Genomic DNA, 106,709 nt, shown 5'->3' with positions numbered 1-106,709 from the left:
CTAGGGAGGCTAAGCCTCCTATGCCGGCAACTATAAGCCGGCAGGGGAGCGACTACTCACCCTGCAGCCCAGCTGCCGGCATAAAGACTGAATACTCTGAGGTTCTGTTAAAAACCCAAGCCGGGATGCTCGCCGGCAAGGGTGGGAGACAGAAAACACTAGCCTAGTCAAGCCGGAGTGAACTACTCTATGGCGAGACCAAGATAGGGTTGTCACCTATGGCGACACTCAGAGGGAAGGAGGGATTACCCTTAAATCTCCACAGGAGATGAGTATCGAGTTATATAAATAATTCTAGGAGATATACTATCTCCTGTTGAATTTATAAAACGATACACGAGGGTAAACAGGGATAATGTATGAAAGTATACTAAAGCGCCTAGGCTAGGTAGCCTAGCTCGGGGCGAGATCTCGGTTACCTATATCACCGAAACTCTAACGCATACAATCGACATATGAGGAAGAGGAAATTTGTATGCATAATCATATCTTCACTAGTAAAATTGTGCCTAAATAGTTATAAATCATTAATGCTATCAAAGCCGGGAATGTTGTTCTGCTGACTAAATAACGCATGCATGATGAACGACAGCGCCCAACATGGCGCCTCCTGTGACTGGCCAAGCTCCATAAAGCACATTAAATTATACTAATTTCACTGTGAAGCAGGATCTAAAAATTATACATTGTAAAGATTAAATACTCAACTTTCCAGAGGCATTAGATATTGGAGAATGCATAATAAATCCTCTCAAGAACGATCAAGAACGTTAGATAACAGGGAAAATCACCGTGCGAAATCACTACCAAAGAAGGAATGAACGCCATCTTGGAGCCTTGTAATAGTACGGAATGAAGGATAACCTTGATAACGGCTCCCCTTCAGTTTCGCCACTCTTCCCCCTCGAAGCGAAAACGCTATTCAGGGTGAAGATTGTCATGTGTCGTATCAAGATATATGTCCCCTGATATTACAGTGAACCCTCGTTTATCGCGGTAGATAGGTTCCAGACCCGGCCGCGATAGGTGAAAATCCGCGAAGTAGTGACACCATATTTACCTATTTATTTAACATGTATATTCAGACTTTTAAAACCTTCCCTTGTACGTAGTACTGTTAACAAACTACCCTTTAATGTACAGAACACTTAATGCATGTACTACAGTACCCTAAACTAAAACAGGCACAAATATTAAAGGCGATTTTATATCATGCGTTTCCTAAACACCTAAAAAGCACGATAAAAAATGGCAACCAATGTTTTGTTTACGTTTATCTCTGATCATAATGAAGAAACAAACGCATTTACACATCTGTGTATAGGTTAGTTTCTGCATCGATTATACTGATTATTCAGTACAGTATGTTGATTTGGTTATTACTAATGTTTTACTTAATTTTTCTTAGGACTTCCAAATGAAATGTTTTTCTTTATGACGCCGCCTGAAACGACGGCGTCATAAAGTACGCTCAGTAAACAAACTAAGGAATTTAACGCGCATGATGAAAGTGATAAATAATGATATTACAGTAAAAGCTTTAATAAAATATGTTATTACAAATATTATTTACCGTATCTATATAAAATCATACATACGTAGCAAAGCAGGAAAACAATCTACGAGAGAGAGAGAGAGAGAGAGAGAGAGAGAGAGAGAGAGTTGTTTTACATACGTAAATGTAAATTTTAAACAAAAAAAAAATAGCCCCATTTCATATAAAATAGATTACAAATATTTTACTTTATCATATTACAGTAGTCTGTATAATACTGTAAAGTTCAGTACAGTATGTTGTTGTTAAAGTCGTGGCGATGAAATTCTCACGAAACAAAAACACGCCATTTGAGTACAACAGCTGATTCTCTCTCTCTCTCTCTCTTCGTGTTATACAATACTTATATTTAGATGAAGAAACTAAAATTAGTTTTCTTTGTGTCAATTAAATACGAAACGAAATAATTAGGCCGAGTCTACATCCATTTCAATCATAGCTAAAAATACGGCATCCAATTTCATCAGCAAACCACTATTTTTTGGGAAATATCATTTTATTCTAGAAAATTGCCACTCTTTAAATAGTTAATTGCACATTAAGAAAGCGTGTACTTTTGTTTTTAAATTTCGGGTTTATTTTAAAAAATATTTTAATTATAAAATAAATTTTTGAATATACTTACCCGGTGAATATATAATAGCTGCAACTCTGTTGCTCGACAGACACATACATAAAAAACTCGCCAGCGATCGCTATGCAGGTTGCGGGTGTGCCCACCAGCGCCAACTGTCGGCCAGATACCACTCTCGATGTAAACAAAACCTTCAATTTCTTCTCATCCCACTGCGTCTCTATTGGGGAGGAAGGGAGGGTCGTTTAATTTATATATTCACCGGGTAAGTATATTCAAAAATTTATTTTATAATTAAAATATCATTTTTAAATATTTAACTTAGCCGGTGAATATATAATAGCTGATTCACACCCAAGGAGGTGGGTAGAGACCAGAGTTAAATATGTTTACATCGTATAAGCTAAGAGTTTTTTCATTTTGACAGTTATCAATATAACAAAACCAAAATAAATAGGTACCTGGTAAGGAGGTCGACTTAGACGATTACTCTGCCTTGTAAGTACGTCTTCCTTACGGAGCCCCGCGATCCTCTTAGGATGCTGACAGACTCCCAGGAGCTGAAGTATCAAGGGCTGCAACCCATACAACAGGACCTCATCAAACCCCTAATCTGGGCGCTCTCAAGAAATGACTTTGACCACCCGCCAAATCAACCAGGATGCGAAAGGCTTCTTAGCCTTCCGGACAACCCATAAAAACAACATTAAAAAACATTTCAAGAGACAGATTAAAAGGATATGGAATTAGGGAATTGTAGTGGTTGAGCCCTCACCCACTACTGCACTCGCTGCTACGAATGGTCCCAGTGTGTAGCAGTTCTCGTAAAGAGTCTGGACATCTTTCAAGTAAAATGACGCGAACACTGACTTGCTTCTCCAATAGGTTGCGTCCATGATACTTTGCAGAGATCTATTTTCCTTAAAGGCCACGGAAGTTGCTACAGCTCTAACCTCGTGCGTCTTAACCTTAAGCAAAGATCGGTCTTCCTCACTCAAGTGTGAATGAGCTTCTCGTATTAACAATCTGATAAAATATGACAAAGCATTCTTTGACATAGGCAAGGATGGTTTCTTAACCGAACACCATAACGCTTCAGATTGGCGTCGTAAAGGTTTAGTACGAGTTAAGTAGAACTTAAGAGCTCTAACAGGGCATAATACTCTTTCTAGTTCATTGCCTACGATCTCCGATAAGCTAGGAATATCGAAAGATTTAGGCCAAGGACGAGAAGGTAGCTCATTTTTGGCTAGGAAACCAAGCTGCAGAGAACAAGTAGCTTTTTCTGACGAAAACCCGATGTTCTTGCTGAAGGCATGAAGCTCACTGACTCTTTTAGCCGAGGCTAAGCATACCAGGAAAAGAGTCTTAAGAGTGAGATTTTTCAGGGAGGCTGAATGTAAAGGCTCAAACCTGTCTGACATGAGGAATCTTAGGACCACGTCTAAATTCCAACCAGGTGTAGCCAAACGACGTTCCTTAGAGGTCTCAAAAGACTTAAGGAGGTCTTGCAGATCTTTATTGTTGGAAAGATCTAAGCCTCTATGCCGGAAGACCAAGGCCAACATGCTTCTGTAACCCTTGATAGTAGGAGCTGAAAGGGATCGTACTTTTCTCAGGTATAAGAGAAAATCAGCTATTTGGGCTACAAAGGTACTGGACGAGGATACGAAAACTGACTTGCACCAGTCTCGGAAGACTTTTCACTTCGATTGGTAAACTCTAATGGTAGACGCTCTCCTCGCTCTAGCAATCGCACTGGCTGCCTCCTTCGAAAAGCCTCTAGCTCTCGAGAGTCTTTCGATAGTCTGAAGGCAGTCAGACGAAGAGCGTGGAGGCTTTGGTGTACCTTCTTTACGTGTGGCTGATGTAGAAGGTCCACTCTTAGAGGAAGACTTCTGGGAACGTCTACCAGCCATCGAAGTACCTCGGTGAACCATTCTCTCGCGGGCCAGAGGTGAGCAACTAACGTCAACCTTGTCCCTTCGTGAGAGGCGAATTTCTGCAGTACCTTGTTGACAATCTTGAATGGTGGGAATGCGTAAAGATCTAGATGTGACCAATCTAGGAGGAAGGCATCTATATGTATTGCTGCTGGGTCTGGGACTGGAGAGCAATAGATTGGAAGCCTCTTGGTCAGCGAGGTTGCAAAGAGATCTATGGTGGGTTGACCCCAAGTGGCCCAAAGTCTCTTGCATATCATTTTTAAATATTTAACTTAGCCGGTGAATATATAATAGCTGATTCACACCCAAGGAGGTGGGTAGAGACCAGAGTTAAATATGTTTACATCGTATAAGCTAAGAGTTTTATCATTTTGACAGTTATCAATATAACAAAACCAAAATAAATAGGTACCTGGTAAGGAGGTCGACTTAGACGATTACTCTGCCTTGTAAGTACGTCTTCCTTACGGAGCCCCGCGATCCTCTTAGGATGCTGACAGACTCCCAGGAGCTGAAGTATCAAGGGCTGCAACCCATACAACAGGACCTCATCAAACCCCTAATCTGGGCGCTCTCAAGAAATGACTTTGACCACCCGCCAAATCAACCAGGATGCGAAAGGCTTCTTAGCCTTCCGGACAACCCATAAAAACAACATTAAAAAACATTTCAAGAGACAGATTAAAAGGATATGGAATTAGGGAATTGTAGTGGTTGAGCCCTCACCCACTACTGCACTCGCTGCTACGAATGGTCCCAGTGTGTAGCAGTTCTCGTAAAGAGTCTGGACATCTTTCAAGTAAAATGACGCGAACACTGACTTGCTTCTCCAATAGGTTGCGTCCATGATACTTTGCAGAGATCTATTTTCCTTAAAGGCCACGGAAGTTGCTACAGCTCTAACCTCGTGCGTCTTAACCTTAAGCAAAGATCGGTCTTCCTCACTCAAGTGTGAATGAGCTTCTCGTATTAACAATCTGATAAAATATGACAAAGCATTCTTTGACATAGGCAAGGATGGTTTCTTAACCGAACACCATAACGCTTCAGATTGGCCTCGTAAAGGTTTAGTACGAGTTAAGTAGAACTTAAGAGCTCTAACAGGGCATAATACTCTTTCTAGTTCATTGCCTACGATCTCCGATAAGCTAGGAATATCGAAAGATTTAGGCCAAGGACGAGAAGGTAGCTCATTTTTGGCTAGGAAACCAAGCTGCAGAGAACAAGTAGCTTTTTCTGACGAAAACCCGATGTTCTTGCTGAAGGCATGAAGCTCACTGACTCTTTTAGCCGAGGCTAAGCATACCAGGAAAAGAGGCTTAAGAGTGAGATTTTTCAGGGAGGCTGAATGTAAAGGCTCAAACCTGTCTGACATGAGGAATCTTAGGACCACGTCTAAATTCCAACCAGGTGTAGCCAAACGACGTTCCTTAGAGGTCTCAAAAGACTTAAGGAGGTCTTGCAGATCTTTATTGTTGGAAAGATCTAAGCCTCTATGCCGGAAGACCGAGGCCAACATGCTTCTGTAACCCTTGATAGTAGGAGCTGAAAGGGATCGTACTTTTCTCAGGTATAAGAGAAAATCAGCTATTTGGGCTACAAAGGTACTGGACGAGGATACGAAAACTGACTTGCACCAGTCTCGGAAGACTTTTCACTTCGATTGGTAAACTCTAATGGTAGACGCTCTCCTCGCTCTAGCAATCGCACTGGCTGCCTCCTTCGAAAAGCCTCTAGCTCTCGAGAGTCTTTCGATAGTCTGAAGGCAGTCAGACGAAGAGCGTGGAGGCTTTGGTGTACCTTCTTTACGTGTGGCTGATGTAGAAGGTCCACTCTTAGAGGAAGACTTCTGGGAACGTCTACCAGCCATCGAAGTACCTCGGTGAACCATTCTCTCGCGGGCCAGAGGTGAGCAACTAACGTCAACCTTGTCCCTTCGTGAGAGGCGAATTTCTGCAGTACCTTGTTGACAATCTTGAATGGTGGGAATGCGTAAAGATCTAGATGTGACCAATCTAGGAGGAAGGCATCTATATGTATTGCTGCTGGGTCTGGGACTGGAGAGCAATAGATTGGAAGCCTCTTGGTCAGCGAGGTTGCAAAGAGATCTATGGTGGGTTGACCCCAAGTGGCCCAAAGTCTCTTGCACACATCCTTGTGGAGGGTCCATTCGGTTGGAATTACTTGACCTTTCCGACTGAGACAATCCGCTAGGACGTTCAAGTCGCCCTGGATGAACCTCGTTACTAGGGAGATGCCTCGATCTTTTGACCAGATGAGCAGGTCCCTTGCAATCTCGTACAGAGTCAATGAGTGGGTACCTCCCTGTTTGGAAATGTACGCCAAGGCCGTGGTGTTGTCCGAGTTGACCTCCACCACCTTGCCTCGAAGGAGATTCTCGAAGCTTATCAAGGCCAGATGAACCGCCAAAAGCTCCTTGCTGTTGATATGCATGCTCCTCTGACTCGAGTTCCACAGACCTGAGCATTCCCGACCGTCCAGCGTCGCGCCCCAGCCCAAGTCCGATGCGTCCGAGAAGAGAACGTGGTTGGGTTTCTGAACTGCCAGGGGAAGACCCTCTCGTAGGCTGATATTGTCCTTCCACCAAGTCAGACAAGTCTTTATCTTTTCGGAAATCGGGATCGAGACCGCCTCTAGCGTCTTGTCCTTTTTCCAGTGAAAAGCCAGATGGAATTGAAGAGGTCGGAGGTGTAGCCTTCCTAGCGAGACAAATTGCTCCAGGGATGACAGCGTTCCTACCAGACTCATCCAAAGCCTGACTGAGCAGCGTTCTTTCTTCAACATCTTCTGGATGGAGAGCAGGGCTTGATCTATTCTGGGGGCCGACGGAAAAGCCCGAAAAACTTGACTGTGAATCTCCATCCCTAAATACAGAATAGTTTGGGATGAGACCAGCTGTGACTTTTCCAAGTTGACTAGGAGTCCCAATTCCTTGGTCAGATCTAGAGTCCAATTGAGATCCTTCAGACAGCGATGACTGGAAGAGGCTCTGAGAAGCCAGTCGTCCAAATAAAGGGAGGCTCGGATGTCCGATAAATGGAGGAATTTTGCCACATTCCTCATAAGCCTCGTAAACACGAGAGGAGCTGTGCTTAGGCCAAAGCACAGGGCCCGAAACTGGTACACCACATCGTCGAAGACGAATCTCAGAAAAGGTTGGGAGTCTGAGTGAATGGGGATGTGGAAGTAAGCGTCCCTTAGGTCTAGAGAGACCATCCAGTCTCCCTTTCTGACCGCTGCTAGGACTGACTTTGTGGTCTCCATGGTAAACTTCGTCTTTGTGACAAAGACATTCAGAGCACTGACGTCTAGCACCGGTCTCCAACCTCCTGTCTTCTTTGATACTAGGAAGAGACGGTTGTAAAACCCCGGTGATTGAAGGTCCGAGACTTTGACCACCGCTCCCTTCTCTAGCAAAAGAGACACTTCCAGTTTCAGGGCTTGTCTCTTTTCTTCCTCTCGGTACCTGGGAGAGAGATCGATGGGGGACGTCGCTAGAGGAGGTCTGCGTACAAAAGGGATTTTGTACCCCTCTCTGAGCAACCTCACAGATTGTTGATCTGCGCCTCTCTTCTCCCAGGCTTGCCAGAAGTTCTTGAGTCTGGCACCTACTGCTGTCTGAAGTTGCGGGCAGTCAGACTCTGCCCTTAGAGGACTTGGATCCTTTCCTCTTCCCTCTCTTCCCTTCGGCACGAGCACCTCCCCTGCTGGAGGCTCTGCCACGAAAGGGCGGGATAAACCTGGACGCTGGAGTGTCTATCCTAGGTCTAGCAGACAAGGCAGGCAAAGGGGGAGCTTTGCGAGCCGAGGACGCAACTAAATCGTGGGTGTCCTTCTGCACTAAAGACAAGGCAATTTCCTTAACCAAGACTTCAGGAAACAAGCACTTAGACAAGGGCGCAAAGAGTAGCTCAGATCTTTGGCATGGCGTCACTCCTGCTGATAGAAAAGAGCACAGAGACTCTCGTTTCTTAAGGACTCCGGACGTGAATGAAGCGGCAAGCTCGTTGGACCCATCACAGACGGCCTTGTCCATGCACGACATAATGAGTAAGGAAACATCCCTATCGGCAGATGAGATTTTCCTACTCAGGGCTCCCAAACCCCAGTCCAGGAAGTTAAAGACTTCAAACGCCCTAAATATGCCTTTAAGAAGGTGGTCCAGGTCCGAGGGTGACCAACTAATCTTCGAGCGTCTCATAGCAAGGCGGCGGGGAGAGTCTACAAGACTTGAGAAGTCGCCCTGGGCAGAGGCAGGAACTCCCAAGCCGAGAACTTCTCCCGTGGCATACCAGACGCTCGATCTAGACGAGAGTTTAGATGGGGGGAAGGCAAACGCCGTCTTCCCTAAACTCCTCTTGGTCTCTAACCAATCGCCTAACAGCCGTAAAGCTCTCTTGGATGAGCGAGAGAGAACGAGTTTAGTAAAGGCAGGCATGGTAGCAGGAACGCCTAAGACAAACTCGGACGGCGGCGAACGAGGAGCCACAGAAATAAAGTGATCAGGGAACAACTCTTTAAAAACAACCATGACTTTTCTAAAGTCCAAGGATGGTTGAACTGCTTTAGGCTCATCTAATTCTGAAGGCTGATCCTCAGGCTGTGGTTCAGCAACGTCCTCATCTGACAGTTCCTCATCCGATAACTGATGAGAAAACGGCAAAGGTGTAGGCAACGTTTGACTCGCAGAGTCCGGTCGCACTGGTGCATGCGTGACGGAGCCGGACGCAGCGTCCTGGAACTGCTGAACATTCTGGGAACTGTCAACAACAACAGGTGCGCGAGGACGCACAGCGTCCACCCGAGACTGTTTAGACCGTCTGGGTTGTGCAGTCAACACCATACCGGGTTGCGGAGGTTGACGCACCGCGTCAAAACAACTCAACTCTGATGGTTGATGAACGTCCTGAACGTCACCAATCGCATCAGTGCGTTGCCTAACGTCAACGTGCGGCTGGAAATCCACACTGGGTCGCATCGGTGGAGGTACCACCCCAACTGGTTGACGCGAGAAAGCTACATCCACGTCAACAGGACGCACAACAGAACGCTTGGATGGCTGATGGCCAGAAGGTTCAACGGAAACCTTCTCAGCGTTGTAGTCCTCCATCAAGGACGCAAGCTTAGACGGCATGTCTTGCAGTAACACCCATTTAGGGTCTACGGAAGCAGTTGCGGTAACAGACGGGGTTAGCGAATGAGACGGCACCACTTTGCCTCTCTTAGGCGGAGAGCAGTCATCAGATGACGGCAACGGGTCCGAACTGTCCCAGTGGCTACATCCGGGACGTTGGACTTGTCCTGAAGGGACCGACTTACGCTTTAAAGGTCTAGAGACCTTGGTCCAAGGTTTCTTACGTGAAACACCTTCGGACGACGAGGTAAAAATGGGCTCTCTCGTCTTACTTTGGTAGGGGCGATCTTGACGAGATACGCCTGATACCAAAGAGGGAACGTCTGTTCGCTGATCAAGGCCTCTCGAACCCATAAGTCGTACGACATTGCTTCTCCCCTGGGCTTGGGAGCTTGCAAGAGGTCCCGGACTAGGTGGACGACAGGCACGAACAGACGAACCCTCGATCGCAACACTGTTCACAACACTTTGCGTAACACTAGGCACTTTGACACTTTCCGCCGTGGCACTTTGGCACTTGAGTTCCTTTACGTCCGCCATGAGTTGATTTCGGTCACTTGCTAAAGCCTCAACTCTCTCCCCCAAGGCATGAATAGCACGCATCATGTCTTGCATAGACGGTTCCTGAGTGCTAGGAGGGGGGTTAGGAACAACCACTACAGGGGAAGGATTAGGTTCAGGGGCATGTGGAGAGGAAAAATCTACCGACCTAGAAGAACTTCTCCTTACCCTATCTCTCTCTAGTCTGCGTGTATATTTATCAAATTCGATAAAATCGAATTCCGAAAGGCCCACGCATTCCTCACACCGATCTTCCAATTGACAGGTTTTACCCCGACAATTGGAACAAACAGTGTGAGGGTCGAGAGAAGCCTTTGGAAGACGCCTATGACAGTCCCTAGCATTACACTTTCGAAACTTGGGAACTTGAGAAGGGTCAGCCATTTTGAATTAGTCAAGGGAAAATTCCAAAAAACAATCTAAGTCATCAACAATTAATCCGATTCAAAAAAAGAGTTCAAGGATTTATTTGAAGAAAAACACCTGTACTGCGAAAGCTCAAACCAAATTAAAGTACTTCACCAAATATGATGGGAAAAACTCCAGGTTCAACAGCGAGTAAAGTACGTCTTGTCGACACGTCGACAGAGAAGAAATTGAAGGTTTTGTTTACATCGAGAGTGGTACCTGGCCGACAGTTGGCGCTGGTGTGCACACCCGCAACCTGCATAGCGATCGCTGGCGAGTTTTTTATGTATGTGTCTGTCGAGCAACAGAGTTGCAGCTATTATATATTCACCGGCTAAGTTAAATATTTAAAATCGAGTATTGTTGACTTCTTTTTTTTTTACTTTTGGCTGTGATTAGATCAGCTGTCATCTAGCTGCCGCTCTTGAGTGTGTACGAATACACTAACAAAGTATCATTTATACCATTTCTTAACTTATTCAAACCGTCAACAGTATACAGTTGATATTACATAAGCACCAATGTGTTATAACCTATCAAATTTTTTTGTTTAATTTAAACCTTCTCTCTCTCTCTCTCTCTCTCTCTCTCTCTCTCTCTCTCTCTCTCTCTCTCTCTCTCTCTCTGGGCTACTTTTCACTACCTCCCATTCCTTACCTCTCTCTATCTCTCTAACAAATGATATCTTTGTTGCTCCTCAAAGTTTCATTTATATTGAAAATCAATCACGATTCAATTTTCCTTACTTTCTCCAATCTCGCACCATCGGTCACATCGCGGTATTTTCGATATTTCTGGAAAATCCGCGATATATGTATATACATGGGTTATGAAAAAAATCCACGAAGTGGTGAATCCGCGATGGTCAAACCGCGAAGTAGCGAGGGTTCACTGTATGCGATATCCTTAAGAGAAATTTTAGGATATTCGCGCCAGGAGTTAGAATTCTGGAGACCTATGGTCAATTCTCTGGGAATATCACTGTAGCCAAATATCCCTTAGAAAGCTGCCTAAAGGAACCTTCCATCAGGACGACATGGCTTGAGCCCAAAAAGAACATGGATATGGAAGGGAAGTCACCCAACCTTTGGATCAGCTCAAAATTCCTGAAAAAGAACGTAGAACTGAGGGAACCTGTAAATTAGAGGTAAATACATTATGAAATTAAAGCAACAAACTACTATGCCAGTTTTCAATGTTTGCATTACTTTACTTGGTTACATAAAAAAGGATGTTATCAGAAAATAATGAATGCTAAAGGGAAAAAAAAAATAAATTCTTGCATCAAGGCATATTATAAATGAAATCAAATTGTCACAGTCCATACATGGTTTTAGTGCTGGCTTCATAAAAAAGTGCCCAAGAAAAATTGACAAGATGAAATAAAGTTTGTTTTTACTTTGATATATCAATAAAATTCCAATTATTAAGATGGTACTGACTTTTTAATATATACAGTAGTTAATTTGAAATATAGTTATACAAAATTTTATATACACAAGACAAAAAGGTACAGAAAAATTCCCTCAAGGTAGCCTAACACTAATAACATATAAGACATATTTGGAATAATTTGTATTTTTCCAAACTATATAAACTTGAAGCTCTTTACCTACGAGTATTATTTTGGCATTAGGTGTAACTACCCTCTGTTACTTAGTGGGGGTAACCAACCACCCTGCTCACACTAGCACTAGTTAACACCGTCACTTTGCAATAGCGGCAGGACTTCTGGGGGGCGGTGATGATGGGACCAGTATGTATAGAGCTTCAGGTTTGTATAGTTAAGAAAAATACAAATTATTACAAATTTGTCATTGTTCCGGCACTAGATACAAACCTTATTCTCTTTACATAGGAGACTTATCTAATGGTGGGTGGAAGTCCCATGTCTCCCTCTGTGCTATGCACAAGCTGTTTACAGGGAACCTTGACACCTCAGGATCCTAAAGGATGCCAACCTGGGCAATAGGTGCAAGTGTAGAGTTCAACAATGTGACTTTACCAGGTAAGCGTGAAGTTGGAGCTAAATCCCTCACTTAACCTAGGCATTGCCAAACTCTACCTCACATGAAGGCAGGGACATAACAAATGTAAAAATATATCAGCTTGCACAAAGGGCATGATACCCGCCTGTAGTCAAAGGAGGTCAGCTTGCAGAGTTCCTTGGATGCCGAGCTCCAATAGGGGGGAGAATGAAATAGGAATTGGCCAGTCACTCACACATTCATTTTAGTCTTACTAGCGGGTAACATCTGCTCTCAACCAACTGCTACTTGTCCTACAAGGGAGCTGAGGTGTTAATCAACCAACATTTTGTGCAGCCACCACAGAGCTCAAGGTGAATGTGTCTAGGTTCCTGTAGGTTATGTCTTGCAATTAGAGGTTGATGAACATAATCTGTTATTTCCAAATGGCCACTTGTAACACCTGTGTCGCAAAGAAATTATTTCTAAATGCCAGGAATCAGTTAGAGAAGGTTTGGACAGTGTCAAGGACAGGTTATCACTAGCCAATCCTAAAAAAGTTATTGACTGCCCAATGACCTTTTAAAGGTTGAGGAGTAACCTTGGAAATCAAGATTCCCGAGGCTACCACCGGAATACTAGGAGAAAGCTTCCTAGCACTCACACCCTCCTTTGGTGTAGCCAATCTTCTACAATGAAGATCAGGTGTTTAACACCCTATGACACTCCTTGGGTTTAAATGATTTCCTGGTCTTTGACTTCTTGCTCTTCTTCTGCTCAACAGTCCAAGAAGAAGCACTGGATTCACTACCAGTTCGGCTCTCCCTGATACTGATCGTACCAGAGTAGGATGACAGGGTTGGAGTAGCATTCACATATACTACCCTCCACCTAGGAGGAGTCTGGATGGAAGTGGTTTCCTTCTAAGGGCTGCAGGCAGTAGCTGACTTCTGGATGGGTGATCTGTTGCCCATACTGCGTGATAATAGCGTCGACAGCACTCATTCACAATGTGCCCTAGTTTCTCGTAACAAGTACAGTACCTCCTCTGGGATTGAGGAGACCTATCTGGGGCGTGCGATGGTGGCAGGCGCACTTCCACAGGTGCAGGCTCTGCGGGCCTGTTCCTTCGCATATTCCCCTCGCGTATGAATTTGATATAGTTGGATGAAGGGTAAGAGGAGGGGGGAGAGTTCCTGAAAGGGACGATGTACCCATCTCTTAACATGGAAACCGACAAAGACTCGGCTTCGTGGAACATCTACCTCTGCTACCTGCAATTCAGGCATCTCCCTATCGGTGGACTGGCCGGGAGGACTGCCCCCCCCCCCTAGCCGGAACGTGCTCGCCTGTTCCTACTACCTCCTTTGCCCCTAGGTTGAAAGGGCTGTTTGGGTGCTTGCTCCTGTGCAGATTGTTTTGCATGGGAGGTCGATTTCTTCGGTCCCTGAGTGTCTGCCGGAGAAGATCTCTGTGGTGGAGGTATCACTGAGTGGGAGTGTGAGGTAATCGCTCTCTAGAGGAGGGAGTCTTGACTTGCCTACTTCCATCAATCAGCTACAGCCTCGATGTCCTCCATGTTGTACACTGAAGGGCCATCTAAGGGGGGGCATTACGAAACCTCATCGCTTCTCTCTTCGGTACTTGCCACTAAAATTTTGAGAACCGCATTGCGGGGTCTCAAAACCAAGTTGACCCACTGGTTAACAACGTTCTCAGTTAAAAAGTCGAGAGTCCTGGCTCCTGAGAGGACGAAGGCTAACAGCGACTAGTTCCTCTGAGGGATGGAGAGATCCTCGTTCTTAAAGAGGTAACCTACTGTCCCTAACCAGAAATCCAACCATGAAACAGATTGCCAAGAACCTTTTGCAACCCTTTACATGTTGGCGGTGTCACTCACAGAGAAGAGTTTTGGGTCAATGCTAAGACTGCCGGGTCTAATAGTAGAGGAGACAAGTCAGTTTCTACCATCTCGTAGTACTTCCTCAGACGGATGTACGGTGGAGGAAGTAATCGAGAAAAATCAACTGAATGAAGAGATTGGGAGGTTCCTGCCACTTGGGTGTAAGCCCTCTTCTTTGCTGCTTTAGAGCCCCTCGACCAAGGTAAGGCTACCTTAGTCTTGGTGGGCCTTGCCATATCACAAAGTGGTCTAAGACCATGTCCTTTCTCTTCACTGGGACCTTATCCAGCTTTCATAGATTATTCACTCTTCTAACTGTTCGCTATTCTAATGCAGTCAAGAACTTGCAAAAAAAGGCGATCTGCATCTTTCTGCTCCAAGGGTGATATCTTGGGGCTGGCGGATAGCAGTAGCACTCGCTCAGAATGTTCAGAACCATCATCAAAAGGTTCTTCTTCCTCTGAGTTAGCACCCATAGCAGCCCGGGGAGGGTCAAGGTCGTCAACAAGTTCCTTTTCTTCGAGGACTGAGCCCTTGGAGGGAGACCACAATGTTCCAGTCTTAAGGAGCAGACATTGAAACTGTGCAACATTCCCTTTGAGATAGATGTTCATCTATAGAATGCCAATCCTTGGGTAACTTTTTCACGTCCTTCCTTTCCCTCAAGCGGATGTTGAAGCTTTCGAGAAGGGAAGACCTTCCTTCTCTGCCTCCTTAGGTCTTGCTCTTTCAGAGGGGGCAGAAGGAGGATCCTCTGTCACCTTGGAAGACTGTTTCTAGCCAGCTCACTTCCATAGGCGAAAGCCTATACAGTAATGTAGTTGTCTGTGTATCTCCCTCGCAGATCTCAAACCCTACTCGTATGAGGATGTACGGTATCCCTCTGGAGGAGGAGTGCTTGCCTTCTCATTCCTTTTCTTCTACAGAAATATCAGGATCAATCCTAGCCTATCCCAGATCAAGTCTATATCAGCTGGAGCATTGGTATTTAAGTAATTACAATACCTGAGGCTTGGGAGGAGGTAGGAGAAAGAGGTTGCCTAGTATCGCTACTGCGTTTACAGTCAGATGGGCCTTCACTTCCTAGCGTGGATTCCAGCGGGATGGTAGGAGTGCCGGGTGAAGGAACATTAGGGGAACTGGTGGTCGAACCTGATATTGCCTGAATCAACACCTTTACAAGGGGAATCCTTTGAAAACATAATAATTTTTGATTGAGCCCCCTTGTGCCTGCTTCCTTGGTCTAGGAGTGCCTTGTAAAGGGAGGCGCGAGAAGATGAAAGCTCGCGCCCTTGTCTTTGCCATCAACATTTCTGCCCGGAAGATCAACCTAAGAGGGAGAACTTGCTCTTTTTTGTGAGGGGACACGCTTTTCATCTCGCAAAATAGACCTACTAAATGGCGAATGTTGGCAAGGCAAGTGCTACAGCGTGCACTATTGTCAGTTCACACAGGTAAGTTGTAATCTACCTGTGCGTATTGGTCTATATGCTCACAGCGTGCGACGAGCTTTGACAAGGTAACACTAGCCTTTACTCTAGCTAGTTTATACCACGCACGTGTCTAGATGAAAAGACTTGTTAGAAGGATCAACGCGAGTAGCACTAGAGCACGTGTTATTCCGGCAGAAAATCTTGCTCTCCCATTTGCTAGATGGTAGAGTACGAGTACAAAACACTCATCCAATGAAAGTAGGTCAGCGCGCATCAACAAGAGAACCTCCCTTACTCGCCTTCTCCATGGAAGGAGAAAGGTCCGATGTTTTCCTTTCCCCTAAGGGCGAGGAAGGGCAGGCAGTTGCTGCACGCTTTCACGCTAGCAGTAAATTGGATCGTTTCTTACAAGAAGGAAACCTAAAGGGGCAAGCTCATGAGAGCTTGTCCTCGTGTAGCGCTATGAAGGACATGATGACGAGTGAGAGGGGCCGCAGGCAATCGTCTCCCGCCATAATTGTCTAGCTCAGAAAAGCTGTGCTCTGATGGGCTAGAGCAGGACATGGAAGAATCCATTACCCTTCGGTGGGATACAAGAGAGGGAAGACCACTAAGAAGGCTGTTTGTCCCCGCAGGCGGGAGGGAGTATCAACCCCTTTTGACCCTGACAGCAAATCTCCTCGCAGGCGAGAGCTTGCTGAACAGAAGCACTCCGAGGAGTACTTGTCAGCAACTGCTCATGCCCACTTGCCGAAGCTAAGCAAACGTTGGGGCGAGCAGGAGCTGAAGACCTTCAGACCCTGGAGGAGGAGGAAGAGGAGGAGATCGGAATCAATCCCTGGGTGGGATTCCTGCTCCCATCGAATGCCCAACCACAACCCTCCTCTTGCAGCCTTTCCTTGCAAGAAGAACCCATTAGCCCAAAGGAAGGCCACAGATGACGAACTGCTTTGTCAGGAAGACGACCCTACAGCAGCGGCCGGCGCGGTTTCTCTAGAAGAAACAGCAGAGGTCCCTGACACGCAAGGTCATCCCGGAGACGCATGGACACCACTCATACTCGTTTTACTCCCAGGAGAAGTAGAACGAGGAGAGATCGAGTTGACGGAGAATGATGGGGAGGTTTCTTCCTTTTCGAGGCTGACCTCAAAGGGGAAGGATCCCTCTTCATCTTCTACTTGTCACCTACTAAATCTCGTCCACTGAGAAGGTGACCACTCCCTACACACAGAACAAGGAGACTCATTTGTGCATGTGTGACCTCTACACGCAGGGCAGAGACTGTGAGGATCCTTCTCCTCAGCGGACATTAAGGTACTGTACTGCAATGGTGCCCTAGAGTACCAGGACAAACTTGCATTTTGGATCTCACTTGCAGTCAAACCTGAAAAGAAAAAATGAAGGAAAATTTTTTCTTTCAGGGCCAGTTGTTGAATAAAAGTAATCTTTTATTTAGGGTTTACCAATGGAGTCAGACACATCTGCACTACAAGTCGAAATAAAAAGTGATGGTGTTTACTGGTGCTGGTGTGAGCAGGTGGTGAGTTACCACCACTATCCCACTCCCGTTAACTAGCTGAGGGTAGTCAAACCTTGCAAAACCTCAAAAGCTGGTTTTCAGCTAGTGCCGAAACAATACTCCTAAGTAAAGGGCATAAGGTTTATATCTAGTGCCAGAACATCTTACAATTTTACTAGAGAGGTCATGTGGTTGCTTGTGATAGTGCTAGTGGAAATATTAACATCAATATGATAAATTCGTAGGTAATTTGTATTTTTCCTAACGACACTAACCTTTAGGTATTTATTAGGGGTATTATTTTTGGCGAACCTGAAAGGATGAGCCATTAAAATTTTAGCGAGGGTTAACTACCCATTCCACTAGTAAGCAGGGGTAGCTTACTACCACTCCCGCTCACATACCTATGATTTAGCTCACTTTGCTTGAAGGTAAAACTTCAAAGGGGATAGGGCTGGCAGGTAAGTTTGTATAAATAGCTAAAGGTTTGTATCGTTAGGAAAAATGCATGTTATCTACGAATTTGTCATTTGTTCCGTAACTGGAATACAAACCTACGCTATTTATTAGGGGTGACTCACCCATTAGGAGGGTGGACGTCCCTGCCAAGGGGGCTTTTTGGCTTTACCCGGGGGCTCCTTATTTTGAATAGGTTTGTACCAAAAATAAGGAGTCCCCTGGATCTTGCTAAACCTTGCTACGCAAGGTTCGCAGCCTACACAAGCTGTGTTGAGATATTTAGAAGAGTGACTGTCCCGGTAAAAGTTATTCCGAGCCTTTGTAGGGAAACTGTTGTAACCAAGACTTTCCCAATACCACCTCGCCAGGGTATGGGGACGCAACAGTATTAGCTAAATACTGGGAACACAAGGAAGCATGGTTTACCTGCAGTGGTTTGAGGTAAGCTTGTGCAGAGAACCCAGGATGCTGCTTTCCCATATAGAGGGGAGGATGAAGAAAAGAATAAGAGCCAGTTAAACCTTTTCATTCATGCAGACGAAAACCGGGTAACAGTGCCCTCAACCTTCTGCTACTTGTCCAATGAGAAGCTTCAGGTATTATACCAGCTGTTGTGCAGCCACCACAAGGCTGATAGAGAACGTATCAGCCTCCTGTGGGTCACGTCTTGCAGGTAGTGGGGTGTGAACGTATTCTGACGTTTCCACACACCGGCCTGAAGAACCTGCATCACTAAGAAGTTTTCCTTGAATGTTGGGTACGTAGCTACGCCCGACATCATGTGCTCTGGGGCGGCGGGAAGTAGGAGGGTCTGGATTAAGGGCATGGTTTATGACCTTGCGAATCCAAGCAAAGATGGTGTTTTTTAGTGACTCTCCTCTAGTTTCTCTCTGTGTTGACGAAAATTGCAGCCACACGGGGACGGGCTGTGGCCGTTCTCTTGAGGTATAGCCTCAAACTCCTCACTAGGCAGAGTAAGATATTTTTAGGGTCATCAGTTACAGAGCGGAGACTCGAAATCCGGAAGGAGTCGAATTGGGGATACGCCACTCCAGGAATCTGCGTCTTGGCTACAAACTCAAGGAAGAAGCTGAACGTTACCTTTCCCCATCCTCATTAATGGGCGATGTCGTATGAGAGACCATGAAGTTCACCGACCACAGAAGACTTTCCCCTTTGCCTGGTAGACTGCTGCTGATGATTTCCGCAGGTATCCAGACATCCTGCTCACAACTTGTTGCAAAAACCCTCTCTAAGTGAGGAGATGCTGGATAGTCTACAGGCGTGAAGTTGTGGAAAATGTTAATGTTGGCATGTGGTTGTTTGAGTAGATTGTGTGGTGGAGGGAGTTCTCTTGGAGACTCCGTCAGGAGTTGCAGAAGGTTCGCAAACTATTCTGCGTGATGCCATAGCGGAGCTATGACAGTCATTGAGAGGTTGACCGATGTTCTGGTCTTGTTGAGTACCCTCCTCATCAGACAGAATGGGGGAAAGGTGTAAACGTCATGTTGTCCCACCGTTGTTGGAATGCATCTTACCAGAGAGCCTTGGGGTCTGGGACTGTGCAGCAGTACAGCGGGAGCCTGAAGTTCAGGGCCGTTGCAAAGAGATCCATAGTCAGAGAACCCCATAAAGTCAGGAATTTGTTGGCTACTAGATGATCCAAAGACCACTCGGTACTCACTATCTGAAATGCTCTGCTCAGATTGTCGGCGAGCACATTCCTTTTGCCTGGAATGAAGTGTGCTGATAGTGGTATCGAGTGAATCTCGGTCCATCTCAGTATCTCTACTGCTTAATGGGATAGGGGCTACAAAAAGGTATCTCCTTGTTTGTTGATGTAAACCACTACTGTGGTGTTGTTGCTCATCACCACTAATGAGTGGCCCGCCAGGAACTGGTGGAACTATTGAAGGGCCAGAAAGATGGCCTTCTTCTATAAGAGATAAATGTGGAGGTACTCTTCTGACTCAGACCAGAGGTCTGAGATCGTGTAGTGCCACACGAGGGCCCCCACCCTTTTTTTTGGAAGCATCTAAGAACAGCATCAAATCTGGGGGGAGGACGAGATGATCCACTCCCTTTCATAGATTCTCGTCTGATACCCACCTTTTGAGGTCCGTCTGTTCCGCTGATCCCATGAGGATCAGGATGTCCGGGGAGTCGAAAGCCTGATTCCATCGGAGTCCTGAGGCGACTGTTGGGAACCAGACGGGCCAGAGATGAAAGGTTCCCGAGAAGACGTAGCCACGTCTGGGCTGAAAGTTCTTCTTGTCTGAGAAAGGGTCTTGCGACCTTTCTCAGCCCTATTATCCTGTCATCTACTAGGAAGACTTTGTGGAAATTAGTGTTTATTATCATGCCTAGGTATACCAGTCTCTGCATAGGAAGCAGGGAGGACTTCTCGATGTTTACCATGATACCCAGATCTTGGCAAAACCTCAGAAGTTTGTCTCGGTGTTAAAGAAGGGTTGACACCGAGTCTGCTAGGATTAGCCAGTCATCTAGATAACGAAGAAGATGGATGTCGATCCTGTGTGCCCAAGATGACACTAGGGCGAACACTCTGGTGAAGACTTAAGGTGCTGTGGAAAGACCGAAGCACAACACCTTGAACTGGTATTTTCTGTTGTCTAGGCTGAATCTTAAGTACTTCCTTGAAGACAAATGGATTGAGATCTGGAAGTACGTGTCTTTTAGGTTCAGTGTGCACATGTAGTCCCTTGGTCTTACTGTTTGTCTGACTGTGCCTGCCGTCTCCATGCTGAAGGGAGTTTGCTTGACAAACTTGTTCAGAGCTTAGAGGCCGATGACTGGTCTCCAGTCTCTAAATGCCTTTTTCACAAGAAAAAGTTAACTGGAGAAGCCTGGGGACTCGTCGAGGACCTCCTGGAGGGCGCCCTTCTTTAACAGGGTCTGGACTTCTGGCCAGAGTGCTAGCCCTGTAGCCCCTTTGCTGATCCCATCGCAAAGGAGTCTATTGACACTGGATTCCTGATCAGGGGAGGGAGAGATGTGAACGGGACACGATACCCTGAACAAATCAAGGAGACTGTCCAGGGTTCAGCCCCAAGTTGCTTCCACCTGTCCCAGTAACTTTGTAGGCATCCCCCACTGGCGGACAAGCAAGGGGAATGCCTATTGTAATGTTTGCGGGCTCAGCCGCTCCCTCTAGGAAATTTTCCTCCCCTGGAAGATTTAGTGCCTTCCCTGTCCTTGGTCGGAAAGGGTCTCTTAGACACCACTGTCTTCGCTGCTGTCTTGTTCGTTGAGGTCTTAGCTGGACGGGACTGCTGAGGAGCTGTTGGTTTATAGGGCTTGGATGTCAAAGCCCAAAGGAGGAGGGAGTCCTGGTGAGACTTCCTCCATCACTTGTGCGCAGGAGAGCTGTGGCGCGCAGGAAAATGCTGCACAGGAGAGTGCTGGCGAACCGGAGAGCGCTGGTGACCAGGCGAATGCTGGTGCGCAGGTGTGCGTGGGAGCGCAGGCGAGTGCTGGCAAGACAGAGAACGCTGGTGCGCAGGCGAGTGCTGGCAAAACGGAGAACGCTGGTGCGCAGGCGAGTGCGGGTTCCCAAGCGAGCGCCAACAAGCTGGAAAGTGCTGGCGCAAAGGGGGGCGCTAGTGCGCAATAGAGCGCTTGCGAGCTGGAGAGCGGTGATGCGCAGGAGAGCGTTTTGGAGCTGGAGAGCGCTGATACGCAGGAGAGCGTTTTGGAGCTGGAGAGCGCTGACGAGTAGGAGAGTGCAGAAGCGCTGGTGAGCGCAAGTGCGATGGTGAGCATACGTGCATTGGCGATCGTAGATAAGCTGGCGAGCGTTGGCGAGCTGGCAATTGCAGGTGTTATGGCAACAACGTGCTGGAGAGCGCTGATGCGTTGGAAAGCGTTGGTGTGCTAGAGAGCGCTAACGAGATGTTGGAGAGCGCTGGCGCCCAGCCGATGGTCTTGGACGCTGTGAAGGAAGGCGCATTCTCGAGGGAGAGTGATGTTTTGAAACATCACGAGACAGGAACAGTGAAGGCAGGTCAGCAACAGGGATGTGCTCTTTGGAAGGGTGAACATCCACCGTGGGGGATCACGAGCGATCCACTGAAGAGTCCAAGTCCAAAGTCCGAGGACTAGCGGCAGAGTCGTCAGAAGAAGGTCTAGGAACTGGCGAAGGTTGAGAGCCCGAAGACGACGGAAGAGGAGGCTCCTCAGCAGGGAAAGGCTGCAAAGACGAGGGTGAAGAGCCGTAGAGGCGCCTTTTCACCGATCGCGAAGGGCAATCTCTAAGGCGAAGCAGAGGGCGAGCTCTGCGAGATCAGTGACGCCCTCTGGGGGCCAGTGAATCAGCAAGCTGACCTTTAGAAGCAGCAGTCCTCTGCAGAGAAGTCTCTATGAGTGAACTCCACCTCCGAGGAGAAACACTCGCAGGAGAGACAGACGAATGCATTTGCTTCCCCCTTGAAGGATGATCAGGAATGGGGGAAGCCCAGTCACCAGCAACAACATAATATTCTGAAGAGGCAGGGGCATTGGCAGCAGCTGCAGAAGACGCCTCATATACCATTACGTCGACGTATGACAATGGATCCACCTTCGAAGCTGACGAAGGCTGCACATTAGCACCACAGATGATGAGTTGCAGCAAGGAGTCCTTGGAGGGTGGACCTGGAAGCCCCAATGATGACCACACCTGTACAAAAAGAGAGAGACACAAGGCCTCGTCCGGGGGGAGAGGTGGGGCTGCTTTGCTAGGGGAAGCAACACCATCTCTCAAAGGACCATCTCTACGCTACTACTCGACGGTCTCTCACATGAACTTTTGAAGCAGGTTAGGAAGCGGAAGAAGCCTTGGGTATTTTCCCTTTCGAAAAAATCTTCGAAGGAGAAATATCCCGGTTTGACTTCTTCTTCCACCAGCGCCCAAACCTTTCCCCAATGGGAGGCAGACCACTCCTGACACTCACTACACTTGTTTTCCCTATCACACCATTGACCTCTGTAGGCGGGACAAAGGGTGCGACGATCGGTGTCCACAGCCGACATGAAGGTACCGCAGGGCCGACCTTCATGTCCAGGGCAGGTACGTATGGTTGGCAGAAGTCAACACACACACGCACTAATAAAGAGAAAGCACAAACAAAAAACAATTAATGGCAACGACCGTTCACCAAGTGAGCCAAAAGCAAAGTGCGCTAAATCAGAGGTATGTGAGCGGGAGCAGTAGCAAGCTACTCCCCCTTCCCCACTAACTAGCTGAATGGGTATTTAACCCTTGTTAAAATTTTAATGGCTCGTCCTTTCAGCTTCGCCGAAAGTAATACCCATAATAAATAGCGTAGGTTTGTATTCCAGTTAGGGAACAAACCAATATTGAGAGGTAAAATACCAAATAATTTCATCATAATAACATAATAATCTAGTGTAACTTCACTTAGACTACCTAGTATGGATATTTAATCACTTTAAAAATTTCTCTTTTTAAAATAATTTAACAAATTTTCTCCTGCACAAATCTTCATATGTTCTAAAAGACTAAATTTTAAAGTTTGACATACTATGCCACAGTGATTGCACTTGAATGGCTACTCCCCGTTGTGAATTCTATAATGTCTTGTGAGAGTACTTCTCTGAGAAAATGCTTTTTCACAAACACTACACTTGAAGGGCTTTTCCTCAGTGTGAATTCTATAATGTTCTTTGAGATAAGTGTTCTGGGAAAAGGCTTTGCCGCAGACATTGCACTCGAATGGCTTCTCCCCCGTGTGAATTCTATAATGTTTCGTGAGATGACTTTTCAGAGAAAATGCTTTGTCACAGACATTGCACTTCAATGGCTTCTCCCCCGTGTGAACTCTATAATGTTTTGTGATATTACTTCTATGAGAAAATGCTTTGTCGCAGATGTTGCACTTGAATGGCTTCTCTCCAGTGTGAATTCTATGATGATTAGTTAGATCACTTTTCAGAGAAAACGCTTTATCACATACGTTGCACTTGAATGGTTTCTCCCCCGTGTGAATTCTATAATGTTTTGTGAGATAATTTTTCACAGAAAATGCTACGTCACAAACATCGCACTTGAAGGGCTTCTCCCCAGTGTGATTTCTATAGTGTTTTGTGAGATCACTTCTCTGAGAAAATGCTTTGTCACAGACATTACAGTTGAATGGCTTCTCCCCAGTGTGAACTCTATGATGTTTTGTTAGATCACTTTTCAGAGAAAATGGTTTGTCACAGACATTGCAGTTGAAGGGCTTCTCACCAGTGTGAATTCTATGATGATTTGTGACATGACTTTTCAGTGAAAACGCTTTGTCACAGATACTGCATTTGAATGGTTTCTCCCCCGTATGAGTTCTATAATGTTTTGTGAGATGAATTTTCTGTGAAAATGCTTTGTCGCAGGTACTACATTTAAATGGCTTCTCCCCAGTGTGAGTTCTATAATGCTTTACTAGACGACTTTTCTTAGGAAACACTTTGTTACAATCATTGCACTTGAATGACCTCCTACTGGTATGAGTTTCAAAATGGCTTTCAAAATCAACTTCATTGACTTCCCCTTTGTCACATTTCTCTTTCACACTTGTCCTTAAATACGTGTTTACACTCTCATCCTCTTTGTCGACTTCCTTTTTGCAACTTTGTAAATCCTCCTCACTCACTGATGCATCATAATCGTAAGAATATTTTGTGTCACTTTCGCTTGACTCTAATATTTCTGGCTCTACTTTTACTGTGTCTGGATCTATGAAAAGAGAGCCATCAACATAGAGCAAATCATTGTCTTCCACATCATTATTTTCCAGCTTGACTGGTGGAGGAAAATCTTCAATTTCGATTTTTATTGGAAATTCTATGGATTCAGAATTACTGATCCCTTCCTTGTCACAAGAAGACATTCTCGTCAATATTATTTTCAAAAGCCGATAAAGATAATGTTAAACTAACTATTCTGAGACACCATATTTCACATCAGTCTTTTAACATGAACCAACATGGACCATTTTTCCCGGTCCTGTATCTCTTGCAGATATCTTTAGTAGTTTACACAATCTTGCCACAAGAGTTGGGGGACTATTTTCTTTGGGATGAAAAGTCTGAAATAAAAAAGAACAACTATCATTGGAAAAGGGAAAGATGAATATGTTGGAGTTTTCTTAAATAAAAGGATAACTTTCTAAAGTAAACTGTAATTTTCCTAAATATGCAAATGAGGCTTTTTATTCTTCTCTTGTCTTCTCCATTTGTTCTTAATTATAACCTTTTGGATCTGAAAATCCCTTCTCTCACCTTTTATATATTTTGGTGTCGAGCACCACCTAATACAAACAGATGATATATTTTAGAATTGATATTAATTTTTTCTAGCAGTACAAACCCAAGTCCTTTTAAATAAGAATACCGGTATGTCTTCAGCAGAGCTGGAATGGCTGTTGATTCATTACCAAGGTACTGTATTTGACAGATTATAAGACACCCTCATTTCAACAGGTCAGATTCAGGAAAAAAAGTTAGTGTATTTACACAAGACAGCTCAATAGCATGGAATAATAATAATAAAATTATTAGTTATGATGATGATGATGATGATGATGATGATAATAATCGTAGTAGTATTAGAAATTATAATAATAACAATAATAAAAGCAATCTGTTAGTACAGACAAGCAATAAGCATACACAAGACATCTCAATAGCAGGAAATACGATAGCTGTTGGCATAGGCAAGCAATCACAATGATAACAATACATTGGGCATAAAAATAAAGCCAGAAGTGCACAAAGCAAGAAATAAGGTAAAGTAGAATCCTTTTTATAAAAGCATTCTGCCACTATACATAAGGAACTGACAACGATCAGAGTTGCCAGAAACCGTACTTTGTAATCAACTGCTGTACAAGGCTTTAAAATGTTGTACAACCATTAGAACACACTTCATTGAAAATGTATATATGGAATAAAAAGTCATAAAAATCTGCTAATTAAATCAAAATGTCATACATCCTACAGAACTGGGTCATACATCTCGCAGGCAGTGCTGGCAACTATCATACCGTAGTTTTATTCTTCGCCAACTGATGGCATTACCGATAAGTTAGAACGCCGATCAGCTAGCTAATGTTCATAAACAAACACAAGTCACAGCATTTCAGATTAAATGGCTTTAATTTTTATGAATTAATTTTTAAAGCACCATTAATAATACAATAATACCAGCAATAAAAATAAAATAAGGATGCATGGAGTATAGGGTAGGTAAAAGTACTGAGCGTTAGCTGAGTTGGTTAGCGCCAGACAGAAGATTACCCTATGCTTACGGGAGGTCTCAAGCTTCACATATGACATAAAATGCAGGGGGATTTTTAGCCAAAATTTTGGGAAAAAAAGTGCATCCTATAAGCTACCAAATACAGTAGTTGTCGACAAATACTGCATGCAGATGAGTAGCCCCAGCCATTTTCCAGTCAAAGACTCTTCACTTTTGACATTTGGCTGAGAGGGATAGTTGAGGTGGGAAGTTTAATTTAAAGACTAGGGTTTTCAAAGCAGGGAAAAATTATAAATATGACAAATTTGTAAGTAACCTGGATCTATCTATTAGGGTTATTACTTTTGGCAAAGTTGAAAGACAAGCCATGTTAATTCTAGCAAGGGATAACCACCCCATCTGCTAATTAGCAGGGGGGAGGAGTAGTCTGGTTACCCACTCACTCCCACACCTGGGCTGAGCAACCACTTTGCTTTCTGTTTTCTTTCTGGCAGGACTTCTTGGGGACAGGGCTGGGGGGCCAATTTGTATAAATAGCTCCAGGTTTGTATGTTAGGAAAAATGATATTTTGATTATAAAATAAATTTTTGAATATACTTACCCGGTGAATATATAGCTGCAACTCTGTTGCTCGACAGACAACTCTACGGAAAAACTCGCCAGCGATCGCTACACAGGTTGCGGGTGTGCCCAACAGCGCCATCTGTCGACCAGATACCCAGCTCTCATGTAAACAAAGACTCAATTTTCTCCTCGTCCCACTGCGTCTCTATTGGGGAGGAAGGGAGGGTCATTTAATTTATATTCACCGGGTAAGTATATTCAAAAATTTATTTTATAATCAAAATATCATTTTTAAATATTTAACTTAGCCGGTGAATATATAGCTGATTCACACCCAGGATGGTGGGTAGAGACCAGTAATATATGTTTACATTTTATGAGCTAAGAGTTTTTTATTTCATTTTAGAAGTTATCAAAATAACAAAAACAAAATAAATAGGTACCTGGTAAGGAAGTCGACTTGAACAATTACTCTGCCTTTTAAGTACGTCTTCCTTACGGAGCCTCGCGATCCTCTTAGGATGCTGATCGACCCCTAGGAGCTGAAGTATCAAGGGTTGCAACCCATACAACAGGACCTCATCAAACCCCTAATCTAGGCGCTCTCAAGAAATGACTTTGACCACCCGCCAAATCAACCAGGATGCGAAAGGCTTCTTAGCCTTCCGGACAACCCAAAAAACAACATTAAAAACATTTCAAGAGAAAGATTAAAAGGGTATGGAATTAGGGAATTGTAGTGGTTGAGCCCTCACCCACTACTGCACTCGCTGCTACGAATGGTCCCAGTGTGTAGCAGTCCTCGTAAAGAGACTGGACATCCTTTAGATAAAAAGACACGAACACTGACTTGCTTCTCCAATAGGTTGCGTCCATTATACTTCGCAGAGATCTATTTTGCTTAAAGGCCACGGAAGTTGCAACAGCTCTAACTTCGTGTGTCCTTACCTTAAGCAAAGCTTGGTCTTCCTCACTCAGATGTGAATGAGCTTCTCGTATTAACAGTCTGATAAAGTAGGATAAAGCATTCTTTGACATAGGCAAAGATGGTTTCTTAACTGAACACCATAAAGCTTCAGATTGGCCTCGTAAAGGTTTAGTGTGCTTTAAATAGAACTTAAGAGCTCTCACAGGGCACAAGACTCTTTCTAGTTCATTGCCTACAATCTCCGATAAGCTGGGAATATCGAACGATTTAGGCCAAGGTCGAGAAGGCAGCTCATTTTTGGCTAGAAAACCAAGTTGTAGCGAACATGTGGCTTTTTCTGACGAAAATCCGATGTTCTTGCTGAAGGCATGAATCTCACTGACTCTTTTAGCTGAGGCTAAGCATACCAGGAAAAGAGTCTTTAAAGTGAGATCTTTCAGGGAGGCTGATTGTAGCGGCTCAAACCTGTCTGACATGAGGAATCTTAGTACCACGTCTAAATTCCAACCAGGTGTAACCAAACGACGCTCCTTAGTGGTCTCAAAAGACTTAAGGAGGTCCTGAAGATCTTTATTGTTGGAAAGATCTAAGCCTCTATGCCGGAAGACCGTTGCCAACATGCTTCTGTAGCCCTTGATAGTGGGAGCTGAAAGGGATCTTCCTTTTCTCAGGTATAAGAGAAAGTCAGCTATTTGAGCTACAGAGGTACTGGTCGAGGATACAGAGACTGACTTGCACCAGTCTCGGAAGACTTCCCACTTCGATTGGTAGACTCTAAGTGTGGATGCTCTCCTTGCTCTAGCAATCACACTGGCTGCCTCCTTCGAAAAGCCTCTAGCTCTCGAGAGTCTTTCGATAGTCTGAAGGCAGTCAGACGAAGAGCGAGGAGGCTTTGGTGTACCTTCTTTACGTGTGGCTGACGTAGAAGGTCCACCCTTAGAGGAAGACTTCTGGGAACGTCTACTAGCCATCGAAGTACCTCGGTGAACCATTCTCTCGCGGGCCAGAGGGGAGCAACTAGCGTCAACCTTGTCCCTTCGTGAGAGGCGAACTTCTGCAGTACCTTGTTGACAATCTTGAACGGTGGGAATGCGTAGAGATCTAGATGTGACCAATCTAGGAGAAAGGCATCTATATGTATTGCTGCTGGGTCCGGGACTGGTGAGCAATAAATTGGGAGCCTCTTGGTCAGCGAGGTTGCAAAGAGATCTATGGTTGGTTGGCCCCAAGTGGCCCAAAGTCTCTTGCATACATCCTTGTGGAGGGTCCATTCTGTTGGAATTACTTGCCCTTTCCGACTGAGACAATCTGCCATGACATTCAAGTTGCCTTGGATGAACCTCGTTACTAGTGAGATGTCTAGACCTTTTGACCAGATGAGCAGGTCCCTTGCGATCTCGTACAACGTCAGTGAGTGGGTCCTTCCTTGCTTGGAGATGTACGCCAAGGCAGTGGTGTTGTCTGAGTTCACTTCCACCACTTTGCCTCGAAGGAGAGACCCGAAGCTTTTCAAGGCCAGATGTACTGCCAACAGCTCCTTGCAGTTGATATGCATGATCCTCTGACTCGAGTTCCACAGTCCTGAACATTCCCGACCGTCTAATGTCGCGCCCCAGCCCACGTCCGATGAGTCCGAGAAGAGAACGTGGTTGGGAGTCTGAACAGCCAGGGGAAGACCCTCTCTTAAGTTGATACTGTCCTTCCACCAAGTCAGACAAGACTTCATCTTTTCGGAAATGGGGATCGAGACCGCTTCTAGCGTCTTGTCCTTTTTCCAGTGAAAAGCTAGATGGTATTGAAGCGGACGGAGGTGTAGTCTTCCTAATGACACAAATTGTTCCAGGGATGATAGCGTCCCTACCAGACTCATCCACAGCCTGACTGAGCAGCGTTCCTTCTTCAGCATGTTCTGGATGCATAACAGGGCTTGACTTATTCTGGGGGCCGACGGAAAAGCCCGAAAAGCTAGACTGTGAATCTCCATCCCTAAATACACAATAGTTTGGGATGGGACCAGTTGCGACTTTTCCAAATTGACAAGGAGACCCAATTCCTTGGTCAGATCTAGAGTCCACTTTAGATCCTTCAGACAGCGACGACTGGAAGAGGCTCTGAGAAGCCAGTCGTCCAAATAAAGGGAGGCTCGGATGTCCGATAAATGGAGGAATTTGGCTACATTCCTCATCAGCCTCGTAAACACGAGAGGAGCTGTGCTTAGGCCAAAGCACAGGGCCCGAAACTGGTAGACCACCTTTTCGAAAACGAATCTCAGAAAAGGTTGGGAGTCTGGGTGGATGGGGACGTGGAAGTAGGCGTCCCTTAGGTCTAAAGAGACCATCCAGTCTTCCCTTCTGACCGCTGCTAAGACTGACTTTGTGGTCTCCATGGAGAACGTCGTCTTTGTGACAAAGACATTCAGCGCACTGACGTCTAGCACCGGCCTCCACCCTCCTGTCTTCTTTGAAACCAAGAAGAGGCGGTTGTAGAATCCCGGAGATTGAAGGTCCGAGACTTTGACCACCGCTCCCTTCTCTAGCAAAAGAGACACTTCCCGTTTCAAGGCTCGTCTCTTTTCTTCCTCTCTGTACCTGGGAGAGAGATCGATGGGAGACGTTGCTAGAGTGGGTTTTCGTACAAAAGGGATCTTGTACCCCTCTCTGAGCAACTTCACAGATTGTGCATCTGCGCCTCTCTTCTCCCAGGCCTGCCAGAAGTTCTTGAGTCTGGCTCCCACTGCTGTCTGAAGTTGCGGGCAGTCAGACTCTGCCCTTAAAGGACTTGGATCCTTTCTTCTTCCCTCGCTTCCCTTCGGCACGAGCACCTCCTCTGCTGGAGGCTCTGCCACGAAAGGGCGGAATAAAGCGAGACGCTGGAGTGTCCATCCTTGGTCTAGCTGACAAGGTAGGCAAAGGGGGAGCTTTGCGAGCTGAGGACGCAACAAGATCGTGAGTGTCCTTCTGCACTAACGAAGCGGCTATTTCCTTTATCAGGACTTCTGGAAATAGGCACTTGGAAAGAGGAGCAAAGAGAAGCTCAGATCTCTGGCACGGTGTAACTCCAGCAGAAAGGAATGAGCAGAGAGATTCTCGCTTTTTTAGGACTCCGGACACAAATGATGCAGCAAGCTCATTAGACCCATCACGGACGGCCTTGTCCATGCAGGACATAATGAGCAAAGAAGTCTCTTTGTCTGTCGAAGAGATCTTCCTGCTTAGGGCTCCTAGGCACCAGTCTAAGAAGTTAAAAACTTCAAAGGCCCTAAAGATTCCTTTCAAAAGGTGGTCCAGGTCCGATGATGACCAAAAAATCTTTGAGCGTCTCATGGCAAGGCGGCGGGGAGAGTCTACAAGACTTGAGAAGTTGCTCTGGGCAGAGGCAGGAACTCCCAAGCCGAGAACTTCTCCCGTGGCATACCAGACGCTCGATCTAGAAGAGAGTCTAGCAGGGGGAAAAGCAAATGCTGTCTTCCCTAAACTCTTCTTGGACTCTAACCAGTCTCCTATCACCCGCAAAGCTCTCTTGGACGAGCGTGCGAGGACGAGTCTAGTAAAGGCAGGAGTGGTAGAAGGCATGCCTAAAACAAACTCTGAAGGCGGAGAACGAGGAGCCACAGAAACAAACTGGTCAGGAAACAGCTCTTTGAAAATGGCCAAAACTTTTCTAAAGTCCAAAGAGGGTTGAGTAGACTTAGGCTCGTCCAATTCTGATTGTGGTTCATCTATATGTGCAGCAACATCATCATCAGAAAGTTCCTCATCCGACAACTGATGAGGAAACGGCAACGGAGTGGGTAACGGCTGGTTCGCTGAGTCCGGTCGCACTGGTGCATGCGTGACTGAGCCGGACGCAACGTCATGGACCTGCTGCCCAGTCTGTGAGCTGGCAACAACCATGGTAGCGCGGGGACGCACAGCGTCTACCCCAGACTGTCTAGACTGATTGGGTTGCGCAGTGGAAACCACACTGGGTTGCGGAGGTTGACGCACCGCGTCAAAACAAGGCAACTCTGACGGTTGTTGAACATCCAGAACGTCAAAGGCAACCTCCGTGCGTCGCTTAACGTCAACATGCGGCTGGCAGACCACACTGGAACGCATGGGTGGAGGAACTCTCTCAACTGGTGTGCGTGAGAAGGTTACCTCAGCGTCCACAGGACGCACAACTGATCGCTTGGAGGGTTGTAGGCTAGGTACTGCACTAGCTGGTACGGCAGCAACCTTCTCCGCATGAAAGTCCTGCATCAGAGACGTAAGCTTAGACTGCATGTCTTGCAGTAGAGACCACTTAGGGTCTACGGGAGCAGGTGCGGCGACAGACGGTGTTAGTGTCTGAAGCGGTACCGCTTTGCCTCTCTTAGGCGGTGAGCAGTCATCGGATGACGGCAACGAGTCCGAACTGACCCAGTGGCTACAACCGGGCCGTTGGACTTGTGCTGAAGAGACCGATTTACGTTTTAACGGTCGCGAGACCTTGGTCCAAAGTTTCTTGCGAGAAACACCTTCAGACGACGAGGTATAAATGGGCTCTCTCGTCTTAGGTAGGTAGGAGCGATCTTGGGGAGATACGCCCGATACCACGGAGGGAACGTCTGTTCGCTGATTAAATCCTCTCGAACCCATGAGTCGTACGACATTGCTTCTCCCCTGGACTTGGGAGCTTGCAAGAGGTCCCGGACTAGGAGGACGACAGGCACGAACAGACGAACCCTCAAGCGCAACACTGTCCACAACACTATCACTTGGCACTTTGGCACTTAAGCTCCTTAACATCCGCCATGAGCTGATTACGGTCACTAGCAAGGGACTCAACTCTCTCACCCAGAGCCTGGATGGCACGCATCATGTCAGCCATCGATGGTTCCTGAGTGCCAGGAGGGGGGTTAGGAGCAACCACTACAGGGGAAGGAATAGGTTGTGGGGCATGAGGAGAGGATACATCAATAGAACGAGAAGAACTTCTCCTAACTCTATCTCTCTCTAGCCTACGTGTGTACTTTTGAAATTCGATAAAATCGAATTCCGAAAGGCCAACGCACTCCTCACACCGATCTTCCAATTGACAGGTTTTATCCCGACAATTGGAACAAACAGTGTGAGGGTCGATAGAAGCCTTCGGAAGACGCCTAGAACAGTCCCTAGCATTGCATTTCCTAAATTTGGGAACTTGTGAAGGGTCAGCCATTTTGAATTGGTCAAGGGAAATTCCAAAAAACGATCAATAAGTCATCAACAAAGAATCCGATATAAAAAAGAGTTCAAGGATTTGTGTGAAGAAAAACCCTGCACAGCGAAAGCTCAAAACTAGAATATAGTACTTCACCAATTAGATGTGAAAAACTCCAGTTTAGCAACAGCTAGTAAAGTACGTCTTGTCGACACGTCGACAGAGAGAAAATTGAGTCTTTGTTTACATGAGAGCTGGGTATCTGGTCGACAGATGGCGCTGTTGGGCACACCCGCAACCTGTGTAGCGATCGCTGGCGAGTTTTTCCGTAGAGTTGTCTGTCGAGCAACAGAGTTGCAGCTATATATTCACTGGCTAAGTTAAATATTTAAAAACACAAATTACTTACAAATTTCTTATTTGTTCCAATACAAATACAAACCTTTCCCTATTTATTAGGGGTGACTCACTCTCAAGTGGGAGGCAGTTCTCACCAACTGGCTTTGGCCTGGGGTTCTCTCCTTCGATATGAGACCGAAGGTAATAGGAACCCTGCCCTCACTAAAATCCTGTGGCGATATGAGGTAATGCACTGATAGCGACCTGCAGAAGCTTGAGTCATAGGACTATGAGAGTCCTGAGACTTTACCCAATAGCCTCCCTCTCTTGGGTATTGAGGAATGTAACAAGTATTATTTCTATACTTAGGATACACAAGTGAAGTGAATCTTACATGCAAAGGTGAGGTCAGCTGTGCTGGGTACCATAGAGCCGAGTTCCCAAGAGGGGAGAAGGTGAAGAGATGAAGGAAGACAGTTGTTCTTACTCATTCACCCCAGACTAGCCTGGGTAGCCTCAGCCCTCAACCCTATGCTACTTGTCCATCAAGGAGATTGAGCTGTTTTAGACCACTTGTTGTGCAGCCACCACAGGACCAATGGAAAACGTATCCATGTTCCTGTGCGTTACGTCTTGCAGGTAGTGGGCGATGAAGGTTGTCTGACGCTTCCACATGCCCGCTTGCAATACCTTCACCATAAAATAGTTCCTTTTGAATGCCAAGGACATTGCAATACCCTTGACGTCATGAGCTCTGGGTTGTTTTTGAGGAGGAAGGTCTGGATTGAGGGCAAAATTAATCATCCTCCTAATCCAGATCGTATTCCTCATGACCCTCCTCTTGACCTTTCCTTGCCTGGGATGAAATGAGCTGATACGGCTACCACGTTGTCTTCCGTCCATCTGAGGATTTCCACAGCTAACTGGCAGAGGTGCTGTGAAAAGGTACCTTCTCGTTTGTTTAAATGTGACACCACTATAGTGTTGTCGCTCCTCAGCACTACGGAGTGCCCTGAAAGGAGCTGATGGAATTGCTTGTGGGCTAGAAAGGCTGCCCTCATTTCCAGGTAGTTCATGTGGTACTGACGCTCGGCTTTGGACCAAAGCCCAGATGCCGTAGGGTGCAACAGGTAAACCCCCTACCTTCTTTTGATACATCTATGAAGAGCAACAATTCTGGGGCAGGAGAGAGGTCTACTACCCTGTGCAGATTGGTGTCTGACACCCACCAAATCAGGTCTTACTTCTACTCTGAACCTACCCGCACCAGGGTGTTCAGTGGGTTAAGGTGCTGAGACCAAAAGGTCTTCAGCTCCTACTGAAGACGGCAAATGCTTAGATGACCGTCAGGAACCAACTTCTCCAAAGAGGTTAGGTGTCCCAGAAGACTTTGCCAAAGAACTACTGGCAAGTTGACCTGCAAAAGAAAAGGGTGAGCTACCCTTTTCATTTTCTTTACTGGTTTTTTGGATGGGAAAACTTTGCCTAGTTTGGTCATGATCTTCATCCCCAGATATACAATATCTTGATGAGGTTGCAGGGACGAATTCTCGTAATTTACCATGATCCCCAAATCCTGGCAAAAGTTGAGAAGCCTGTCTCGATGGAGGACAAGGGCCTCCCTCGAATCTGCTAGAACTACCCAATCGTCTAGATAACGAAGCAGACGAATGCCGTTCTTGTGAGACCAGGTGGACAACAGGGTAAAGATCTGAGTGAATCACTGAGATATTGTAGACAGGCCAAAACACAGCACCTTGAACTGGTCTATCTTTCCACCGAATGTGAATCTCGGGTACAGTACTTCCTTGAGGATGGATGGCGGGGATCTTCAAGTATGCATCCTTGAGGTCTAACGATATCAAAAAGTCCTCGTTCAGGCCTGAGAGGTCGATGACTGGTCTCCAGTCTCCAGACACCTTTTCTACAAGAAATAACAGACTTAAAAAGCATGGAGACCCCTCCAGGAGACACACCAAGGATTGGCCCCGTAGAGCATCCATCTCTGCCAACTGTTCTTCAGACATCTCTCAAAGGTGGACTGGTCGGGGAAATGTCTTTCCATAGCGGGAATGTCCGTGTTTTCCTCTATTACCGCCTCTACCCCTCTTTGAGCAATTAGGTCGAAAGGGCTGTTTGGGATCTTGAGGTTGCACTGCCTACTACTTTAGTTGCGAGATCGTCTTCGAACCCTGGCGCTTCATCAGAGATGATCTCTGCAGTGGTGGAACTAAGGAGTAAAGGCGAGAAGTCATATCCCTATGGAGGAGGGAGTCCTGACTTGCCTTCCTCCATCTTCATCGCCTCTCTCCTCAGCCCAGGCCATTGGAATTTTGAAACCACAGCATCTTGTTGCCTCAAAATCAAGTCGACCCACTGGTTGATGATGTTCTGCATCAGGAACTCCTGTGTCTTAGCTCCTGGGAGGAGGAAGGCTGACATAGCCTCCCTCTTCTGGAAAGTGGAGAAGTCCTCGATCTTAACAAGGTAGCCTACTGTCCCCAACCAGTAGTCAAGCCATTAAACGGACGGCAAAGAGCACTTTTCAACCAGTTCCATGTAGGCAGTGTCAGCCCCACAGAAGTGCACTGGCAAAGTCGCCAGTTTGTCCAGTGAAGAGTTCTGAGTAAGAGCCAGAATTGTCTGATCCAAGGGGCGAGATGGATCGTCCTCTACTATCTTATAATAATTCCTCTGCAGTACGTACTGAAGAGTAAGTAATCAAGAAAAGTTAATAGACCGGAGGAACTGTGACACTCCGCCAACCTAGGTGTAAGCCCTCTTTTTTGCCGCCTTAACCAACCCTTGACCAGGGTAAGGCTACTCTAGTTTTGGTGGGCCTTGGCGTATAGAAGACATCCAGGACCGTGTCCTTGCCCTCAGTTGAAACTTGATCCAGTTCCCTTAGTGAGCTGATCTTTATGCAGGAGAGGACTTGCAGGAAGAGATGATTTGCATCTTTCTGGTCTACGAGATAGATCTTGGGGCTCGCAGACACCGGCAGCACCCCATCAGAGTGTTCCGAACCATCATCGAAGGGTTCCGCCTCCTCTGAGCTAAGCCCCATAGCAGTCCAGTGGGGGTCCAAGCCATCAACAGAGTTCTTTCTTGCACAGGAGTGAGCCCTCAGAAGAAGGCCGCTGTGTTACGATCTTACGGAAACGAACTCTGGGGCCGATTGACCTTCTCCCCGAAGTTGACGATCAGCCATAGAGTGACAATTCTTGGGAATGATCTTTTCGCCCTTCTTTTTTCGTGGACGGATACTAAACTCCGCAAGAAGGGAGGAATCCTCCTTCTCTCCACCTCCTTAGACCTTACAACTTCGAAGGAAGCAAAAGGAGGTGCCTCTGCTATTGCAGCAGAAGGCTCAGGTCGGTTCAGCTCTACAGGTGACAATCTATGGTTATCTGTGAACGAGACCTCCCTGGGAAATCTCAATCCGCAGGTGGTTCAAGAATAAAAAATGTTCCCCAGCAAGGGTGTGTTTGCCTTATGTTTCCATTTCCTCCTCTGCTCTCCTGCTTCTCAAAGATAGAATACCGGCCAGTGGAAACCTTGGAAGTCAAATACTTCTGATACCTTAGACTTCCATGGAGGAGGTGGTCTAGGGGTGGCACGAGGAGGAACCTGCCTAGCAGAACTGCTACGCCTGGGATCAATAGGGCCTTCACTCTCCTTGGAGGAAGTCAAAGAATATTGGCCACTTCAATGACTGCCTAATTCACTACCTGAATGAGGTTCAGGAACCATAGTGAGTATCTCGAGAACTGAACTATTCCCGGTTGAGCACCACGAGACTATTTCCTTACTTAGATGGAGTGCCAAGAAATGGGAGGGCACGAGAGGATTTTGACATGAGCTCTTCCCTATGCTCAGCAACTTCCCTAAGGAAGCTGGCACTATCAGCATGAATAACTGAATGATCAGTCTGGGCAAATAAAGCTACCTTACCTTGCAAAGGAATATATTCCTCTCGCAAGGTAGACTGATGGCGAGGCAAAATCAGATAAGGTGTGCTAGTGCGCACACATATCTCAACGCGCACACTTAAGGTGTAGTCTACCTGTGCTTCCCTGTCTACCTGAGCGTAGCGCTAGTCAAAGCTTCTTACGCTTGCAAGTCATGGTAAGACTAGCCGTAGTGAGCAGCAGACGTAACAGAGGTAGGGCACATACCACCTTCAGGCAGACGAGCTCGCCCGCACACCTCGCTAAGTTGTAGGGTGGGCAACACTGCGAGATTTGTCCGCGAGAATATGGTTAGTGTCTGTCTCTGCTAGCGCGTTGTGGAGAGAAGAATCTCCTGCTCACCCTATCCTCCGAAGGGGAAAGGCGGGCTACCTTCCTATCCCACAAGGGAGAGGAAGGACAGGCAACTGTTGAGTGCTTGTGCGCAGGCAGTAAAGTAGGTTCTACCTCGTGAGAGTTAGAAACTGAAGCCGCAAACTCCTGAGAGTTTGGCCTCACAGGATACGACTGCAAGGAGGGGAGGATCGCAAGCAATCTCTTAACTCCGTCATCATCCGGTAATGAGAAGCTGTGCTACGATGAACTGAAGCGGGTCATGGACGAATCCCTGTGGGGGGTGGGGAGACCACTCAGGCGAAGGACGTTTCTCCTGCGGGCAAGAAAGACAATCAACACCTTTTACCCATGTTGGCAATTCTCCACGCAAGCAAGAAGAATGCAGAACAGTGGCTGGTGAAGGGTAGCTCTCCCTCAAAAGGGAAGGCTGCCCAACACCTGGTAGAGGATAACTCTCCCTCAGAAGGGAAGGTTGTTCAACATCTAGAGGCGGACCTCTGGGCAGCTCACATTGTTTCCTCCCTACCTGAGCAAACCCAGACAGAACATCCACGTCATGAACTGCCCATGGAGCTTAGCTGAAGCTAGTTCCATAGCTCACCAACAAGGGATCCCCTGAAAAGTCACTGAGGAATACTTGTTATCAACTGCTCATGACCGCGCACTGAATCAGAATGAACATTGGGGTGAGAAGGTGCTGAAACCTAGAGGGTCGGATGTGCACGATACTCTTTCTATCCATGGCCTACGGAATCTCAGGGGGAAAGCTGAGAATCAACCCCTGGGGAGACTATGCTCCCATTGCATATCCAACCGCAAGATCTCTAGAAGCCTTTAATTGCACGGGGAACTTGCGAGTCACAAGGAAGGACACAGTTAATGCACTGCTTCATCAGAAAGAGCCACCAGCCGAGATACTACCGCTAGAGTTATGGGGCCCTTTGACTGGCCAGACAGTGCTACACTGGATCCTTCTCTCTGGTAATGGTTCATTTTCCCTTTGCCTACACATACACTGAATAGTAAGGCCTATTCTTTACAGATTCTCCCCTGTCTTCATACACCTGACAACACCGAGATTACCAAACAATTCTTCTTCTTTCAAGGGGTTAACTACTGCACTGTAATTGTTCAGTGGCTACTTTCCTCTTAGTAAAGGTATAAGAGACTCTTTAGCTATGGTAAGCCACTCTTCTAGGAAACTCCAAAATCAAACCATTATTCTCTAGTCTTGGGTAGTGCCATAGCTTCTGTACCAAGGTCTTTCACTGTCTTGGGTTAGAGTTCTCTTGCTTGAGGGTACACTCAGGCACACTATTCTATTTTATTTCTCTTCCACTTGTTTTGTTGAAGTTTTCATAGTTTATAGAGGAAATATCTATTTTAGTGTTACTGTTCTTAAAATATTTTATTTTTCCTGTTTCCTTTCCTCACTGGGGTATTTTCCCTGTTAGAGCCCCCTGGCTTATAGCCTCCTGCTTTTCCAACTAGGGTTGTAGCTTAGCAAGTAATAATAATAATAAACGCCGGTCACCACTGCTTCGCTAGGTTGAGCAATGGAGGCCTCTGAAGTGTAGGGTTGTCTTAGAGTCACATGGGCGCCATACGTACTCGACCAACTCCCAGGGGAAGCCAACCAAGCAGAGTCAGGATGGCAAGGTCAAGTTGGCAAAGTCTGTAACAAGGTTTCTTCCCTTATGAGGATGAACACAAAGGGTAAGATTCCCTCTTAGCCTTCTTCCTTCGCCTGGTAAACCTCGTCCACTGGGAGGGCAACTACTCCCGACACTCAGCGTACAGAGACTCCGGCATGCAAGAGTTACCAGTTCACGCAGGGCCGAGACCATGAGGAATTGATCTCCAAAGCCAACATGAAAGTGCAGCAATGGCGTCCTTCGATACTGGGACAAACCCGCATAGTTACGATTCCCACAGGCAGGCACAGCTGAAAAAAAAAGTAATATGGAATGTTTTTTAGCTTTCAGGCCAGTTCTTTATTTAGGTTTTTATGGGAGAGTATAACATCTGTACTCTACAGAGGTCAAATAAAATGACATTTTGTTACTACTGCAGGTGTGAATTGAGTGGCTGGTCTATCCCTACTAACCCCCTCTGCTAACTAGTAGTGGGTAGCTACACCTCGCAAAAGTTTTAACGGCTAGTTACAGCTATTGCAGAAATGTATCTCAACTGTAAAGAGTGTAAGGGTTTCTGTATAGTGCTGAAACCAATAAAAATTATTTTGAAATTTGTCATTTGTTCCAGCACCAAATACAATCCTTTCAGCTCTTTAATATGGAGAATCACATTTAGGTGGGTGGAGGTCCAAAACCAACTGGCTGGTTACTGACCTGGGGCGAGACTCTTGTACTTCGTAAGAGCTGTGGAAGAGCACACCCTATCACCTCGCTACCTCTCACGGAGAGATAACAGCCTGAGCAATTTGTGTGAGGGTGTGAGATCTAAGCATTGTGACTCAACGAGATAAGATATACCTTGGAGGTAAGCTCCTCTCTCACATGGAGGCTGTCCGATTCCTACCTCACTGGGAGATTGGGGACAAAACAAATCATTATAAAATATATCAGGTTACACAAGGGACAATAGTACCCACCTGAAATCAGGAGGAGGTTAGCTTGCAGAGTTCCTCGGATGCTCAAATCCCAAGAGAGGGGAGAATGAAAAACGAAAAGGCCAGTCACACGCACATTCATTCTAGACTTACAACCGGGTACCATCTGCCCTCAACCGACTGCTACTTGTACTAGAAGGGAACCGAGATCTTGCAGGTAGTGGGCTGTGAACGTTGTTTGTTTCCACACGCCTGCTTGCAAGAACTGCATCCCATTGAAGTTATTGAATGCCAGGAATGTGCTAACACTCCTGACATCATGAGCTCTAGGTCAAAAGTTAAGAGGAGCCGAGTCCGAGTGGAGGGCTTGTTTGATCCCTTTCCTGATCCGGGAAGAGGCCGCGTTTTTAGTATTAATCTTCTTAACCCTGTCTGTGCTCACAAACAGTCTATTGATTTGCAAACAAGCTCAAATGGTACATTTAAGGTATTTCCTCAATGCTAACAGGGCATATTAACAGTTGACCTGGGTCATTTGTTATAGTACAGAGACTCAATTCAGAAGGATACAAATCTAGAATCCACTACAGCCAGATTTTGAGTCTTAGTTAGAAAGTCAGGGACCAAGTTGAGTGTCACTTGCCCAAATCCCCTTGAATAGGCAATGTCATAGGACAACTTGTGGTTTGCTGAAACTCATAGCAGATGCCAGGGCTAACTGAAAAACCATCTTTAGGGTCAGGTCATAATCTGAGAACTGACTAGGAGGTTTGTAAGGTATTGTAGTATACATACTAAATTCCACAGGGGTCAGTCTAACTTCTGACGGAGGGCACGTGTGCTCAAAGCTTCGTAAGAGGAGAGATAATTTCATCGCGGAAGAAATATTCCCTCCGTTCAGTCTAGAGACAACATTTAAGGTTGAGCGATAGCCTTTTGCTGACGACACTGAGCAGAGTTTTTCCTCCCTGAAGTACAACAAAAATGTCGCTATCACTGGGATGGTGGCACTGAGACGAGCGATACCCCTTACACAACACCAACCAAAAAAAGATAGATAATTTCTCCTGATAGATAGCAGAAGATGACTCTCGGAAGTATCCAGATCTCCTTCTTGCAACTGCTGCAAAAAGCCTTACACCATGAAAAGTTGCTGGATAACCTCCATGCATGAACCCGTAGCAAAACTACTGTTTGTGGAATATCTTCAACATGTGGCTGTGGGAGTAAATCAGGAAATGGATGGAACTCCCTTGGTGCCTCTTAGAGCAGATGTACTGGGGACCTGGTACTGGAGAGCAGTAAAGCAGAAGTTTCCAATTGAGGGACATGGCGAACAGGTCTCTTGTTGGCTAACCCCACAACGTCAAGACTTTGTTGGCTATCTGACAATTCAAAGACTACTCGGAGTCAACTATCTGAGTCCTCCTGCTCAGTTTGTCTGCCAAGATGTTTCTCTTGTCCTTGATAAAGCAGGCTGAGAGGGCTACCGAGTTGTCTTCCGTCCATCTGATTATTTCCTTAGCCAGATGGCATTGGGGCTGTGAAAAAGTACCCACTAGCTTGTTTTTTTATACAATCCACCACCATGGTGTTGTTGCTCATCAGCACCACAGTGTGCCCTGAAAGGAGCTGATGGAAATGCTTGAGAGCCAGGAAGGCTGCTCTCATCTTTAAGAGGTTCATGTGGCACTGTTGTTCGGTCTAGGACCAAAGGCCGGAGGTCGTGTGCTGCAACATATAAGCTCCCCACCCTTCTTTTGATGCATCCATAAACACCTCATCTCATTGCAGCCCCTGGTACCCAACAATCATCCTCGGACCTCAGCTTTTCAGTGAGAGCTGAAGACCTTTTGGTCTCGGCAAAAAGATCCTCTGGACCTTTTGGTCCTGATAGGGTCACAGCAGAAGAGAGAATTCCGGGGGAGGAGAGAGAACGTCTACTCCCCTAAGTAAGTCTGATACCCAGTACCTCAAGTCTCTCTTCTGCTCTGACCCTATCAGGACCAGAAGGTCTAGAGGATCTTTTTGCCGAGACCAAAAGGTCTTCAGCTCTCACTGAAGACCTGAGGTCCAAGGATGACTATTAGGTACCAGGGGCTGCAATGAGATGAGGTGTCCCAGCAACTGCCATAGATAGGCTGGCAGTTAGTCTTTCGTTAGGAATGGGCCTGCAACTCGTGCAATCCTCTGCACCTTGCTAAGGCTCTAAGTTGGGGGTAGGGAGGACTTTTTGATATCTACCATAATCCCAAAATCTTGGCAAAACTTGAGAAGCCTGACTCAATGGAAGAAAAGGGTTTCCATCGAGTCTGCTAGAATCAGCCAATCGTCTAAGTAATGAAGAAAATGGATTGAGTTCTTGTGAGCCCATGTTGACAGAGAAAACATTCACCTGAGAACATGATGTGCTGTGGACAGGCCGAAACACAATACCTTGAACTGGTACAGTATATCCTGCTATTCAGGGAGAACCTTAGGTACTTCCTCGAGGATGGATGAATGGGGATCTGGTAGTACAGTCAGCTCCCCAATTACACAAGTTTATTCTTCGCGATTTCGCTCGATTACGACAATGAACCGTACAACCTATTAAAATAAAAAATCAAATACCCTGTAATCATAAGAAATACTGTCGAGGCGGGACAATTTCAAGCAGCCGGCGCTCCTTTGCACTTTGCTAGCTTCGCACCACTTCCCTCTCTGCTCCCATCTCACTCTGACTCGTCACCAGAGTTGCCATTTCATCGCCTTTGTGCTAGATCTCCCTCATTTCTGAAGAAGACAGTGCGTTTTTACTATCTCGGACGGTTTCGCCATTTTACGGAATCACGAAATATAGTACTTTTTCCGCTGATAGAATATAATATGATTAACTGGTTGCCTTCCAGAGTCTTTCTTCCTAACTTGTCTTATTGAAACAATTACAGTTTTATCATTCTTATACTGTATCTTAAGAAATTATTTAGTGCTTTTCTGTTTTTTTTTTTTTTTTTTTTTGAAAGTTCATGTAGTGCATATTCAACATCAGAAATGGCAACCCTGCTCGTCCGTCTTGCATTGTCTCTCCTGGAGTTTGTATCTCCCGCTTCAGTCCTTTTTTAGCAGAATCATGCTTTCACATAAAAAAAGTGATGTATTTGTATACAGTAGAATATAAACTGTACTCCTACACATTGGTTATATTTACGGGGAAATATACTGTAGATACATGATTCCTTACAGTACTGCGTAAGAGACGACACCAACGCATCAGGAGTTGCGTCGAGCTTTAAGACTGAGAAGAACTTTGTATAAAAATGGTTAGTGGTTGTTGTATAAAATATGTACGCTCAGTTAATCTTAAATTGTTTACAGTACATATTGTTCAGTAATGTATAGTACAGTATTGTTTATTGTAAATGTACGCTACGTGCGATGATCGAAGTCGTCCGAACGAAAAAATCAAACACTTACAGTTTAGCTAAGCTTTACTATAGTGATAGTACTGTACACATATTACAGTAATATACACTACAGTATCAGCGAGTGTTATACAGTATTACTAAATAGGAACAACAGTGTTTTGTTTTTATACTGTATGTGTATGATGACTACTGGGTAAAATTATAGTTCCAGTCAGGGTAACTACTACTGTACTGAAGTGTTACGTACTATACTGTAGCCTTACCGTGTCCAGTGTGTAGTGTACACGTGTGTGTGCATGTACTGTAAACTTACTTATATGTATTCATTTAAATACAAACTACCTATACAGTACTGTGATAGAAACCAAGTAAAAACAAAATTTGGCAGTACTTATTGTGTTGATTATCCGAGCGTAGGCAATAGGCAGCGAATTGTTATGTTAGGGGTTAGCCCACCCAAGGGCACCAAATATATGTGAAATCGCACCTGTCTGTTACCTAACCCTCACAAAGAATGGCGGCTGATTATACACATCTTTGAGATCCAGTGTGACCACGAAGTTGTGTTGTCTGACAGCCTGTCAAACCGTCTCCCTCATAAATGGAGTCTGTTGAACAAACTTGTTCAGGGACGAGAGGTCTATTACTGGTCTCTAGCCTCCAGATGACTTTTCTACCAGAAAGAAACAACTATAGAAACCTAGGGACCTGTTCCAGACCTATTGGTGAGCATCTTTCTCCAGCATAGTCTGGTCTTCAGCCTGAAGGCCAGTTCCTTCACGGATCCCCTCACGTAGGAACTAGTGCTCACTGGATGCGAGGTTAGAGGAGGGGGAGAGTGAGTGAATGGGATGTGGTCTCCTCAACTGAAAATGGAGACCAGCCAAGGTTTTGCCCCGTGAAACATCCACCTCTGCCATCTGCTCTGTAGGCACCCTCCCACCAGTGGACTGGTTGGCGTAATGTCTCCCCTAGCGGAAAAGCCCATGTCGTCCCCTTCTCACTCCCTTACCTCTCTTGGGGCCTTTAGGTCAAAAGGGCTGCCTTTGACACTGGCCCCTCACTACTGCGTGTTGTGGATGTACAGGACCCTTCTTCAGAACTTGGTGTTTTGCTGGAGGGGAATGCTGTAGCGCTGGTGTGGCATAAGGACGAGACGTTATTACCCATTGGAGGAGGGAGTTGCGACTCGCCTTCCTCCAGCACTCCACAACTACCTCGACTTCCTCCACAATAATTGAGGCAAGGGACACACTTTGGGATATTGTGTAATCTCATCGCTTCCCTCCTCACCACTTGCTTCCTGAATTTTGAGACGACTGCATCCCACCGTCTCAAAACCCAGTTGACCCACTGGTTAAGGATGTTGTGAGTCGAGAACTCAACGGTCCGGGCTCCAGAAATAAGGAAGTCGGACGTTGCCTCTTTGTTCTGTTCGGTGGAAAAGTCCTCAGTCCTGAAAAATTACCTGACCGACCATAACCAGTAGTCTAGCCATGAAGTGGCTTGCAAAGAGCATTTTGTTCCCCCGCTCCATGTTCGAGGCATTCCACCGACAAGAAGGAGAGCTTATCCACATGTAGATTTTGGGTCAACGCCAGAATTGCCAGATCTTGAGGGTGAGAGGACTAGTTGTTGTTCACAATATAGTAGTAGTTCCTCTGCCGGACATACAGTGGAGGACCTAACAGAGAAGACAAGCTCACGGACCTCAAGGACTGTGACTCTCCTGCCCCTTGAGCATAAGCTCTCTTCTTGGCTCCCATGACCTCTCTAGACCAAGACAAAGCTACTTTAACCTTGGAAGGCCTGGGAGTGTCATAAAAAGAGATTAAGGACAGTGTCCTTTCCCTCAGATGGGAGAGGATCCCGCTCCCCCAAGGAGTTGACCTTCCTAACACAGGACAGTACCTACAGAAAGGCATGGTCAGCATCCTTCTGCTCCGAGGGGGTTATTTTTGGGCTGGCGGATGGAGGCAGTGTCCCCTCAGAGTAATCAGATCCATCATCAAAGGGTTCTTCCTTTCCCGAGCTTACATCCATAATAGCCGGGGGAGGGGCAAAGTCGTCAACCAATTTTTGAGTAGAAAAGTGAGACCTAGAGGGGAGGACACTGTGTACTGGTCGTAGGGAAATAGACCTGGAATCTGCAGTGTGTTCCATGGAACCCTGTTAGCTAACGGCCGAGCTCCAATTATTGGGAATTGTCTTTATATCTTTACGTTCTCGCGAGTGGGTGGTGAAGTCTGTAAGAAGCAGAGTGTAGTCCCACCTTACCGATTCCCTAGGTTTAACCTCTTCCAAGGTCACGGAAGAGGGGAAAGGCACCCTAGGGGCTGAAGAACTCATTTCTGCTGGATCCAGATCTATAGGTATGAGCCAATAGTTATCCGCATATGAGACCTCCCTCGGACATCTAAAACCTTTACTCATTCTTGGCTGAATCAAGTCTCCGGAGGAGGAATATCCACTCGCTGACCCTACCTCTTTTTCCTCGGTTTGATGGGATCATGCCCAGTTTCTCCCATGCAAGGTTGTGGCCGATGCCAGAGGCCTTAGTATGAAGATATTAGTTCTATCTAGAAGACCACTGTGGCAATGAAGAACTTGGCACTTCTAGATGAAGAAGTTGTTCCGGAAAACTACTGCTACTGCATCTACTGTCGGATGGGGGAGAACTCCTCTCCGAGGAAGCCAAAATTCCAAGGGAATCATCAGTGCCAGCAGGTGGGATTGCTGGAGGAGCTTGGGTCAGTCTTGAGACCACCTGCTTGACTGCCTACACTAAATCCTCAAGGCAGGACTTCTACTTTGAAAAGGTGACCGACTTCGAAAGGACACCAAGAACCTGTTTCCTCTGTGGAGGTGAGCGCGCACAAAGCTAGCCTTGATGAGGCGCGCGCATATTGCGAACACTGTGCAGGTGCATGCTGCTGATGGCCTAAGTGTGTATATGGCGAGTGCTGGTGAGACAACAGATGGTACGAGGAGGTATGGTGTGTTGCCTTTCCTGTACGTAACGCTCTGGTGCGCGGGCTGCAAAAGTGGCGCGTTCTAGGTGGGAGAGTGCACTGCCCTACATGCACTTGTGTGCCCGAAGTAAAGTCCAGAATTGACAAGAGTTTAGCATGTAACTGGGAGAGAGGACTGATCTATGTCATACTGGAAAGATTGCCCACTCACCTTGCTAGGTGGGAAAGTAGCGACCACTCGCAAGACTCCCCCTCAAGACCAGGATCAGTGAGTTCCTCAGCTAGCATGCTCTGCTGAAAATCTGATAGACTCCTTTCCCTTAGGGGAGAATGTCATGTAACCTCTCCCTTGTAAGCGTACGCTGAGAAGGAGAAGGTTGTGCTACGAGCTGACAGGCAGGCAAGACAGCTGGTTCTACCTTGTAAGAGGTAGAAACCCTAGGCCCAAGGGTGGGAGCTAGCCTTTCAAAGCAGTATGCACTTTGATGTGTCCTAAGGACAAGACGGGTGGGAGCGAAAGCTGTAAACAGCCGCCGGATCCCCCTTTCTCTCGCTCTGAAAAGCTATCCTCTAAATAGCTGGAACGAGGCACTGACGAATCACATGCTCATTTCCGGAAACCTCTACGAGACGAACAATCAGGTGAACGATGTCTCTCCCATGGTTGGGAAGGACGATCAACACCTGTTCTCAGAGTGGGAAGGTAATTCCACAAACGGGAAGGTCGTCCAACAACAGCTGGTCAAGGGCACCCATCCCTGGAACGGGAGGGTTGTCAGACACCTGGAGGCGTCGCTCAGAAGAGAGACACCAAAGGGTAACCGTCTGCGACCGCTGAAGTCCGTCCGTTGAAGCAGAAGGAGTGAGAGTAGGCACTGAGGGCACTCCGGCAAAAGACACAAGACTCCTTTGGTACCAGACCGCCAGTGTCGGGGACTAAGGATCGTAATCAATATTAGGTGAGAGAGCTATGCTGTCACCCCGTGTCCCTCGACCAAGGGCCTAAAGAAGCCATTCCTTACACAGGGAACATAGGAGCCCTAAGAATAGCCACCGTGGAGAGAGAGAGACCCCTATAGTCGAAGTCTGCACTGCTTCTCTGCGGGAAGCAACAGAGACTTCTGACACAAAAGGTTATCCATGGTGACAAAATAGGTTATCCGAGGGTCAAGGCGCCTCCACTTATGGCCAAGCGGCCCCCAGAGAAGACCGATCGGGGAGAGTTGGAGGGAAAGGACTGAGCCAGCAGGTTTCTTCGACTTCGAGGATGAAGAATCCCTCTTTGCCTTCTTCTTCCATCACCTGCTAAATTGCTGCCACTGAGAGGGAGACCACTCCCTATGCATATTACTGGGAGACTCCTGTGTACAAGTGTGACCCCTGCACATAGTACAAAGGGCGTGTGGATCCGTCCCAAGTCCAGATATGAAGGTGGCGCAACAGCGTCCTTCCCTGCCTGGAAAACCCACATTTTCATATAAAAATGCAAAATACTCTTATATACAAAATGAGGGAAAGATTTCATTTTTAAGGCTAGTTGTTTACAAGTTAAGAACAGAGTAAAGTGGAGGAGAAAGACAACATCTACTTTCTTCCGAGCTGAAACAAAGTTTCTTGTTATGGCTAGAGCGTATGTGAGTGGGTGACCGGTCTACCCCCATTAGCTAGCAGTGGGGAGTTACACCTCCACTAAAATTTTTATGGCTAGTTTCAGCTGTCGCCGAAATATATCTCCGTAGAAAAGAGCTGAAAGGTTTGTATTTGGTGCCGAAACAACTAACTATCAACCAACCACATCATACTAGGACCAATTAAGCCAATAACAAGAATGACATCTTAAACCTAGCTAGATAATACAGGATAACAAATCCATATAGGGAATGAAAAAATTAAGTTTCCTGCCTGACGACCTGTCCTGCCGTTACCAGTGGACCCAAGTACAAAGGTTGCCAAGAGCCAGAGACAAATCATAATCAACAGAGGTAAAGATGTAATGACAGCTAAGACCAGACTGTGTAATGATATTTCTAATCATGCAGTTGAATCAGAAAAACCTCAGAGTTTGAACTAACAACAAAACAGTTTCCTGTTAAGCAAGTTGTCAAACGACTTTATGTTAATATGAGCGATCTCTTTTAACATTGTTACTGGTCTTAAAATTATCTACTGTATATTAATTATTTGTTACTTCTCTTAAACCTTATTTTCATTTCTCACTGAGCCATTATCCCTTGTTGGAGCTTTGGTCTTACAGCACTCAGCTAATCCAACTAGGGAAGCAACTCAGCTAGAAATAATAATAATGATAATAATGTGAAGCAAATTAGAGAGCTTATATGAAACATTCAACCAAAGTGTCTCTTGAGCATCCTGCTTCTCCAACTAGGGTTGTAGCTTAGCAAGTAATAAAAAATAATAATAATACAGGATTGAAAGGTAACTTATGAAAAGATCCCATAAACAATTAAATGGAAGGGAGGAGGGAGACTAAACCTTCGGACAATTTGAGGAATAAACTCTACACCTCCATGAACCTGATAGACCCAAAAGAGTAATCCTCACGGAACCCCTGCTAATAATTGAAGACTATACTTTCTTAGGTCTTACAAATAATCTAAAACATTCTATCCCCCACCTAGGCACTCTCTAGCACTGTTACGGGAACACAAGGGATTTGTTAGGTAAATTACCATAAGGCACCTGGCAGACCTGTTCCCCCTAGGCATACACCATGTCAAGCTTCACAAAAGGAGCACTCAGTCGTACTTTTACCTTGGGTACCGTCGACAGGTACCTGACACAGAGCTGAAAGAGAATGATTACGATTAACATTAATAAAAAATGACAAATTCGTAGATAATTTGTATTTTTCCTAACGATACAAACCTTAGCTATTTATTTAGGGGTATTACTTTCTGCAAAGCTGAAATGACGAGCCATTAACATTTAGCGAGGGTTAACTACAGTACCCATACTGCTAGTTAGCGAGGTGGGGGGGGGGGGTTAGCTTGCTACCGCTCGCCCTCTCACACACTGGCGGGCAAGTTTGTATAAATAGCTAAGGTTTGTATCGTTAGGAAAAATACAAATTATCTACGAATTTGTCATTTCTTCCATAACTGGAATACAAACCTACGCTTTTTATTTAGGGGTGACTCACCCATTAGGAAGGGTGGACGTCCCTGCCAATCTGATTTTTGGTTATACCCGGGGGCTCCTTATCTGAGTTTGTTAGTACTCAAAATAAGGAGTCCATGCGCCTCGCTAAAACCTTGCTACGCAAGGTCCGCGGCCTACGCAAGCTGTGTGTAGAGATATTAAGAAGTATGACTGTCTAGGTAAAGTTATTCCGAGTATTTTTGTAGGAAAAACTGTTGTAACCAAGCCTTTCCCAATACCACCTCGCCAGGGTATGGGGACGCAACAATATTAGCTTAATACTAGGTACAAAAGGAAGCATGGTTTACCTGCACTGGTTTGTGGTCAGCTTATGCAGAGAACCCAGGATGCTGCTTTCCCCAAGAGAGGGGAGGATGAAGAAAAGAATAAGAGCCAGTCAAATCTTTCGTTCATGCAGACTAAAATCGGGTAACAGTGCCCTCAACCTTCTGCTACTTGTCCAATAAATAAGGAGCTTGAGGTATACAACCCACTGTTGTGCAGCCACCACAGGACCGATAGAGATTGTAATGAGTTCCTGATGGTCACGTCTTGCAGGAAAAAGGTTGTGAAAGCCAAAGCCACTTGGAGCATTCACATCCTTGCTTGTAGAATTGGCGTCACAGAGTAATCTGCTTAGAAGGGCCAGGGGCATAGGATCTGGATTCAGAGCATTCTTGATGACTCTGTGAATCCAGCAATGATGTTTTGGTGATCCTCTTCTTGTCTCTCCCAGTGCTGATGACAAGAGAAGGGACCCGGGTGGGCTGTTGCCGTTCTCTTGAGGTAGAGCCTCAAAACTCACCCCGGGTACAGTACCATATGATCTGGATCGTCAGTTACTTAGTGGAGACTTGTTGTCTAGGATCTGTCACCTCTGGAGACTGTGTCTGGCAACATACTCGGGGACGAAACTGAACGTTGCCTTTCACCCTTCTCATTAATGGGCAATGTCGAAAGAGAGACTAAGAAGTTCCTTGACTTGTTTGGCCGCTGTCAAAGTGTGTATGAACACTGTCTTCTAAACCAGGTGAAAATTTGTTGCCTGGTGAAGTGGAACATAAGGAGGTCTCCTTAGAGACCGGAGAACTTGACCAATGTTACGAGAGGAAGGTCTCAATTCCGACAAGGAAAAGAAGTTGTAGGTCCGTATGAGTTAGGAAAGATCTAGTGATGAGAGGATGTCCCTTCCTTTCAGTTTGAAGGCGAGGCTCAAGGTTGAGTGATCATCTTTACCTGTTGAAACTGAAAAGGGGGGTCTTTTCCTCTTGCATATGCTCGAGGATTCCGCTATTGCTGGAATAAAAGGTATTGAGTGGAGAGATACGCTTTCCCATGACACCAACTACACAAGACTTTATACTTTGCCTGGTAGACTGATGCTGAGGAATTCTTCAGATATCTAGACAACCTTTTTGCAACTTATTGCGAAAAGCCTCTGTGAGAGAGGATGTACTGGGTAGTCTCCACGTACAATCATAGCAAAGCTATAGCTTGTGGTAGATGTCAAGTGTGATTGTCTGTGATGTGGAGAGAGTTCTCTTGGAGGTTCTATCAGGAGCTGTAGAAGGTTTGGAAACCGTTCTGCGTAATGCCATAGCAGAGCTATGAGAGCCCTTGAGAGGCTGACCGATGTTCTAGCCTTCTTTTTTGGGCTCAGGCCATGTCGTCCTGATGGAAGGTTCCTATAAGTAGCTCCCTAGGGTACATTTGACTACAGTGATATTCCCAGAGAATTTACCTTTAGGTCTCCAGAATTCTAACGCCTAGCGCGAATATCCTTAAAATTTCTCCTAAGGATATCGCATAAATCAAGTGACGTATATCTTGATACGACACATAGCAATCTTCACCCTGAATAGTGTTTTCGCTTCGAGGGGGAAAGTGGCAAAATTTTGAAGGGGAGTCGGTATCAAGGTTACCCTTCCTCTGTTACTACTTGAGTATCCAGATGGCGCTCTACGTCGCCGCCATGTTTTATTCCTTGTAGCGTTGAGCAAGGTGCTGCAAATATAGTAGTTTTGGGAGGGATCCTGCCAAAGGCCTTTTCTATGAAAAAGGAGGGCGGGTCCATCAGGACGACATGGCTATCTCACCCAAAAATAGATTTTGAGCGAAGGCCATGTCGTCCTAATGGAAGGTTACCAGAGCATTATTTAGAAAGTACTGTATCTGTGGCTTTTCCAAATGTGCCTTAACCTCAGGACGATTATTCCTTGGTCATCCAGACCATAGAGACACATGACGTTACCGTTATACGTCATTACTTCTAATCATAAACCATGTTAGTGCTTCCTGCCCCTTGCAGGGAAGAGTCATACTAGACTTAGGAAAGAGTCTAGAGGTTTGCGTATACCATATGAACAAACATAGCATCAAAAGCATGCAGGTCTCGCTGTATGCATAGCCATGTAAAGTTTGTACTCATACCAGAACAAATGTATTAATTATATTTCGTTCATATATACATATGCAGATTATTAAGGTAGAATAATACTGTAGCATATCTTTATTGAGATGAATTTTGGGGCGAAATAAGACGCAAATACATATCAAGTATTTATTGGTAATAAATAACCAGCAAATCAACATACATAACAATGTTAATAAGTGCAATAAGAAACATGCATAGCAATCAATACCAGAAATGTTTATTTCACCTGAAAGGGAAAAATAGTGTTAGGGCCACAAAACTGAAAATTTATTAAATTTTTTAATATGCATTTCTGTGATTTTCATTGTCTCTTCACACTGTGTAAGAAGACACGGCACAAGTGTTGTCTCTATGTTTCTTTCACCTTTAATAACTAGAACAGTCCATAGTGCCACCTTGGTGACACTTATCTTATGGTATTGCACTGTTAAGTGTCTACACCTTCACCCAAAATTTGACAGTCCCAATCAATTCACTGTTCCTTGCAGCACTAGACGACAGGTTTTAGGACACTACCTTCCGCCACCACAAATCGTTTCAACTCTTGTACTTGCTTCGCGTAGTGTTTAAAGAACACCCTGGATGACTTCCCTCCAGTGTATGAGCGAACCCGCTCAAAGTCCATGTATTGGTAGAAGTTTAATGACGAAGCAATTTTTCTTGGATCATGACCTGCGGGTGTACTGTCAGGATCCGCTCTGCGAATGAAATAGGTGATCTTCACCCTTAGTTGTCTTGGGGATAGATTTGACCCAAGGTTTCTCCTTTAAAGAGCTGTCCTCCCCTGAAGTCTGAAGTTCTACGAAGATAGACCTTTAGACACTCTACTAGACACAGCGAGAGATCTTCCTTCAGAGGGCAGATTCTCCAGGGACCCCACCGTTTGGTAGGTACCTCGTTCTTGGCGAGAAATGTTTTGTCAGAAAAGAGATTCAGTTCTCCCACAGCTGTGAACTGAATATGGCCCTCATCTCTGGAAAGGGCTACTATTTCACTGACTCTGGCCCCCGAGGCTAGAGCAAACAAGAATATTAAGTCTTTCAGAGAGCAATCCTCATTGTTCACTGTTGAAGCAAAGTGTAGGACCTTATCCAAGGACCATGAAATGGGCTTCGGAGGGGTTGCAGGCCTAATTCTAGCACAGGCCTTAGGGATCTTGTTAAAGATTTCGTTTGACAAGTCTACTTGGAAGGCGTATAGCAGAGGTCTAGTCAAAGCTTTTTTACACGTCGTTATCGTGTTGGCTGCTAAACCTTGTTTATGAAGGTGAATAAAGAAGGATAAACAGAAGTCTGTTGAGATTTCTTTTGGTCCTTTTGCCTTGACGAAAGCAACCGACTTCTTCCAAGATGACTCATATTACTCTAGTAGACTTACTTATATTCTTCTAAGAAGTCTACACTGTCTCTCGAGACAGTCGACTTCTGTACTTGTTGAGTCAGTACTGGGTCCAGCAGAGGGACCAGCCTCAGCTTCAGTTCCAATACCAGAGGGAACCAGTTGCTCTTTGGCCACTTGGGACCCACTAGAGCTGCCGTTCCCTAAAAGGATCTCAGCTTGTTGAGGACCTTCATTAAGAGGTTGGTTGGAGGGAACAGGTAAATCCAGTTCCATTTGTTCCAGTCGAGGGACATGGCGTCCACCGCTTCTGCTAGAGGGTCCTCGTATGGGGCCACGTAACGAGGTAGTTTCTTGTTGTCGCTCGTCGCGAAGAGGTCGATCTGCAGTTCTGGGACTTGACGTAAGATGAAGGAGAATGATCCTGCGTCTAGGGACCATTCTGACTCTATCGGCGTGAGCCTGGATAGAGCGTCCGCCGTCACATTGCGGAACCCTTGGAGGTGAACTGCTGATAAATGCCATCTCTTCTTTTCCGCTAAGCGGAAGATGACCAACATCACTTGGTTGATTTGGGGTGATCTCGACCCTTGACGATTCAAACATCGCACTATCACTTTGCTGTCTAAGATCAGTCTTACATGGATTGAATGTCGAGGAGACAGTTTCTTCAGTTTGAGAAAGACTGCCATGGCTTCCAAAACATTGATGTGGAAGGTCTTGAATAGGGAAGACCAAGTCCCTTGGACTTTCTGTTGGTAAGAGTGACCTCCCCAATCTTCCTTTGATGCGTCCGTACGGATGATGAGTGAAGGTAGAGGTGGTTGCAAGGGCACAGACCTTTTCAGGTTCTTGGCCTTCGACCATGGCTTGAGAAGTGATCGTAGTTGAGTTGGTATCGGTCTTCGTAGATCTCTTCAAGCGTTTGATGCGTATCTTCTCCAGACTCCTGATGCATCTTTCAGTTGTGCTCTTAGCACCGGGTCTGTCACTGATGCAAACTGAAGAGAACCCAGTACTCTCTCCTGTTGGCGTCTTGATATCCTGTTGGATTTCAGTAGTCTCTTGACAGTCCCGCTATTTCTCTCCGCTTCCCTGGCGGAATGGAGAGACGGTGTGACTTTAAGTTCCAATGAATTCCCAGCCATTGAAACTCCTGAGCTGGAGATAAGCGAGACTTCTTGACGTTAATCTTGAATCCCAGATGTTCCAGGAATTGGATCACTTTCTTGGATGCTTGGGTGCACTCCGTCTCGGATGCTGCCCACACCAGCCAGTCGTCCAGGTAGGCTACCACCTGGACACCTTCTAGGCGTAGTTGTTGAACGACTGCATCTGCAAGCTTTGTAAAAATCCTTGGGGCTATGTTTAGTCCTTAGGGCATGGCTCTGAAGACGTATTTCTTCCTCTGTAGCCTGAATCCTAGGTAGGAGGAGAGTGGACGGTTGATTGGAATATGCCAATACGCATCTGCCATGTCTATCGAGACTGTGTACGCCCTTTTTGGCAGCAGGGTCCTTATATGTTGAAGGGTTAACATCCTGAACTTGTTGTTTTCTATGAACTTGTTGAGTGGCGACAAGTCCAGAATGACTGTGAGTTTGTCTGAGTCCTTCTTGGGAACACAAAACAGCCTTCCTTGGAACTTGATGGACTTTGCCCTCCTTATCACCCGTTTGCTCAAAAGTTCTCAGGTGTATTCTTCCAGGACGGGGGTGGAGTGTTGGAAGAATTGAAGAAATGATGGTGGAGCTGTCCTCCACTCCTTCCTAGTCCGTTCTTGATTAGGCTGTGGGCCCAAGGATCGAAGGTCCCGCGATCCTGAAATTGTTGGAGTCTTTCTCCTACCAGAAGCATCTCATTGCTTCGACTGACCGGAGGACTTGCCTTTTTGATCACGTCCTCCCTTACCCCCTCTTCCTCTTGGAGGGTATCTAGAGGAGCCCCTTTTCGACCCTCTACCTTTAAGACGAAAGGTAATGGTCTGCCTCTCATACGCAGGTTGAAATGCTGGTGACTGGGCAACCAGCTGCTGAGGCACCATCTGATAAGTTGGCTGGGGTTGTGCCACTATCTGGGGCACCGCGGTCATGGGAACTGCGGGAAGTTGTTGCTGTTGCTGTTGTCTGACAGGGCGAGAGGGCAACCTAGGTCTCTTCGTCTTCCTCTTTGGTTGGGGACCCTCATCTGGGGAAGACTTCCTCTTCGCCGACATGCCCCACTTCTGGAGAAGATTCCTATTCTCCGTGGCAGCCTTGTCGACTACTTCCTTGACCACTTTGCTCGGGAAGAGGTCTTTTCCCCAGATATTGAGGTTATCAACTTCCTGGGTTCGTGTTTCACTGCTGCCGAAGCAAACACGAACTCCCTACATGCTCGTCTGGCTTTCACAAAGCCATATAGGTCTTTCACCAGTGTAGCCAAATGTGATTTGGTGACGATCATGTACATATCTGGGGATCTATTGTCACTTGCCATTGCCTCCAAGGTAATCTGGAGGGACAGAGATGCGGCAAGTCTCTCCTTTGTCTCTTGCTCCCTTCGCAAGAGAAACTCAGACAACTTAGGGAGGTTTTCATTGAACTGACGTCCAGCAATATCCGCCTCCAGCTTCCCAACGGAGAAGGTAAAGTGGATTTCCTTCCAGTCGTTCCCATCCGTAGGCAGAGCTAGGGACAAGGGTCTACTTTGTCGGCTACAAGGTGATCCAAAGACCATTCGGTACACCTTATCCGAGATGCTGTGCACAGATTGTCAGCTAGCACATTCCTCTAGTCTGGAATGAAGCGGGCTGATAGTGGTACCTAACGGACTCTGCCCCATCTTAGTATTTATACTGCTAGATGGGAAAAGGCTGCGAACAAGTTCCTTCTTGCTTGTCGATGTGAGCCTTTATGTGGTGTGTGGTCTTGTTGCTCATCACATCACTGAGTGGCCTGTTAGAAACTGATGAGGCTGTTGAAGCACCGGAAAGTTGGCCTTCATCTCTTAAGAGATATAAGTGAAGGTACTTTCGGATTCTGTCCAGAGGGCTGAGGTCGTGTGGTACAGCATTATGGTCCCTCCTCCCTTCTTTTGATGTGTCTAAGCACAGCATCAAGTCCAAGGAGTGGAGAAGGATGAGAAGGTTATACCACTCCGTAGATTCTCGACTGACACCTGTAACAACCGTGTGTCACACAATTGTACATAATTCCTTTTGTATATTATTATGCTTGTATCTTCACTCTTCCCTCGCACTAAAACGAACATGAAAATTCATGTCTCCGGTTTTCCTCTGTAACATTGTCTGTCTTGTGAACATGTTATGTCCTGTTGCCTTGAGGTTTTGTATATAAAGGAGAGTGTTCTATAATAATATAACTCAGTTGATTGCATCCTGCCTTTGAGTTCACAACCTTCTCCCTCCTTCGTCACATTGGTGACCCCGGAGTGACTCGCTCCTCCCGCCTCCCCCCACCCCCTCCACCTCTCACCGTTACTATAACACCGTCAACGCATACCTTCAGCAGCAGTACTCGCCGTCACCAGCCGCCCGTATAGCAACGCCTTGTCAGCTCTCTCAACAACCGTTGGGGGACCAAAGGGCTTCGCTCACCCTCGGGAAAATGACCAGTATCACTCGCCTGCAACCTGCCGCAGACAGCTCTCCTCGTAAGGTGAACCTACTTCGTGCCCTTATGGACAGCCACTTCATGACCTTCAAAACCTCCATCAACGCCTCCACTCGTGACGAAGAGGACACCTATTCAACTTCAACCGAAGCTGACGTGAATGCTGTAGGACATACACGCCTATGAATGCCGTAGGACATACACGCCTATGAACGCCGTAGGCCTATGAATGCCGTAGGACACGCCTATGAATGCCGTAGGACACACTCGCCTATGAATGCCGTAGGACACGCCTATGAATGCCGTAGGACACACACGCCTATGAATGCCGTAGGACACACTCGCCTACCCCGTGACGAGACGGAGCGGCAACACAGCCACCCATCAACCACCACTCGCTCGCACCCCAACCATCGACTTCTACAGCCACTCACTGCCGCTAATCGGCGCAGTTTTTACTACTACCTCTCCAGATTCAGGGCACCTATTTAACATGTTCAGTATGTCATTTTTAGAGGGGGAGCCATGTACCAACCGTGTGTCACACAATTGTACATAATTCCTTTTGTATATTATTATGCTTGTATCTTCGCTCTTCCCTCGCACTAAAACGAACATGAAAATTCATGTCTCCGGTTTTCCTCTGTAACATTGTCTGTCTTGTGAACATGTTATGTCCTGTTGCCTTGAGGTTTTGTATATAAAGGAGAGTGTTCTATAATAATATAACTCAGTTGATTGCATCCTGCCTTTGAGTTCACAACCCTCTCTCGGCACTGTCACACACCCATCCCTTGAGGTTCGTCCAAACTTCTGGTCCCATAGGGGTCAGAATGCCTGGGGGAGCGAAGGCCTGATTCCAATCGGACTCGAGTCACTCTGGCCTGGGAGTTCTTCTCGTTTTGAGAAACGGTCTTTTGACTTTTCTATGCCTGTCTTTGATGAGAAGGTTTTATGGAGATTGTTGTCTAGAATCATTCCCAGGTACACCAGTCTTCTGAGAGGGAAGTAGGGAAGACTTCCACAGGTTTACCTTGATCACTGGATCTTGGTAAAAAGACTTCAGAAGTTCCGGTGTTAATGCAAAATTGCCACGTCTGCTAAGGTCAGTCAGTCGTCCAGAAACGGAGGAGACAGAAGCCAATCCTGTGAGACCAGGATGGGTGTAGTGGAAAGATCGAAGCACAGTGCCCTGAACTGGTGTTTCTTGTTTGTCTAGACTGAATCTTCAATCCTTCCTGGATGGATGGTTTGGGCCTGGAAGTATGTGCTCTTTAGGTCCAGCGTGCAAATGAAGACCTGAGGTCTTAGCCCTTGTCCGAACTCCAACATGGTGTGGAAATCAACCCAAAGGGGCAGCTCCTAGAGGATCCTTTCGCATGGGAGATTGTTGACGCTGGAGTCTAGACTCGTGGTGTAAAGGATGGGACGCGATACCCTGTGTAAGGATTCTTCCCTGGGTGAGAACTCCTTCAACTGATAGAAGTAAGGCAAGCTTAACCCTACCATGCGCCCTGATGGGATTGATGCTATTCCTTAGAGCAGCATCAGTCTGGCGAATGTTAATCAATGGTTAACGGCTAGGTATCGTGGTTACTGTGCAGTTGGAGAGTGCTCGTAAGTAGTCACTTGTAGACAAGCCGCTGATGAGGGTTGTCGATCGTTTGCCGATCACTTTAGTGGATTGGTGTGATAGCGAACGGCCAGTAGCGAGAAGTGTGTTGTATGTCTTCTGATCTAGGGAACCACGGGCAGAGGTTGACTAGTAAGTCCAAATTACGAACTGCTGGCGAATTGTCGATGAATAGTGAATCGGCAATCTGTGAGTCGAAGATGGTAACTGACAGGCAGATGAAGGCTGTCTAGTCAGTCAGCCAAGGAAGGTTGGCGATATATGAGTTGGTAATCTGCTTGGAGAGCTCTGAGAGAAAGCAGAATGCTTTAATGATAGTCAGTTGGTGATGGTGAGCCATTGATGATCAGCGATCGATTGTGGACTGGTGATCGGTGAGCTAAAGATCAGCAAGCTGACGACTGGCTGGTCAGAGATCAGCAAGCTGACAGTTGACTGGTCAGAGATCAGCGAGCTGAGGTCGATGATCGAAGAAAGATGAGCTGCCCATCGGCCATCTAGTGATCAGCAAGCTGATGACTGGTTATTGACCAGCAATCGGCGATCACCACGCTAGCAATCGGAGAGAGTAGAGGTCAATGATCAGAGAGAGATGAGCTAGCAGTTGGCGATCTGGTGATCGACAAGCAAGTGATCAGCAAACAGTGATCTAGCGATCAGTCGGTTGATGATTTCTTGTTTGCTGATGGTGGTACTGTCAAGAAAAAACTCCTGAAGAGAAAGGGACCAAGGGTCCCGGTAAGGAGACTCAACTGATGGTAGATGTGTTTGATTCCCCTTGGAAGATGAAATCTTTGGGATCTTGAACCCTTCTGTGAAGCCTCTTCCCTCTTTTCCCGGCGGCCATGCTGATATGCGTTTGCGGGGAGAGGAATGGGGCAATGGTGACCTGTCAAAAAGTTTTTATTCTTTTTGCCTATTGCGCGAGTGTGCAGGAGAGTACTGGAACGATGGCACACAGGATGATGCTAGTGCTCAGTTTCTGCTGAAGCGCAGTTTTCGGTGAATGCGCAGAAGAGCGCTGGAGAGCAGGCAAGCAAAGGTGCACAGGTGAGAGCTGGCTCTTTAGGCATGAGCTGGCGCATTGGCAAGCATTGGATCTGCGAGCACTGGTGCACAGGTGAGCGCTGGATCTGATAGCGCTGGCGAACAGGCAAGCGCTGGATCTGAGAGCGCAAGTGAGCAGGAGAGCGCTGGGGTGCAGTAAGGCACTGTGTAGGGTTTTGTGCAGTCTCCCTAGAATGCGCATAAGCATGCGACTGGTAGCGCAAGGGCGGGTGCCTGGCCACGCGACTGCGGGTGAGAACTTGCACGTAAAAGAGCGCACGGGGGCTGCTGTCGCGTGCGCGGGCGGGTGCTGGCGCGCGTGGATGATTGCTGGTGCGTGCGGAAGCAATGGCACGCATGACAGAGCTGGCGCGCAGAGATCGTTGGCGCGCAGGAGAGCGCTGGAGCGTAGGACAACAATGGCGCGCACGGAAGATTGCTGGCACATTTGGATGACTGCTAGCGCGTAGGACAACGATGGCGCAAGCGTGCAGGAACGTGATGGAGCGCTGACGCGTAGGAGAGCACTGGCGTACAGGTGCAGGAGAGGCCTGGCACGCAGGAGATCGTTGGGCGAGCAGGAGACCGAAGTTGTAATGTGCCGCGCCGGTTATCGTAGGTTGGTTGGTGCGTTGGCAAACGTTGCTCTCTGTGGCGAGGTTGCGCTGGTAGGTCGGCAGGTCAGCTGGTAAGACGATCAGGAACTGGAATGTGCCCTTTGGAGGGGCGAACATCCACCGATGGAGATCGCTAACGATATACAGAAGAGTCCAGGACCGAAGTCCATGGACTAGCAGGAGCATCGTTAGAAGAAGGTCCAGGAACAGATGACGCCCATGAGGGCTGGTGGACCAGCAAGCTGACCTTCAGCAGTAGCAATCCTTCGAAGAGGAGTCTCTATGAGTGGCCCCTCTCGCGAACTAGAGAGGTGATCACTTTGCAGGAAAGACTTGCGTAGACTATGCTCCGCCCCGAAGGAAGAGAGACTCAGCAAGGAGGGACCGTAGTCTAGGTGAAGACAGCAACAGCAGTCGGAGTCGATTAAGTGATGAAGATGCAGGAAGTTCTCCCTCGGAAGGGAGAAACAGCCTCACACCTGGGGAGGAAAACTCTCCCTCGGAAGGGAAAGCTGTCCAACCCCTGGAGGCGAACCTCCTGGTAGTGCTCTAAGATGATCTGACGAGACCGCTACCTGAGGAAGTGTAGCCGGAACTAGTTCCTCGAGGATGAAGTGCTGATCAGGTGTAGCCACAGGCGTACTTCTAAGAGAAGGGATGATGCCCATGATGATGTCCTCTGAGGGACGGCAGTGACAGCAGATTCCCCAGGCATGAACAGAACAGCTGCATTGCTAACTGAGGAAAAATAAAACAAATTATGTAACAGAAAATTCCCTCGGGAGGAACACCTAGTCCGCGACGGGAAGAGGGACCACCGAGGGAACAAACATAAAATAAGTATTACGCCCTTCCCAGGTCGACATCAACCGGAGAAGGGGGGCGGAGAGTAACTGTAATAAAACAAGAATTACAATTATTTAAATCAGCTAAAAATATGACAAATTCGGAGATAATTTGTATTTTTCCTAACCATACAAACCTTAGCTATTTACATTGGGTTTACTTTCGGCGTAGCTGAAATTGACGAGCCAATAGATTTTAACGAGGGTTAACTACCCCCACGCTAGTTAGCGGGGGTAGGGGAAGGGGTAGCTTGCTACCCCTCCCCCCCCACACACCGGTGATTTGTCTCACTTCACTTAGAGGTAGGACTTGACTTGGGGGACAGGGCTGGCGGGCAAATATGTGTAAATAGCTAAGGTTTGTATGGTTAGGAAAAATACAAATTATCTACGAATTTGTCATTTGTTCCATAACCGAAATACAAACCACGCTATTTACATTGGGTGACTTACCCCTTAGGAAGGGTGGAAAGTCCCCAGCCTTACTGGCTTTGGCTTACCCGGGGACTCCGACTCTGAGTGAGTAGCACTCGAGAAAAGGAGTCCCTGCACCTCACAAGTTCCTTGCTCCGCAAGGAACGTGTGGCCTATGTAAGTTGTGTGTGGAGGAAAGAGCGTGACTCGTCCTAGGAAGTTGACCTTGAGTCCTTTAGATAGGAATCTAGGCTAGGACGTTCCCAATACCACCTCGTCAGGGTATGGGGGACGCGACAGTATTAAGCTTAATACTAGGAACACAAGGAAGCATGGTTTACCTGCAGAGGTTGAGGTCAGCTATGCGGAGACCAGGATGCTGCTTTCCCCAAGAGAGGGGAGGATGAAGAAAAGAGTAAGGGCCAGACATACTCTTTCATTCACGCAGACTAAAACCGGGTAACAACGCCCTCAACCTACTGCTACTTGTCCATCAAGGAGCCTGAGGTTAGACCAGCTGTTGTGCAGCCACCACGGGGCCGATAGAAAAGGTATCGAGGCTCCTGTGGGTCACGTCCTGCAGGTAGTGGGCTGTGAAGGTCGTTTGACGCTTCCAGACCCCAGCTTGAAGCACCTGCGTCACAGAGAAGTTTCTCTTGAAGGCCAGGGACGTAGCGATGCCCCTGATGTCGTGTGCCCTAGGGCGACGTGACAGAGGAGGGTCCGGATTCAAGGCGTGGTGGATGACCCTTCGAATCCAAGCCGAGATGGTGTTCTTGGTGACCCTCCTCTTCGTCCTGCCTGTGCTAACAAACAATGCTTGCACACAGGGACGAACTGCAGCTGTCCTCTTCAAGTAACGCCTCAGACTCCTCACTGGGCATAATAGCAGATGGTCTGGGTCGCTTGTTACAGAACGGAGACTCGTGACCCTGAAAGAGACGAACCATGGGTCCGGCACTCCAGGGTTCTGAGTCTTGGCAACAAACTCAGGGACGAACCTGAACGTTACCTCCCCCCATCCCCTTGAATGGGTGATGTCGTACGAGAGACCATGAAGTTTACTAACTTGTTTGGCAGAGGCCAACGCGAGTAGGAAAGCCGTCTTCCAAGTCAGGTGGCAATCAGAGGCCTGGCGTAATGGTTCGAAGGGAGGTCTCTTAAGAGCCCTGAGAACCCGAACCACGTTCCATGGAGGAGGTCTCACTTCCGACTGAGGGCAGGTAAGCTCATAGCTACGTATGAGTAGAGAGAGTTCCAACGAGGAAGAAATGTCCACTCCTTTCAGCCTAAAAGCCAAGCTTAAGGCTGAGCGATAGCTTTTCACCGCCGAGACCGAAAGGCGCATTTCCTCCCGCAAATAAACGAGAAACTCCGCTATTGCTGGAATAGTGGCATCGAGTGGAGAGATACCCCTCCCACGACATCAACCACAGAAGACTCTCCACTTCGCCTGGTAGACTCCCGCAGAGGACTTTCGCAGGTGCCGAGACATTGTCTCCACAACATGTTGCGAAAAGCCTCTCTCCGTGAGGAGACGCTGGATAGTCTCCAGGCGTGAAGCCGAAGCGAAGCTACGGCTTTGTGAAAGATGTTGCAATATGGCTGTGTGAGTAGCTCGTGTCATGGGGGAAGCCCTCTCGGAAGCTCCGGGAACCATTCCGCGTGATGCTATAGCGGAGCTATCAGAGTCATAGACAGGTTGACCGATAGTCTGGTCCTGTTGAGCACCCTTCTCATCAGACAGAACGGTGGGAAGGCATACACGTCGATGTTGTCCCACCGTTGCTGGAAAGCATCTTGCCAGAGAGCCTTGGGGTCCAGGACTGGGGAGCAGTAAAGGGGCAGCTTGAAATTCAAGGCTGTCGCAAACAGATCCACCGTCGGGGAACCCCACAAAGTCAGGACTTTGTTGGCTATCTGAGGATCCAAAGACCACTCGGTACTCACTATCTGCGAAGCCCTGCTCAGACTGTCGGCGAGCACAATCCTCTTGCCAGGAATGAAGCGAGCTGATAGTGTTATCGAGTGGACTTCGGTCCACCTCAGAATCTCTACTGCAAGATGGGATAGCTGATGTGAAAAAGTACCTCCCTGCTTGTTGATATAAGCCACTACCGTGGTGTTGTCGCTCATCACCACCAAGGAGTGACCCGCCAGGGTCCGTTGGAACTGTTGAAGAGCCAAGAATACGGCCTTCATCTCTAGCAGGTTGATGTACAGGTACTTTTCTGATTCTGACCACCAGCCTGAGATCCTGTGGTTTAGAACGTGGGCCCCCCACCCTTCTTTTGACGCGTCCGAAAACAGCGTCAATTCCAGGGGAAGGACGAGAAGATCCACTCCCTTTCGCAGGTTCTCGTCGACCAGCCACCACCGCAGGTCCGCCTGTTCCGAGGGTCCTATCGGGACCAGAAAGTCCGGGGAAACAGATCCTTGACTCCACCGGGACTTGAGCCGCCACTGCAGGGATCTCATCCTGAGACGGCCGTTTGGAACCAGACGGGCCAGGGAGGCTTGTCATCTAAAAGACGCAACCACGATTGGGCTTGAAGCTCTTCCCGCTTGAGGAAGGGTTCTGCCACCCTCTTCAGCCTTGCTATCCAGTCGTCTGATGGAAAGGCTTTATGGTGATTGGTGTCTAATAACATGCCTAGATAAACCAGTCGTTGGGACGGCTACAGAGAGGACTTCTCGAGATTTACCAAGATCCCAAGATCTTGGCAAAGTCCCAGGAGCCTGTCTCGGTGTCGAAGAAGGGTCGACTCCGAGTCTGCCAGTCGTCCAGATATCGGAGGAGACGGATGCCGTTCCTGTGTGCCCAAGACGAAATCAGGGTAAACACTCTGGTGAACACCTGAGGTGCTGTGGAGAGACCGAAACACAGCACCTTGAACTGGTAGGTCTTGCTGTCTACGCTGAATCTCAAGTACTTCCTGAAAGACGGATGGATTGGGATCTGGAAGTACGCATCCTTCAAATCCAGTGTGCACATGAAGTCTTGTGGTCTCACCGCAAGTCTGACCGTGTCCGCTGTCTCCATGCTGAATGGAGTTTGCTTGACAAACTTGTTCAGAGCTGAGAGGTCGATGACAGGTCTCCAGCCTCCAGACGCCTTCTTTACAAGAAAGAGTCGACTGAAGAAGCCTGGGGAGCTGTCGACGACCTCCTGGAGAGCATCCTTCTTGAGCATGGTCTCGACTTCTACCCGAAGGGCTAGCCCCTTTACTGATCCCATGGTATAGGAGCTCAACGACACTGGATTCGCTGTCAGGGGAGGTTGAGATGTCGTGAATGGGACGCGATAACCTTGGCCGATCATGGAGACCGTCCAAGAATCGGCCCCATGTTGCTGCCACCTGTGCACACAACTTTGAAGGCATTCCCCCACTGGTGGACACGCGGGGGGACTGCCACTCCTAGCGTTTACAGCCGCGGCCGCTCCCTCTAGGAGTCTTGCCTCCCCTGGAGGACTTATCGCCCCTCTTGTCCTTGACAGGAAAGGGCTGGGGCTTAGACACCACTTTCTTAGCTGCCGGCGCCTGCTTCGGTGTCCTGCGAGGCTGCTGCTGATGTTGCTGCGGAGCTGGAGGCTTGTAGGGCCGAGATGCAAGGGCCCTTTGGAGGAGGGAGTCCTGGCTAGACTTCCTTCACCTCTCAGCTGTGCGTTCCATATCCTGGGGCTCAAACAAACTTCCCCCAAGGATGGAGGAGTGTCTGAGCCTGCAGACATCCATGGCGGGGACCTTCGGGTGGATCTTCTCGGTCACCGCATCCCGACGCTTCAGCACCGAGTTGGCCCACAGGTTGGTAACCTGGTGTGCCAAGAACTCGATGGAGCAAGTGCCCGAGAGGAGGAAGGTCTCCAGGGCCTTCCTATTGCTCTCCTTAGACAGATCTTCGGAGCGCAATAAGATGCCCAGAGAACCCAGCCAGACATCCAGCCATGAAGTGGCCTGCATGGCGCACTTCTCGACCTTCTCCTGGCTCAGGATCTACGACGCCGAGAATGTCCCCTGCCGGGCGGAGAGCTTCTCAAGTGGAACTCCCCTAGTAAGCTCTTCCACCGAATGGTGGAGGCGAAGAGCGAGGCTAGACTCCCCCATGATCTCAAAATACCTCCTCTGCTGTAAACGAGGCGGTGGGAGGAGTCTGTTCCCGGCAGAGGAACGACTGGAGGAGGCGAGGTCTGCGCTGAGTGTTGGCCCTGTCTCTGGCACTCTTCACCCCCTGGGACCAGGGCAGGGCCGCACTGGCCTTTAGGGGCTTCTGAGTTCCATAGACCTGATCCAGGACCGTGTCCTTGCCCTCACAAGGGGCGATCTCCGGGTCCTTGAACCTGTTGAGGTGCCTCATCAGGCCCAAGACCTACCAGAAGGCATGCTCAGACTCGTGCTGCTCTCCTCCCTGCGGACTGGCAGCTAAGTCTCCTGTCCCCGGAAGCTCTTCCTGGGGAGACACGTGGACGTTCTCCCGGGGTCCGGCTGGTTCCTGACGGATTCGCGAAGAGGACTTCGGAATTGTCTTGGAGTCCTTGGGTTCCCTCCTGGGCGGGATACAAGACTCCAGCAAAGAGGTCTGGAAGGTACCTTCCTCGCGAGACGATTCCCCTCCACGAGGAGGAGACTCTCCCCTTGGTGCCGAGGGAGAGACCGCCGCCTCGCTGGATTCTCCTGAGGACGGAAAGGCCTCGTCCACAGGAGAAGGAGAAAACGACTGCGAAGGGGATGGAGCCTTCCTGGCGGACCTCTTAGGAACCAACTTCTCCCAGGGAGAAGTCACCACGAAGTCCACTCCTCTCCTTCTCTTCAGTGGGGGCGAGGCCGTCGTTGGCTTGAGTCCTAGATCGGCGAGTGCCGGCTTCATAGCCTTCACTAACGCACGCATCAGAGGACCAAACCAGGACTGCCGAGATACGGACACAGAGTCCGTAATTCCCGCTGGAGGGAAGGGGATCGCCTGACCCTTTGGAGTGGACCCAACTGGGCCTACCTGCAAAAAAGAAGGGGAAGAAAGTTGCCTTGACCTCTCCGACGATTCTTCCTTGTCCTGCAAGAGAGACCTGCGCTTGCGCGGAGGTGATCCTGACTGCGACCTGGAAACACGCGTCCCTGCTGCCGCCATGAGCTGCGGAACCCGACGAGAACGGCGGTCGCGTTGGGGGTCGCGCTGGCGCTGGCGCGGGAGAGTTTCCAATGGATCGCGCGCGAGGGGCTGCTGGAGTGCGGGCGCAGGAGCGATCGCGTGCGGGCGCGTGGGCGAGCTGGCGAGTGGGCGCGTTGGCGAGGGAACGCGCGGGCGCGCAGGAGATCGCTGAAAGCCAGGGGAAAGGTACGGCGCAGGAGAACGATGACGTCCTGGAGACCTGTGACGCGTGGGGGAGGGATGGCGAGTCGGCGAACGATAACGCGTTGGTGAACGCTGGCGCGCTGGCGAGCGATGGCGCGTTGGAGAGCGATGGCGCGTTGGAGAGCGATGGCGCGTTGGAGAGCGATGGAGCGTAGAACGCGCAGGCGAACGACCGCGCGTGGGCGAGCTGATCGCAGGAGACCTATGTCTGTCAAGAGAGCGCTTGCGCGCAGGCGATAGATCGCGCGGGCGGTCAGGAGATCGCCAGGACTCAGGGGAGCGCTGACGCGCTGGAGATCGCTGACGCTCTGGAGATCGCTGACGCGCAGGAGATCGCTGACGTGCTGGAGATCGCCGACGCTCTGGAGATCGCTGACACGCAGGAAGACGACGCGTAACCTGCAGCGCAGGAGCAAGTAGCGCGAGGCGCAAAAGGCGAACGCTCAAGAACGGGCTCAGGAAGAGAAGGCGCGTGGGTGTGCCGGAACTCTGGATGTACGCGCAGGAGACCGTGCGCGTTGCTGCGCAGGAGAAGGATGACGAGCAGGAACGCGTGGGCGAGGAGGAGTTAAATCCTTGCCCGCGTCCAGACCCGGAGATCTAGGGCGCGTGGGCGAGCGTGGGCGCGCAGGGCACGTGTCAGGGACTGGATGCGCAGGTGCGCGCTAACGAGCAGGAGATCTTGTGCGCTCAGGTGACCGTTGGCGTGCTGGGCGCGTAACAGGAACAGGAGGTTGTATGTTGTCTACAGGAGAGCGCTGGCGAGCAGGGGGGCGTTGACCATCAGGAGAGCGCTGGCGAGCAGGAGAGCGCTGACGAACAAGAGAGCGCTGGCGAGGCGAGTCAGGAGACTGCAAAGATGGAGAGCGCTTACACGGTACTGCGCGTGAACTCGCAGGAGGGCGCGTAGGGGAACCCTGACGGGCAAGGGAAGCCCCCACACCGTGGGATACATCCCTTTGCCCCGAAGGGACCGATGCCCGTCGGCTGACGAGTTCAGGAGACTGCTGGCCATCTGCGCAGGAGGTAGAAGGTCTGGTAGGCGTAGGAGATTGCGAACGATCCCCAGAGAGGTCTAAGGACGTGGCTGCTACAGTCTGCTCCCGGCGAGGAGGATCCTCATCGGAGGACGGAGGAGGAGACGACTCGAAGAGGCGCCTCTTGACTCCCTTATAGGGAGACGGGAGGCCCCTGCGACGAAGAGGACGACGAGCCTTACGGCGCAGGCGGCCACGAGGGAGGTCATCAGGATCGTCGGTCCTCCGCAGAGGAGTCTCAGTCAGAGTGCTCCCCCGAGGTGGAGACGTAGCCGCAGGAGGGACCATGGGACCCACCTTCCCCTTCGAAGGATGTTCGCAAGGGGGAGGAGAGCCTTCAGCAACGTCATCAACATCAGGAGCCGCAGAGGTTTGACCAGACCCGTCGGAAGCCTCTGCCACTTGGACGTCGACAATAGACAGAGGATCTACCTCTGCTATCACCAGCGACTGCTTGACAGCGGCCCCCAACTGGATAAGGTCAAACAGGGCTTCCTTGGAGGGCTGGCCCTTAAGCCCCAAGGAAGCCCAAAGCTGAAAAAGATCATCGTTAGAAACAGAGTTATCAATGTTATCAAAATCCTCCCCCGGGGGAGGAGGGGGAGCCGCCCCGCTATGGGAGGCGACGCCCTCTCCCGCACCCCGAGTTCGGGAAACAGAACAAGGGTCTGCGCTACCACTCGGAGGCCTCTCACGAGAGGCCAGTCGAGTGGGAGCTTCAGAGGAGGTTTGGGCGGCGGAAGAAGAGTCCCTGGAGCCTTCCTCCTTCAAGGCAACCCCTGAAGGAGAACGGTCTCTCTTGGACTTCTTCTTACGCCGGCGGGCAAACCTCTCCCACTGGGAGGCAGACCACTCCCTACACTCACTGCACGTATTTTCCCTGTCACACCGTCGGCCTCGACACTCTGGGCAAAGGGTGCGAGGATCGGTATCCACCGCCGACATGAAGGTACCGCAAGGGCGGCTGGCGATCCCAGGGCACTTGCGCATGATGAATACCAAAGGACGAGGCCAACTTCCAAACACACAGCTGAGGAAAAGCAAAGAAAAAGATTAAGGCTGTCAACAACGAGGACGATAGACAGACACATCTGCACATCGTCCGAGCCAAAAGTGAAGTGAGACAAATCACCGGTGTGTGGGGGGGGGGAGGGGTAGCAAGCTACCCCTTCCCCTACCCCCGCTAACTAGCGGGGGAGTAGTTAACCCTCGTTAAAATCTATTGGCTCGTCAATTTCAGCTACGCCGAAAGTAAACCCAATGTAAATAGCGTGGTTTGTATTTCGGTTACGTAACAAATTCACTAATAGGAAGAACCACTGATCCTCCGATGGGAAGTGTTCACCATGGAGAAGAAGCTGAAAAGTTAAAATTACAAATAATTATAACTTCATTTAAATAATTGAGAAAAACAATCGGAAGCGCAACCTAACCCGTGAACGGGAAAGGTGCTCCCCCCATTAGTACACTGTCGGAAGCCCATGAAAGGTGAACGGCCTTGAGAAGACAAGGGCCGTAGTCAATCTCTGAGATGCCACACTCCCTTCTCTCAGTAATCGATGTTTCCCGTAGGAGGGAAAGGTGAAGACAACAGTTGAAAGAGGAGGGTAAGGTGAGCTATAGCAAGGCGAACACTAGCAAATGTCGGCAAGGCAAACACCAATAACGGTAAAACTTTGGCATGGAGAACACCGAGAGGTGTAAAACATTGGCAAGGCAAACACCGAGAGCTGTAAAACATTGGCAAGGCAAACACCAAGAGCTGTAAAACATTGGCAAGGCAAGCACCGAGAGCTGTAAAACATTGGCAAGGCAAACACCGAGAGCTGTAAAACCTTGGCAGGGCAAACACCGAGAGCTGTAAAACCTTGGCAAGGCAAACACCGAGAGCTGTAAAATGTTGGCAAGGCAAACACCAAGAGCTGCAAAATGTTGGCATGAACGCTGGCTAATGTCAAGAGCTGTAAAATGTTAGCAAGGCGAACGCTGGCAAACGCCAAGAGCTGTAAAGCGTTGGCAAGACAAACGCAGAGCTGTAAAACGCTGGCAGGGCGAACGCCTAGTAACATCGAGAGCTGAAAAACATTGGCAAGGCGAACACTGGCAAACGTTGAGAGCTACAAAACGTTGGTAAGGCAAAAGCTGGCTAACGTCGAGAGTTGTAAAACGATGGCAAGGCCAACGTCGAGGGCTGTAAAACGTTGGCATGGCAAACGCTTAGAGATGTAAAACCTTGGCGAGGCGAATGCTGGTGAGTTGAGCAATAGCAAGCCAAACTTTGGCAAGGCAAATGCTGGCAAGTACTGTAGAACAATGCGGGGCGAGTACTGTAGAACATTGCGAGGCGAGTGCTGTAGAATGTTGGCTGGAGTTATACTTGTAGATGGCAAGTATGGCCTACTGAAGCAGTGAGTACTCTGCCTTACATCCTCCTACATGAGAAGGTATTCATTTGCAAGAAGAAAAATAAGGCTGTGCTGAACTTGTAGAACAGCAGGTTCCTCCTCGTGAGAGGCAAAACTCCAGGGCAAAGGTCCAGAAGGGCTTGGCCTCATGAAACTCCATGAGCTTTTACGAAGCAGGCATAACTTATGTAGGCAATAGGCCGGGAGGGTTATCGCCTACAAGACTTGTAGGGGGGAGATGCTGCGACTGCAAGCGGTCAGTAGGCATCACCATCTGTAGCAATGGCCCAGAAGGCAAAAGCCAACAAGACTCGTTGGCCACTGGAGTCACGATGGGCAGCAACCATAAGATTCGGCAGGCCTACTCTAGAGAGGGGAGTCGTACTCATGGACGTGAAGGCCGTTCATCAGCTGAAGGAGGTGATCGATGCAGCAAACTTGCATACCCTCAACCTGCTGAGAAGACTCAGACCGAGGGCGAGCATCGTATTCTACAACCTGTGAAACGTGACCAAAGTCAGTTACTGGGTTCTCCTCGAAAGGATAGGCTGACTGGTTCTAGTCTGCAAATGGTCTCGTTCGTATGCCAGAGCAGTAAGAACAACGGGTGGAAACAGAGCTACAGCCATAGAGTATTCAAGAGCAAGATCTAAAACAGCCGTTACATTTTTGTGTTTGAAAATAATTTCCTTTTTCTTCAGTTCAATAGCTATTTGCACTGTTTTCCCTCTTACTTGACCACTTTCACTCATTCTTCTTTCGACCTATGTTTAAGTGCTAATGAACAAAATCAAATAAAAAAAGGATTCAAATATGACAAATTCGTAGATACTTTGTATTTTTCCTAATCATACAAACCTTAGCTATTTAAATAGGGTATTACTTTCGGCGTAGCTGAATGACGAGCCATTAGATTTTTAACGAGGGTTAACTACTCCCTCGCTAGTTAGCGAGGGGGTAGGGGAGGGGTAGCTCCCCCCTCACACACCGGTGAACTGATTCACTTCGCTTAGAGGTAGGACTTCACGGGGGACAGGGGTGGCGGGTAAGTATGATTAAATAGCTAAGGTTTGTATGGTTAGGAAAAATACAAATTATCTACGAATTTGTCATTTGTTCCGTAACCGAAATACAAACCACGCTATTTAAATAGGGTGACTTAACCCTTACGTAGGGTGGTAAGTCCCAGCCTTATTGGCTTTGGCTTTGCCCCGGGGACTCAGAATCCGAGTGTGTGGCACTCGAGATAAAGAGTCCCTGCACCTCGCAAGTCCCTTGCTCTGCAAGGAACGTGCGGCCTGCGTAAGCTTGTGTGTGAAGGAATGAAGTGTGACTCGTCCTAGGAAGTTGACCTGGAATCCTTTAAATGGAATTCTAGGATAGGACGTTCCCAATACCACATCGCCAGGGTATGGGGGACGCGACAGTATTATCTTAATACTAGGAACACAAGGAAGCATGGTTTACCTGCAGTGGTTTGAGGTCAGCTGTGCAGAGAACCCAGGATGCTGCTTTCCCCAAGAGAGGGGAGGATGAAGAAAAGAGTAAGGGCCAGGCATACTTTTTCATTCATGCAGACTAAAACCGGGTAACAATGCCCTCAACCTTCTGCTAATTGTCCATTAAGGAGTCTGAGGTTTAGACCAGCTGTTGTGCAGCAACCACAGGGCCGATAGAGAACGTATCGAGCCTCCTGTGGGTCACGTCCTGCAGGTAGTGGGCTGTGAAGGTTGTTTGACGCTTCCAGACCCCAGCTTGTAGAACCTGCGTCCCTGAGTAATTTCTCTTGAATGCCAGGGACGTAGCGATGCCTCTGACATCGTGTGCTCTAGGGCGACGTGACGGAGGAGGGTCTGGATTCAGGGAATGGTGGATGACCCTGCGAATCCATGCTGAGATGGTGTTCTTAGTGACCCTCCTCTTCGTCCTTCCTGTGCTCACAAACAATGCTTGCACTCGAGGACAAACTGCAGCTGTTCTCTTAAGATAGAGCCTCAGACTCCTTACTGGCCACAGTAGGAGATGGTCTGGGTCATCTGTTACAGAACGGACCCTCGAAATCCGGAAGGAGTCGAACCGTGGGTCCAGAATCCCAGGATTTTGAGTCTTAGCCACAAACTCAGGGACGAACCTGAACGTTACCTCCCCCCATCCCCTTGAATGGGCGACGTCGTACGAGAGACCATGAAGTTCGCTGACTTGCTTGGCTGAGGCCAATGCAAGTAGGAACACCGTCTTCCAAGTCAGGTGACGATCAGAAGCCTGGCGTAATGGTTCGAACGGAGGTCTCTTAAGAGACCTGAGAACTCGAACCACATTCCATGGAGGAGGTCTCACTTCCGACTGAGGGCAGGTAAGCTCGTAGCTTCGTTTGAGTAGAGAAAGTTCCAACGAGGAGGAAATGTCCATTCCTTTCAGCCTGAAGACCAGGCTTAAGGCTGAGCGATAGCCTTTCACTGCCGAGACTGAAAGGCGCATTTCTTCCCACAAATACACAAGAAACTCCGCTATTGCTGGAATAGTGGCATTGAGGGGAGATATACCAATTCCAAGAAACCAACCAAAGAAGACTCTCCACTTTGCCTGGTAGACCCCTGCGGATGACTTTCGCAGGTGCCGAGACATCCTTTGCGCAATTTGTTGCGAAAAGCCTCTCTCTGTGAGGATATGATGGATAGTCTCCAGGCGCAAAGCCGAAGCGATACTACGGCCTTGTGGAAGATGTTGCAGTGTGGTTGCTTGAGTAGCTCGTGGCGCAGAGGAAGTTCTCTCGGGAATTCTGTCAGGAGTTGTAGAAGGTCCGGGAACCACTCTGCATGATGCCATAGCAGAGCTATTAAGGTCATTGACAGGTTGACCGATATTCTGGTCTTGTTGAGCACCCTTCTCATCAGACAGAACGGTGGGAAGGCGTAAATGTCGATGTTGTCCCAACGTTGTTGGAAGGCATCTTGCCAGAGTGCCTTGGGGTCCGGGACTGGGGAACAGTACAGCGGAAGCTTGAAGTTCAAGGCTGTCACAAACAGGTCCACCGTTGGGGAACCCCACAAAGTCAGGACTTTGTTGGCTACTAGAGGATCCAAAGACCACTCAGTACTCACTATCTGCGATGCTCTGCTCAGACTGTCGGCGAGCACATTCCTTTTGCCAGGAATGAAGCGAGCCGATAGTGGAATCGAGTGGACTTCGGTCCATCTCAGTATCTCTACTGCAAGATGGGATAGCTGTTGTGAAAAGGTACCTCCCTGCTTGTTGATGTAAGCCACTACCGTGGTGGTGTTGCTCATCACCACCACGGAGTGACCCGCCAGAGTCTGTTGGAACTGTTGAAGTGTCCGATATACGGCCTTCATTTCAAGCAGATTTATGTGGAGGCACTTTTCTGATTCTGACCATAGGCCTGAGATCCTGTGGTTCAGAACGTGGGGCCCCCATCCTTCTTTTGAAGCGTCCGAGAACAGCATCAAATCCGGGGGGAGGACGAGAAGATCCACTCCCTTTCGGAGGTTTTCGTCTGTCACCCACCACTGAAGGTCCGTCCGTTCCGCAGGACCCATAGGGACCAGAATGTCCGGGGAATCGTGGCCTTGATTCCACCGGGACTTGAGCCGCCACTGCAGGGATCTCATCCTGAAGCAGCCGTTTGGACCTAGACGGGCCAAGGAGGAAAGGTGACCTAGGAGACGTAACCACGATTGGGCTGGAAGCTCTTCTCGCCTGAGGAAAGGATCTGCAACCCTCCTCAGCCTTGCTATCCTGTCGTCTGATGGAAAGGCTTTGTGGAGATTGGTGTCCAATATCATGCCTAGATATACCAGTCCTTGAGATGGAAGCAGAAAAGACTTCTCGAGATTTACCATGATCCCTATATCTTGGCAAAGTCCCAGAAGCTTGTCTAGGTGTCGAAGAAGGGTCGATTCCGAGTCTGCCAGGATCAGCCAGTCGTCCAGATAACGGAGGAGACGGATGCCGATCCTGTGTGCCCACGAAGAGATCAGGGTGAACACTCTGGTGAATACCTGGGGTGCTGTGGAGAGACCGAAACACAGCACCTTGAACTGGTAGATCTTGTTGTCTAGGCTGAATCTTAAGTACTTCCTGGAAGACGGATGGATTGGGATCTGGAAGTACGCGTCCTTCAGATCCAGTGTAACACATGAAGTCTTGCGGTCTCACTGCAAGTCTGACTGTGTCTGCTGTCTCCATGCTGAACGGAGTTTGTTTGACAAACTTGTTCAGAGCTGAGAGGTCGATGACTGGTCTCCAGCCTCCAGACGCCTTCTTTACAAGAAAGAGTCGACTGAAGAAGCCTGGGGACCCGTCGACGACCTCCTGGAGAGCATCCTTCTTCAGCATGGTCTCGACTTCTGCCCGTAAGGCTAGCCCCTTTGCCGATCCCATGGCATAGGAGCTCAACGACACTGGATTCGCTGTCAGGGGAGGAAGAGATGTTATGAACGGGACGCGATACTGTATCCCTAACTGATCACGGAGATCGTCCAGGAATCGGCCCCGAGTTGCTGCCACCTGAATGCGCAACTTTGCAGGCATCCCCCCCTGGTGGACATGCAGGGGGATTGCCAATCCTAGCATTTGCGGCCTCGGCCACTCCCTCTAGGATTCTTGCCTCCCCTGGAGGACTTTCTGCCCTTCTTGTCTTTGACAGGAAAGGGCAGCTGCTTGGACACCGTCGTCTTTGCTGCCGCTGCCGGTTTCGTCGTCTTGGACTGGCGAGGTTGTTGAGGTGCTGGAGGTTTGTAGGGCTTTGTTGTAAGAGCCCTTTGGAGAAGAGAATCATGGTTCGATTTTCTCCACCTCTCAGCTGCCTGTTCCACATCCTTGGGCTCAAACAAACTCTTTCCCAGGAGGGAAGAGTGTCTGAGCTTGCAGACATCCACGGCTGGGACCTTCAAGTAGAACCTCTCGGCCACCGCATCACGTCGCTTCAGGATCAAGTTTGCCCACAAGTTCAAGACTTGCTGGGCCAGAAACTCAATGGTGCATGTGCCCGAAAGGAGGAAGGTCTCCAGGGCCTTCCTGGTGCTCTCCTTGGACAGATCCTTGGATCGCAGCAGGATGCCCAGAGACCCCAGCCAGACATCCAGCCACGAAGTGGCCTGCATGGCACACTTTGCGACCTTCTCCTGCCTCAGGATCTCTGTTGCCGAAAATGTCACTTGCTGGCTAGAGAGTCTCTCAAGAGAGACTCCCCTGGTAAGCTCTTCCACTGAGTGGTGGAGCGGAAGAGCTAAACAAGACTCCTCCAATACCTCCTCTATTGAACACGAGGAGGTGGGAGGAGCTTGTTGCCAGCAGTGGAACGGCTGGAGGAGGCGAGCTCGGAGAGCTGGCCCTCAACCTTAACCCTGGCACTCTTCACCCATTGGGACCAAGGCAAAGCCGTACTGGCCTTAGTGGGTTTCTGAGTGCCAAAGACTCGGTCCAGGACCGTGTCCTTGCCCTCACGAGGGGGTGATCTCAGGGTCCTTGAACCCGTTGAGATGCCTCATCAGAGTCAAGACTTGCCAGAAGGCATGCTCTGACTTTTGCTGCTCTCCTCCTGGTGAACTGGCAGCAAAGTCTCCTGTCCCCAGATGCTCTACTTGGGGGGACACGTGGACGTTCTCCTGGGGTCTCGCTGGCTCTGGTCGAATCCTGGAAGAAGACTTCGGGATAGTCTTCGAGTTCTTCGGTTCCCTTCTAGGAGGGATGCAGGACTCCAGCAACGAAGTCTGAGGGCTCTTCTCCGCCCCAACACGGGACGATTCTCCTACTCGCGGTGGGGTTTCTCCCATTGGTGCGGTGGGAGGTGGTCTCACCTCGGTAGATTCCCCTGAGGACGGAAAAGCTTCGTCCACAGGAGAAGGAGAGAACGTCTGAGGGGGGGAAGAAGCCTTCCTTACGGACTTCTTAGGAGCCAGTTTGACCCTGGGAGAAGTCACCACGATCTCTACTCCTCTCTTCCTCTTCAGTGGGGTCGAAGCTGCCGTTGTTTGAGACCCAAATCAGCGAAGGCAGGCTTAATAGCCTGTACGACAGCTCTGATAAGGGACCCAAACCATGGCTGCTTACTGACAGACGCGATGTCAGAGACTCCCGCTGGAGGGAAGGGGATCGGGCGATCCTTCGGAGTAGATACCACAGGGCCTGCCTGAAAAGAAAGGGAAGAAGATTGGTGCCTAGACCTCTCTGAAGACCTCCCCTAATCCTGCAAGCGCGCTGTTCTGCACTTGCAGGGGGGGGGGGGGGACCGTGAAGAAGATGACCTGACTGTTCTCGCTCCTGAAGACTCGCTAGGAAGCTCGCATTGCGAAACCCGGAGAGAATCGCGCTTGGGCTCGCGCTGGCGTTCGCGTAATGGAACAATTCCAGGTTCGCGCACGCGCGGAGATGAAGGCGCGGGCGAGGGTGCGCGTGGGCGCGCAGGCGAGGACACGCGGGCGAGTGTTGGCGACCAGGAGAATGACGGTGTGCAGGCGAACGACGGCGCGCAGGCGAACGACGGCGCGCAGGCGAACGACAGCGCCCAGGCGAGCGATGGCGCACAGGAGAGGGATGGCACGCAGGGCGAGCAGGTGAGCGACTGCGCACAGGTGAGGTTGCGCGTGGGCGCGCAGGTGATCTTTGGCGAGCAGGCTCGTGGGCGTGCTGGAGAGTGGTGGCGCGCCGTGGCGCGTATCAGGATCAGGGCGCACAGATGTGCGCTGGCGAGGAGAAGATCGCTGGCGTACAGGAGATCGCTGACGCCCAGGAAAGCGCTTGCGCGCAGGTGAGCGCTGGCGAGCAGGAGATCGATGGCAAGCAGGAGAGCGCTAACATGTCGACTCTGCCATAAGAGATCGTTGGCGCGTTGTTTCCGGCACAGGATGACTCTCAGCAACAGCAGGAACAGGAGAGCAGGAGATTGTGGGCGCACAGGTGAAACCTGGCACTTAAGGGACTTGCTCACATTGTGAGAAAAGCCCTTTTGCCCCGAAGGGACCGGTGCCCGTTGGATAACGGGGTGCGAGGGCGCCCACTGCGCATCAGCTGCCACGAACGGTGAAGGAGGATCAGCAGGTCTGGCAGGCGTAGGCGTTCGCGAACGATCTGCAGAGAGGTCCAGTGATGCGGCTGCAACGGTCGACTCACGTCGAGGAGGATCCTCTGCAGGGGACGGCGAGGGCGAGGAGCCGAAGAGGCGCCTCCTAACTCCCTTGTGGGGAGAAGGAAGACCTCTATGGCGAAGAAGAGGGCAAGCCTTGCGACAGATACGTCCTATGGGAGCAGGAACACCATCGTCGGTCCTCTGAAGAGGAGTCTCTGTCAGTGAACTCCCCCGAGGGGGAGAATCACCTGCAGGAGAGACCGTTGGACTCAGCTCCTCCCTCGAAGGATGTTCGGAGGGGGGAACTGAGCCTTCAGCAACATCAGCACCCAAGGCAGGGGTTTCACCCGACCCGTCGGAAGCCTCTGCCACAACAACGTCGATGATAGACAGAGGGTCAACCTCCGCTATCACCGGCGACTGTTTGACAGCTGCGCCCAACTGGATCAAGTCAAACAGGGCTTCCCTGGAGGGCGTACCCTAAGCCCCAAGGAAGCCCAAAGCTGCAATAAATCATCATTATACACAGAAACATGACAAATTCGAAGATAATTTGTATTTTTCCTAACCATACAAACCTTAGCTATTTACATTGGGTTTACCTTTTAGCGCAGCTGATATGGCGAGCCATTAGAATTTAACCAGGGTGTATTACCCCCGCGCTAGTTAGCGGGGGGGTAGGGGAGTGGTAGCTAGCTACCCCTCCTCCCTCACACACAGGTGAATGCTCACTTTCACTTAGAGGTAGGACTTGTCTTGGGGGACAGGGCTGGCGGGCAAATATGTGTAAATAGCTAAGGTTTGTATGGTTAGGAAAAATACAAATTATCTTCGAATTTGTCATTTGTTCCGTAACCGAAATACAAACCACGCTATTTACATTGGGTGACTTACCCCTTAGGTAGGGTGGAAAGTCCCCAGCCATACTGGCTTTGGCTTTACCCGGGGACTCAGAATCCGAGTGAGTCGCACTCGAGAAAAGGAGTCCCTGCACCTTGCAAGGAACCGTGTGGCCTACATAAGCTTGTGTGTGAAGGAAGAAGTGTGACCCGTCCTAGGCAGTTGACCTGGAGTTCCAGAAGGAACTCTGGGTTAGGACGTTCCTAATACCACCTCGTCAGGGTATGGGGGACGCGACAGTATTGACTCAATACTCGGAACACAAGGAAGCATGGTTTACCTGCAGAGGTTCGAGGTCAGCTATGCAGAGACCAGGATGCTGCTTCCCCGTAGAAGGGATGATGAAGAAAGAAATAAGGGCCAGACATACTTCTTTCGTTCATGCAGACTAAAACCTGATAACAATGCCCTCAACCTTCTGCTACCTGTCCAAAAAGGAGCCTGAGGTTAGACCAGCTGTTGTGTAGCCACCACAGAGCGATAGAAAACGTATCGAATCTCCTGTGGGTCACGCCCTTAATGAAGCGGGCTGCGAAGGTCATTAGACGCTTCCAGACTCCAGCTTGTAGCACCTGCGTCACAGAGTAGTATTACTCGAAGGCGAGGGACGTTGCGATGTATCCAACATCGTGCTGTAGGGCGATGTGACGGGGGAGGGTCTGGAGACAGGTCGAGATGAATGTCCTTGAGTCCGAGCTGAAGAGGTATACTGGTGACTCTCCCCCGTGTCCTCCTTGTGCTCCCAACTCAGCTTTAACTGAGGACAAACTGCAGCTGTTCCCAAAGCTAACCTCTCGATTCCTTTACTGGCAAGAAAGAGAAGGTTTTGGGATATCAGATACAGAATGGAGACTCGAAATCTTGAAGGAATTGGACCGAAGGGCCGGGACCCCAAGATTCTGAGTCTAGCCAACAACTCAGGAGCAAACCTGAATGTTGCCTTCCCCTCTTCCTTAGAAAGGGCGGAGTCGTACAAGACCAAGAAGATTGCTTACACACTGGCCGTGGCCAGAGTGAGCAGGAGACCCAAGGCGGAATACAATCCGAGGCCTGTCGTAAAGGGTCTTGAGAAGATCTCTTAAGGGACTAAAAAGTCCGAGCCATGCTCCAAGTTGGAGGTCTTCCTCTGACTAGGGCAGGGACGATCGTAGCTTCGCATGAGCGAGGAAAGATCCAGCGGGCAGGAAAAAGTTATTCCTTTAAGCCTGAAGGTCAGGGAAAGGCTGAGCGACAGGTTTCATTGCCGAGAGCGGAAAGGAGTTTCCTCCCGCCGAAAGGCAATAAGACCGTTATTGCTGGAGAAGAGGCCTCAAGGGAAGAGGTATATCTCCCACGGCACCAACCACCGGAGACTCTTCACTTTGCCTGGAAGACCCCTGTGGATGACTATCACAGATGACGCGACCTCCGTACCGCGACTGTAGCGGGTTGTCTCTTCTTGAGGAGGAGGCGTAGTCTCTCCAGGCATGAAGCCGAAGCGACGCCCCGGTTCGGGAGAGATGTTGCAGTGTGGTTGTTTGAGTAGTCTGCGCCGTGGGAGAAGCTCTCCCGGGAGTTCTGTCAGGGGAAGCAGAGGGTCCAGAAACCGCTCTGCGCATAGTCCCAGTGGAGCTCTCCCATTGTAAGGTTGACAGACAACATGGTCTTGTTGAGACCCATTGTCCACAGACAAAAAGGAGGGAAGACGCAGGCGTCGAAGTTGTCCCACCATCACTGGAATGCATCTTGCCAGAGTCTCGGGGTCTGAGACTGGGGTGAAGAACAGCGGAAGCTTGAGGTTCCAAGCTGTCGCGATCAGGTCCCCCAGACCAGGATTTGCTGGTTACTCAAGGTCAAAGACCCCCAGGTACACTCTCTCTATGAGGCTCTGCTCGGATAGTCGGAGAGAACATTCCTCTGCCTGGAATGAGAGAGCCGATGGTGGTATTGAGAGTATCTCAATCATCCCGGTATCTCTACTGCAAGATGTGAAGGTGTGAAAATGCGTCCCCTGCTGGTTAGAACACGCCAGAATCATGAAGTCGACGCGCACGGAGCGACTCGGCAGGAGCTGTAGGATCTGTAGAGGGGCCAGACTACGGCCCCTAAGCCTGCCTGAATGATTGAGAGGTATCCTTCAGGTCTTGACCATAGGCCTGGACCGGAACATGCCCCCCCCCCCCCCCCCCTCCTTTGACGAGTCCGAGAACAGCATCAAGAATGTGGGGAAAGGACGAGAATATCCACTACCATCAAGAGGTTCCATAGGTCAACACCCATTGCAGGTCTAATAGTTCCGCTGGTCCCATAGGGGCCAGGAAGTCCGGTTAAACCGGAACCTGGACCGCCCCACATGGAACTTATCCTGAGGCGACCGTTCGGACTATAGACGGGTCAATGAGGAAAGGAGAACTAGGAAACCTCCCAAGGTAGGGCTGAAAGCTCTGCTTGACTGAGGACAGGTACTGCGACTCTCCTCAGTCTTGCCACAGTCAACTGGAAGGAAGGCTCGGAGGATGTGGCAACAGAATCTGGCGTCCCCAGGTGGTCACCCATCCAAGTACCGACCAGAACCGACGTTGCTTAACCTTGCTGGACGGACGAGAAGCGGGGTTTCCAACGTGGTAAGGCCGTTGATTCAATATCATGGCCAGATACTCCAGATGTTGAGACAGAAGAAGAGAAGGCTCCAAGCAAAATACCATGAACCCACACTCATGGTAAGCATCCGGAAGCTTGTCCCGGCGCTGAAGAAGGTCGAACCCGAGCCTACCGGAGTTGACCAGCCCTCCAAAAGCAAAGGAGGCGGAAGCCTGCACCTGAGCGGCCATGAGGAAAGCAGGGAGAGTTCTCTGGGGAAAAAAACCTGCTATGCCACGGCGGGATAGCCACAGTGCATCATAAGCAGGAATACTTGCAGTCTAGGCTGAATTCCCCGAGCTCCCTGGAAGATGGATGGAATGGAAACTGAAAGTACCCGTCCTTCCGATCCAGGGTTTAAGGAGTCCTGTCGCCTCGTTACCAGTCTGATCGATTCTGCTGTTCTACGCTGGCCGAAGTTTGTTCGACAAACTTGATCAGGGCTGAGAGGTCGACTACGGAACTCCCCTCTCAGATCCTTCCTTACAAGAAAGGATCGACTGAAGAGGCCGGGGGTGAAGCCGTCGATGATCCTATGGAGGACCTTCGCCTAAGGTATGGATCATTCTGCCCAACCGGGCAACTCTTGCCGACGCTATGGCATAGAGGTTCAGAGACACTGAATTTGCTGACAGAGACGGCAGGCGCGATATCCTTGGCTGTTCACAGAGATCGTGCGGGAATGGGCATCGGGAAGCTGTCATCCGGATGAGAAACCTTAAGCATCCTCCCAGCGAGAAACCTGCAATCCTAGAGCTCGTGAACTCTGCCGCTCCCTTTAGGACCTGCAATTGGACACCTTGTCTCAGTTGTCGTAACCGATAACTTAGGCCGACGTGGTTGAAAGAAAAAGGCGCTGGAGCCCAGCAGAGTCTGGAAGAAAGCGCCTTGGAGGAGTGAAAACGGAAGTCAATTTCCTCCGCACAGCCGCTGTCTAAGTCTCTGTCCTTGGGCACAAACAAACTCTTCTCAAGGATGGAAGGGTGTCGACCTCCACAAATGAGACACCCGAAGGAAGCCCTCAGTCAGCGTGTCCAGATGGTACAACATCGAGCTTGTCCGCAAGTTAGATACTTTACGACGAAAGGCCAAGGTGCCTGAGCCCGAGAGGAGGAAAGTACCCATGATCTTCCTGTAGCTTCCTTGAACCAAACCTCGGACCGTAACCAAGGAGGGAAAGGACCTGGTAAGCCCCCAGAGGAAGGGGTAAGCAGTCACCCCTTGGCCGATGGAGAAATCTCGAACGGAACGCCCCCCGCCAAAAATCCTTCCAGGGAATGACGGGGAAGGGCTAACCCAGGTTCTGGAAAGAGGAGTGTTGCTCAGACCTCCCTGAAGTTTCTTCCTATTCTTGCAAGTGCCATGCTCTGCGTTTATGGGGTGAGGCCGTGTTCTGGAAATACGCTCCAGAAGAACTCGCCAGGCTGGCCATGCTGCGAAAACCCCAATGGGAATCGTGGTCGCAACCGCCCTGGAGCTCGCGCGATGGTAATTCAAAGATTTGCGCGTGGGCGAACGTGGAAGCGCCCATGCGCGGTCACGCAAACGAAGGTGAGCGAAGGAGCGCAGGAGGGCGAGCGTGGTAGGAAGGGCGAGCGATAACCCATAGACGAGCAATGGATACTGCAAGAATTAAGCTGACATTCGTGGGAAGAAACACTGTAGGTTCAAGCGATGGAACACCGTCGGTTCGCGCGACGGAACACCGTAGGTTCGCGCGACGGAACACCGTAGGTTCGCGCGACGGAACACCGTAGGTTCGCGCGACGGAACACCGTAGGTTCGCGCGACGGAACACCGTAGGTTCGCGCGACGGAACACCGTCCGTCCGCGCGATGGAATACCATTGGTTCGCGTGCGGGCGAACATTGGAGAGCATGTGCGCGGACGCGCATGAGCGTTGACGTGCAGGCACGTGGGCGTGTGGGCGCGCAGGCGAATGATTGCGCGGGCGCGCAGGCGGGCAGCCGAACGGTCGCGCGGGCGCGCAGGCGAACGGTCGCGCGGGCGCGCAGGCGAACGGTCGCGCGGGCGCGCAGGCGAACGGTCGCGCGGGCGCGCAGGCGAACGGTCGCGCGGGCGCGCAGGCGAACGGTCGCGCGGGCGCGCAGGCGAACGGTCGCGCGGGCGCGCAGGCGAACGGTCGCGCGGGCGCGCAGGCGAACGGTCGCGCGGGGCGCGCAGGCGAACGGTCGCGCGGGCGCGCAGGCGAAAGGTCGCGCGGGCGCGCAGGCGAAAGGTCGCGCGGGCGCGCAGGCGAACGGTCGCGTGGTCGCGCGGGCGCGCAGGCGAACGGTCGCGCGGGCGCGCAGGCGAACGGTCGCGAGGGTGGGCAGGTGAATGAGCGCGAGTCCGAGGCGGCGAACGCAAGCGTTAGCGCGATGGCGAGGAAACGCGCTGTCGCGTGGGCGAGGAAGACCGCTGGCGATGTGGAACAACAGGCGATCGGTGGTGAGCTGGTGAGCGCTGACGCGCAGGTTGGCGATGGCGCGTTGTGGCATGTAGACGCGTTAGCGAGCGATGGCGAGCAGCATGCGCAGGTGAGCGATCGCGCGATGGCGAGCAGCATGCGCAGGTGGGCCATCGCGCGATGGCGAGCAGCATGCGCAGGTGGGCCATCGCGCGATGGCGAGCAGCATGCGCAGGTGGGCCATCGCGCGATGGCGAGCAGCATGCGCAGGTGGGCCATCGCGCGATGGCGAGCAGCATGCGCAGGTGGGCCATCGCGCGATGGCGAGCAGCATGCGCAGGTGGGCCATCGCGCGATGGCAAGCAGCATGCGCAGGTGAGCCATCGCGCGATGGCGAGCAGCATGCGCAGGTGGGCGATCGCGCGATGGCGAGCAGCATGCGTAGGTGGGCGATGGCGAGCAGCATGCGCAGGTGGGCGATCGCGCGATGGCGAGCAGCATGCGCAGGTGGGCGGTCGCGCGATGGCGAGCAGCATGCGCAGGTGGGCGATCGCGCGATGGCGAGCTAGTAGCTGGCGAACCATGTTCCTTCAGAAGCGTTGGAGAACGTTGGCGCGCCGGCTGTAACACACGCGGGCGATCCATAGATCGCCGAGAGACAGGTGATCGCTGACGTGTAGAACGCTGTTGAATAGGCGATACTAAAATCGCCTGTGCGCGCTGGCGAGCAGGTGATCGCTGGCGAGCTGATGATCCACTGGCGAGCTGATGATCACTGACGAGCAGAAGGCAACGCGTGGAAGCCTGTGCATAGAAGAAGAGTCCTTGGCCCAGACCTGAACCGAAGTTCTAGATCGCGAGGGCGAAGGTGGGCGCACAGGGCGCGTAACAGGAACCAACAGGAACCGCAGGGATGATCATCATGAGAGCGCTGACGAACAGGAGAGCGCTGACGAACAGGAGAGCGCTGGCGAACAGGAGAGCGCTAGCGATCAGGAAGCGCTGATGATCAGAATAGCGCCTGTGCGCTAACACTGAGCAGGAGCAGGAGAGAACATAGCAGAAGGGCACGCAGGGGATCCCTGACACGCAAGGGGGAGGCAACCCTTTGCCCCGAAGGGAACGTTGTCCGTCAGGAGACAGATGTCCATCGGAAGACCGTTGCCTGTCCGCCAGGAGACTGATGTCCGTTGGAAGACCGTTGTCCGTCGGGAAGACCGTTGCCCGTCGGAAGACGAGATCAGACTGCTGTCCATCTGCACCAAGGCGGAAGATCAAGAAGGAGTTGTAGGCTGCAAACGGAGATACAAAAAGGCGCCTCTTAGCACCCTTATAGGGAGATGAGAGACCCTTACGACGAGGCGGACGGTGGGCCTTACGGCGAAGGAGGCCAACAGCAACAGCAGAAGAAGAATCCTCCGAAGAGGAGTCTCTATGAGTGTACTCTCCCGCGAACGAAAGAGAAACACTTCGTAGAAGAGACTGGTCAGCCAGTGACCTAAAAGGAGCAATCCTCCGAAGAGGGGCTCCTGCAGTTGCCCAGCCCCTTGAGCGAAACTGCAGGTGTGACCGCTCAGCACCAAGAGCATAGTCGCACGAAAAAAAGGCAAGAGAAGAACCCCCCAAAAGGGGAAAAACTCAAGCCTGGACAGGAAAAACTTCCCTAGGAAGGAAAGTTACCCGCCCAAGGAGGCAAGCCTCCTGAGAGTTCTGAAATGAACTGGAGAGCTGTCAGTCGTCACGGGAGTACTTCCAGTAGAAGGAGACACGCCCCTGACGAAAATACAAGGGGGGAGGCAGCAACAGCCGAATACCCAGGCCTCAACAAGACAGCTCACACCGTTGCCATATTACAGAAACAAACAGGATCGGTAACTGTAAAAAAATAAAACAAAAATCATTAGTACACATTCATTCGCCCGGGAAGGCTCCGAAGAGGAATCCCGAGGGAAAGGAAACAAGAATTACACAACAGGCACGTGCCCTCACAACCACTTACACTCACGGAAGGAGAGCTGTAACCAAAACAGAATTATAACAATTATAATTAAGAAACTATGTAATATGACAAATTCGAAGATAATTTGTATTTTTCCTAACCATACAAACCTTAGCTATTTACAAAGGGTATTACTTTTAGCGTAGCTGAAATGGCGAGCCATTAGAATTTAACGAGGGTGTATTACCCCCGCGCTAGTTAGCGGAGGGGTAGGGGAGTGGTAGCTAGCTACCCCTCCTCCCCCTCACACACAGGTGAATACTCACTTTCACTTAGAGGTAGGACTTGTCTTGGGGGACAGGGCTGGCGGGCAAATATGTGTAAATAGCTAAGGTTTGTATGGTTAGGAAAAATACAAATTATCTTCGAATTTGTCATTTGTTACGTAACCGAAATACAAACCACGCTATTTACAAAGGGTGACTTATCCCTTAGGAAGGGTGGAAAGTCCCCAGCCATACTGGCTTTGGCTTTACCCGGGGACTCAGAATCCGAGTGAGTCGCACTCGAGAAAAGGAGTCCCTGCACCTCATAAATTCCTTGCTCCGCAAGGAACCATGTGGCCTACGTAAGCTTGTGTGTGAAGGAAGAAGTGTGACCCGTCCTAGGCAGTTGACCTGAAGTTCCAGAAGGAACTCTGGGTTAGGACGTTCCCAATACCACCTCGTCAAGGTATGGGGGACGTGACAGTATTGACTCAATACTCGGAACACAAGGAAGCATGGTTTACCTGCAGAGGTTCGAGGTCAGCTATGCAGAGACCAGGATGCTGCTTCCCCGTAGAGGGGATGATGAAGAAAGAAGTAAGGGCCAGACATACTTCTTTCGTTCATGCAGACTAAAACCTGATAACAATGCCCTCAACCTTCTGCTACCTGTCCAAAAAGGAGCCTGAGGTTAGACCAGCTGTTGTGTAGCCACCACAGAGCGATAGAAAACGTATCGAGACTCCTGTGGGTCACGCCCTGCAGGAAGCGGGCTGCGAAGGTCATTAGACGCTTCCAGACTCCAGCTTGTAGCACCTGCGTCACAGAGTAGTATTACTCGAAGGCGAGGGACGTTGCGATGTATCCAACATCGTGCTGTAGGGCGACGTGACGGGGGAGGGTCTGAAGACAGGTCGAGATGAATGTCCTTGAGTCCGGGCTGAAGAGGTATACTGGTGACTCTCCCCCCATGTCCTCCTTGTGCTCCCAAATCGGCTGCAACTGAGGACAAACTGCAGCTGTTCCCAGCGCTAACCTCTCGATTCCTTACTGGCAAGAAAGAGAAGGTCTTGGGACATCAGATACAGAATGGAGACTCGAAATCTTGAATGAATCGGACCGAAGGGCCGGGACCCTCAGATTCTGAGTCTAGCCAACAACTCAGGAGCGAGCCTGAATGTTGCCTTCCCCTCTTCCTTAGAAAGGGGGGAGTAGTAAGAGACCAAGAAGATTGCTTACACACTGGCCGTGGCCAGAGTGAGCAGAAGACCCAAGGCGGAATACAATCCGAGGCCTGTCGTAAAAGGGTCTTGAGAAGATCTCTTAAAGGACTAAAAGTCCGAGCCATGCTCCAAGTTGGAGGTCTTCCTCCGACTAGGGCAGGGACGATCGTAGCTTCGCATGAGCGAGGATAGATCCAGCGGGGAGGAAAAAGTTATTCCTTTAAGCCTGAAGGTCAGGGAAAGGCTGAGCGACAGGCTTCATTGCCGAGAGCGGAAAGGAGTTTCCTCCCGCCGAAAGGCAATAAGACCGTTATTGCTGGAGAAGAGGCCTCAAGGGAAGAGGTATATCTCCCACGGCACCAACCACCTTAGACTCTTCACTTTGCCTAGGAGACCCCTGTGGATGACTATCGCAGATGACGCGACCTCCGTACCGCGACTGTAGCGGGTTGTCTCTTCTAGAGGAGGAAGCGTAGTGTCTCCAGGCATGAAGCCGAAGCGACGCCCCGGTTCGGGAGAGATGTCACAGTGTGGTTGCTTGAGTAGTCTGCGCCGTGGGAGAAGCTCTCCCGGGAGTTCCGTCAGGGGAAGCAGAGGGTCCAAAACCCGTTCTGCGCATAGTCCCAGTGGAGCTCTCCCATTGAAAGGTTGACAGACAACCTGGTCTGTTGAGACCCATTGTCCACAGACAAAATGGAGGGAAGACGCAGGCATCGAAGTTGTCCCACCATCACCGGAATGCATCTTGCCAGAGTCTCGGGGTCTGAGACTGGGGGAAGAATAGCGGAAGCTTGAGGTTCCAAGCTGTCGCGATCAGGTCCCCCAGACCAGCACTTGCTGGTTACCCAAGGTCAAAGACCCCCAGGTACACTCTCTCTATGAGGCTGTGCTCGGATAGTCTGAGAGAAACATTCCCCTGCCTGGAATGAGAGAGCCGATGGTGGTATTGAGAGAATCTCAATCATCCCGGTATCTCTCCTGCAAGATGTGAAGGTGTGAAAATGCGTCCCCTGCTGGTTAGAATGAAGTCGACGTGCAACTGGGCGACTCGGCAGGAGCTGTAGGATCTGAAGAGGGGCCAGACTAAGGTCCCTAAGCCTGCCTGAATGATGGAGAGGTATCCTTCAGGTCTTGACCATAGGCCTGGACCAGTACATGCACCCCCCCCCCCTTTCCTTTGACGAGTCCGAGAACCGCATCAAGAATGTGGGGAAAGGACGAGAATATCCACTACCATCAAGAGGCTCCATAGGTCAACACCCATTGCAGGTCTAATAGTTCCGCTGGTCCCATAGGGCCAGGGAGTCCGGTTAAACATTGCCTGAAGCCACCGGAAATTGGATCGCCCCACATGGAACTTATCCTGAGGCGACCGTTCGGACTATAGACGGGTCAATGAGGAAAGAAGAACTAGGAAACGTTCCAAGGTAGGGCTGAAAGCTCTGCTTGACTGAGAACAGGTACTGCGACTCTCCTCAGTCTTGCCACAGTCAACCGAAAGGAAGGCTCGGAGGATGTGGTAACAGAATCTGGCGTCCCCCAGGTGGTCACCCATCCAAGTACCGACGTTGCTTAACCTCGCTGGACGGACGAGAAGCGGGGTTTCCAATGTGGTAAGGCGGTTGACTCAATATCATGGCCAGATACTCCAGATGTTGAGGCAGAGGAAGAGAAGGCTCCAAGCAAAATACCATGAACCCACACTCATGGTAAGCATCCGGAAGCTTGTCCCGGCGCTGAAGAAGGTCGAAACCCGAGCCTACCGGAGTTGACCAGCCCTCCAAACAGCAGAGGAGGCGGAAGCCTGCACCTGAGCGGCCAAGAAGAAGGCAGGGAGAGTTCTCTGGGGAAACAAACCTGCTATGCCACGGCGGGATAGCCACACTGCATCATAAGCAGGAATACTTGCAGTCTAGGCTGAATTCGACGAGCACCCTGGAAGATGGATGGAATGGAAACTGAAAGTACCCGTCCTTCCGATCCAGGGTTTAAGGAGTCCTGTCGCCTCGTTACCAGTCTGATCGATTCTGCTGGTCTACGCTGGCCGAAGTTTGTTCGACAAACTTGATCAGGGCTGAGAGGTCGACTATGGACATCCCCTCTCAGATCCTTCCTTACAAGAAAGGATCGACTGAGGGGGCCGGGGGTGAAGCCGTCGATGATCCTAAGGAAGACCTTCGCCTAAGGTATGGATCATTCTGCCCAACCGGGCAACTCTGCTGACGCTATGGCATAGAGGTTCAGAGACACTGAATTCGCCGATAGAGACGGCAGGCGCGATATCCTTGGCTACTCACAGAGATTGTGCGGGAATGGGCATCGGGAAGCTGTCATTCGGATGAGTAACCTTAAGCATCCTCCCAGCGAAAAACCTGCAATCCTAGAGTTCGTGAACTCCTTTTAGGACTATGCCCCCCCGGGGGAGTCTCCCGTGCCATCTGTTCCTGACAGGAGGAAACTGCAATTGGACACCTTGTCCCAGTTGTCGTAGCCGATAACTTAGACCGACGTGGTTGAAAGAAAAGGGCGCTGGAGCCCTGCAGAGTCTGGAAGAAAGCGCCTTGGAGGAGTGAAACCGGAAGTCGATTTACTCCGCACAGCAGCTGTCTAAGTCTCTGTCCTTGGGCACAAACAAACTCTTCTCAAGGATGGAAGGGTGTCTGAGGTCGTCGACCTCCACAGATGAGACACCCGAAGGAAGCCCTCAGTCAGCGCGTCCAGATGGTACAACATCGAGCTTGTCCGCAAGTTAGATACTTAACGACGAAAGGCCAAGGTGCCTGAGCTCGAGAGGAGGAAAGTACCCTTGATCTTCCTGTAGCTTCCTTGAACCAAACCTCGGGCCGTAACCGAGGAGGGGAAGAACCTGGTAAGCTCCCAGAGGAAGAGGTAAGCAGTCACCCCTTGTCCGATGGAGAAATCTCGAACGGAAAGCCCCCCGCCAAAAATCCTTCCAGGGAATGACGGGGAAGGGCTAACCCAGGTTCAGGAATAGAGGAGTGTTGCTCAGATCTCCCTTAAGTTTCTCCTATTCTTGCAAGTGCCATGCTCTGTGTTTACGGGGTGAGGCAGTGTTCTGGAAATACGCTCCAGAAGAACTCGCCAGGCTGGTCATGCTGCGAAAACCCCATTGGGAATCGTGGTCGCAATTGCCCTGGAGCTCGCGCGACGGGAATTCCTGGTGGTCGGCGAGCGATAACCCATAGACGAGCGATGGATACTGCAAGAAATAAGCCGACATTTGTGCGAAGAAACACTGTTGGTTCGCGCGTGGGCGAACATTGGAGAGCATGAGCGTAGACGTGCAGGCACGTGGGCGTGTGGGCGCGCAGGCGAGTGGTCGTGCGGTTGCACGGGCGAGCGGTCACGAGGTTGCACGGGCGAGCGGTCGTGAGGGTGGGCAGGTGGATGAGAGCGAGTCCGAGGCGGCGAACGCAAGCGTTAGCGCGATGGCGAGGAAACGCGCTGCCTCGTGGGCAAGGAGGACCGCTGGCGATATGGATGAACAAGCGATCGGTGGTGAGCTGGTGAGTGCTAACGCGCAGATTGGCGATGGCGCGTTGTGTTATGCCGACGCGATGGTCGAGCAGTATGCGCAGGTGAGCGATCGTGCGTTGGCGAGCAGTATGCGAAGGTGAGCGATCGCGAGCAGTGATCAGCATGCGCCGGGTCGTGCGATGTTGATCAGTATGCGCAGGGTCGCGTAATGGTGATCAGCCTGCCAGGGTCGCGCGATGGCGATCAGCATGCGCAGGTCGGCGGTCGCGCGATGGCGAACAGCATCTGCAGGTGGGCGATCGCGCGATGGCGAACAGCATACGCAGTTGAGGGTCGCGCGATGGTGATCAGCATGCGCAGGGTCGAGCGATGGTGATCAGCATCCGCAGGTGTGCGGTCGCGCGATGGCGATCAGCATCCGCAGTTGAGGGTCGCGCGATGGCGATCAGCATCCGCAGTTGAGGGTCGCGCGATGGCGATCAGCATCCGCAGTTGAGGGTCGCGCGATGGCGATCAGCATCCGCAGTTGAGGGTCGCGCGATGGCGATCAGCATCCGCAGTTGAGGGTCGCGCGATGGCGATCAGCATCCGCAGTTGAGGGTCGCGCGATGGCGATCAGCATCCGCAGTTGAGGGTCGCGCGATGGCGATCAGCATCCGCAGTTGAGGGTCGCGCGATGGCGATCAGCATCCGCAGTTGAGGGTCGCGCGATGGCGATCAGCATCCGCAGTTGAGGGTCGCGCGATGGCGATCAGCATCCGCAGTTGAGGGTCGCGCGATGGCGATCAGCATCCGCAGTTGAGGGTCGCGCGATGGCGATCAGCATCCGCAGTTGAGGGTCGCGCGATGGAGATCAGCATCCGATGTTGAGGGTCGCGCGATGGCGATCAGCATGCGCAGGTGAGCTAGTAGCTGGCGAACCATGTTCCTTCAGAAGTGTTGGAGAACGTTGGCGTGCCGGCTGTAACACTCGTGGGCGATCCGGAGATCGCTGGCGAGCTGATGATCGCTGGCGAGCTGATGATCGCTGACGAGCTGATGATCGCTGACAAGCTGATGATCGCTGGCGAGCTGATGATCGCTGGCGAGCTGATGATCGCTGGCGAGCTGATGATCGCTGACGAGCTGATGATCGCTGACGAGCAGAAGGCTACGCGTGGAAGCCTGCGCAAAGAAGAAGAGTCCTTGACCCCGACCTGAGCCGAAGTTCTAGATCGCAAGGGCGAACGTGGGCGAACGTGGGCGCACAGGGCGCGTAACAGGAACCAACAGGAACCGCAGGGATGATCATCTTGAAAGCGCTGACGAACAGGAGAGCGCTGATGAGCAGAAGAGCGCCTGTGTGCTCACACTGAGCAGGAGCAGGAGAGAACACAGCAGAAGGGCGCGCAGGGAAACCCTGACACGCAAGGGAAGAACCCCCGTGGGGGCAACCCTTTGCCCCGAAGGGAACGTTGTCCGCCGGGAGACTGATGTCCGTCAGAAGACCGCTGTCCGTCGGGAAGACCGTTGTCCGTCGGGAAGACCGTTGCCCGTCGGAAGACGAGATCAGACTGCTGTCCATCTGCACCAAGGCGGAAGATCGAGAAAAAGGAGTTGTAGGCTGCAAACGGAGATCCAAAAAGGCGCCTCAAGCACCCTTATAGGGAGATGAGAGGCCCTTACGGCGAGGGAGGCCAACAGCAACAGCAACAGGAGAAACCTCCGAAGAGGAGTCTCTATGAGTGTACTCTCTCGCGAACGAAAGAGAAACACTTCGTGGAAGAGACTGGTCAGCCAGTGACCTAAAAGGAGCAATCCTCCGAAGAGGAGCTCCTGCAGTTGCCCAGCCCCTTGAGCGAAACCGCAGGTGCGACCGCTCAGCACCAAGAGCATAGTCGCACGAAAAAAAGGCAAGAGAAGAACCCCCCAAAAGGGGAAAAACTCAAGCCTAGACAGGAAAAACTTCCCTTGGAAGGAAAGTTACCCGCCCAAGGATGCAAGCCTCCTGAGAGTTCTAAAATGAACTGGAGAGCTGTCCGTCGTCACGGGAGTACTACCAGTAGAAGGAGACACGCCCCTGACGAAAAAACAAGGGGGGAGGCAGCAACAGCCGAATCCCCAGGACTCAACCAGACAGCTCACACTGTTGCTATATTACAGAAACGAACTAGATCGGTAACTGTAAAAAAATAAAACAAATAATATTAGTACACATTCATTCCCCCGGGAAGGCTCCGAAGAGGAATCCCGAGGGAAAGGAACAAGAATTACACAACAGGCACGTGCCCTCACAACCACTTACACTCGCGGAAGGAGAGCTGTAACCAAAACAGAATTTTAACAATTATAATTATGTAACTATTGTAATTATGAAATTTAAAAATGAATGAACACTAACGAAAGAACGAAAACCCCGAAAGGAATCGTTCTACAAGCTGAAAAACAAAAAACAACTACAATTAGATTCATAACTAATTGAGACAAACGTACGGCGTAGCAACCCCCCACACGGAAAGGAAGCTAGGCTACAAGGCCGTAGTAACACGTAGTAAAAGGGCGAACGACCTCAAGAGAGAGAGAGAGAGAGAGAGAGAGAGAGAAAGACATAAGTCAAACTCGATCGCCACCCATAAAATTACGCCGTGGTGGCCTAACTGCCGAGGCCTCCACGTAGATATCGTACACTACACACACAAATCTGAAAAGGAAACTTACTCATTTCTATACTCAAATATATATACAAACATGAAAACATGTTTACATATATATTGAGTAAATGAAAAGTAAGCGATTAAGTAAAGACAAAACAAACAATGGCTGCCAAGCGAGGACCAAGACAGAGACGTCTGTCACAGTCCGAGCCAAAAGTGAAAGTGAGTATTCACCTGTGTGTGAGGGGGAGGAGGGGTAGCTAGCTACCACTCCCCTACCCCCCCGCTAACTAGCGCGGGGGTAATACACCCTCGTTAAATTCTAATGGCTCGCCATTTCAGCTACGCTAAAAGTAATACCCTTTGTAAATAGCGTGGTTTGTATTTCGGTTACGGAACAATATGTATTTTAAAAATGAATGAACACTAAAGAAAGAACGAAAACCCCGAAAGGAATCGTTCTACAAAGCTGAAAAATTAACAACTACAATTAGATTCATAAACTAATTGAGACAAACGTACGGCGTAGCAACACCCCCACACGGAAAGGAAGCTACAAGGGCGTAGTAACACGTAGTAAAAGGGTGAACGACCTCAAGAGAGAGAGAGAGAGAAAGACCGAAGTCAAACTCGATCGCCACCCATAAAATTACACCGTGGTGGTCTAACTGCCGAGGACTCCACATAGATATCGTACACTACACACACAACTCTGAAAAGGAAACTTACTGATTTCTAAACTCAAATATATATACAAACATGAAAACATGTTTACATATATATTGAGTAAAAGAAAAGTAAGCGATTAAGTAAAGACAAAACAAACAATGGCTGCCAAGAGAGGACCAAGACAGAGACGTCTGTCATAGTCCAAGCCAAAAGTGAAAGTGAGCATTCACCTGTGTGTGAGGGGGGAGGGGTAGCTAGCTACCACTCCCCTACCCCCCAGCTAACTAGCGCGGGGTTAATACACCCTCGTTAAATTCTAATGGCTCGCCATTTCAGCTGCGCTAAAAGGTAAACCCAATGTAAATAGCGTGGTTTGTATTTCGGTTACGGAACAAAGATAAATCCTCCCCCGGAGGAGGAGGAGGAGCTGTCTCGCTATGGGAGGCAACTCCCTCTCCCAAAGCCCGAGGTCGGTCAACAAAAGAACGGTCAACGCTACCACTCGACGGCCTCTCACGAGAGACTGATCGAGCGGGAGCTTCGGAGGAGGTTCAGGCAACGGAAGAAGAGTCCTTGGAATTTTCCTTCTTCAAGGAAACCCTTGAAGGAGAAAGATCCCGCTTAGACTTCTTCTTCCGTCGCCGGGAAAACCTCTCCCACTGGGAGGTAGACCACTCCCTGCACTCACTGCACACTTTATCTTTATCACACCGTTAACCTCTGCAGAACGGACACAAGGTGTGAGGGTCCGTCTCGACCGGCAACATATAAGTCCCACAAGGGCGGTCAGGTAAACCAGGGCACTTCTGCATGATAAAGAGAGAGGCCAACTTCCAAACACACAACTGAAAGAGAAAGCAAAAAAGATTAAGGCTGTCAATATGCGAGGGTGAGAGCAGACACGTCTGACCATCACCCGAGCCAAAAGCGAAGTGAATCAGTTCACCGGTGTGTGAGGGGGGAGGGGTAGCTAGCTAACTAGCGAGGGGGTAGTTAACCCTCGTTAAAAATCTAATGGCTCGTCATTCAGCTACGCCGAAAGTAATACCCAATTTAAATAGCGTGGTTTGTATTTCGGTCACGGAACAAACAAAGATTTAGCACAATGGAACACGAAAAATCTGGCAGAGCGTATGTTTACGTCCATCCGAAATAATGGCCAACATGTAATTAATGGCATTTGGATTGGCGGGCTTTTAATCCCAATAGTCTACTGTACCAAATATTTGTTCGGGAACTGGGGATTTTTCACTTGAAATTTTTGGTTGTGAACTAATTTGTTCGAGCTTCAAGACACTTGAATAACGTGGTTCTACTGTATCAAGAAACATTGCAAAACCAATCGTAATATCCCTCCGACACACCTGAACGATTAAAACAGCCAAATAAGGGTGCCGAGTACGGTTATACAGTACAGTACTCTCAGACGGCCAAAGTCAAAGAGAAGGTTGTTCTACCTGTTAGGTAGGCAATGCTTCCCTGCCATCTGGCAACCAACCTAACTCACCTTGTAAAATGTCTAAAGCCGTTTAAGTTTTGCTGACGTCACCCTCCCATTAAAGGTCGATGCTTTGTTACATGCATGAACAAAGCCAAACTTGAGAGGCCGTCAGACTGTGTGCATACTGCTTGCAACCAAAGTCAAAAGTTGTAGTCTTAATAACTGACAGGTGAGGGGGTCTTATCTCCCACCCACCTGTACAGTAGTTATAACTATCCTGTTAAATTCTTAACGACAGTCCAAACTTAGTCATAATCCTACTAAAGGTTCGTATTTATGTAGGAACAACTCAAACTTCCACCCCGTAACCTAACCTATAATACAAAGTCCTCATCTTACTTAAACTGACCTAGGCCAACTTTTTCTCACTAGGCAAACATAACACCGTAGTATCTCTGAGTAAATATATACCAAAAGTACCTAAGCCAGTCATTATTTTTAAGAAGACCAATGTTTGCTGCATGACATTATTTTCAAGGTTGAGAATTTAAACTCATTCTGCCCATACAAACGTTGTAAACATTTACCAGTTGACGCTTTAAGTCATAAAAATTTATCTTTTTCATCATGGCTCGCCATTCAAATTAAGGATGTTATTAACCATATCCAAACAATAGACATCAAATCCCATTTCTCATTGAGGCATTTCAATATTTTGATAGACGCTATTTACCTTTAGAGAACCTAGGTGGTTTGTGGATTGGCAGACACAGGCTGGCTGATTCGCCAATTACTTTATCAAAAAGATAGAAGGTTTGTTGATTGGCGGACACAGGCTGGCTGATTCGCCAATTACTTTATCAAAAAGATAGAAGGTATGTTGATTGGTGGACGCTGGCTGATTCGCCAATTACTTTATCAAAAAGATAGAAGGTTTGTGGATTGGCGGACACAGGCTGGCTGATTCGCCAATTACTTTATCAAAAGGATAGAAGGTTTGTTGATTGGCGGACACAGGCTGGCTGATTCGCCAATTACTTTATCAAAAAGATAGAAGGTATGTTGATTGGTGGACACAGGCTGGCTGATTCGCCAATTACTTTATCAAAAAGATAGGTTTGTTGATTGACGGACACAGGCTGGCTGATTCGCCAATTACTTTATCAAAAAGATAGAAGGTATGTTGCTTGGCAGACACAGGCTGGCTGATTCGCCAATTTCTTTATCAAAAAGATAGGTTTGTTGATTGACGGACACAGGCTGGCTGATTCGCCAATTACTTTATCAAAAAGATAGCAGGTTTGTGGATTGGCGGACACAGGCTAGCTGATTCGCCAATTACTTTATCAAAAAGATAGAAGGCTTGTGGATTGGCGGACACAGGCTGGCTGATTCGCTAATTACTTTATCAAAAAGATAGAAGGTTTGTGGATTGGCGGACACAGGCTGGCTGATTCGCCAATTACTTTATCAAAAAGATAGAAGGCTTGTGGATTGGCGGACACAGGCTAGCTGATTCGCCAATTACTTTATCAAAAAGATAGCAGGTTTGTGGATTGGCGGACACAGGCTAGCTGATTCGCCAATTACTTTATCAAAAAGATAGAAGGCTTGTGGATTGGCGGACACAGGCTGGCTGATTCGCTAATTACTTTATCAAAAAGATAGAAGGTTTGTGGATTGGCGGACACAGGCTGGCTGATTCGCCAATCCGCCAAGGATATCTGTTAACCTAAGGTCCAGCCCCCAGAAAAGTACCTACATCAATGTGACATTTGATAATATCAAGAGACCTTTGGTATACATACATTAATATGACTGTCTTAAGCACCTGGGGTGTACGTATGATAGCTGCCACCTGTATGTATTATTATGTCTAACTTAGAGTACGGCAGTGTAAGGGGGGTTAGGTAAGTAGGTAAGGACACGGCTTGTAGGTTAGGTAAAGGGGGGGGGGGGTTTAGGTTAGTTGATGTCCAATTTTAATGAACGCGTGAGGAACTGGCCGCTGATATACAAAGGGTCTGGCATCTACAAGTACACAATCTTGTACTTACCAATCAACTGTCATCCATGAAACATTTCCAAGAAGTGCTTTGATGTTCTGTAAAATGAGGAATTCTTTACTTAATATTCCCTAAATAATGATAACTGATATTAGCGTGCAAAATCACGGGGAGTGGGGTTGCAGGGCAAGGAAAGGTTCGACACAATATATGTTACGGCTTCTGAGTATATTTAGGAATTGGCCGAGCCTGTAGAGCATACCACGAATAGGATGAAATACTTGGATTTACTTATATTGAGATTTTTAGTATTTTAACATTCTCTCTCTCTTTATATAAGAAAGAGTATTTGTTTACAAGAGCACGCTCTCCATTTACTCCAAAATTGTGCATTCCTGCAGCTCTCTTTTTTAACAGTAATTAGGAGGTCCTTTAAATGTTGGGAAAGCAAAAAAAAATAGCAAAATATGTTGCGGGAGGGGGGAGAGCCAGTGTCTTCCGGCTGAAAATCATGACCAGAATTTATATGAGTTTATAACCTCTACAAATAGCAAAATCCCCTTTTTGTATTATAACGTATGAAAAACTGAACCTTATACTTACATTAATTACGACTTCCGTGAAGTTAACTTAAGTAATAACGCTAAGATGAGCCTTTGTCATTTAACAACTGTTGTCTGTCGACTTGCAGAGGGACAAGTTGACAACAATCATTTGGAGTCGTTTGGTTTTAACATATTTCTATTTTTTTATTCATCTCCTTCAAACAGTATTCGTCTATATGAAGGTTGAAATTACTGAAAATTTTTACTATTAATTTATAATAATTCTTATAACCTATAAAATCAATTTAAATGTATGATAAATAAATTTTGACCTCTAACTAATTTTGAAATAAACTTCTCTCGTTGTACCCAAATGAGTTCGCAAATACAACATAAACACCTAAAGCTTAATCATCACAAATATAAACAAAGGATTATTAACCTAAATTACTTATGACCATAAAACAGACGGAAATAAGGATATGAAATTCAAAAGCGTCTGTATTATAGTTTCAGTTGGTACTCTAAGTCATAATAGGAGGATCCTGGTTCCTAACTGCTTTCCATAGATATTCTAAAATAGACGCCGCACGAACCGAGCCCAAGTACAAGTAGACGGCAGCCATCTTGCCCCGGAACCTTAACCTTAGCAAGATCGCTAGGTAGAAATCCAGTTCTCACCATTGTTTATTATTAGTTTGCTATAGTTTTGTACTGCCTTTGGCTGCATCGACAAACGTACAGTGTAGTCGAGACAACTAGTGATACACCAAGGAGTAAACACACTGAGCAAAACTCACACAAACTTATATATACTGCATATATATATATATATATATATATATATATATATATATATATATATATATATATATATATATATATATATATATATAGCCTATATATATATATATATATATAGAGAGAGAGAGAGAGAGAGAGAGAGAGAGAGAGAGAGAGAGAGAGAGAGAGAGAGAGAGAGAGAGGTGGGGGGCGTTGGCCAGGGCACCAGCCACCCATTAAGATACTACCGTTAGAGAGTTATTGAATCCTTTGACTGGCCAGACAGTAATGCATTGAATCCCTCTATCTGGTTACAGCTCATTTTGTCTTTGTCTACACATGCACCGAATAGTCTGGCATATTCTTTACACATTCTCGTCTTTCCTCACACACCTGACAAAACTGAAATTGCCAACCACTTCTTCTTCACTCTTCACTTCTTGCTGTACTCTAATTGTTCAGTGGCTACTTTCCTCTTGGTAAGGTTAGAAGACTCTAGCTATGGTAAGCAACTCTTCCAGGAGAAGGACACTTCAAAATTAAACCTTTATTTTCTAGTCCTGGGTAGCGCCATAGCCTCTGTAACATGGTCTTTCACTGTATTGGGTTGGAGTTCTCTTGCTTGAGGGTATACTCAAGCACAGTATTCTATCTTTTTTATCTTCCTCTTGTTTTTTTTTTTAATGGTGTGTTGGGCAGGCTTAATAGAAGGGCCATGGATGCCTGGTGGTTTATCGAGAGGTCCTTCCATTATCTGATTATATTTATTGTCAAAACCATCCTTTCTGTTCTCGCTTCAGTTGAAGTGGCTATCCTGGAGGTTATTTATTGTTGCATGGTGTATCGGCTCCTCCACGTAGACCAGTTTTTCCGACTTTTTTTCTATAGTCTATGGGTTTGATAAATAACTTTATTTTTATTTCTGTACATATTGTTTTAGTTATCATTCTTGTTAATCTAGTTTTTAAGTATGATGTCTCCTTTTTATTATCATTAATTCTTATGCTATCTGGGGACATTGAGCGAAATCCGGGACCAGTATGTCCTAGATTTCATCAATGTCGTCTACTGTATTGCAATATTCGTGGTCATCATGCAAATATTCAATACCTTACAGTTGCTTCCAGACAGTATGATATTCTTTTGTGCTCAGAAACTTTGGTTTCTAATATGAGGCACTCATCTGATATCCTTATAATTGGTTTTAAGAAGCCAATAATGTTGAAACGTGATGCCATCCCCAGGGCCAGGGAAATGGCGGTGTATATTAGGACTGAGAAACCTGATTCTCATAAGTCCAGCTATGAATGTAGGTCATGGGATTCAGGTAATAAAAGTTTATGGCGGGGATAACGCCTATTTGTGTTCGATCTACCGGAATCCAGACTTGGATGATCTATCTTCGATTGTCCTCTTACCATTCTGACTAAGATACAAGATGAAAGAAAGGCTTCTTTTGTCTTTGTTGATGATTCAAATGCTCTCTACAGGGAGTGGTTAAGTTCTGTTTCTCCTACCGCTCGCCATGGCTTAAGAGCTTTAGAATTTGCCTCTGAATCAGGCTGTGAGCAAATCATAATTGAAGCCACTCACAGGTCTGGTAACTGCTTGGACCTCGTATACACTGACTCCCCTGGCATTATAACAAGTAAGGTTGGTTCTCCAGCCGGGACATTTGATCATATATTGATTTCATTAGCAGTGAAGACTGAGCAGCCTGTCCCTGATGTATCATACTCATGTAAGATTTATATGAAATCTCAAGCAGACTGGAATAGGGTTTTGCATGATCTGTGGTGCTTGAATTGGTCACAATTGTATAGTAGTAATGATCCTATTGTCCCTTTGAATGAGAGTCTAGTCAACATAATTGATAGGCGTATCCCTTCTCGTGTGCTAAGGTACTGAGTGAAAGACAAACCATGATTCAACAATGACTGTATATGTGCTTATTTTGAGACGCAGGAGGCCTATCATCTTTGGAAGGGTAATAAATCAGATTTGACCTGGAATAACTATACTCAGCTTAGAGCTTTTGCTCAGAGAGTTTATGCTTTAACTGAAAAGGAATACAATCTAACCATAAAAGAAAACCTTTCTGGTACAATCCAGGAACATAAGTGGTGGACTATACTTAAATCTGCACTCTTTGGTGTAGATGCAACAGTTCCTCCTTTACTTAAAACAGATGGCTCAGTCACTCACTGTCCAAAGGATAAAGCAACCCTTTTGGCTGATGTGTTTAACAGTAAACAGAGTGATGAAAAACTCGAACTTCCCCATTCCTGTTTTCTTGAGGCTAAACTAACTAGTTTAGCTTTTCGATCGCATGAAATTAAAGCTTTGTTGATGGACCTTGATGCTTATGGAGGTGTAGACCCAAATGGTATTTTTCATTTGTTTTTTATAAATACAGCAGATTTCTTAGATCCAAAGTTAGCAAGAAGAGGAGCTTTTAGCACTTGTTGGAGAATTGGTAATGTTACTCCACCATGTAAATGTGTTTATGGTAGCCCAAGTCCAATTGATTACCGCTCAATTTCCATAACTCCCATATTATCTAAAGTTTTTGAACGTCTTTTGGCAAAACGTCTTAATAGGTTTGTTGAAGGTAATCATCTGTTCCCCAGTTTGCAATTTGGTTTTCGTAAAGACCCCGGATCATGTGATGCCCTTCTTACAATCTACAATGCTGTATAGAAATCCCTTGATTGTGCTCAGGAGGTTCGTATGATTGGCCTTGATTTTAGTGCTAGCTTTGACTGTTAATCATGAGGCCCTTGTTTTCAAACTCAACAGTTGGGAGTGGGTGGGTCGTTTCTTGGCATTATTGCTGAATTTTTTAAGTAATAGATCTCAAAGAACTGTTGTTGATTGGCACCATAGTGAGTATAGGAATGTGATATCCGGTGTTCCACATGGTAGTGTTCTTGGCCCATTACTCTTCATACTATATACACATGACAAGTGGTTTGGCCTAGAAAACAAGCTTGTTGTATAAGCAGATGATGCTACTCTCTTTGCATCAATTCCTTCTCCTCAATGTAGATCTGGGGTTGCTGAATCCCTTAATAGAGATCTAGCTAAAAATAGAGCATGGTGCAAATTATGGGGTATGAAGTTGAATCCTTACAAAACTCAAAGTATGACTGCAAGTAGGTCAAGGACAGTGGCTCCTCAACATCTGAATCAGAATTAGTGTAACTATAGACACTATCTCAAATTCAGTGCTTGTATTTACAATTCTTTAAATCAAGTCGGCAATATAAGGAAAGTTTTCTTCTCCAATTAATTCGACATCTAATCATTAACACCTTTTTTTTTTTCTCAGCACACTTAATAATCCTGATGACTTTATCCTTTATGAAGTTTTTTGAGTATCTAAAAGATTACTTTGTCGACAGAAACTATTGTGCGCAAGTTAGAAACTCTCACCCATCATGTTAATTCTAATAGTAAGGCCTTGTCCATGATGAGGATCAATACTACACAGTATTCTAGAAGTTTTATTCCAGTGATCAACCTGTGGAATGATCTTCCTAATCAGGGTAGTTGAATCGGTAGAACTTCGAAAGTTCAAAGTTGCAGCAAATGTTTTTATGTTAAAAAGGCTGACATAAGTCTCTGTTTATAGTTAATCTATGGAAGATCTGTTTTAATGTTTTTACTGTTTTTGAAATATTTTATTCTATTTGCTCATCACTTAATTTTCTTTCCTCACTGAGCTATTTTTCCTTGATGGAGCCCTCGGGCTTATACCATCTTTCTTTGCTTTTCCAACTGGGGCTGTAGCTTAGATGATGATAATAATAATAATAATAATAATAATAATAATAATAATAATAATAATAATAATAATAATAATAATAATAATAAAATTAACCATTAAACAAAGAGGTACCCAAGGGAAGTGCACCAGGTCCAATCTAATTTAACATCTACCAAAAGTACTACAGAGACATGAAGTGAAGTTTAAACTATTTGCAGACGAACCATAATTTCACTTCTCCATAAATGACGTTGATGATACTGTTGAAACATTAAACCAAATTCTTACCAGTGAAACCAATAATTCTTAGTAAAAATAAAACCGAGTTTATGGTTGTTGGGAAGAAAAACATTTAGAAACTTGGGTGACATCCAAACGAATATTAATAACAACCCGGTCCCTGTATCTAGTAAAGTTCGTGACCTATTGTAGGTGTATCACTTAATTATTATTATATTATTATTATAAATTGATAAGCTACGACCCTAGTTGGAAAAGCAGAATGCTATAAGCCCAGGGGTTCCAACTGGGAAAATAGCCCAGTGAGGAGAGGAAAAAAGGGAAGATAAAATCTTTTAAGAACAGTAACATTAAAATAAATATCTCCTATATAAACTATAAAAACATAACTACAAAACATACGGAAGAGAAATGAGATAGATCAGTGTGCCCAAGTGTCCCCTCAAGCAAGAGAACTCTAACCCAAGACAGTGGAAGACCATGGTACAGAGGCTATGGCACTACCCAAGACTAAAGAACAATGGTTTGATTTTGGAGTGTCCTTCTCCTAGAAGAGCTGCTTACCATAGCTAAAGAGTCTCTTCTACCCTTACCAAGAGGAAAGTGACCACTGAACAGTAGTTAACCCGTTAATCCCTTGAACAAAGAAGAATTGTTTGGTAATTTCAGTGTTGTTAGGTGCATGAGGACAGAGGAGAATATGTAAAGAATAGGCCAGACTATTCGGTATAAGTGTAGGCAAAGGGAAAATGAACCGTAACCAGAGAGAAGGATCAAATGTAGTACTGTCTGGCCAGTCAACGGACCCCATAACTCTCTAGCGGTAGTATCTTAGCGGGTGGCTTGTCTCTGTCCTCAAATAAATAATGAAGTGAAAACCACTGGATACCACCTTAGATATATTAATTTTGTAAAGAAGAATCTGGACGTATATTCTATAAAGAAACTTGTGATTAACTGTGTCGTTACCAGAATTGATTACAATTCCATCTACTAAAAAGATGTAAATGAATCATGAGAAAGTATAATCTATATTCAATTCTACCTTTAAGAAAATTATTAATCACCCATTACGCATAATTATATAATGGTGCTCAAACAAATTACTGAGTTTTATTTTTATCTTTTCTAAAGCCAGTTTTTAGAACTAAAATCTCTCCCTAAAGTTAAATTTCTATGAATAAATATTTTTTGTTTAAGTGGAATTTCACTAAAAATTGAATATTTTTCTTCAACTTGCACATTTACCCTTGAAGTTAATTTTTTTCTAAATCTCTATATCAACCTAATAAAAAATGATTTTTTATTTTGTTTTATTTATTCATATAAATTATTTCCGTTATTTACAAAGTAAAACATTTAGAATATTCGTCTATAATTCTACTATTATCATTATTATTACAAGGTTAGCTACAACCCTAGTTAGTAAAGTAGGATGCTATAAGCCCAAGGGCTCCAACAGGGAACAATAGCCCAGTCAGGAAAGGAAATAAGGAAACAAACTATAAGAGAAGTAATGAACAATCAAAAAAAAAAAAAAGAAAAATAACAGTAACAACATTAAAATAGATATTTCATATATAAACTATAAAACTTCAAAACAACAAAAAGAAATTTAGAATAGTGTCCCCGAGTGTACCTTCAAGCTAGAGAAAAAGAAATTATCAGAATTGCCAATAAAACATTTGCTAACTATTTGAAAAGCACTCTGGGAGGGCAGACCTCCGCTACGGCAGCTTATTTCTCGAACCCCGCTTACCTTTCCCAGAACCTATTTAGACCGTAGGCGTATTTGAAATCTGTTCGACAACCATGTGTGAACTTGACCTAGGACTTTAAAAATTGAATCACTTCCACCTCTCAACATAACAATTAATCCCTGAAAGTTTCACTACAATATGAATAAAATTGTGGCCGGAAGTTGTTCACAAACTAACAAACAGATAAACGCACAAACAGGGCCGAGAACATAACTTCCTCCCAACGTAGTGGGTGGAGGTAAAAAATATGAAATAAGGACATATGCTCTTTAATAGAAGCTAGGGAATATACATTCTTATTAATTTGAGAAATAAAAAACAAACAAAGATATGATACACTATTTAATGCTAAAAATATAATACAGTTCTAATTCGAGGCTTTGGAGTACAGTGAATACTTTTGGTTTAGAAGCACACACAACTCACAAATGCTAAATAAGTCTCTGCACTTGAAGCTCGAAACCATGAATATTTTTCAGTCCAAAGTATCTGATTAATATAAATTCTAATACAGTAATTTGTGCTATTTTGGCATTTTCTAGAGAAAGTGTTGAAAATTAAGACTAATTCCATATATATGGGTCACTCCAGAATACAATCTGTTTAAAATGTGAGATAAAAACATTATATTTTACTGTTAGTGATTATTTCCACTAAAAGAAATCTATAATTATTCTGTGTTTGACATTATTTTACATATGATTTCGGTACTTGAAATGTGATTATATATATATATATATATATATATATATATATATATATATATATATATATATATATATATATACATATATACATATATATAATACATATATATATATATATATATATATATATATATATATATATATATATAGAGTATATATATATATATATATATATATATATATATATATATATATATATATATATATATATATATATATCGGTAAAAGGTTGTCAAATTTCTGCTATGCTGGGTTTCCATCGATATTCAACACCGTCTGTAACATTTTTAAATGAATTCAAGTACTAGTTTAGTCCACAGGTACGAAGGGATATTCTATTCACATTGTCTTTGAAAATGCGACACAAGCATCAGTAAACTTGGGTGTAACTTTCACAGTCTTCTTCGTCACTGTCTTCGTCATCATTGTCTTCTTCCGTTACCAAAATATTGGAGGTGTAGCCACTGCCAGTCACAACGTGAGTCCCTCTGATCATACTGTGGTTTGTGTAAGAGGAACTTCCGCTGGAATATCCAGATGAAGAAGAACATGAAGATGAATAATTCGTGGGATACATGGCAGTCGATTGATAAGGGTCGGCAGCGCCAATCCTTGGTGTTTGTGCAGCATTTGTGTATCTGTAGTAAGGAGTTTGCTGCTGCACTGCAGGCTGGCTAATTCGGGAATAACTATCCTGCTGTCCTGCAGAAGTAGTAGAACTGTGCAATGCCTGAGACGTAGCTCTTTGACTGATCATCGACCTCCGGACCTGCTCTCGAAGTGCTGGGTTGTGCTGTGAATTATAGATCAGTTTTATCTGATCTGGAGTTAACTTATACGTCGAATACATGGAATGTGGGGGCGATGACGCTCTTGCAGACGATTGGGAAATTTGGCGTGGTTCTTGCCACGATGAAAAGGGGGCGAAACTCTCCTCTAGTTCCTCTTTGGTCCAGGGCTTTGTTCTGGAGCTGTATATTATGTTGATCTGATGAGGGCCCAGACGATACGAGAGCGGAGGCTCAGGAATGAGTACTGTTGAAGCATACCGCTCCGGAGGCAACCGATACGGCTGACTGCTGGCACAAAGGCACCTCTGCGTGCCGCTGTAACATTGGGGATGATGTCCTAGTGCTGTAGTGTGCATGGTAACAGGCTGCAAACCTTAGGTTCCTAATAAATGGCAACAGGAGTTTCGTAAAGGGAAATAAATGTTCAAACCGTTAAAGAGATCACAGTCGGAGACAAATATTTCGAATGGTGAGAAAATAATTAAGTAATTAAATTAAAAAGGTCGTTAGTCCACTCTGTCTCTTCTTAACTTAAAATTAGAAAAAAATTAACTTGACCAGTTTGGAAGAATTTTAGCACGTTTTTGTCACTTTTAAAATAGCGTTCTCACACAGATGGTTTCAAAATTTGGGACTGCGACCGATTTCATGAGAAAAGGATCCAAAACTCTGAACTCAAGCTTAAAATCCCGACGCAGCCAGGCAAAGTAACTGTCCCCGTTCACATTCTAAAAGACAATGGTAGGATATTAATACATCCCCGTCTGTTTATTTTTTGTTAGTGTTGTCACCAAGAGAGGATGGAATTTATCTTGCCCCTGTTGCTAGTTCCGCTTCCGCCAGAGAGATCTGGTAAAGGAAGCACCTTTCCGATTCATTTGTATTCTGTCAGGCTGCTGCTGTCCTGGCATGTTATCTGATCCAGCTCGCATGTTGCTTCCGGATCTCGACTGTTTTCCGTCCGCACTTCTCGTATTTGAATGTAGGATATTGTCTCTTGTATTTGAATGTAGGATATTGTCTCTTGTATTTGAATGGAGGATATTGTCTCTTGTATTTGAATGGAGGATATTGTCTCGTATTTGATTGTAGGATATTGTCTCTCGTATTTCAATCTACGATATTGTCACTCGTATTTGAATGTAGGATATTGTCTCTCGTATTTGAATGTAGAATATTGTCTCGTTTATCATTCCCACTGATCGATAAGTAGAATATTTCTACATGGAAATTTCACGATTCCGATGTAAAAGACGAAGATAGAAGATTACGAGAGGCTTTATCGTCGAACGTCATGGAATATGAAATTTCAAATAAGACCTTACAAGCATTTAGCGTATGGGGAATACTGTAGTCATATTTACAACAATAGATTGGAGATTTGTTGTTGATTTCAGACGCATTATACATTCCGCCCACAGACTCCTTCGTTTTGATCAAGAGCAAAATAATGTGAGAATGTACAGAAGGATTATCATTATTATTATTATTATTATTATTATTATTATTATTATTATTATTGTTGTTATTATTATTAT

The 106,709-nt window shown here is 47.8% G+C and overlaps 1 protein-coding gene across 1 annotated transcript; it reads right to left on the bottom strand.

The window, feature by feature from the left end:
• Positions 1–22,929: 22,929 nt before the first annotated feature.
• LOC137629499 (zinc finger protein 665-like) lies at positions 22,930–97,296 on the bottom strand. The gene is made up of 4 exons (XM_068360852.1): positions 97,180–97,296; positions 96,628–96,674; positions 48,684–48,798; positions 22,930–24,568 (listed from the first exon to the last, which is right to left on the bottom strand). The coding sequence occupies exon 4, from the start codon at positions 24,368–24,370 to the stop codon at positions 23,051–23,053; it is 1,320 nt and encodes a 439-aa protein (XP_068216953.1). The 5' UTR covers positions 24,371–24,568; positions 48,684–48,798; positions 96,628–96,674; positions 97,180–97,296; the 3' UTR covers positions 22,930–23,050.
• Positions 97,297–106,709: the final 9,413 nt, after the last annotated feature.

The sequence above is a fragment of the Palaemon carinicauda genome, chromosome 37, assembly GCF_036898095.1.
Source record: "Palaemon carinicauda isolate YSFRI2023 chromosome 37, ASM3689809v2, whole genome shotgun sequence".
Classification (NCBI taxonomy): Eukaryota; Metazoa; Arthropoda; class Malacostraca; order Decapoda; family Palaemonidae; genus Palaemon; species Palaemon carinicauda.
The sequence above is the reverse complement of the archived record's forward strand: the minus strand, read 5'-3'. Positions and strand labels throughout refer to the sequence as shown.

Coding starts and splice junctions, on each gene's coding strand:
- LOC137629499 (XM_068360852.1), bottom strand. CDS start 24,370: ATGTCTTCTTGTGACAAGGAAGGGATCAGTAATTCTGAATCCATAGAA.